The sequence below is a fragment of the Anabas testudineus genome, chromosome 22 (genome assembly GCF_900324465.2).
Source record: "Anabas testudineus chromosome 22, fAnaTes1.2, whole genome shotgun sequence".
Lineage (NCBI taxonomy): Eukaryota > Metazoa > Chordata > Actinopteri > Anabantiformes > Anabantidae > Anabas > Anabas testudineus.
In genome coordinates this window covers 12,564,189-12,706,801 of record NC_046630.1, presented here as the reverse complement: position 1 = coordinate 12,706,801, position 142,613 = coordinate 12,564,189, and the positions used below count along the sequence as shown (strand labels likewise).

The 142,613-nt window shown below is 40.2% G+C and overlaps 9 protein-coding genes across 21 annotated transcripts; 1 reads left to right on the top strand and 8 right to left on the bottom strand.

The window, feature by feature from the left end:
• Positions 1-5,970: 5,970 nt before the first annotated feature.
• Positions 5,971-9,117, bottom strand: LOC113148683 (protein AMBP-like). Its single transcript, XM_026340466.1, has 10 exons — positions 8,872-9,117; positions 8,476-8,618; positions 8,138-8,214; positions 7,898-8,014; positions 7,581-7,682; positions 7,359-7,414; positions 6,926-7,010; positions 6,630-6,797; positions 6,323-6,496; positions 5,971-6,217 (listed from the first exon to the last, which is right to left on the bottom strand). The coding sequence occupies exons 1-10, from the start codon at positions 8,989-8,991 to the stop codon at positions 6,192-6,194; spliced, it is 1,068 nt and encodes a 355-aa protein (XP_026196251.1). The 5' UTR covers positions 8,992-9,117; the 3' UTR covers positions 5,971-6,191.
• A 348-nt stretch (positions 9,118-9,465) lies between these two features.
• LOC113148684 (protein AMBP-like) lies at positions 9,466-11,595 on the bottom strand. The gene is made up of 8 exons (XM_026340467.1): positions 11,304-11,595; positions 10,925-11,070; positions 10,766-10,842; positions 10,532-10,651; positions 10,275-10,376; positions 10,084-10,130; positions 9,946-9,997; positions 9,466-9,711 (listed from the first exon to the last, which is right to left on the bottom strand). Exons 1-7 carry the CDS (start codon positions 11,424-11,426, stop codon positions 9,950-9,952), a joined length of 663 nt encoding a protein of 220 aa, XP_026196252.1. The 5' UTR covers positions 11,427-11,595; the 3' UTR covers positions 9,466-9,711; positions 9,946-9,949.
• Positions 11,596-12,196: 601 nt separating this feature from the next.
• Positions 12,197-14,314, bottom strand: ptgdsa (prostaglandin D2 synthase a). 3 transcript variants are annotated; one of them, XM_026339044.1, is made up of 7 exons: positions 14,142-14,314; positions 13,259-13,398; positions 13,019-13,095; positions 12,770-12,880; positions 12,574-12,675; positions 12,438-12,469; positions 12,197-12,340 (listed from the first exon to the last, which is right to left on the bottom strand). In XM_026339044.1, exons 1-6 carry the CDS (start codon positions 14,235-14,237, stop codon positions 12,438-12,440), a joined length of 558 nt encoding a protein of 185 aa, XP_026194829.1. In that variant the 5' UTR covers positions 14,238-14,314; the 3' UTR covers positions 12,197-12,340. The 3 variants fall into 3 exon arrangements, with proteins under 3 accessions (XP_026194829.1, XP_026194830.1, XP_026194828.1); XM_026339045.1 differs by having other exon boundaries at positions 12,197-12,335; XM_026339043.1 differs by having other exon boundaries at positions 12,442-12,469.
• A 4,154-nt stretch (positions 14,315-18,468) lies between these two features.
• On the bottom strand, positions 18,469-35,773 carry slc27a4 (solute carrier family 27 member 4). 4 transcript variants are annotated; one of them, XM_026339697.1, is made up of 15 exons: positions 35,681-35,773; positions 32,725-32,821; positions 28,675-28,836; positions 26,088-26,298; positions 25,612-25,795; positions 24,200-24,358; positions 23,728-23,797; positions 23,458-23,549; positions 22,786-22,895; positions 22,336-22,545; positions 21,899-22,025; positions 21,322-21,459; positions 21,069-21,233; positions 19,753-19,899; positions 18,469-19,337 (listed from the first exon to the last, which is right to left on the bottom strand). In XM_026339697.1, exons 2-15 carry the CDS (start codon positions 32,745-32,747, stop codon positions 19,180-19,182), a joined length of 1,956 nt encoding a protein of 651 aa, XP_026195482.1. In that variant the 5' UTR covers positions 32,748-32,821; positions 35,681-35,773; the 3' UTR covers positions 18,469-19,179. The 4 variants fall into 4 exon arrangements, with proteins under 4 accessions (XP_026195482.1, XP_026195484.1, XP_026195485.1 ...); XM_026339699.1 differs by lacking the exon at positions 32,725-32,821 and having other exon boundaries at positions 35,681-35,768; XM_026339700.1 differs by lacking the exons at positions 32,725-32,821; positions 35,681-35,773 and adding an exon at positions 30,671-30,825.
• Positions 35,774-43,476: 7,703 nt separating this feature from the next.
• fam163ba (family with sequence similarity 163 member B, genome duplicate a) lies at positions 43,477-65,173 on the bottom strand. The gene is made up of 3 exons (XM_026339155.1): positions 64,180-65,173; positions 47,686-47,801; positions 43,477-45,851 (listed from the first exon to the last, which is right to left on the bottom strand). Exons 2-3 carry the CDS (start codon positions 47,776-47,778, stop codon positions 45,414-45,416), a joined length of 531 nt encoding a protein of 176 aa, XP_026194940.1. The 5' UTR covers positions 47,779-47,801; positions 64,180-65,173; the 3' UTR covers positions 43,477-45,413.
• Positions 65,174-69,192: 4,019 nt separating this feature from the next.
• dbh (dopamine beta-hydroxylase (dopamine beta-monooxygenase)) lies at positions 69,193-83,960 on the top strand. The gene is made up of 12 exons (XM_026339937.1): positions 69,193-69,938; positions 72,557-72,703; positions 73,603-73,860; positions 74,236-74,412; positions 76,609-76,711; positions 77,491-77,657; positions 77,810-77,953; positions 79,954-79,992; positions 80,461-80,520; positions 80,728-80,855; positions 81,184-81,343; positions 82,689-83,960. The coding sequence occupies exons 1-12, from the start codon at positions 69,570-69,572 to the stop codon at positions 82,848-82,850; spliced, it is 1,914 nt and encodes a 637-aa protein (XP_026195722.1). The 5' UTR covers positions 69,193-69,569; the 3' UTR covers positions 82,851-83,960.
• Positions 83,961-84,024: 64 nt separating this feature from the next.
• On the bottom strand, positions 84,025-113,630 carry sardh (sarcosine dehydrogenase). Of its 2 annotated transcripts, none has more exons than XM_026339936.1 (22): positions 113,535-113,630; positions 112,246-112,435; positions 111,845-111,981; positions 111,373-111,551; positions 110,117-110,296; positions 109,807-109,930; positions 109,525-109,625; positions 108,003-108,107; positions 105,888-106,017; positions 104,962-105,048; positions 101,552-101,642; positions 101,196-101,337; positions 97,478-97,561; positions 97,214-97,327; positions 96,633-96,771; positions 94,233-94,346; positions 93,658-93,805; positions 90,045-90,138; positions 88,224-88,386; positions 87,879-88,047; positions 86,824-86,959; positions 84,025-84,938 (listed from the first exon to the last, which is right to left on the bottom strand). In XM_026339936.1, exons 2-22 carry the CDS (start codon positions 112,428-112,430, stop codon positions 84,810-84,812), a joined length of 2,751 nt encoding a protein of 916 aa, XP_026195721.1. In that variant the 5' UTR covers positions 112,431-112,435; positions 113,535-113,630; the 3' UTR covers positions 84,025-84,809. The 2 variants fall into 2 exon arrangements, with proteins under 2 accessions (XP_026195721.1, XP_026195720.1); XM_026339935.1 differs by having other exon boundaries at positions 113,428-113,605.
• Positions 113,631-114,778: 1,148 nt separating this feature from the next.
• cercam (cerebral endothelial cell adhesion molecule) lies at positions 114,779-139,935 on the bottom strand. Its single transcript, XM_026339763.1, has 12 exons — positions 139,668-139,935; positions 138,491-138,601; positions 137,849-137,966; positions 137,539-137,673; positions 137,211-137,415; positions 136,986-137,105; positions 136,812-136,888; positions 136,511-136,617; positions 119,030-119,162; positions 118,637-118,764; positions 117,855-118,058; positions 114,779-116,677 (listed from the first exon to the last, which is right to left on the bottom strand). Exons 1-12 carry the CDS (start codon positions 139,868-139,870, stop codon positions 116,443-116,445), a joined length of 1,776 nt encoding a protein of 591 aa, XP_026195548.1. The 5' UTR covers positions 139,871-139,935; the 3' UTR covers positions 114,779-116,442.
• Positions 119,177-130,626, bottom strand: LOC113148187. 7 transcript variants are annotated; one of them, XM_026339758.1, is made up of 13 exons: positions 128,308-130,626; positions 126,558-126,631; positions 123,388-125,359; positions 123,032-123,088; positions 122,701-122,775; positions 122,323-122,409; positions 122,059-122,142; positions 121,832-121,921; positions 121,568-121,651; positions 121,341-121,430; positions 120,685-120,768; positions 120,427-120,504; positions 119,177-120,081 (listed from the first exon to the last, which is right to left on the bottom strand). In XM_026339758.1, exons 2-13 carry the CDS (start codon positions 126,576-126,578, stop codon positions 119,843-119,845), a joined length of 2,961 nt encoding a protein of 986 aa, XP_026195543.1. In that variant the 5' UTR covers positions 126,579-126,631; positions 128,308-130,626; the 3' UTR covers positions 119,177-119,842. The 7 variants fall into 7 exon arrangements, with proteins under 7 accessions (XP_026195543.1, XP_026195542.1, XP_026195541.1 ...); XM_026339757.1 differs by lacking the exon at positions 128,308-130,626 and having other exon boundaries at positions 126,558-127,734; XM_026339756.1 differs by lacking the exons at positions 126,558-126,631; positions 128,308-130,626 and having other exon boundaries at positions 123,388-126,548.
• Positions 139,936-142,613: the final 2,678 nt, after the last annotated feature.

Here is a 142,613-nt window from a genome sequence, read left to right as displayed (position 1 = left end):
ATGAGGGGGGAGTTAGGGAAGACAAAGTGAACTGGTATCTTCTAGCTTCTGATTTATCAAACACACTTGATCCAGGTAATCAGCAGTGAGAGGAGGGATGTTTGGAAAACAAGCAGGACAGCGTCTCTCAAGGAACTGGGGTTCCCCACCCCTCACTTACTGCCACGATGACTGTGTATTTCCCACCAATCCTGAATGTAATAACAAAGGAAGGGCCCACCATAACAATTTGCATTCTTTATGGGAAAATATGTAGAGGACCTAAAGTAAATGAATGTATCCTCCTTAAAACAGCTGTTTACAATTATACAGCACTATAATTTCTTAAACATGCTTAAAGACCTAGTGTTTTATACAGCCGAGCTGTTTATGTGTCAATAATAAGTTATTGTTAGGATTTGTGCAAAAAAAAAAAAAACTTTCATCACAATATATATTTATATGCATCTGTGCATGTATATGTATGTGCATGGATGTGTGTATACATGTGTGTCAAGGAGTAATTATGGAGAATAAAGGCCTGGTTGTACAGAGTGAAACTGTGGGTTTTGAAGTGAGATGGGAGATGCTTTTCTGTTTGGCTGAGCAGACTCAATGGCCCTATTCAGTCAGCCCCCTTACTGCCCATTGTCCTCCCACCACCAGCCCTCCTAACACACACAGACACACACACACACACACACACACGCACACACACCGCTATAGGGACTCAGTGGGGTTGGAGTGGAGGCCTGGGGGAGAAAGAGGGAAGAAGTGTTGGGGGATAAGGCAGCTCGTGCTGCAGCTGAGGGCTGTTGGGGTGGAGGGTGGAAGTGAGGATGAGGGAGATGTAGTGGGAGGAAATATTGTTGGATGGTGTCTGGAAATAGATCAAATATCATTCATAGCTGTCTCTTATGCAAACTTTCAAACCTATGTGATGTTACCTCTAGGAGCCTAATGTCTCACCAGCACATTGCATCTGAACTATCCGATATGTCCCTCACAAGCAGTGTTCTTATGAGCCATTGGTTAAACCTTTGAGTTAATCTGTGTTCTGCAAATTAATAATGAGGAACCAGCACTTGTTGAACTAGTTTCCAGGATAAAGTTAAAACCTCTGTGTCTGTCACTTATTTGTGGCGCATTGCCATTTGTCCTTTAACATCCAAACATGTTGTCACCATCTCGTGCCCTAAATTAGACCTTTCATCCGGCAGTTAACCAGCTCCACATGATCGAAGAAAACCCCTTACACAATAGTCTGTATACAATCATACAGTAGCCACACAATAGTCTGGCTGCTCTGGGGAGGAATTCACACTCGTCAGGGGTTAATGATGATCGTCAGCCCATTAGGCTATTGATCTGGTGACGTCCTTTGTGCCACCTGGGGAAAGGAATGTCCTGGGTTTCCTATTGTGTCTGTCTGTCTGTCTGTGAGTGTCACTGAGTGGTCATTTGTCGTGTGCGTGCGCCTGTATGTGTGTGTGTCTGTGTGAGAGAGAGAGTCAAAGAGAGGTCAATCAAAGCAGAATGGGTCAGGGCATCGCACACTGTGCAGAGAGGCAGCAGAGGGTTGGATATTCTTGAGCTCAGTCGATCGGGGGTAATTTAGTATCCGTGTGCACGAGCAGAAAATGTCATGGACTCATCAAGTTTTCATTCTTGGAATAAGTTTTTTTATTTTAGATCATCTCTCCGCCAATAGCATGACGAGATTTTATTGGGTGCAAACACTAAGTTCAATCAATTGTTAACAAATGTTTCATTCAGAAGAGGCCATCTATTACAAAGAGAGAAATCTGTTCCTAATAAACGACTTTCTGTGTAAACGGCCTCACTCCCACTTACGTAACGCTCGGTCAGGCTGAGTGTGAATTTCTTGCTTTTCGTCAAACTTACATTTCTTTGCAGTTTGTCTGCAGTCTGTGTTTCGGAGCAAACATCTGTTAGATCTCAGACGTACTGAAAACACTCAGATGACACAGCTGGGGTCGAGGGGGAGGGGGGTTGGCGGGGTCTTTAAATGTTGGGGAGGAGGAGGTGGGGGGGTTGCAAGTTGGTCGGCCATGTAATCAGAGTTGAACTTGAAGAAGGAAAGAAAGTGATGTCCAACACAAGATGAGAGAGCACTGTGTGTCTTTGTGTGAGCGTATGTGTGTGTGTGTGTGTGTGTGTGTGTGTGGGGGGGGGGGTCCTCTGTTGGCAAGACAATAGTCAGTGGCAGCAGCGGCAGCAGCTGACCAGAGAATCCCTCCTTCTTTTGTCATCCTGTATAATGACGTCTCCACCACACACACTCTGTCTCTACCTCACCCTCTTCCTCTCCTTCCTCACCCCCATTGACCCCACCGCCCCCCTTCTGATGTGGCTTTTAGGGACATCAGCCTCACCTCGTCACTCTTGTTTTTTGATTTTGTCCATCACTCTGTTTGTTGTGTCTGTGCCACTAAATAATGAAACTTCAAAAACACACAAATTGCCTCCACTACCGGCCACATGTTCTTTGTGTGTATATATATTCCCATACGCCTCATCTGCGAGTTGGGTCTGCTGACACAGGTTGACTGCACAACAACTGGAAACACAGGCAGGGCTCTTCAGCTGGTGTGAGCAACGTGCTGAAGCGAGGTGGGAATTTCACTGTCAAATATGTGGTTAGCTCAGCCTGTCTATGCAAAGGTACTGGAAGGTTTTCTGCATGACCGACTGAAGTTATCTCACTTCCTCTCTCTCTTCGTGGGAACTTGCAGAGACGTTTCCCTCTCTCACTCTCTCCCTTCTCCTGGAAAGCAGTGTGTCAATAGCTTTGTTCCAGCGAATGTGCAGCATGTGTTGAAAGCGAGATATGTACGTGTCCGTGTGAGTGTTTGCACTTGTTTGGTAGCTGTCCTCCCTGCACCACCAGGTGATATGGCCTGGTACGGAAGGTCACCGCTGTGATGTCACTTCTCCTTCCTCTCCGGATATTCCCAGCATTTTACTGCCAGCAGCCGGGAACTCTGGGAAGTAAGAACAGGAAGCCTGGCTCCTTCGCAGGAGGGAGAAAGAGACAGAGAAAGACAGAAAGAGAAAGCACCAAATAACCAATTTGCTGAAAAGCGAAACAAACATAATCAGTGAGGAAGGAGTTAAAATTTTAAGCAGGAGAGCTAATGACACAGGAATGTGGAAGGTGTTGCTGTGCAGTTTGTGACTCTTATAAAATAAATGTGTGTGTATGTGACTGACATTGTGGGAACTTCTTATCATGTGTACATAGAGCAATACCGCCCCCTGCTGGCTGCGCTCTTACTGTTAATACCTGTAGGATTAAAGTTGAACTAACTTAATGTTATTTATCATTAAAATTCAATTGAAACCTGATGAAAAATCGATGTTAGACTAAAAAACACTGACTAAATCCTTCAATAATGAGTTGATCTGGTGTCACTGTTGGTCTGATCTCAGCTGAGGTTTATTGAAATTCACACAGATGTGCACAGATGTGATATTTTAGAAAACAACAGCTGACGACAACGTGCATAGCAACAGTTGCTACCGACGCTGTCGGGACTTTGATCTCCTCTTTTGCCTTTGATGCGTGACGTCACAAAGGCTCCCTCGAATGACGCGTGACCCGAGGTTTTAAGGAAGGTCCGGTGAAGCTTTGCTGGCATCTTTTACACTGAGTTAGTTCGTGGAACAGATTTGAAGAAAGAGATTTCAAGCACTCGTCAAGATGGTCGGAAGATCCCAACAGGCGACGCTGGAGTTACGCCCCTGGGTGGACTCGTTTTTCAGCAAGATAACGCCGGAGCAGCTGGATGTGTTGAAACTGGATTCAGCGGATGATGCCACCAAAACCATTTTGGCAGAAATCCTCCTGGACCTGGTGATTTCGTTGACCCAGTCCGTGGTCAGGACTGTTGAGCGGTCTGCTGTAGCCGTGTCCGAGGACCGGGTGTTGTCCCTCCTGGGGGACACACTTGCTCGAACCTTTGCAGAGATTTTACATGTTAACGAGGCCGTTTGCAGTGCGAACCTGGAGCCCCTGACGAGCCTCGTCGTTAAACAGGTGACAGAAAGTGTCAACTCTGTCCTCTCTGCAAGAGAAGACACAGCAGAGATTGTAGTCAACGTGCAGGACACCTCCCCACTCAGACTGAACGCCATGGTTTATCACGCCTGCCAAGTTATCAAGGAGTTTAAAGGTAAGATGACAGCACAGCGCAGATCTACACCATGTAGACAGAGAAGAGTTTTTAGCCCTGTGCAGATCATCAGTAATGACATTGAAGACAAACATGACAAAGAGACATTTGCAAAACCAGAACACCAGGAAAACAGCTCAGTGACATCAGTCGAAGATAGAGACAGACTTGTAGCCACAACATCAGAAGTGGTGCAGAACATTCTCAGGAAGGAGGCCAGTGACATCACTGAACCTCTTCTGGCTGATGTGTCAGACCCTGAATATGAGCTGCTGGAGTCTGGTTCTCTACAGGAGATCAGAGTTGTTGCAGATGAGATTGCTGAGGTGATTGTTGAAAGCGTGCAGAGCACGGAAGACAGCAGTGCTGCAGGAAAAGCATCGTCCAAATTGAATCTGAGCAAAGTTGGAAGCAAGATCAAGACCTTCTTTGCAAATCAGGTTGCCAGGTCATCAATTTATCGCATCATGGCAGAGCTGAAGAGCACCTTCTTCGACGGCCCCACGGTTAAAGGGACGCAGTCGGTGCAGCCTTTACTGGCTAGTGTTGACTCCCTCCTTCACTCACAGGAAACACAGGGTGTGGTGAATGAGTCTTTCTGCCTAGAAGACTTTTCCACTGATAGAGCACAAGCACTCACAAACAACGTCAGCGATGTCCTGTCAGAGTATGCAGATGGGATGAGATTTACCCCAGAAAAATGTTCAACAACCTCTGGTCCCATTAACGTGTTGGTGAGTCCACCACGTGCTATGATAAACACCTACATAAAGGAGAAAGTGGGGCGCTTCGTTGGCCTGATGAGGTGGTGGATGAACACCCAGGCTGACGCCCACAGTGACAGGGTGACATCACTCACTGTGGAGGATGCTTCAGCAACTGCATCGGCATCTCAAAAGATCATTGCCGAGTTAGAAGAAGAAAGAAGACAGAAGATTGAAAGGAAGAAGGCGTCTGTCAGGGTCATCGTATGTAAGCTGGTCACACGGGTACTGAAGGAAGCAAGAATCGACATTCAGAAAGGTGAGATGATCGTAGATCGTCTCTTTGAAAGTGTTTGGGCAATCTGTCCAGCACAATACGACGATTTTAACTTCACTTCCGACATGTTTAAACACCTGGACAAGGCCATTTACAAAGACCTGTGCGAACATTGGAAGGGTGGCCCTACGACCGTGGCTGCAATGTGCGGGCTGGAAACACTGGACGTCCACTTCATCGCCAGCTGTTTCACACACCACTTTATGAAGTCCCTGAAAAAAAGAAACACCATCTGCAGGTTCTTCTCCAGTGTGTGTAAAGTCATCTCCAGCCCCTTCACACACAGGACTGGGGGTCGTCTAGGTTAAACTACACCTAGACGCCCCCCAGTTCTGCGCTCGGGCTCTGGGTGTCCCCTGCCTCATTCACAAATATGAGGCGGGGGATGCCCAGAGTTTGAGTGTTCAGGACCACCACAGGGGCCATCTGTGTGACCTCACTGCAGTGAGCTTGCACAGTGGCTGCTGAGGTGGTGTGGGTTTACTCCGAGGCCTCCGGTTTCCTCCCACATTTAAAATTAATCACTTAACAATCACTTAAATAAAAAAAATAAATAAAAAAAATAAAAAAATTATTCCTGCCTATCTTATCATTTTCACAGCTGTTGGTACTTATTCAGAAATTATAGTGATGTCTTGTATACTATAAAATAATAACGATATAAATAATATAAGTTTTTTAACTAAAAAAAAAAAAAAAAAACTACATACAAAGAAAGTATTTTTTATTTCATATGAACACCACCTGCACTGTATTATTCTTTTGTAGTTTTTTATTGGGTTCTACTTTAGCCACCACTAATGTAGCAACTACTTCTTCTGTGATGATTTTTGTATTGAACTAAATACAGATGATCACGATAGTGTTACAATGATGAGATGAATGCGCTGAGACACAATCATATTTCTAATGAGATGCTTTGTCAGCTTGCGTTGCTCTGTCCTGAATTCAGACGAGCAGCCATGTTTCCTCAGCTCAGTTTGTCTTTAGGAGCTCCTCCTCTGCAAAAGAGAGAAATATTTAAATATACATATATTTTAATCTGTGTGTGGAAATAAATGATTAGAGTTGTAGCCCTCTTGTGTTTCTGTTTGCTAATTCGTCACCTTCTTTCACCACTCCGCAGTACTCCTCGCACTCGGCCTTGCTGTAGAACTTGTTGCCGTTGGCCTGACAGAAGCCTGGTTTGTAGGCCACGCACAAACCAGCGGTGGAGTCAAAGGCCCAGATGGGTGGTTGACCTGTGCAGGGTTGGGCCACCATGGGCAGGCGGCACACAGCTGGAGAGAAAAAGAGTGCAGTGTAGTCGTTGGTATGTATTTCCCTTGCTCTATGTCTTCTCCTGCCCACACATACACACACATATCACGACAGGCAGTTTGACTTAGTTGTGGCTCATGGATGGCTCCTCACCCTCCGTGCGACATCTCTGCAGACACTCTTTCTCATTCATAAAGTTGTTCTGGTTGCCCAGACACCCTCCATACTTAAACTGTTCACAGCTCATTGAGGAAGAGTTGTAGAAGTAACGATGCTTTAGCCCAAAACATGGTCCGGTATCTGGTGCTGCTTTACAGGCCTCTACAGAGTGAGAAGGACGAGAGACAAATCACAATCAAAATATGTGATCCTCACTTTTTTATTATTAAATCATAATTTACATTTATATGTGAACGCGTCAGGTTAGGCCGTGTGAGCTGTTCTCCTACCAGTTCCGTTGAAAAGAGGTGTATCATCTCCAGAACCCTCCACATCTGCAGGAGCCAGAGAAGGAACCGCATTTCTCCTCACACGCTGTTTCGCAGCCACAAAAATAGAGACACAAAGACGCATAGGCTGAAATTCCTAATATCCTCAAACGTGACAGCAACATATGTTCTGTAACGTTTTGTTTCAGCACCACATTGATCATATGTTGCATCTTAGAAATGAATTTACTCGTTCACGATGCATCATTTTTGCAACGCAGATTGCAGCTCCACTGTAATAGATTGACAAATGGACGTTTTTACATTACAATGATTTATTATGTTTTTTCTATTGCAGGTATTTTAACATTATTATTAGACAGCGTGTTTGTCCAGATGTTAACAACAATGTTAAAATTCATCACTAACAATGTAACTGATGTATTTGTGGTACCTGAGGCTCAGGCTGACTTGTTGGTTCAGCCACCTGCTGTCCAGGAACACAATCACCTGCACCGAGTTCAAACACAAACATATCAATAAGTCATCTGTTCACTGCCTTTGTGTTATCATGTTGCTTTGCGTTATGTTTTTTTTATGACTCTTGGCTTAACGAAGATCTGAACTGTTTCATGAACATGCCAGTGCAAGTATGTGTGTGATAATCTGTGTTAACCTTTGTTCTGCTTGATGATTATAGTGTCGTCGCTCATTCCCTGCTCTCTGACCAGAGTTTTGAAGTCTTCCATCACAGTCGGTCTCACAGTCATTGTCCGACCTGAGGAGGACAGGCTAATTTAGATGAAGCAGACGCAAACTAAGATTTGAACATGCTCAGCCCACTATGTAAAGCACTTTAATTCAATTTAAAAAGATTATCTCTTAATGTATCTGTCATTTTATTCATTTAATCTTGAATTATATATATTAAACGTTAGACTTGAGGAGGTTCTACAACCTATACACACTTTTAAAAAGTGTGTTTGTACTTACTGTAAAGTTTAACTGAGGTGCTCTTCTGCCCTGATGATTTCTGTTTGCTCATTATCACTATTGCATACTCATTGTAGTTCGTGTGAACCACGTAAGCATCCACGTCGGCCCCCCACTCTGTTGAAAGGAAAAGCGAGATATAATCTGCTACCTGGAAAAACCTTGTGGACCATATGATCTAAAAAGAGAGGTGACCCACTGCAAGATTATACAGAGGGACAGAGAAAGAGAGATACGTACTCGCAACATGGTAGGAAAATCGCCCTGGTGTGGTGGTTAACTCATAATCCCCTGAGATCTCTTTACATGTTCCGTGTCTGCACACATACACAGAAAACATGCACATGGTGAGGGTGTGCTGATATGACTGCAGACAGTGTCACAGACTTTTTTTATAGATGTCCTGTGTATGTTTGGAAAAAAATAGAATCTGACTGATTGATTTTTGGCCCCTTAATTATAGAAATAGTCAATTTTCTGATGCTTTTCAAATTAATTGGCCTCATTTTTTCTGCCCTAAACTAATAAAACTGTTCTTATTGATCAGGAATACTGGACTTCGCACTTGTGGTACTTACCTGAGTGAGGTTCGCGTCATCTTGAGTTTGCTCTCTGTGGTGCCTCTCTGCAGCACCAGTTTACCAATGGCCGCGTCTCCCCTGTGACGCTGCAGATGGGGGCACGAACTCGCCACAGCAACGTCCCGCCATGTTCCCAAAAACTGTTAGGAAGAGACAACTCTCAGCTCTCTGCAGTTTACAGGACAGTAGAATGATTTTCACAATAAAAAAAAAAGGGGGAGAAGACGCTGGACCTTAATTTACATACTCAATGTAACCCTTACTTTTTCACTTGTACTCATACACATATCTTGTATGTAACACTTTCAACGCTGTAGTAATCACATAGACTATTACATGTTAAGAATTAAAAAAAAAGAACAAAAGGCAAGAATGCAGAACATATTTACTGACCCGGGTCAGATCAAAGTTCTCCTGCGTGGGGTAGAGAGGATCTGAGAGCACAGGGAGCGCCTGAAGGGTCCAGGTCAATCCCAGGACCAGCAGGGGAACCAGAATCACCGCTTTTAGCATCCTATCAGCCTGTTGGTCCGCTTGTCTCTGAGAGGACTGAAGCCTGAGACACAGAATCCCAGGAACAGGTGACCTTTTTACCTCACGGTTTCATCCACCCACTATTCACTCCTCAGAGCTGACAGGGCACTAACCTGTGTGCTATGTCCCCATCGTGTACACAATCCCACTGCCTGGTAAAAAAAAAAAAACAAACAAGTAAGGGAGCAAAGTTCGGCTTCTCTGTCTGTCACTCTGTGTTCTGACTTGTCTGAACAGCTGACCAGTTAAATATCAACATCAGAACATCAATATGTGTCATGATCAGAGAAACTAATCAGTAACATCTACGAATTGTGGATATGCATTAAATTGCTGCTGTTTCTGTGGAAGTTTGTACCTCGAGGTAAATTCAGAATTGAACAAACTAATGTCTTAGTTCTCTATTGACATTATTTGGTATTTTGTGTATGTGAGAGGTCAAATGCACTCAGATAAACACCAAATCACTTTATTTGCAAAGCACCTACATTACAAATCAATAGAACATGATAAACATTTACAAATACGATGCAGCACTACTAGTGATATAGTAACATAATACTTCATAATAAGCTGTGTCCATAAGAAATCATTGCTAATAAAACAGCTGTTTGAAGGAAGTTGATGCTTTCACAGTCTCAGGATTGACTGGTGTTCAAGTGAGGATCCATCTCTTCAGTTTATCCACATGATCTCACCCTGTAACAGAACACAAATATGTATGAATACAGAAATAGAAATGGAACTTGTTTACCTTTAATATATGTGTGCACACAGGTAAACAATGGTCCTCAACACTTCAGCTATGTGATGTGTGTACTGTGTGGATACGAACTATGTTCTATGTGTTATAGGTGGAGAATATTTTTGCAAATCAAAGAAAAAACTCCAGATGACGTGATATGACGGTCATACAGTGTCCTGTTCACTCACCTGGTCAAACAGGTGGCACCACATTTCCTTTTGACTCTTTGGTCATAGAAATCTGAAGGATAGACCCATAACAAGTAAATGATGAGTCTTGAAACAGGTACAGATTCAAGGTAGTACTGTGTGAAGTACAGTATGTACCTGAGGCTGAGTGTCTCCTGTCTCCTGCAGACTGGGAGCACACTCACCTGGGAAGACAGTGAAGTTGACAGGTTTTTTTTTTTTTTTTTTTTGTGGAGACAATGTTCAAGAAAAGAAAAGTAATGAAAACGTAATTTGTTTGACAAAGTGCAACACTGATACTTCTTATTAATGCAGTCTCACTGTCACACCTTTGTTCTGATTGATGATGATAGTGTCGTCACTTATGTCATGTTGTCTGACCAGAGTTTTGAAGTTGTCCAGCACAGCAGGACTCACATCCACAGTTCGACCTCGAGAGAGCAGAACATGTGTTAAACAGACTGGTCAGCATTTTAAATTAAAAAACAAACAAACAAACAAACAAACATTTCCCTATTTTTCTAAGTCTTTGCTGTTATAAAAACACTGTGTTGATGCAGTGACAGATTAAAGAAGGGTCTCTCACTGTAGAGCTTCACTGTTGTAGCTTTTTTCCCCGATGGCTTCTCTGTACTCAGCAGGAGCATCATTGCGTACTCGTCATAGTTGGTACGACTCACGTAGGAATAAACATCTGCGCTAAACCCTACATTAAAAAAGAGCATGACAGATGCAAAGCAGTTATTTAATATTGAACATGGTTTGAAGTTACAGGATGTATAATTAGATTTTAAAAAGAAGAGGAGATGATGGAACATACTGGCAATGTGATGGAAGAAATGTCCTGGAAGATCAGTCAAATTATAAACTGTGGACGTCTGCTTGCATGTGCCATTCCTGCAGACACACACACACACCCACGTTACACTGAGTTGACCATGTTTCAATCTGTGTATGTTGCCACTGGTGTGAATCTGACCTGAAAGCTGTAGCTGTCATGGTGAAGTTTTGCTCAGATGCGACATGTTGCAGCTCCAGTGCAACAATGACGGGCTCCCCCTGCTTGCGCCTCATGTAGTGGGGACAGGTGGAAACCACTGCTACTTCATACCACTGCCCCATGAACTGAAAGGAACACAGAAAACACAGAACTATTCACATTACCGAAAAATTGAATTTGCATGTGCATGCATTGTTTTTGTTTTTTTTAATTGAACTAGTTTAATTTGTGTAAAGTGCGTTAGGTATGTTGTTAGCATGAGACACAAAAACGCATATGACATCACAGATTTCAAGTTGTTCTTTTAAATGGCACAAATAAATGAAACAAATGAACAAAACTGTTGCGAGCAACTCACCCGGCCCAGATCGAAGTCATCCTGAGTGAGGTTAGTAAGAGTTTCTGGGCTAACGTGGAGCCCCTGAATGATCCAGGCTGACCCCAGGACCAGCAGAGACCCCAGACTCACTGCTCTCTTCATCCCGTCTGTGCACTGGCTCTGCCCCAGTCCCTCCTGCCAGATGCAGTGGGTCAAAGTGATTTACTGGGAATTTTGGTTTTGCTAAATCTCTTCCACAAATACGACGAGAGCAAAGTTCTGAATATATCTTCAGCTGCCTTTGTGTGTCTTAGTGTGTTGTTTTGGTCCAGTTAATCAGCAATGACTGAGTGGACTTCAGAATCTGAAGCTAAAACAAACAACCGATCAATACATGTCAGAGTTTAATCACTAGTAATTAGGATGGAAAAGGCAGCGTTGAGATCTGTCACAGCTTCCATTCACATAATCAGTAATACACTGTTACTCCTCCAGATATGTGTGAACAATGCGTATGTTTACGCAGCCTAAATGCAAACAATGACTGATTTTACCTGTTAATAAAGTCTAAAAATCTCTACATCTATTGTGCCGATCAGCCTTTCAGGGTAATATCATGTTGTTGGGTCTTAAATATTCTTGCATCAATGTGTACATCTCTTTAAAGTCAAAGTACCTTAAATGGTATTTAATCACCGTACATGAGTATCGCTAACAGGTCTAAAAATCCATATTATATCATATATATATTATATATGACTTCACATTAAATAATTTGACAGAAGCCAGCAGGTTTTTTGTAAAATATCTGGTGATTAAAAAATAAAATCATTCAAAAATAGTGTCAGCCTATGTTAATAGGTAAAAAAATACTTAAATAAGGTCTATCATTGATCTTAAACAGGAACACACACAGACAAACACACACAGTCTTGAGGTCAATATTGGTTATTTATTTGTGTCAGGAAAGCAGAACTGTGAAAATGAACTAAAACGCTTCAGACGAGAGGATTTACACATTTGAATTTCTAGTTATCAGATCTGTGGCCACATTGATGATGACTGCTGCAGCTGATCTAGAGAAAACAACAGGAAGTCATTTACACGTTTGTCACACATCTCCCAAATCTACAAAATACAGTTTTTCACATATTTCAAAAAGAAGAAGCACACCTACTGTCCAGATACTGCAGGTGGACAGTTCTCTGTTGGTCAGTAAAACAAATAGACAGGAATTAGGAAACTTCACATTATTAGCGTGTGTACAGTATGTTTTCTGTTTGCTGTGGGTAGATGTGAAGATGTTTACCTGCTGGAGGTGGAGTCAGAATAGACTCTCTGGAAAGACCCCGGGACAAAGCAAACGTTTTAAACTTCTGAATCACATCGTTCTTGACTCTCTGAGTGCGACCTGCAAGTAAGTACAGAGACACGTGTGGACGGACAGTACTGATGAAAAGTAAAAAATGGCGGAGTGTGTGTGTGTGCGCACGTGGGTGTCTCACCGTAAAGTGCCACCTGTGTGTATTCTCTGTTAAACACCTTGTGTTTGAGAACCAGAGCGTAGTCGGTGTAGTTTGTCTCGACCACCGTGATGTCCTTCACCATGTTGTGGGCTGAATGCAGTAAAAGAACCAGATAAGATCAACTTTATTCATCCCCAAAGGGAAATGTAGGTGTGTATAAGATGTGTGTGTGTGTGTGTGTGTATAAAATACTGTCATTTCCATGTTTGGAGGTGAGCAGAGACGTACTTGTGCTGAAGTAGGTGAACTGTCCGGATACGTTGGTCTTTTCATACTGGTACATCTTAGTGAGACAACCGAAAGGTCTGAAGCACACAGAGAAAACACAGTGTCTATTTATCATGTCCAAAGCTGCCTCATTCCTGTCCCCCTCTCTTCTTTGACTCGTGCATGTGCTTTATTCTGTCCTGTCCTCTGTGTATATTTCTGTAGCCCGTACTCGCACATCACACTGACACACAGACTCACGTGGCGTCCCACATTGTGAGGTTAACGTCGCCGTCTGGCAGTGGTGCGACGATACCCATCGAGGCCTTCACTTTGTCTCTGTAGGGGACAAAACGTGGAGAGTCATAGGCCAGGCCCACACGGTACCATTTCCCTGCAAACTAAAAACACACACACACACACACACACACAGGCACAGAAATGCAGGTTTACATGTTAAAGGTTCACAGTTTGGGTGATATATTTTTATCTTAACCTTATGGTCAACATGTGTCAGGAAACGTGACATAAATGTGGTGATCACAACAAATCTTGGTCATGAAATCATGTTCAGTGAGTGATTATTATTAAACAACACATGTGGCTTATTAATAAAATAAATAAATCAATATAACAAATTAAAGAAGCAGAGGGATTCTCTCTGTGCATGAACACAGAAAACCTATAGAACAAATGAGAACAAGAGGTGTATTTGTACCATGTTGCAGGTCCTCGTATATAGACTTAGTAAAATTCAGACCAGATGGGGGGACTGAATCAAGAGGAAACATCTAAACACCTGGAACAGTCTGACCTTTGATTCAGATCTTAAAAATGCTACCCAGATAAATCCAGTAAAATTAGCCACAGGAAACAAATAATACCTGTCAACTTTTTACTATGGGAAGTGTCAAAATGACCCCTTCACCTGTGTGTGTGTGTGACAAAACCAGGGAAATAAGGATTTACAAGTTTCCCTTAGATCATCAACTGAATAGTTCTTCTCAGACTTTGATGACACACACACACACACACACACACACACCAGAACATACTGTTCTCTCACACATAGAGCAGCTCCCCTCTCCAGCCCAACAAATCACACTCAAAGCTGATTCTGTGTGTACATATCCGTCCACCTTACCCTTTGCAGGTTGAAATCTTTCTGTGGCTTTACTTTTGCGTGCACCGTCATCCCGCACAACATCACCATGACAGCGGCAACTGCAGTGGTCCTCATGGTTGCAAGGAGAAACGAAGCTGGAGCTGAAAGGTCGGTATCTGACGGGAGCCTGAAGTGAACTGCAGGCAGTCAACAGACATGTACAGAGAGGGAAATGTGGCAATGTTTGCTCTTCTCCTGATCCACCCACCTAGACGTTGGCCAATCATCGCTACGGATCAGGGAACAGAGGCCGAGTGTTGAAGATGTGTGCTTCGAAAACACTTTAACCATACATACAGGAATATATGCTGCCTGTGGTTTATGAGCATCAGCTGAATCTCATGTGGTGTCCTCACACATCTCACGCAGTGCTTTCACAAGACCTGGTCCCAAACTAAAAAGGAAGCAGAAGCTTAGAGGGACCCAACGCTGCTTTACTGGTACCACTGCCAAAAAATGAAGACACAACGGTGGTCGTCAACGCTGTGACCTTAGTCAGGTTTCAAGAGAAACCAGTCATAACTTTCTGTGAATTAGACTCAGTAAAATTCTCCTTTAGGTTCCAGTTTCAATATCTGTCTTGATAATACGTGGTTTCCTTCCAACACAATGTCACACATTGTGGTTCACTGACAATTTCCTCTTAATCCCCACAAAAAGCCCAATTAAAATGTATGTTATCAGTTGACCTGGTAAATAAAACTAAATGTTAACAATTGATTACTACAATTACTACAGATTAAACTCTAACCTGTATTTCTGAGCCTTGCTGAGGCTGAGGTTTAGCTTTACACTGCTAAAATTAGGACTGATTGAACTTGGTTTGGAGGGAGGGAGTTGTGTTTGCTCAACAGAAGTCACATGGTTAAAAAAATAAAACATTCTGTGCTATACTAATACATTTTTTTCTAAAAAGCTAAAAAGATGCTGTTGAAATATTTCTTTTCATGTATCATGTATCAAGATTCTGCCAACATGTTTCACATTTTTACGTCAATCTGGATACTTAACTTGGCTGAACAAGGCAAACTGACATCACACACACACACTATTAAAAAGTTGCCCAGTCGGAGCCCAGATGAACAATTTAAATAGTTTTTATTAATAATGATTAATGAGTTTCCATTTGTAGCACTGCTTGTATCTCTTTTTCTTGAAATGCATGACGTACACCGCTAACCTTCTTCAGTGGACAAGAAGACATCGGTGTGCTGTGTGTGTATGTGTGTCTCACCCACACACAGCACACCTCACAAACCTCCCCACACACTGCACAAGCTGAGAGCTGCTGCCTGTGCAATGAAAGAAAAAATAAAAATAAATCAAGTAATTAAAAACAAACAGCTTTCACATACTTAGGCAGACGTGAACAAACGTGTTTCCTTCTCAGCGCTGTTTGACGTTCTTGAGGACCATCACAGGGGAAAAGCAAACAAAAAGTGCAAAAAAGCAGGATGAGAAATGTGGAGCAGAGATACACAGACGCAACAACACGAGTCTTTACTGAGTTTGAGATCAGTCGTCTGCTAGGTGTTCCTCATCGCAACCATGGTTGTTACTGAGACTTCATCTTTAGCCACAAGTCATTTTACTAATGTGTGAAAGTGTTGACCGATGATATAATTTGCTAAGTGCATAAAACATTACATTAGTTAAATGTGACAATGTAAAAATATGTATTTTAGGAAATGGTCATTTCTGGTGTCTGGTGTATTTTAGATTTTAGAGAAACCAATGATATCCGCAGTTCAACTAAAACTATTTAAATCCACTTTAAGGGAGGTTTACAATTGATGAGAAACACACAGTTCTCATCTTTATCTGCAGAGAACTCAGTGGCTCCTCTTTGAGGCTCACTCTGGTCAAACAGGCGACTTAAAATCTCAGCACACTGTGCTACAGACCTGTCACTGCCTGTAGGCCTGCAGTTTTTTTTTTAATGCACTAACATCTGCTTGTACTGAATTTGTCATTGTACATTTCCTCTTCACACATTGCAAACTGTATTTATTAACTTGCAAATGGAAAACTGGCCCCTGGTGCACAATTACAACCAATTAAATCAAGATACATGAGATACCTGTCTCTCTCCTAGTGCCAAAGATAGAAAAGAAAAAGAAATCCACACCGCTGCCATTCGATTGTCTTCCACACAAATCTCCTTTTAAAGCCCAAATCAAGTTTGAATTTCACGCAAAGGAAACAAAAGCAAACAAACATAGCTGTGAAACAATCAGAATAGAATTAACAGTTCTTCAAAAATAATAATTTAAACTCATTAAATGAAACAGCACAAATGTGAACATGAAAACATCTTATTCAGAGTGCTCCGCTTTGAGGCTGTTTAGTCACGCGCCCCTCTAGTGGTCAGGGTCAACAAGTGCAACCCTTGGTCAGAAGCATCATAACAGCCAAACTGTGTTCCCTTAGGTACATACAGTATATCACACTTTACACCATCGCCATCTTCATTGGTTACTCATTTGCTTTCCAGACATTCATGAGAACATATCACACTCATCATTAAAGAGTACAGAAGCGGGGATGAATCTCACCATTTAGTCAAACGGCTGTGTTTGAGTGATCGGGTTAGAGCAGCGTTGAGATCAACTACGTCAGTGCAAAGTACGAACTAAGAAAAGCTGTTAAAGAATATGAATCAATCAGCAGGAAACAAAGCAGCCTAAAGCCTAAGCTTTGCCACAATACATTTTTCTCCATTACAACCAGTCCTCAAATGTTGCAACACCCTGCCGGGCTGTACTGTAGGTGATGTGTGATGTGGTCAGAAAAGGTAAGGTAAGAAAAAGGTTACAGGGAAATGGCAGACTACACACAGCACACATTGGCAAAAGACATAACACATAAAAAAATTTGGAGTGTGTACCTGGAATTTGATGTTACTGGACCTGCTGAACAATCTTAAGAGTACTCAAATATGCACTGAACACACTCCATCTAGGAAATGTCTGACATGTGCTCAACTACCGTCGTCTGATTCAAAGCGAGTACAGCACGAATCAGACCTGGCTAAAAATGAGGCTCAGTCCAGAGATGGTGGAGAGGATCAAACAGAAGTGAAGCACCACGGTTACAAGGAGAGAAGAAAGGAGGAGATACATTTGAAAGAACTGGAGTGACGAGCACAAAGCCAAAATAAAAGGCTTAAAGTTAAGCTACAAAGGAAATGAAAATGTGGACAAATAGAATGTGTAAGGAATAACAGGGTCCTAGAAAACACTATAACAGCAGCCTCACAACATCTGGAGCATAGTGCAACCTCAACACAAACTCTTTCATCCTTATCAACCATATTGGATGTGTGTGGGCCAGGGCCTGTGAATCTGGGAGGCGAACTCACAGTAAGGCACAGTGCTCTGCTTGCGGTTTGATGCTCATTCATGCTGCTAAAAGCTCTGATGAAAGCTACTGCGGAAAACAGACATCGGTGACAAAGCACATTTGCTCTCCTCCTACTGCTGTGTATGGATGCATGATGTCCCCCCACCCCACCTGGTCTTTGAATCTTTGGATCGTTTGGCTCTCCTGAATCTGACGTAGCATCCCTCTTTAGCAACAGGATATTGTTGGATACACAAGTCCGTGCTGATCAGGTGATTTGGTGCTTGTCACTCTTCAGTCAAGTCACATGTTTTGTAAGAATATTCACACATCCTAAAACAGGCTAAATCTACCTTTTATGACTTAACCTGCACAATACAGCCACAGAACCACACTGCATGTCAGGAGCTCAGTAAGTGAACAGTCCTATGTATTTAGCCCAGGGTTGAATCAGCCAGATCACTCTAGTTTGTGTCCCAGCAGCTGACTGGTGCATTCTGCAGCCTTGTTTTTTGAGGACTCCATGAGCTGCTGAAGCACAGGTTTGTATACACATAAAGCAGATAAAGATCCAATACATGTGGACTCCAAAAACAACAAAAAGCAACATCTTCTAACATAAATTACTAAAACTTTCATATTGTCTTAAATATGTAAACAAACACTACAACTTAAATAGATTTGGTGTGATGCAGACATACTGAAGTACAAAGCTTTAAAAACAAAATATCAGCTCTTGTGTGGTGCAGCTGATTAGTGCACTACAAACACTGGAGTCCTATTGCACTTTAGTAAATCTTTCAGCTTCAACCACTGGTCTAATTTAACTTCTATAATCACTTATTACATTAATAACTCATCAAATCAATGATGTCCTTTTCTCAATTTCAACTCTGGCTCTGAAGAGCAAAGGTGGAAATGAAGACAAGGAGACCAGAGAAGGAAAAATTAATTGAAGATAGAGGAAAACTGTCAAGCAGGTTTGTCACTGCTGGCGAATTGTGCAGATGAAGGCAACAGCAGAGAGTCCGGACTTTCACATAACAATTTCAATACAAAACATTACAACTAGTAGAGACAGTTCAGGTCCTCGTAGGTCCCTCCATGATGCCACACATTGTAATTACTGAATCCATGTTCCTTTTTTATCATCCATCAGGTTTGTGGTTATGTGTAGTTTCAAGTTTTTGCATTCTGGATGCCAGGCAGCCTGTACTCCTCATCAACCCCTCAGCAAAACATCTGGTTTGATGGACCACGATGAATAGGCGTGGGCTGTTTGAGAACTGTGTGTAACTGTGAAGGGTGATTTCAAGTTTCCAAATAGACCTGGTTACTGGGTTTGTGCCTCTCTCTGTGTTTGCTGAGGTAGCGAGAGGAGATTTCAGGTGGGATGGATGGAGTGGAGTTGTGTGCATCTGTGTCTGTGTGTGCTGTGTTTTTAGGGAGCAATGTGGGTTTAAGAGTACACTGTGTGCGTGTGTATGTGTAAATGTGTTGGCATTTGTGTATGGCTATTAGTTTATGTGTATTTTGTGTGTATAGAGGGGCATGGTCCTGCATTCTGTCATCCTGGTCACACAGTATTATCTTCTTTTCTCAACCTTTATGTATGTGTGAGTGTGTGTGTGTGTGCGTGTTTGTTGTTGAATATATGTAGTGATCAGCCTGGTCATCACAATTTGTGTTTCCCTGACAGTATGGAGCGGTAAAGCTCATCATCCAGACGCATATAGCGCCCTCTGCTGGAATCCATGAAGTACAGTCTGTCTGACACTGCACTGGGGTCAAAGCCGTCCCGACGCAAGTCTGTCTTCTGGAACTTAAAGGTTCCTGAGCAAGAAAGACACAAAGCAAAACATGATGTCCTACATTGTCTCTTTCAACTATTTCCCCAATGGGATCAATAAAGTATGTCATTATTATTATTTCATTATTAGCTGTGTTTTGTTTTTTTTTTTACTTTTAATTACTGTCTTTCAGGATTAGGAGTTAGTTTTTATTTCCAAAAGTTTGGGTACTAGACACAAGATGTTCCTACTGCAAAGTGTACTCTCAGTTCATGTGCTTGAGGTGTCTAGTTTTCATTTCAGACAGTGATTACCTTCCAAATGTATTGTGAGGTTGTATGACATGTCAAAGTGAGACTTAAGGTGAGCACAAAATTGTCGGTAGATGAATGTGAAAACAGTCTTCAGATATAAAACTCCACATATCTAAAATGTTGCTGTATTCTACAAAAACTTACCTGTCTTGTTCACCTCCGGAAGAAAGCGGAGGAAGACAGGTCTGGCGTATGGAGGGAGAGCCTTCTCCATGTCCTTCACAAATTTCTCCAGGTCTGTGGATTGAGATGGATCTGCAATGGCTGCCATTCCAGCTTTTCCCTCTGCTCCTGTACAGATAGAAACAGGCAAAGCAAACAGACGTTTAAAGTCACACAGATGCTTGTGTTTGTACAATGATGCCATTAAAGTTTTTTTACACAGTTTTTGTGGTGGTGTTACAGCCAGCATGGGTACAGTGTGTAGTATTTTGATGCTGAGCTTAGAGCACTCTACAGGTCTCTCTGTACATTTTCTCTTCATACACTGCAGTTATAGTCAGAGTCAACTGCTTATAGTAGTTAGGTATCCATCGGATCCATTGGACGCATATGGTACTTCTGCATGGATGACCATACTAGTCTTCCCTTTTTGGGATTAATGAATGTAATAACAACTGAGGTGTCATTTGTAAAATCCTGATTCTAGGATCAAACATTCAATTTCATTCTCTCCATCTCTTTGCAAACTGCAGCAGTCAGTGACTGCAGTAACATGTTGTTTATGTCCACCTTCAGTATGTTGTTGATTTAGTTTTTCAAATAGGATGTTACTTTAATTTAAATTAATTTATTTTGTACATGCATTTTAACAGTGTAGTGGAAGGTTGCACACTTAGGGCGTTTTCACAACTTAGTACATTTGTTCTGGCTGAATCACATGATGAGTTTGCACACTTGGTTTGCAACCCTCAAGGTTCAGTTTCTTTTCAAAAAGAAAATTCTAAGCGTGCCAAAATGTGTCACTTCAAACCACGCAAGAATGTCCTCTCCACTTATCCAGATGTTTCTGCCACAGGATCCAAAAAAGTAAATAGAGGAAGAATATCCTGTGTTGTGAGCTATGCTGCCGTTTCTGTAACATGAGAGGGTTAATTTCATGATATAGGTTAACATGTATGGGTTGGTCCTCACAGGAGATTGTTTATTGTCATCTGATCAAATATCTATGAGGCACTGTACGTCCTTATGACTCCACACTTGACCACAATTCATCCTGTAGCATGTTTTGGGTGTTTATAATCTACATATAATCTAATACCCTCAAATTATGATTACTGTGACAAAATGTACTGCACCAAGAGGGAAAACAAACTTGAGTTCCACTCAAACGGACTGCATCCTGTAGGTATGAACGCATTCTTAGACAGCTCCAAGTCAAAATAAGAATTGAGGAATTAACCTTCAAGCACAAATAAAAACAGATATTCAAGCATGAGCAGTGTCACAGATGATATTACCTGGTACTTCAACTCCATACACAACTACATCTTTCATGTCTAGCAGCCTGCTGAGAGTTCCCTCCACCTCTGTTGTTGAGACGTTCTCTCCTTTCCAGCGGAAAGTGTCTCCTGTTCGGTCCTTGAAGTACATGTGGCCGCATTCATCCATGATCAACACATCACCTGGTAAGAGGGGTTAAAGTGAGCATATTCATTTGAAAAAACTCAATCAGCAGAGAATGTGGTGTTTGAGTCAGTGTGTGTGACTAACCAGAGAGATAGGCACTGTCTCCCTTCTTGAAAACACTCTGAGCAATCTTCTTGCTGGTTGCTGATTGGTTGACATAGCCATCAAACCTCCGTAGAGGGTCATTCTGAATGATCCTGCCTACTAGCTGGCCAGGTTCACCTAGACAGAAAGAGAGAAGTGTTAATGACAAGAGGGTTTATGAATGTGCATCTGGCATTTATGTGCCAATTCAAGTCAAATTACCATCTGCACAACTCAAGGTAACTGATGTTTGATCTCCATCAAGCCTGTGAGTGCCTGTGAGTCTTTGTCAGCGTTTAGAATAACCAATAAGACTACTTTCTTTCAGTTTCCATTCCTTATTTACAAACCCCTTCTTCAAGATTTCTGTATGTGTGCCAGTGTTTGCTAACCAGCTAATTGACTTTAACAAGTCAGTTGAAATGTCAACAAGAAGAAATCACAAGAGTTCAGACTGCATGCCTTATTTCACTGATCAAACAGATGATGTGGAGGGAACTTTATGAACAGTAGTGTATGCTCCACCACCACTCTGCATCTACAGGTACACTTTAATATGTGTATACAGTAAGCGTACCAGGTTTACAAGGAATGCAGACGCCATCAGGTCCCCTAATGAGCTCCATGGTCTCTTCATTGACCCTCACCAGTCTGATTGGGTAGACATAGGGTAGAATCTGACTGTTAAAGCCACATGCTCCAACCTAGAGTGTAGACAAAAAAAGTCAACTATTACAATGTTTTCAGCGCTGTAAATGAAGACACAAGCAGACCAGTATAAACCAGTGAAATGGCTGCAGTGCTGTGTGTTGCACACTGATGAGAAGTTCCCAAAACTAGGAAAAAAAGAACACATTTTTAAAATCACAGTGCTTAACATGATGAGGTTTTCAGAGCAGAAATCAAAAGAAAATCTTTATCAAAGGTGAAAGGACTTAAGTGGGTAGAGACCCTAAAACCATTATGAAGTTTGGTCAGATCATCATCAACACCTGGCTGCTGTACATGTCCCACCTTGTTGTCAAAGTTGCCCAGGCTGCAGTTGCACTCTGTAGCACCGTAGAACTCTGCAATCTGTGGGATATTGAAGCGGTTCATGAACTCCTCCCATATGGACTGACGCAGGCCGTTGCCCAGCGCCATGCGCACCTTATGTTGACGCTCTGTGTTGCGAACGGGCTGGTTCAGCAGGTATCGGCAGATCTCACCAATGTACTGCACAATCTGGTGGATGGCAGTGAGGAAAAATGTTTGTGATGACAGAACAGAGAATAGATGAATTACTGAAACGATACCAAACTCTTAATTAACATATAGATATAATGTTCATTCTTGGTTTTTTTTTTTATTAAAAAAAGAAGAACAAGTACAAGAAAAATGTCTTTTCTGCAACCATTGAAACTGCACTGTGTTACTCAGTAACTATATCTGCAAAGAGTGGTTTGTAATGCACATTCTTCTTACAGTGCAGTTGTATTTGGCGCAGTCGTCCCAGAAACGTGATGCCGAGAACTTCTTTCTGATGACAACAGTCATGCCATGGATTATACACTGACCCACTCCCACAATGTTTCCTGTGGACAAAGGAATACCAGGTGTGAGGTGTGAGGGTAATAGAATATGAGCCTCACCATGAAAATCTACAAACACATCATTTAAAGCAAAAACAATGAACTCCTTCTTTAATTCAAACAATAAACAGCACATACATGTATTTATCAGTCTTTCTGTGTGACATTGTGTGACCATGACATTCCCAAGTTTTTCTTTTAGAAAATAGTGAAACAAAAACCTCTGAAAACTGTGTTTTTATGATAAATTTCAGCAACTAAAGTGAATGAAGAAACAAGAGCAGTAGTTACAGACATGAGAAAAACGAATGGCTAGTTGTAGCTTGTGAGGTCAAACCTGCACTGCTTCATCTGGTTGGAAGAAAACTTGGGGGCTTGTTTTCCCCACTAGAAGAATTTGTATGGCAATAACTGAACACAGCATTCAGATGTGCAGACCTGAACAAACTGAGGTTCCTTAAAGAAAGTAGTCTTGGTCTGACTTAGCTTTTAATAATGTACTTTGAACTGCTCTAATTTTAAACTTCACGTTTACAACTTTAAATACATACACTTGTGGTTTTACCTGCAGAGTGGTAGAGTGGAAGACAATCATACAACACATCATCTGATGTCATTCCAAAGCCATAATATACCAAAGCTGCCATGCGGTAGTACCTGAAAACCAAAGTTGGGTGAGGCAAGGAAAGGGAAAAAATGAAATTAAAACAAGACCAACAAGTTTTAGGTATTTCTCTTCTAACTGTATTTGTACTACACATGAAGGCTACATGGATCAACAAAGGGAGCAGCTGTAGTTCCTGAGTGTATAGTCAGCTGCATGGTTCTTTCCTACCTGCTGTGCACAACAATTGCAGCTTTAGGCATCCCAGTGGTTCCAGACGTGTAAATGTAGAACAGACGATCTGAAAAAGATGACACAGATGAGAGTGGTTTAACTTATGTGGTTTAATGCATGGCTTAAATACACGTATATTCACAAAGCAAATTTATTTTTGAAACATGGAAATATTTCTTTCTTTTGCTCTTAATTTTGCACTTGGTGCATGAGGTGGAGGCACAAACAGCACTCATGTTCATGACAATAAGATGTAGCTGTATTGTTATCAGAGTGGAAACATTACTCTTACAGGTTGTGATGATGAGATGAGAGAAAGGAGACAGGCCAGAGACAGGAGTCTCCCAGGAAAATCAGGAGGGTCGTAAAGCATGCAAATAGCCTTTCGTTAAATCAACTTTAACTATTGACACCTTCCGGAAACTCTGATGAGTTATGAGAGAAGTGATAGGCTCTGTGATGTTCTCACCGGTGAAGGAGCGTGGTGGTTGGCTAGGCAGGTGAGATGATGCAGCAGCAAGCAGGGGCTCCAGGCACTCAGTTCCCTCTGGGACTCGTTTGGGGTCCCAGTCTCCAGAGCAATACATCTGCACTGCTTTGCCCATCGAACTGTGGACCTCGGATACAGCTATAAGAAGAAGAGAAAAAAAACAAACAATAAATCATATTATTTCTACATGTTGTACAGCCATGGAACAAATGGTGAACAGAACCAGGTACCATGGATCAGTCTTAAAATAACCTGGAGTGGAAGGTGGGGAAGTGACAGAGAAACAGTTAAATAAAACAGACTGTAGAAATGAAAGAATAAATTCAAAGAGTTCTCGTATTTTCCCTGTAAAAGTCAGTGTGTCCTAATCTAAGGCTTGTGTTATGCTGGCTTAATGCTAATGCTACTGGCTCGAACTTTGGTCTGCTCACTAGCAAAGAGACTGCGTTTCCAATTAGTTAAAGGCATAAACACATGATAGGTCCAAGATCCAATACAAAGAGAACAGCTCCAACATAATTCACTCTTAATAGCTCTTGCGATCAGGGCTTTTCAGATTGAATCTCAAGAGGAGATTGAAATAGAGCCGAAATTTAAAGCTACAATATGCAACTTAGGCTAGCGCCTGCATTAGACTGCAGATCAATACACTCTGCTCCCCCCCCCCCCCCCCCCCCCCCCCCCCCTTCCCTGCTCTGCTGTGCTGAGGGCTTCAGGAAGTCTTTCTTATGAAATAACAACAAATGAGATACCTCAAACCTATTGACCAAGCAGAAAGGATTGAAATTCTGTGAATGGTTAGACGGATGAAGCTTGCTCAAAATATTTAAAAGCAATGAACAATAGTTTATACAGTTTTCAACAACTGCACACTGAACAGTGTACTAGCCAATTTCACAGACATAGAACAAACTTATCTGTTAAAAAGTTTTGTACATCAATAGTTAACTGTAGACTCAATATCATGCTATAACTCTGTCTGCTGATACAGTATCTGTGTCAGTTTATCATTTATCATTCTTCTTTGCTGAAACCTTGAACACTACAGATTGATAATAGAGAAATTCCCACTTCCCTCTTCATTACTGCTTCTCTTTGTTCCATTCACCAGTCATTTTACACTCCATTGACAGATACCAAAGAGACGCCTCCTCCAATCCCATCTATCTTTTATGACTTATGTTGCGTATAAGCTGCAACACTTACCTCTCACATCACAGTGGAGGCAAAGCATTCATCAGCATAAGTCAAAGCTGTACTGTTCCGACTATAAATATAAGATTTTTAGCTATTGAGGATTTTGTCTAATAAACTAAACCTATCACGTCCTTTAGTTACTTTTCTAATATTTGACTCTGCCCATCCCCTTCTCCCACTCTCTCTGCTCTTACCATCAATAAGCTCTGAGCCAAACACCACAGCCTTGGCATTGGAGATGGTGACACAGTGGACCAAGGCCTCTAGTCTCAAATTGAAGTTGATAAGAGCAGCCTCTACACCGATCTTGGCCATGCCCAGCCATAGGCCCACATACTGGGACCTATTCTCCATGAAAAGGGCCACAACATCGCCATCCTGAAGGGGAAAAGGAAATCAGAGGAGGATTCTTTCATTTTTATATAATGTGTTTCTCTATAAAGAGATCATATTATACCCCCTACATTATAGAAACAACATTTGAATGAGTTTTAACAAAAACAAACAAATAAAACAAAAAAAAATCCACTTTAGCATTGTTTTTAAAGCTTAAATGAAAGCAGTTATATGCAATTAAGATATTTTTCTAAAACTGTATGTTGGGGTGGCATATTCAATTTATTTTAGATTTCCCCCCTTCATCTTTTATGACATATTTTGTAGACCTTACTTTGAAACCCCGGTCCAGTAAGAAGTTAGCCACCCTGTTGGAGTACTCATCCAACTGTCTGAAGGTCCACCTCTCTCCAGTTCCTTCAAAGATCAGCGCCGTTTTGTCACCATGGCGGCGCACCGTTTCAGCAAAAACCCTGGGAATCGTGTTCTTCTCTCTGAGGTGACGTCTGACATTCATCTTCACGCGCAACAACACGCTTGCCGCACTGAACAAGAACAAGACAAAATTATTAAAAGAGAAATAAGCTAGCTAAGCAAGCTGCAACAACTGTTCCTGTTGTTCTTTTAAAGATCATTTAGCCACCGCACTAAAAAGGTCAGTGCACTGTGATTAAATGTGTCACCACAATAATGATAAATATACTGCTAGCCATTTTACAAAGTTTTTAGATAGATTTACTTAAGGTAGGTAGCCAGCAGCATCAGCTGATTTTCAGTACAAAAAACTATTAAGTTATTTTGTTGTAAAATTAAAATAATTACATAGTTTGATTTAAATTACAGCAATGCCCAAAAGTATTAGGTTCAAAAAACAAAAAAGCATTATGATGGAGAAAGTTAGGTGGGTCCAAGGGATAAAGTCCACAATAATGGAAACCTCTAACTTCATGATTTACCTTTATGAAGTAATTTTACAAAGAACCTTGCACCATAACTTTATGGTTATGGTGCAAAGGTTACAGATAATGGCCATTCTCCTGATCACACTGCATTACTGAAACATAAAAATCTATCAAGCCAGGTTACAGCATGGCTATATTGTGCTGTTGATAATATTTGTATCATTACACAAGAGTTGAGTTTCCTCAAGTCTAGATATCAATAATTTATTGTTGTACTGCTGTATAATTCAAGTCATTTATTTGCAAACCTAGGCACAATAAAGTCGTTTGGGGCTCTTTTTAATTCTACACAGGAGGTACATGACTTCTACGCTATGTAACTCATTTATTTAAGACATTTTTTTATCATGCTGCCCTACTGTTATCAAAGTGACTTTTACATGGACCTGTAATAAAACTGATCTGATTGGAGTCTTAAATTGGCAACAAAGTGCAGAGTGCCATTAAGGAGAGAATAACAACTCTATATACAACCAGTTCTAGCAGACACAGATGCTTGATTCTTACCAAACCACCCAGCGACAATTATTAGCATGTATAGGTACCAAACTATGTATACTGGTGGTTGGTTTAGTGTTTAAGAAAAAAAAAAAAAAAAGGATTACGATGTGATCAGCAGAGCTTGAGTGTAAATACCTACAGCAGTGTCACAGCACATTACACAGTAAGAATTTATAAGTGACTGAGGTGACCACATGCTTTGACAGAGTCGCGTACAGGGATTCTTTTAACTTTGAGGGTAAAGGCATTGCTAATACAGACTTATGAGAACTGTAGGTCATGGCATTTGTTATGCCATGACCTTATTGTTTGACAACTCAGCATAGTTTTTAATGCTATCTTTATATGTCTAACCAATTAGAAAGAGGACATTATTTTTTTGTATTTATTTATTTTAGTTTATTTACTAGAATCACTTGTGGGGAAATGAAGCAAAAAGGAACTGCAAACCGTTTACCATGACAACCACCAAATGTAAATATTGGCTCTTGGCTAAGACCGGTAAACCATTTCTCCTACCCCAGGCTCTCTATTGTCTACTGTGTATAAGATTTCAGCCTACCTGCCATGTCACTACAGTCTGAAACATGCATGACAAGACTATGCAGGTGGTTGCAAACACTGGCTCTCAACGTAGGCATGTAGAGCAAGTGTCACAGGTCTTGGCTCATTATAAGTATGTCGGTCTACATTTTTCTAGGTCTAAATATGTGAAAATATTTCAATACAACACATTCACACTAACAAGCAAAAGCAGCTCCTCAAAGTTGCTCACATTAATTTCTTTGCAATAATTTATCAAACAGGTATTTAAACTCGACTATGTCCATGTATTTAATAATTAACTGATACATCACTATGAGTCAGTGTGATTGTTTCATCACATATCTTCGCATTGAGAGGTGATAAATCATCATTATGATTTATAGCCTTGCTGCACCCACTCTAATGTTTTTGTTAAACGTCTATGCAAAGACCTACAAATTTGCTGGAGGTCCTTCTATGATATCTTAATACTATATGGCAAATATATTTTATATTTTAATATTTTTCAGCAACTACAGTCCGTGTTTTGGTTGACTATAACTATCAAGATCTTTGAATGGTGAGATGCCTTTACATATTTGGACAGCGACATATTTTATGTACTGACTGCATATCAAGTGCAATAGACCTGAAATAAAAGGGGAGGGCCTTCAGCTAGTCTCTCATCTGTTCTAAATAGACACTCATAGGAAGTTGATCTATGATGTCTGAGCAGTGTTGTAAAACCCTGATAATAGTGCAGTGAATGTACTGTTCATTTTATCCTTATGGTTATTGTTTCACTTCAGGTCCTGAGTTCTGAAGTGCAGAGCCAAAATGACCCAAAGTTATTACTGTCAAAATATTTACATACTGCTGTGATAGCAAACAGTGAAGACAAGAAAAAAACTAAAGACACGTCTCCATGCTTACTGTAAGTCTCTGCCAATTGTTTTGGCAAAAATCCGTAGGAACCTCCATCCTCCACTTCCCAGGTAGAAGATTGAGATGGCTGGAAAAACCTGGTACCAAGGCAAGCCCACCAGCAGACGTAACACAAACAGCAGGGCAGTGCAACACGCTAGACGCATCATCCTGAAAGAATGCACACACACGTATAAATAGATACAGATAGTGGTCGACAGGCTGCAGACCACAGCTACTAATCACAAACATTTTATACCAAACATCAGTTCAGTAGGACAAAGGGCATATGTGGTTTAAGTACGCAAAAGTGATCTTGAGTTTGTGTCTTCATTGTGGTATTCAAGTGAGTCACTTAAGAATGTTATCTGCTATGATTTCGTTTACATATCCTGTTCCCATTTCAACCCAATGACTCAGCTCTAGTAGGCTGTGGGTTTCTAGTCATTGAGGAAATTTTGTAAGTGCTGTTGATGTGTAAAAAGCATTTGTAGAAGTGGTACAATGAGACAATCCTTGTAATTGAATAACGCCCAAGATTCAGTGAACAGTCCACAGTGACAGGTGACAGCTTGTGTTGGCTGGATAGTGTGGTGGGAAGATCAACGCCCTCCATGTAGGAGACTCGGGTCAAATCCTGGCTGTGGTCTACCTCCAGTAGAGGTCTCTAGGCAAGACCTCTTCATGCTTACCCTGCCTTTGCCTTGTACCTTGTAAGTCATCTGCCAAATGACTAAATGTAAATGTGTTGACACTGGTGCACAGTGCCACCTGATAGGTAGGAAGCTGATCCTAAACCACTAAAAGATACTGTTACATGGCTGCTTATTATCAATTCATTAACCTACGTAGAAAACGTGGCAAGTTATTTCAGTTAAACATTTTTGGAACAACCACAGGACCTATTTTGGTCCATCCCGTTAGTGTTTCTCACATTATATTATACACATGCTGACGCGATAGTTATTGCTCTGATGGCTTTGTTGAACAAAGGCCCACATTCTGCTAAATTACTCTAAATGTCCGACAGATCGACTAGAAAGCCCCTGTCACACATCAAGAGGAAGAAATGCACTACAGGACGTTAACACTTCACAGTGAGAATAAAAAGCTTCGTCGTTCCCTGCTACACCCGGAAACTTAAAGGCGCGTAGCATCATACTGCGGTAGTGGACGGGGAAACCATAGAGGCTCAACCCACTGGTGGTTTGACTACACCTTAGCATGCCATGTGCGCTTTACCAGGGCCTTCAATCGTGCCCCGGTTGGATAACACATATGTGGCCAATCTGATTATCATGCGCGCATGGGAAACAGGATGCGCAGCTTATTGCGCGCATCGGTTAGCAAGAAAGCGGACGGACAGGGAGACATCATCAACAGCACAGGATGAAGAGACCTGCTGAATGTGCTATACGTGCAAAATACAAATGATCCTTAAGGAACAGACAGCAGTCCGATAATAAAGAATCACTGTCGCCCATCGTGTGTCTACAGTGGGTTGATCGCTCACAAGGTTGACAGAGGACAAGGGCTCTCTCTCAATTTCCCCTAGCACATTATAGCCAGACCCATCCGTGAAGTTGAACATCGCAGGGGCGCTTAGACATCGTGGGCTGTGGCTGGGAAGACCGGTTTTGGCTTACATACCTTCCACCTCGTTCACACCGTCAGCATGAAGGTGCGCAAAAAAGCCCAGACGTCAAACTCGTTGTGTGCGATTCCACCTTGATCGGCTTATAAGCTAGCCGGGTCGCCCCCTCCGCTCGGTCGGCTCGGTAGAGGCTCACAGAAACGCACAGAGAAACACGCACCGGGATACCCTCCTGTTAATACCACAAGGGGCTGCTCCTCATGTCCTCCGATGGGTCTGGAGTCAGATTCGCCTGGCTGTGCGCATCGACTTTGACCCTGCGATCATCATCCGTTCATTGTCACAATCGCTGAAATTATATCTACGTTCATTGTAGCCGATAAGCTCGCTAGAAAACGCAATTCAAATGACCTTATAATTTTCTTAGCTGCGCCCGCCTACTGCCGTCTGCGTCCCATCAGTGTATCAGGAGTAAGCGCTGACGGACGGGTGCCAGGACCAATGGAGGATTACGGTTTTCTAAATATCCTCTCCAGTGGAGGCGGGCTTTGCGGCACTGGTGAAGAGGAAATGCGGTGCGGCCCTGCCGGTTCATCGACAGACAGCGAGGACAAGGCCCTGATGCGGAACAGTGTGTGGTGTAAAACGAGCCCTGCCTCCTCTGCCTGCTGAGGCCGCCTCAACACGTCCATTCATCACCCCGCGCTCAGCCACAAGATGTGGTTTGAAAAGACATTTGTCAACAGAGGGGACCCGAAGAATGAGAAAGACCAAGACCTCAGACAACAACCTGGACTACACTAACAATTGCCCCGCTGTCTGAGGATGTACAATAAAACTACCAGCAGGTTTTCTCTGCAACACCAGCTGACTTAGGTTTAACCTCTCAGGTCGAGGATGGATCCTCAGGTGAAATCCTGTAGTTGTGTTTGAATTTACGGTGTTGGCAACACGTGAATATTAAACTACTGTTGATGTAGCTTCCATAAATATTTAGGCTGCAGGGATGGATAGTAGGGCTTAAAGATGTTTCAGTCAGGTGATAAAGTCTGTCAAATAATAAACCAACAAAATAAAGTTCCAACATCACTCAAGGCCCTGACAAATGAACTCCTTGCTGGTTGCTGCAACTGCAATTCTGCAGCCAAAAGTGACAAAGCAGAAACATTCTGACACAAGACAGTGGACATTGCAGCAGTGTGACATGTCATGAAATACACTACACGCCCAGGGAAGACTACATAAAGTCTAGTATAACAAACTGTGGCAGATCTTAAGAGCTCATTTCCTCAGTGGTCTTCAGAGCTGACATTACAGGGATGTGCTTATTTGTAGGTGCTTTGAAATTATCTTGAAAGTAAATCAGTTTCAAATTGTTGGCTGGATCTAAAATAACGTAAAAGATTAATGAGATAAAAGTAAAAGTTTTACACTGCAATGCGTGTAGGTGAGCACCTTAACCAGCATTTATCATCTGGTGTCTACTGGTGCATCAAGAGTACAGCACTGATCCCAGTATATGAGATGGTACGTGAAAGAGTGACGGAGAGACACATCATCAGTGGCTCTCAGATAAGGGCTCACCCTGTTTTGGGTCAATACACCACTAATCTGTGTTCTGCAAACAGAACAACACTGGGACATTTTTAAATATAAGAACTAGGCAGCCAAATACTTTTTGTTTACATTAAATGTTTAGATGATCGTGTGGAAAGAGATAAGAAACTATAAATGAATGTGACATCAACATCAACGTTGAATCAAAAGGTAGGCCTGCTATAAATTAGTTTGCCAAAAAAACTAAACGTATCTTTAACAGTTAGACTATTACTTAAATACTAACTTGATGGAGGGTTTGAAATTACTATTAAAATTGGCAGTGTATATTGATGCCAACTGACAGTTTACCAGTGGGCTCAGGGGTGACAATAGGAATAGGAACATACTGTGTATGCTGGTTCCTGATTATCGTCAGTGTACAAAGGATATTATACTCTATTATACAAATTTTATTTGACACTTTAAGTTGACATTTCGGCAATCTCTCTTTTCTTTAAATAACAAACCAAAGTCAGAGAGAACTAACAGCCATCACACATACCCTTAATCAAACTCCCATCCTGTTAGTTAAAACAGTTTCTTTCAAAGTTGTGTCTCAGTAGCATTTACATTCTTGCACAGTAAAGGAAGGCAACAGGCCGGGGTAAAGTCTTATAATATGAACATTTGTTTCTGTCAATACCTTAAGTTAACAGTTTAAAGCAGATGCCTTTTAAACCTATTTTCACCCTATCATGCTAATTGCCACTATTTAAATCTGTCTCTCTGAAGAAATGAAAACAGAATTATCAGAAAATGGGCACATCCCAGTTTAACAGAGTTTTTTCAGTCACATCCCTGGGCCAAATCCATTATCCAATCAAAAGGATTTTATCTTTATTCCCCTCTCCCTTTGTTTTACGAACCAGTCTCGCCACTGTATTTTCATTCTTTTCTTTCAGTCATCCAGTTCCAGACCAAAGTGGCTGTAGAGATCCCGTGTGGTGGTCCCCCTCAGAGCAGCTGCAAGACATAGCAAAGTCCCTTTCAGCAGACTACAGGGTCAGCTTCCTCTAGTCGTCTTTTCAAACAATCCTCAAAACATTGAGCAGACCAAGATCACAGTGCTAAACAAAAGGGATCACTTTAAACATTAGGACTGTACTCGATGGAAGGGTTTGATTCAGCAGCTTTAAGGCTGCCTACCTCCATCAGGGATCCTTAGGCAAGACTTCCTTACGCTTAGCCTGCTTTTGCCTTGCAAGTGACTTGCAAGTCACTTTTGGTAAAAGCGTCTGCCTAATGACTAAATGTAACTGTAAATACAATTGAAAGAAAAAAAAAAAAAAAAAAAAAAAAAGAGAGAGAGCTCCTATGTTAGACCATTATGTGATTTTCACTACAGCATAAAAACATGCGTATATTTATTTATATATTATACAAAAAAAAAATCTATTTTGCTTTAACCCTGTTAAAGTGAACAATTTACTATATTTACTATAAATCATCTTCTGTAAGATTTTAAACAAACCCCACTGACAGACTTCTGCCTCTATTGCATCATGAACCAAGCTTTACTGAGCTGTGCCGGGCTGAGCCTGATACAAAGACCAGATGGCCTGTACTGTGTTTTCCTATGTAACAGACTGACAATCCTGTAGCATTTGTTACTACAGCTTGCTAATGCATTATACTGGTATACAGGATTCTACCAGGGATGCAAACCATTATATTTAGTTGTGAGTTAATGTATGAATCATTTTAGATCACTGCCAAGAACAAAACTTTGTGAAGAGGTAAAATCTAATTAGACAACTCACGGGTTGACAAAATGATTAAAATACTATCTGGACAGAAAATAAAACATTTCTTACAAGATGTGACAATGATCTTCATCCTGATCGACAGGCAGACATGGTGAAAGACAAAGAGACAGTTGTCTTTATAGAGGGTATGGGAGGGCATCTCCTGTCTTTTCTCACTCTGCAGTCTGCCCACCCACCTCCTCCCTCTCAGAATAACAGCATACAGTACAACAGCACCTCAGTATTTAAGTGTATACTCACTGTAAGTGTGTGCTCCAGACAATGTGAGGGAGAGGGCATAAAGTGGGGAGGGGGGGTGATGGGTATGTATTTGTCAGTGTGTATGTATTAGTGCATGCATGTGCTTGCATGACAGACAGAGATCATAATTGTGTGTGCGTAAGTCAAAGACTGCCATTGTGTCAAAGGGGAAACTGCATCTCCATTCACTAAGAGGTCATTATCATCCTGACTCTCCACTGTACTGAGAGAGAATTTAAAGAGACAGAAACCTCATGAGAGGCAGATAGAAACTCACATTATAGATTTAAAATATGAGTATTAATAACTGACATATAAGCATTTGAGGAATGTATAGCTACCTCTGTTGTTCTCTCAAAATGAGAATATGCATTAACATAAAAACTATGTAGATAACAAGTATGCAACACAAAAATTAAGTAGACTAAAGGGGATAGGGGATATCCAGGACACACACATGCAACTAAAAGTAGGTAAAAAGCAATGACTGTTATGACACATGCATAAACCATACTGTGACTTGGCTGTGATTCACCAAATCTTTGCCAACAGTGTGAACTTCTCCATACTTGTTCAACCTCACGCAGCACATGCTTACTGTTTCCTCATACTGAAGTGCCCCCAGACACATCCATCGCTGCTTGACAGATAAATGCTGTACTACTATGCAGTGTCACAGGAAATATGATTGTAAGGAGGTTAAATGCCATCATCACATGAGAGTTGCTAGTGGTGTGACCTCCTTCTCTTTGTACCAACAAACTAGGTGAAGTTACCAAGAAATCTCTGCTGTGCTTCTATTGAATGTTTTATAGGTAATACAATACAAAAATAATCCTTGAGTTGAATTTAACCTTTAATTTACTGGTCAGAGGGAAAACAGCCACAGCTATGTTGCCCTCTGGTGGCTGTAGAACACCTTGAATCTCGAAGTATTGTTTTGTGAGCACACAAAGACCAAGGTTTTTGGTTAACATGTTTCTTTTAACACTTTTCCCTCGACAGTAAGGGGCTGTAATTTAACTAGTTTGAAAATCAATGATTGTTTTCTTAGGCCCAGATATAGATATTATTGTATGTCTCATCTAGTCAGTTAAAGGTTCACGCTGCCTGAGGTAGTAACATGAGTCACATGTACGAACAACATATTCAATTCACTGTTTTTGGTTAGCGGTCATCCTTTAATATTCATCCTCTACTTTGAACAGTTTGCAAAATAACTCATAAGTGGTAAATGCAACAGGAATTAATCTATAATGCAACAAAAAGGGCAAGGCAGAGAATCCTAAAAAAGCAAACTACAATCAAAGGACAAGTCAAATATTGTGCATCTTGTGGGTTGCTCAAGTTGAACTCATCTCAACAACTTTCCACACCTCAGTCCAAAATTAAAGCCAGTCTACATGACACTGCACCAGAGTCAAAATGACAACATATTGATCTGATTGAAAGAACTGTGCTAAAGGAAGAGAAAATTAAATAAATCAAATCATAATGGTATGGTGAGGGTACGCTGATAAATTCCAGATTTTCCTCACAAAATGCTATACAGCCCTTCACTTAATATTAGTAATTCGTTGATATGTTGTTTTGGCCACAACAACGACTAACCAAATGTTATCCTATTTATGGTGCAACATTTATTCAAACACATTTATGTTAAATTATATGTGGTGGGAAAGATAGATCTTAACATTCATCTGTATATCGATTTGTTACAGATTAGTGTATTATATGTGGCCTACAATCATCCATTTTTTAAAATCTGAATTTCATCTTTTCTTAACCTTGGCTCTTGCAAGAGCACTTCTCTTACCTATACGGCCCAGGAGTGACTGTCCAATGTCTTTGATGTCATTGTATTCATGCAGCATATCAATATGATGCTCCAGCTCCTCTACTCTGCATCCCCTGGAGAAACACACATACAACTGGTCTCACACAAAACCATATCTGTGGAAATGCTACTGCAGAAACTCACTAAATTATAAACATTTGAGAAAGAGGCAAATCATATGAACACTGATGAAACTATGTGCCTCAAATAAATAGACATAAGACAATTACATGGATATGTCAGCCTATTGTGTGTTGTTATCATCACTACTGTTGCCTCCTAACCATAAACTGAATGATCAAGTTGTAACTATATTCTCAGTCTTGACACATCACAGAAATTGGTCCTCAAAAACAGATATAGAGGAAGACAAACACACACACAGCTGTACTCACTCAGCTTCCAGCTGTGCTATCTCTGCATCAAGCTCCTTTTTTCTTCTCTCTAGCTCTGCCACCTCTTCTGCAGTGCTAACTTTAGCACACTCAGTTACTTGAAGCTGTGAGGTCCAAAACAGGCAACTGTGATACTAGCACACTGCGCAAGTGTATGTTACAGACAGAGAAGGTGCTTACTTACAGGCGACTTGAAGCTGGAGTGTACTTTCTTAAATTTTGAGAATGGAGTTCTAGAGAAAAGAGGAAAGACTGACTGATATGATGATGCTTCTTTTTTAATGCAACAACAATGACTGATAATTTCTGATTTTATTGTCAAGTGTCAAACTCTTCTAGAAAGAAAATGCGGTTATGATGTCAGGACTTTCTAACACACTTCTGTCTTTATCGACCCCGGAGCATTTTAACTAACTACACTCACGTTAGTAAAAATTACATTTTATTTCGCTATAGGACCTATAATCTCAGAAGGTTTTTTAGACAACAATTCAAGAGGCAAGTGAACAGTGCACCTACATTTTTAAAAATTAATCAGTATGTCAAATTGATATTATCCAATGTCAACAAACAGCTATCAATATCTTTAGCTAACTACTGTAGCAAAGCTAAATCTAACGTTAACCGTAACGTTTGCTAATTAGCTAACGCTACCTCTTAAGTGCTCCTTTCTTCAGGTCGTTTCTCTCCGGCGTTGAACCTGAACTATTATTTACACCACAGTGGATTTCCGGAGACTGTTCTGTGTTCATACTGCCTTAAATGTTGTTGAAAACATCCATAGTAGGTCCGTTTTAAAAGTTAAAAACAGCGATAACAGTGCTAAATTTGCAGTTCGCGGCTAACGAGAAACAGATTTAAGCTAAAACCTGATTGGTTCATGAAACGGAGGGGCGGGACTTCCGCTGAGGAACGTCACAAACATGGCGACGGTGGCTCATGAGGCTTGATGGTTTGTGGAAACAGACATATAATTGCAAATTAGCCTAACAGTGTATTTTGGGGGTTTTATGTGATATTCCATCTTTAGGCTAACTTTATAAATTAAAAGCTAATAACCACTGTATAAGGATAATTTAGAAAATCATTGTTTAAAAAAAGGCTATATTATAGACCTATGCAAATGCATTGTAAACATGAAAAAGACAGTCTATGCAAAATACAAATAAAATACATGCTGTGACCTTTTAATTTGTAAAATCAAATTATTTGTATTTTTATTCAATGTATGATTAAAATTATCATCTGATTATTAAAATATGTTAGTTGCACAGAGCCTTTATAAAATCTCACTTATCAGTCTCTATATGCTTTTGGTGGGATTATTAACGTTAATGTTTAGATGAGATGTGTTAAATGTGTTAAGCCACTGTCCCTTTTCACCACCAGATGGTGACAAAATACTATTTAATTTGAACCCTTTTTTTGTCTTCCTTTGGTCTCTCCCCTAATTCCCTCTCTCAACACTGTAAATACAGACTCTTTCACTCTCTCTGTCTGAACCCACACACGTTTTGCCTGAGAAGAAAATTGCATAATGAGAAAGTGGCGGTGTGGCCTGTGTACATGCTAATCTAAATCGAGGCTACTCTGGACTGATCACCAACCAAGCTGTCTATCAAACAGAAATAAAAGGCACTACTACGTACTTTAGTAAGTCTAAAAAGTGGTGGTGAATAAACAAATCAAAAGATCATAATGAATCCATAAAATAAATGCACTTTAACCACCACATACTGAGTCAGAGTTTTCCCAGTATGATTCTCTGAATAAGGAATGAAGGAAGAGGAACACAGCAAAAGGAATTAGCCTTTGACACACTGGGGAAGAAGTGGGAAAGATAGACGAGTTTTAAAGAGACAAGAAGAGCAAGAGACAGAAAACGAAAGGCAGAGGAAACGTGTATCTAGGAGACTTGATATTGGGGTATGGAGTAGTCCGCTCTGCCTTATGTCCTCAGGATTCATTGCTTATTTATCAGTTGTTATGCAGAGACAGAGAGGGTGAGGAATGAAAAATTCAGACAGGAGGCATGGCCTTTCCTTCTTTTAGAAATCGGAAGGTTACACACACTGGATGGTAATGGCTCCTGCACACAGTTATGTTTGTAAGAAAGTTAGAGTGAGACATTTGCGGAGGATGGCTATTTCTCCCCATCTCTGACACAGCAACAAGTGTTTATATGATTCTCTATAACATAACACACAAACTACAAAACCTGTAATGCAGCCCAACAGATGTCCTGCCGAACGTCTGTTGATGTGTACAACCCTAATTTGCAAAGTCAAAGCCAGCCCTAAACAATGGCCAAGAGAAAAGCTGATTCTGAAAACAGAGCCTTTCAAAAATGTTTTGGATGTAAATGTATGTAATGTACATGTTACTCACATTGCAGGTAAACCAGTGACCTTTGATTTGTTATTATTTTAACTTAGATTTTTTATATATCCTATTATAACTTCTTTATTATAGATTTTTTTCCAGCATGCTCATATTATGAATCTGGATATTTATCCTGTACATCTCATGACCTAAACTGTGCTTTGAGTTTTGCCCCCCTGTGGGATTAAATTTGACACTCCTGCTCTATAACATTTTATCCTATCCTTTATCTTATTTATCCAAACATTTTTCTGAACGTCATCCCAACAAGATGTTTTTTGATGTTGATCAGTAAAAAGGTAATTGTTTTACTAATAGCATTAATTGCTCCATTCTATCAATATGTAAGTCATGACAGTGTGACAGTGACCTAGATTTCACAACAACACGGACCTGAAACTGAAAGAGTTGAAGGGATTCACCCATCGTTTACCGCTTTTAGTGGTATGACATGTCAAAATGTGTTCTGTGGAAAAGGCCTGCATTGTGTATATGAATATACAGTATGTCTGTGTTGACTTTATATGACATCTGGATTTCAGTCAGTTTTAATGATATATATGTTTATATCATCATATGTTTTTGAACAAAATCTACAGAAACATTTTGAATAAGCAGGTAAACAAACACACTTCTCCCTCCGGTGTATCAATATACACCACACAAAAATACCCCTGTATCGAAAAACAGGCTATTTATCTTTCACAATTTGCAATCTACAATAAGTTTTAGATTAGGTTTATATAAAGAAGCAGACTTTGAAAAGAGAACACAAGAAGTAGGAGGTGGAAGACGAGGTGGTGAGAAAAGTGAGTGTTAGGAAAATCCTAGCAGAACAACAAGGAATGGAAGGGAGCAGAAGAAGCTGGACAGGTAGACAGCAGAACAATAAGAAGAATGGAGAGGAAGTGATAGGAAACTTTGGTTTATAATGCTAGTCGGAAAGCTTCCTATCTATCATGTTCATAATTCATGGAATCTCAGTCGCGCCTCTGTGCTGCGTCTAAATTCTGCTGCTGGCAGCTTCCGACCAGGAACCATAACATAGACACACATACACACACACACACACAATATGTAGCATGAGAGAGTAAGGGAGGGTGGAAAGAGAGCAGAAGATGAAGAGAAAGCGACAAGACGAGAGATTCAGTGGACAGACAGAAGGAGCGTGAGCACACTGCTGCAGGGTGAGGGGTAGATGAGGTGGATGATTCAAAGCATGTCATAAAACATCGATACAGCTCTAAAGGCCCTGCTACAAGCTCTGCTTACACTGGAGGCGATTATGCCTCTAAATAATTCATCTGGCCAGCACGAGTGCTTATTTACAACACTTATGCAAAAAATAGAAATGCATACAAAAATACACAAATACACATTTCATTAAAAACCCACACAGAAGAAATATGAAATATACTTGCGCAAAGAGAATAATACACAAATAAGCCAGGAGAAATTTGGAAGTTTGACTGGTGTAAAACATAAAGACAGCTGTCAGAATGGAAGATTTATGTTTATATTTAGCTCTCGAGACTGGCACTCAGAGCTTGGGTGAAGGACTCTTTGGTGGAAAGCAGCTGATAGATTGATACTCTATTTTAGTTATGAGGCAGACTCTTGCTGAGCTGGATAAAGTGCGTCAGTCGTGATGGAAAGATACATTCACATACGCTCCAACCTTATGTTTCACAATAACATCTCAATCAAAACAGTATTAATAGACCTCATTGCCAGGAGCAGGTGTATTGCTTCCGCTCTCTGAGCTAAACTACAGTATATACTACAGTAATGTTTTTTTTACATAACCAAAGTGTACAAGAAGACACATAAATGCCACAAGCCACAAGCCAAACAGGGTTTTAAAGGCGATAACACTAAACCTCAGCAGAAGAGGCTCTTCATTATCAAGCTGTCCTGCAACTAATACTCCACCATTGCCTCAAGTGGTTCTATTATTACATGTAAATTATGGTGACTGTAAAAAGAATATATAAATACATTTCCAATTGTGGGCGGAATGCTAGTGTGACAGTAATTCTCCATTTCAGTACTTGCAATTCATGTAGAAATAAGTGGGAGTTTGAATATATCCACATCAAAGTGAATCCGTCATAATCTGAAAGGGTTTTCATGTGTAAAGCAGTGCTGTTGTATTAATGCCATCACAAAATGGCTATTCATGTCTTTGCCAGGGAGGCCTCAGTTTGATATCAGCTCTTCTACACCTCCATCTGTCTGTGTGTTCTGTGGTATGTGCTATTTCTCATTCATTAGCTGACTCATCGTTCTAATAACTACCTCTATTTTCGCTCCGAAATAGTTTTCAGTTGTTTTTCTATTGTGTGATTAGCGTGTTTGCCTCTCTGACTCACTCAGTTCACTGTCAGAATAAAGCTTTCTGTTTTCATCGTCTGGCCTTCCTGTGCAGATGACTTTTCATTGTGGCTATCATCTCTTCGCCTCTAACTGTCAGCTTGGTTTATCATCACACTTACGCATCCCATTCTTGTGTCTTACTTCTTTCCCATTCAAACATGTTTGCTGTCATGACTCTCACCTCCTCGCTTCAGGGCTGACTGGATCTGTGTGCAAACAGACTTTATTGCTCTTGTTGTGGTTAGAGGCACTTCAGACTTTATAATTTTTTTCATATTAATCTTTTATTTGAATGTGTGAAGCTTGACTTTTAAAATCAAAGAAAAAAGCATTAGCATTAGTTTAGAGGTTTCTCCTTCAGACATTTACACCTGTAAGACATTAGAGAATATACACTCTGCTGCTGCTGCAATAACAATAATTTTTCTCTAAAAGTTAAGAGGATGAACAGATGAGATATTGTTATTTTGATCAAAACCATGTCTAATGTACAGTGGCAAGAAAAAGTATGTATAACCTTTTGGAATTTTGTGGTTTTCTGCATTAATTTGTCATAAAACGTTATCTGATCTTCAGCTAAGTCATTCTTCTTCTCTGCACAAGAAGAATGCATAAACAAATGTGATGTGCCTAAAATAATAACACAAAAACATGTGATCTTTCATGTGTTTATTGAGAACAACCATAAAAACCTCACAGTATGTGTGAAAAAGTTTGTGAACCCTTTCATTAATGACCTCAAAAAAGATGTCAGATGTTAGCATGACTTACGAAAATTAGTTTGGAGGTGTGGACTAGAGCTACTTTGACTGACAAAAAACACTCAAACTTTTTGAGTTTGTTCTGCACAAGAAGAATGTGCTTATATGAGCCACGCCATGCCAAAAGGAAGGATCTACGATCATGAATTGATGATTTGCATATAGCTGAAAAGGGTTACAAAGTGAAACTCACCAGTCTACAGTTAGAAAAGCAATCTACAAATGGAGACACTATGGGACTGTTGCTACTCTACCAAGAAGTGGGCGGCCAGTCAAAATGACCCCAAGAGCACAACAAACACTTGAGGTAAAGAAGCAACTCAGAAAGACAGCCAAAGATTTCAAGGCATCATTGGAACTGGCTAACACTTGTGTTCATGAGTCTACAGGTAAAACATTGAACAAGCAGGGAGTCTATGGCAGGACACCATGAAGGAAGTTGCTGCTTACTAAAAAGAACATTGTTACACACCTGAAGTTTGCCAATAAGCAAATTAACACTCCACAGCAGTATTGACAAAATGTTTTGTGAACTGATGAACCTATATTGAACTATTTGAAAAGAACACACAGCACTACATCTGTCATAAAAAGATCACATATTATCCCAAAAACATCATCCCAATCTTAAAGTATTGTGGAGTAAACATAATGATTTGGACCTGCTTTGCTGCATCAGAGCCTGGTCAGAAGTTAGGTGATGCTACCTGACAATGACCCAAAATGCACTACAGAATGGCTTAAGAAAAAAAAAAAAATCCAACTCTAGAAGTGACCAAATTAGAGCACAGACCTCAACTCAATAGAGATGCTATGGAACAACTTGAAGAAAGCCACACACATAAGATGTCCAAAGAATATGACAAAGCTAAAGCGGTTTTGCAGGAAGAATGGACTAAATTTTCTCCCGTGGTCTGATCCACAGCTATAGGAAGCGCCTGGTTGAGTTTATTACTGCCAAGAGGGAGTCAAACACGACACCACATACATTTTCCACTATCACTATTATTACCACTAGACCAGATTTTTTTGTGTGATTATGTTAGACAAATTATATCTGTTAAGACTCTTGACTTAGATGAAGATCCTGAAAGATTATGACAAATTAATGCAGAAAACCACAAAATTTCAAAAGGGTCACATACTTTTTCTTGCCACTGTATGCACAAATGAACAATAAGACTGCTGTCTTCAATTTAGGTTAGCCAATGGATTTTTTTATTCCAAATAGATGTTCAGACAAAAATAGAAAAACTACTTTGATAAAAAATGTATGATGTGAATCTAGTCCAGACAAACTATAGTAATATATTTACTACAGGAAATGAGTCAATGTGTGCTGTTTGTTATATGGTGCTCAAACAACAACATATAATTCAGCTAGGCGATGTTTACCATGCGTTCAGCAGTTGAATAAATAGGATAATCTAGGATAATGCACTATAGTTTTAGTTGAATCCACTGTTCAACATTAAAATATGTCCCTGTGAAGTGCTGTCCCTGGAATGCACATATTAGAGTGTTTTTTTTTATCATGAGGCTTCTCTTTATGTAAAGCATTAAAAATGTATATGAATTTGAAATATATTATTATTAATAGATTATATAATTTGAAATATAAATATATATTTTTCCTGCATTTGTCTGTGGCAAAATGAATAGCGACAAAACAGATGAGAAGGATTTTCACACCATTTTATTAGCAACAATGTGTCTTGTTAGTTATACATTAGAAACAAGGACAGAATAACTTCTGCTGTAATGTACTGTACTGAGTCTGAAAACAGCTGAAAGTAAAGCAAGTAATTCAAATACTTTAAGGTAAAAACAACACTGCATTTGAATATACACTTGCAATAATAATAATAATAATAATAATAATAATATATTTCTCTCATAATTATTTATGGCACTAAATTCCTGTGCAACTGTCACATAGTTTCAGTTTCAAAAATAAGGAAAGCATAGCACTGAGAACTATTGTGTGTGTTGTGTGTGTGTGTGTGTGTCTGTGCATATTTATTGTGTTCTAGTGTAATTGCAGGAAAGCACATGTCACCAAAGGAAAAACTTAAAATCACTCACAGTTTCACCCTTTTGGGAAATAAATGAGTTTAGATAAATTATTTCTGGTTAAATCAACAGATAGACAGAAAGAGAGAGAGAGAGAGAGAGAGAGAGCAAGAGAGAGGGGCACAACAGCGTTTACCACACACTGCGACAGGAGAGGGCGTGTCCACGAAGGACGATCCAACACATCCATTCAAATTATTTAATTCATTAAATATGTGTCCTGTGTCTTGATCGCTGCTCCTCCAGTCAGAATATCAGCCCTCCAGCCAGGCCAGTCAGTCAAGTGCACAAAATCACAACAATTCCAAGAAGGAGCTCTCTGAGTACCTCAGAGCAGGAGCAAATGTTCCTCGGTCCAGTGAGTAGAGAGAGAAGAGATCGCAGCAGATGCTATGGCCTCTTAAATATTTATAGATGTGCCTTTAAAGGTGAATTAATCTTTAGCCCATGGATCAATATATTAAAAAATCTGAGACAACACAAGGAATGAAGTGAAGAGTCCACAAACTGAAGGTTCAGTTAAGATCACATTGTAAAGTCAGAAGTGATGCAGTCTAAACTTTTTTTTGTCTGCCACCTGTATCTTGAACCTGTGCTACAGCGTCAACCAGTAAAATAGACATCTACAACATAGTTGTAAACCCACCTAGAGTTTGTCATACCATATCTGTTTAGGTCATTCTTTGCATTAATATACATTTAGAGTAAAGTGGCACCTGAAAACTAATATAGTCCCTTCACTCTTAACAATAAATGTTTAAAATATTATTGCAACCCATCGTTGGGTTCAGTATACACTGGGGTGAAAGATTGTGTTTAATTGTATGAAATAGCCACACACACACACACACACACACACACACAGACGCATGCAAGCACCCCCACACATATGCACGCAAGTACTAGAACCCATCTCCCTTTGGCACCTAGTTCACCCTGCCTGCAAGAACACAGAGGTCTTTCTCTGCTCAAGTGTAGTATACCCTAATTATATCATACTGTGATGTCAGTGGACGCTCAGAGACCTCTAAAAAAGCATGTGGAAACAAACAGGGATTTACATCTTCTGTGAGCCCTTTATATCTAAGTTAAGTCTAATCTATAATGACTGTGGGTGGCAGCTAAAATATGACATCATCCTTCCTCCTTGAGACCTTCCACCGGCAGCTAATGATCTGCTGGTTGAGGAAGAAGATCATCCCGACATAGGAAGAGGAAAGACTGAACTTCTAATCACATTTGTTTGTAGCAGCTATGGCAGAGAAGAAATACCTGACAATTATATAGTTTTGACATGGTGGGAATCTGTCCTTCAGTCCATTGTAGAGGAGTTCAGAGAGGAGAAGCAGGGCTACATAGATTCTACCAGATTGTAAAACAAATTCCGTTCTTATTGTTAAAAAAGAAATAATCAAATAAAAAACAAACAAACAATCAGACATAAAAAACAACAACAACAAGTTTGTGTTATTTTAAATTAAAAAAAAAAAAAATCTTAAATTTTATATTTTATATTGGCCCAAGTATAATGTCCTGGACCTGAGCATAATACCTGTCCTGAGAGCCATCTGAGTCCTCCGCTCTGATAGAGGTGACCAGCAGACAAACTCATATTGAACTGGACTCAACTTTGTCAAGATAACAAAAACAGAGTTTGAGAGCAGTCCAGCCTAGGCCTTCCTACTTCATTTAAACAAACATTTCCAAAGTTCCAACCTCGCCCAGCTAAACATCAGTGCTGATGCTACAGCTGCGTGTGAACATGTCCCTCATGGTGACCGAGCGGGCGAGGTTTGGTTTACGGTAGTTTGAAATGTTCACAGGCACCGGCAGGTCGAGGTCCTGCTGCTGGACGCTGCGGTAGCTGATCCGGTCACCTCCATTCCTCAACCCATCTGGCTGGTGGTGGATCTGTGGCTGAGGGGGCTGGAGGTAGAAAGGCAGCTCATAGTGTGTACAGGATGGACAGAAGGTCTGTGAGCGTGTCAGTTTCCTTGCCAGCGGAGGGGAGGAAAAAAGGGCGGGGCCATTTGGGATGGCGGAGGCGGCGGCCGTCGCCGCCACAATGTTGTGATTGGAGTGGACCGGTGGGAGGCGGGAGGTGACGGCAAAGTCTGGCTCCTCCTCCTCCGACTCCGACTCTTCCTTCTTACAGCAATAATACTGGTGGTGGGATGGGAGAGAGCAATGAGAAAGCAGGGATTAAAGAAGATGAAGTTGTAGGACAATGAAGGTAAAGTAACAAATGATGTGAAAGAACCTTCAAACAACTGCAGTTTATATTTCCACTGATATTTCAATGGAGAAGTTGTGGTTGCTAATTCTGATCCACAAAATGTAGTTCTCTAAAACTATAATCAAGTCAGATCTCTATAGATTTCTTATAGCATTGTAACCAGATTCTGAGTCATTGTGCCACAGTTATAGATAAATAGTTCAATCTTGACTGTGTCACTTGCTCCTTTTAAATGGCATTAGGCCATACAGCATTTTTCTACATTAAGTCTCCCTTAATAATGTTGTGTTGAATTAATTATACATGGGAAATATTCCTACAAGATAAGCTTGACAATTTGAAGCAACGCTTTTAAAATTTACTCTAAGGAGCTCTTTAAACTGTGAATTTAAGCAGAAATTTTAACTATTTTGATGAAATGATGACTATTCTACCTCAAGGAAAGAGATATGTGTTTCATCTCCCTAGCCCACCATAAATTGATGCAATTCTGAGCAGCTGACTGTTGAGACTTAAATTATGTACATTTAAAAGTTAAAGAAAGGACAGCATTTAAAGAGTCGCAGTCATTCAAATGAGGAGCTACATGATAAAAAGATTAAGAGTACTTAAAACCTTCAAGTTTATTTTAGCTCTGCTGCCAAAAGCCTTGAGTCAAGGACAGTGATTGTCACTTTATAGGGCAGTGTTATCAAGGAGTGTTTATAAGGTGCTGTGATTTCTAGGTTTTGCTTTTATAGCTTTTAGGCTGTTACAGTTTGCACAATTATAATTAAATATATAAAAAAGGTTAAAGCAAAAGTGAACAATTGGTTTATGCTAATTGCCTTAGCATAAAGACTGTAACAACAATCCTTCCTCTGTAAAATGGTAATAAAATTACCAATCCACATCTTTTTTTAAGGGAGATAACTATCTCTTAGCACTGAGCAGTTGCAAGGCAACCACTAGAAAGGACGTTACAGGTCACAGCCAAGAAATTGTCTGGCACATAACCATCTGTGAAACTAATTAGCGAGCTTTACAGGTGCTGGCAGGTGGATTTTGCGGTGAACTGTTTCTCCAGTTTATTGTAGTGCTAAGGTAACAGAAAGAGTGAGTGGTATCATGCTTTTCATCTAACTCCCCATATTAGTGTGATATTTCCAGCTATATGGAGTTTGTCAAGCATTAACGCACAAAAACTGTTCGCCTAGTATGGAGCATACGGCTGAATATCAGAACAAACAACAGCATGGGGTTTTAAAAACCACTACAATGTGAGTAGGGACCAAAAATCTGTGACATAACTAATGTGTGATAATGACCACTTCAGCAGAAAAGGAACTGCCCGCTAAAAGGTAAGACTTTGTAAAGAAGACTGGGTTCAGTGAGGCAGCACTAACACATGTTCACCTTTTGTTTAAGGGTGTGAAATGAAAATTGCCCAAAAACCAGGATAAAGAACTATTAACATAAAAAAGTTTTTGCTTTATTACCATGTTCATCTAGCAGCATGGATGCAGACATCACTGAGATGGCTGGTCCACACTGAAATATTTCATCAATCATGGATGGATCATCATGAAATTTGAAATCTGATGTTCCTCTAGGGATGAATTACACAGTATGTAATTACATCCTCGACCCCCTGACTTTTCTTCTTGGGCCATTATCAGGTCGAAAAGTCTACTACAAAGTTGTTGATATTGTGAATATCTTAGCATGCTCAGTTGTTCCTTGTGTGTGTCTAAATGTAAATGAATGCAGCTGAGGCCTCACCTGCAGCCTACAGTAGCACAGTACTGCAATGATAAGGAGTAATATAACTGTAGCTAGAATTCCACCAGTGATGACCACTGTCCCGGCTGTCATTCGAATGGCTCTCCATCAACAGCCTGCACAAAGCAAGAGGGGGAAAATATAGGGGAAGTAAAGTAGGAAAAGAACAGAAGGGAGGCAGGGAAGGGAGAAGTGAAGGAGAAAATACAAGATTCATCAGTACAGTGGCTTCATTAAGTAGATTTTAACTCTGTGTCATCACACTGGGACTTATTGAATTATCCAGCAGTTATGAGTCACGTAATAGAATCATCCTACAAATGCTGCTACTAATATAGACGGGATCTCACACTGGAACACACAGAGAAAATAAATGTGAGAGAGAGATGAAAATCAACGTTCAACAGCAGAAGAGCTATAAAGATGAGATGGAGAAATGACAGGAGAACTAAGAGGTAAATGGATGGTGGGAGTGAGGAGAGTTGAGGTGAGTAAGCAGCAGGCGATATAAACTAAGATGGAGTGAGCACTGAATTTACTTGTAGCAAGGCAGATAAAGGAGGTCAAGATGAACTGAGTAACAGGAATAGCAGAGGGTTTGATGAATAGATGTGAAATGGAGAGACACAGTGATGGAGGGGATGAAGAAGATGGTGTGAGATAGCAGGGGAGTGAAGTGAAACAGTGAAACATATATGGAGGGTCCATGAAAAGAAGAAAAAAAACAGGATGACTGGGTGAATAAAAACATAAATGAAACATCAGAAAACATGAAAATAAGAAGGGAATTTCCTGAGACTTTGTCAAATTTAGAGGTGAAGCACACAGTTGAATGAGTCAAAAGTGACATTTTATATGCATGCACCCAGGACTCAGAGTATGTTTTATCTCTGATGCTTTTGTTCAGGCTTAAAATGCAATGGTTTCTTAAAAATCTGCTCAGGATTACTGCAGCCGAACCTCTTTGGTGTCACTGCTGAGGCATTGATTTATAGTTCACTGTATATACCTCTGTTTACAAATGTAATGCCAGACAGTGCACAGTAGACCAATGTATACCAGGATATAAACCATGGATATTATGGGCAGGTGTCTAACTGGAGAGAAATCCTAGGTTAGCCATTAAACATTTGTATGTGATGCATGAACTGTCAGGAACACAGCTAATTTGTGATGAGTGCATTGATGTTTTAAGTCATTCAATGTTTGAGGACACTCTATAGAGGGTTTTCAAAGTCACAATGAAACAACATTTTGAGAGCATTGCTTTCTTAATCTGATTAATCCCCTGGTGAAATAGGGATCATTTAAAAGTCTAGACCATGGAGATATTAGATGAAGGACAGAAAAACTAACATTTCAAACAAGGTGACAAAGCTATTGTTCACTTTGCTGTGAAGAAAGGACAATAGACACCAATGCAGAAGCAGAATAATGCAGAGTACAGTGCAAGGAGGACATAGAGCAAGATCCTAGATCATGATCTTTATTGCATCAGTCAGCTGGAAACATGTGGGCAGCTGTAGGCAACTGAACTCTGACCTTAAATCAGATGTCAGATGAAAATGGCGACCCTGACCTTTGATCTCATGTTCATCAAGCTCTGCAGAATCACAATGCAGATCTACATTCATTGTTATTTACAGAACATATCTATCTTCATTCCAGGAAACAGTGCTGTCTTTTTTGCTAAATGCACATATGCAATATACAAATATATACAATATACAAAAGAAATTATATTAAATTTGTATTTCTATATACATTAAAGAAGGGCTTTGATTTTATGCTTTCCTTTTGTTATAAAACTAAAACCTGTCTTTACATTCTTATCAGTTATAATGTATAGTATATAAGAAACAATTCAGCCAGTTGATATCTGTCACAGTGTCTTTGCCACACTGTGATTTTACACGACACATATTGATAAAAGACTGGGGGTGAATGCTTCACTCCAACATTTGTAGCAGTAAGATTGACTTGAGACTGAGCTGACCTCATTCTCAGTATATTAGATCAATGCTTTCCTTTAATTACTTCTTTTCTGTCTCTGCAGCAGCTGGATTACCGGAAGATGTCGAGAGCCTAGAGGCTTTAAATATTCATTTTACTCTTGCGAGTAATGCACGTTAACCACTTTGTGATGTTATTTAAATTGTCATAAGTAATTCTTTAATTTCCTATAAAGCATATAAGTGCCATTGTGTCTTCATTACCAATTTATTGAACTTTTTTCTCAATCACTAATGCACATTAGTTGTAGTAGCAGACTCTCGTGATAATTGGTTGCACACAATGATTAAAAATAGAAAGTAAAAAAAAAAAGTTTTCACTCGGTTTCCAAGTTAAGCAACTCTCATATATTTGGGTAAAACCCTGCAGATACTTGACAGATGTGGCTACAGACCTTTTTCCCTTCATTACATACACAATCTGGAAGTCTCATAAGACCATATCATCACACCACATTGTGGATAATTGCCTGAAACCAAAAATAGGCCAGCAGGCATGTTGCTAAGCTATGACTCAGTGGTGAAAGCCATTACCAACAGCAAGCACACAGCAGAATACTGTAGGTCTATGTTGTCAAGGTCTAACAAAACTATGACATGGACACTCCCCAAAATAGACGTCCTGAGAAAAGAAGCTGACAGCCAGAGTCAACACACAAAGTATGGAGCCTCATGAGATAAATGTAAAATAACCACCGGATTGTTTTCTCACTTATCCAGCACACATCTTATATTGACTTTCCCGTTACAGATGTAAACAAGGCCTTTCAGCAGCATCCACCAGCCTACTCACATGGACTTTACTGTAAGCCAGCACTATTCACAAGATGACTGACAGCTCTGACCTTTTCACCCTGACAAACCTCCAAACCATGTTGAATTCCTTCGAGGGTAACTTGTCTAAACCATATTAGCTTTCACTGCGATATGCCTCTCCAGAGACGCCCTATACAGTTAGAATAGATCAGACTGTGTCTATAGTAGCTTTCTGCCCTGCCTTCAAAAACAAGGCAGCTCCTCTTCCCTGGAGCTGCAATACAGCTGGACTCTAATCCAATCTGCAGGCCACACAGTCCACCAACCAAATCAATACAAAGGAACAACAAGAACAGAGCATTTTGTTCTTAAAGACTAGGAGTTTAACAAAAGAGGGAAATGTGTTAACAACGGGATCTTTACTGTCAAGAAAGGAGAACCAGAAATTGAAGAGCAGAAGGAGTAATTTTATTAATGTCTGCCATTAAGCTGAGTTATTCATGTAAAGCACCTCAGACCTCTAATCAAGTCTTTATCTTTTACTTTTTAAATGTTAATAATTGTTAATTGTCAAATATTAATAATCTCTCCCACTGACAATGATTAAAGCGGCACTAATCAATACCTTTACATAGACAGTAGAGCCATTGACCAAGTGTATCACGAAAAGGCTCAGTGGTACTGACAGAACACCCTCCTGCCACCTGCACATATAGATAAAAATACTCACAGTATCCTATGACAGACTTACTTGATCTTACTTATATGTTGATGCTTCACACAAAGAATACAGTCAATTTTCAGCATATCGTTTTTTTGTAGGAAAACATAAACAAATTTCTATTTCACTTTAAAGCTTCTAGTAAAATGTATTATCTATAAACCTGTCCATGTCATGAGCAGTATTTCCTGTGGCAGTATTGAGCTGTTTCTGAAGAAAATTGGTTTTACTCCTTGACCTATGACCTTTCTCTTATTAGGTACACACATAGTGTAGCACACACAAACACACACACACACACACACACACACACACACACACACACACACACACACACACACACACACACACACACACACAAACAGTACACCACAAAAGTGAGTACAACTCTGGTCAATATCTCTAAAATGTTAAGTAATTACAAATCCTGTCCATTTAATACATTTAGCCAGAGCCAAAGAACAATGAAGCCAAAAGGTATTTAGTGTTGCCAAAAAGTGTTTGACTAAAGTGACTAAATTATAAAGAAAATAACAATCTGCAAATGTCATTATAATCTTCATTATAATCTTTTTTGAAATATTTTGTGCTGTGATGACTGGTTGACACAAGTGTCTGCAACAAATCCCCCCTTTGCTGAAGCAGTTTAGTTGTTTTATCTTCCACTTTAAAATACTCCACATGTGTTCTCTTTGGTGCTCTGTATGTGCTGTATATTCAGCGAATAAACTTTCCTAGTCCACAGATTTTCCTTTTCAAAACTCATCTGAGCCTTTTAAAATGTGTCTGGGATCAAATTAAATGTAAGCCCAATGTCACATCATACATTTGCGTCATGGGGCTTTACAATCTGTACAACATATGGCATTCACTGTTTTTAGACTCTTGAATTGGATGAAGAAAAACTCCCCCCAAAAATCCCTGGATGAAACCACAGGAGGACTAACAGAGAAGATGGACTATGGGACTGGGAGTTTACCAAGTTTCATTTTATAGTAATATCTATAAATACCATCTGCCCTTTACCTTTTCTAGTTATGCACTTACACATCAGCACAGTACCTCTATGTTTCATGACAGCCGCTGCAGTACTCTTGGTCTTGTTTGACAAGTATCCTACACGTCAACTTAACAATAAAATTATTCTAAGACAAAACAATATTGCATCTTTTAATATTAAAGTGATACAGCACATTGGTGACATATATTAGCTGTATACTGTACATAAATACACTCACATCAGCAGCCACTTGGCAGAATAAAATTAAGCAGGTGTAGGATGTCTATATGTTAATGTTGGAGAAAAATAAACTCAAACCTGCTGAAATTGTCGAAAAGCTTTTTTTTTGCAGCATTAGTCATTGTATGTGGCACAGGCTGTGCGCATCTCTTAAGGCTCCTTTAATCAGATCATTGTGTGAGGGATGTGTTGCAGCAAGGCGGCGAACAGTGATAATTATTTAGCCACACACGTACACATGCACAGGCGTAACTCAAGACTGGAGAAAGGCGAACTTGTCTGCTCAGCTCCTTTTGCTGGTATTCGTCCACCAGAATGACCAGAGGTTAGGAGCAAAAGAAGAATAGCAGTCGGTACATGCACACACAAACACACACAAACACTCATACGCAATAATTTTAGTACTAGCTAACATGCTCAGACAGTGTGCTTTGGAATAAATAGCCACGCTTTGATGAAACATGGCAGAGATCACAGCAGAGGTCTTGCTGGGAATAATAGCTGCTGACAGGCTTTCAGTTCAGTGGGGAGAAGTACACAGTAGGTGGCGGATTCGAGACATACACAAGAGACAATAACATGTTCGAGGAAACAATTGGATGAGCTCTACTACAACTGGGGCTGTCAAAGAGTGATTTCGCACATGCACGTCTGGAGCCACATAAAAAGACAGAGCGCACACACAATGCTGTACGACTCTCTAAAGAGACGACACGAGCCGAACAGACCTAAATGTGCTTTTGTTGAAAAGTTTAGTGAATTATATCATTCAGAGTGCTCAGGTTTATGGCCAGGACTTTTTTCTTTGCCTATGTTAAGGGTCAAAGTTTGTTTGATTACAGCTTTTTGATCTTGATTAGTCTTTGTATACCCCTTAATAAATTATGTAGTATTTAATATGTATTTCTCTAAATAATGAGCAACATATAAAAGGTTCACCTATGATGTGTATCATCTTATCGAAGACAAATTTGAATCAAATCCGATTTTCATTTTGCAGTATTCAGTATATCTACTATAGTGTATATTTATCATCTTGAGAATAATGAAGCATCACAGTGCTCTCCTTTGTACACTTGCTGCTGCTGTGACACAGCTGTGTGGCTGTAAAAACACCACATACTATAACTATCAGAACCGCTCAGTGGATGGAGCCCCTTCCCCCCACACCTTTCCAACACCTTTCCAATTTTAGTTACCTGACACTTCTCAGCATCACTGAACAGCTGTGTGTGGGTGGAGAAGTACACTGGGTTTGAACATCTCCCTCCAGCTCTGTTTTTCTTTTTTCATTTATTACACAATTATTTGTGACACTGTGTACAACCAAGTGCAACATTATAAAAGGCTTCCTGTAGATGCTGTCTGAAAATGTATGTGCCATTATCCCCAGTTAAATGTCCCTTTTCTCAATGACAGCGCACATTTAGCCCAGCCTCCATACGCTGAAGCTGAAAACGAAATTAAACTGAGCTTTAGTGTGTGTCTGTATGGCTGCACTGACCCTGACCTCAGTGCCTCTTGGTTCTTTTTCTGACTACAATTTCAGCTTGTGTACTAATTTTCCTTTGTCACTGTTTCAATTTGTCCTTTCACCCAACTTGAAGAATGAATTCAACACACAGCTAGCCTCAGTTAAAGCTCTCCAACGTCTTCCACCTTTGCCCCGACTCTGACTGACAGGTTAAGCCCAAAGACTGTGGGGGATAAAGCGAGAGAGAATGAGTTTGGAGTTGTGGGTGAACCAAAGACAGGAACTACAGTAGGAGCCATGAATCCAGGAATAGGTTTTATTGTTCTAATTTGTCCTGGCATCGACTGGAAAGTGTTCCTATAATTAGTGTCCTTCTGTTATGGATATATCATACAAATGGCTCTTAGCTCATATAAATAGCACCATAAGGAAGTATGAAAAAAAAGGAAAACTTAATGGTGATCTAAGGGTCTCTCCATTTAATTATCCAGCTCACTAAATGTCTCTCATCCATCTGCATGACCTTGCTCATTGGTACTCCTGTAAGAACTGCCGGTGTAACTTTAAACATGTTGTGCATATTGGCAGAAACAGAGCATTGTGACTTTTGTCCACTGTCTTGTTAAACAATGTGCTTTGAGGCTTTTTGCGTACATAACAATTCATTTTTTGGAATATTTGGGAAAGTTGTGTTGCCATAAGATCACCTTTTTCCAAAGGAGCACTGTCATTTTGTCTCAGTTCATGGAATAAACTTCTTTAGGAGGCATGCAGTGAAATAGATGGTGCTACTATACATTTGTTTCTGACATTTAAATTCGATGTTTTGCAGCCAGTGAGTCTCATGTGTTTTGGAATATTGTTTTATAGAGTATTTTCTTCAGTAAAACCACAAGCCAGTTCTATTAAAGCTACAAATATTCTCCTTTATTCTACTCTCATCCTTTTCAACCATAAATAATGAGATCATCAATGAATCATTTATAAGTGACATAGTCATTTACTGACCTGGATAAATGGAAGGAAGCAGTCAGCTCTAGAGAAATGTAACAGAACATTGATTGTGGATGATTTTAAGTTTTACGCTGCAACTCCTGAAGATAATATGATTTTATGAGTCACATCAGCGCTCAGGCGACGGCTCTCATCGCTGTGTACAAGAAACTAAGTTATATTTCATGTACACCTCCGTTTGGTGGTGTGTCCACAAGGCAGCAGCTGACAAATTTCATCATCACTCATCTGGCTGCACTTTTAAGAGGGGTGTCTTTGTGGTGTAATGTGCAAACAATGTAAAAGCCTTAGTTTTCCTGTCTAACTTTGAAGTGTGGATAAAAATCATTCCAAAAAAGTCATTTGTCGATCTGTCAGTCCCCGAGTACATTCTCCAGCATTGTCTTTGCCCCTGAATGTTTAAAGAAAATGAGCCTTCGCTTTCAAATCATCTCAAAATAATTGCATATAATCACATTTTGTCAATCTGCCACTGCACTTCCTGCTCCTCCGCTCTGCCATGCCATTCTCTACTCTGTGGTGTGCAAATAATACCACTAGCCCGTGTGTGACAGGCTATAATCTTGGCACTTGGAGTTGAATCTGGCTCAGAGATATTGCAGTTCTTTGAACTTCACTGTTGATGGATTGAAGAGCAGTTTCGAGCCCTGTGTCCTCATTGCACTTTAACCTTCACCATGGAAATACTTATGGGCAGTTTAGGCCATAAATACTAAGTAGATGTCTTCACTTAATATTCCTATTTTGCCGAGTACATAGATTAGTTCAAGCCACTTAAAGGAGCCAAATAAGTTTATGGAAATATATGAGAAGCCCTGACCCACTAGTGGGGAGAAGACGTTACCCTCAAAATACATCAAAACAACAGTGCAGTCCACAGTGAAAAAAAGGCTGCAGCAGGTATTGGAATCTGAGATATTTCTGAGATATTTCACCCCTTCTTGGTCTGTTTGATGTGCACAGTATAGCTCACTGACTGCCTCTGCCACTGATTCAGTCTGAGCCAGGTCTAGTGCCAGCAGTCCTGGACACTGCAAAAACTAAATGCAGCAGTCACCTGCAGATGCTCAGTGACAGCTCGGTGTGTAAAGGCCATTAGATACATCGGGTAATCAAAAACAATTGCTGCCACCACATTTAGTTCAGTTAGCGAACATAGATAGAAAGAGTGGCAGAATTTAATTTATGGTTGAGGCACATGTTTGTTTGTCTGCATGTACTGTATTTGAAAGCATGATTGTCAATGCTAGGCGAGAAGAGAGAAGGCAATATTCACTGTCCTCACACACATTTACTCACTCACTCACCCTTCAAGCAACTTCACACTAATAACATAAGCAGTAGTTACTGTTTGTGCTTGGTGTTGCACAAATACAGCAGACAGGGCTCTGGGCTATGCAGAAATAAACAGTTTATAAATGGAATACCCATCTACCATGAAGATATGTATGCAAACTTTCACTTTTAACACGTTTATATGTTCAGTGTTGCTCATATCTGGGAGGAGCTAGTTTGCTGTGACACTACGAGCTCGGTAAGGACCTCCTGGTGTAAAAATCGTTAGCCATGCAAACACACCAAGCTGATAATAATTTGCCAGATCTGCTTCTGTGACAGGTTAATATGTTATTGAAAAACTTGTAAAAGTAATAATATGTAATGGCATAGACTACATGTGCATGCACACACACATGCGCACACGCACAAACCTTACCTCTGGCTACATGGTAATACGCTGCCCTCAAACAAATTGAATTCCTTTTCCGTTCCCTGAATTAGATAAGACACCATTAAATTACATTTGCTCCTTGACACTTGACAATGAGATTGTTCCAATTTTAGACTTTTCCTGACTTTACTTTCTCTTTCCAAGCAACAGCATGGTACATATAACTTGAGGCCCATTTTGGGGACTAGTTAGGTTTTATCTTATTGGTGAAAATGCATCTTGTAACATCTCCATGTGTCTCAGCTGTCTGTTTACATCCTGTATGTAACATAATGTGTGAATATGTGTTTGTAGATAAATCACACTTGGTAATCCCAATACACAGCAAAGTAAACTGTAAAATGTAGCTCTACAATCTCAATAAAGTTACACTGAAGCAGAAAATCATTGCTGGTAACATTAAAACAACAGTGTCGCATATGCCAGGAGGATACAGTGTAATCACGTGTGCAGCCGGACAGCGTAGTGGTAACATCGCTACCCTCAGTGTGGGAGACCGGCTGTGGTCTACCTCCAGTAGGGGTCCTATGCTTACCCTGCCTTTGCCATGTACCTTGTAAGGATAAAAGTGTCTGCCAAATGACTAAATGTAAATGTAAATCACATCTGGAGCCATCTGGCTTAATGTGGATTAAGTAGAGATCATAAAGAATTTCACTAAACGCCAGTGGTGGCGTGGTTTTGTACCTATGTCAGATTACAATATGCCCAAAGGCACAAATGTAACTCTAACGGCACACTTTGCTCTTTTATTTGCATATATCAAACATCTTTGCTTCTATTTTAAAAACTGGACTGAACCAGATCCAAGTTTGGAGTTGGTTAACTCCTGCAAATATCAGCAGAAGTCACTTCACAGCTTACAGCTAATGTTAGCTTTTATGGCATTTATCTTGTTTTCTAGTGTGCAACCCCCTCCTGTGTACAGTTTTCATACTATATGTGGTCACCCCCAGTGTATGAGTGGCTGTCGACTTGTCAAAGTTTTCCTGGAAGCAGAAAAAAAATACACCCACATTTGTCAGAGTAGATGGGACTTGTGAAAATGTGGGTGCATAAATCAGTATTTTTGTGTGAAAATGTCATTTCTTGCATTACTGCACTCTGAAATTGAATTCAAGTTCATAACACTTTTTAAAACACTGCTTCATGGATATTGCAACAGTTCTACTGCAGCCCATGAAGCAGGCTTTTCTCTGTCTTTCTATCCTTTATATAAAATATTTTGTATCTAAATCAGGTGAAATGTACCCACATCTGTGTGGCCTGTGTGTGAAAGAAAAGAGAAGGATGAAATAGAGGCAGGATGTTTTTGCAGACTATGTGAGTGCAGAGGATTGACCTCCCGTTAAGTCAAGGACATGTAACATGATCTGTCCTAATGTCCTGATCCTGGATAATGGATATTTTATCTGACAGTTGATCTAAATGTATGCATTAAATGTAAGTGTACTGAGGTGGTGTAGTAAAGGTCAAGTCATATTATTACATCATAACCTGGTAATCACAACCTCTACTTAAACCCAGTTGTTGCTGGTGATGCACACAGCTAACAAAGGTTAGTGAAGAAGACAAAAGAGTGTTGTATTTTTATGAATAAGTGGTTATCTGCAGTATAGACTAAACTCCCTTGCACCTTGTGTATATATTTCCCTTTTGCTCTTCCATTTTCCTTTTCGTCTTTCTTCCTTCGTTTTTTTGTCATCTTTTCCTCGCTTTTGATTTCCACTGCCTCACTTTTGAACTCCACTTGCTCTCTTGCCATCCCTGTGCCCTTTATTTGTCCGTTTAGCCTCTGCTCCCATTTGCATGGCCGTCCCCGTCTCCCTCTGTCCACGTCTCTGTCTCCCTCTGTGTTTTCCACCACTCTCGCTCTCTGTCTGTTTAGCAGTTGTACATTGCCTTGGGGAGCGTAGGCAGGCCTCTGTTTTAAACATCACTATGAGCAGCAGTGCCACTCACAAGCAAAGCCATCGCCTCTGACATGGAGATGAGGATCCCGCTGTGTGTCACTTCGCATTTTCAACGCCTTTCAAGCAAGTCTGTCAAGCAAAGTGCTATTTACAATAAGTTGCTCAACTCAGAAGATCGTCAGGAGAGTCAGAAGTCGCTACGTATCAGATGCACTAAGGAAATCATCAAACAGCTGTGGCATGACAAAAAGCACTTTGGGAAGTGATACCCATTAATACAGAGAAAAGCACACACAAATATATGTTGACTATTCTTTTCTTTTTTCTTAAACAACCAGAACAAAACCAGATTCACAGATATTGTCTCCCTGAATATTTCTGTATCTATCCTTACTTTTTCCACAGCGTTATTTATGAAACGAGAGGTAAGGCATGACATTTAGTCAGTGTAGAGTGTCCAGATGACCTGATGTGTGGTGGAAGCCACAGGTTGAAGCCATCTGTTACACCAAAGTTGCAAAACACTGATGGATTATCAGTGACACGTTTCCTGTCATCCAACTGTAGTGCAGGGCAAGTCAGAAAAATACCAAACTGGCAACGCCAAGAGAGAGAAACAAAAAGTGCCACTTCATCAACACAGAACTGAGCCTTTCAGCTCAAACTGGTCTTGTTCAGAGGATCCCTTGCTCAAATTCCCTGATGCAGGTTAGCAGTCACCTGGGGTGCAGCCCTGTCTCTTAAATAGTTATAATAATAAAATTTTTATGACACTGTTGCAATTTACATAAATTATCAACATAATCTCATTATGTTATTAGAAAAACAACATTCAGATTCCCTACAAAAATGTATTTTAGTTTAGCTGCATAGGAATATAATTTCTAGAACAGGGATCCTAAAATCCCCATCTCCCCATTCTCGTTATACTTGATCATGAAACAACATAAGACTACTAAGCATTTTAAATCTATGCTAAATTTTAAAGAGACACGCTGATCAGTACAAGAAGATTTCCTCAACCAACCACCACAAGCAGGCCTTTCCTACACTAGTTAGGCACATCAGCATTTGTTATATCCATATTCAAACAATTATCAAATTACATTTCTCTATGACAGCAGGCTTTTCACCCCACCAGAGTGTGGCCCTCTGTAACACTAGTCTTCTGATGTTGTTCGATGGTGAGTCGTATGAACTAGTTCTTTGAGAAACCTTGGCCTAAACTTATCAAAAAGAAAACTGTTACTCCTATGAACAAGCTTTCTCTATCCTCAACCAAGTAGTTATCCTCAACCTAACCAACAAGTGTCAGATCAAATAAAAATAAATTACTATCAGCCATCATTTGTAAAGGCATTGCAGCAATTAGTTAATATGGCATGGTAATCAGTTTAGCTTACTTAAAATGTGCAGTCATGCACAGAAAACATCTGCTTTTATTTATATCACACTTAAACTATGTGAATTTACTAATGCAGAGGCTGAAAAATCTTCGCCAATGTGTTCATGTGCTTGTGTTTATGTAGGGAAAAGTCTGCACTTCTGATGCAAATCTCATCACACAAATGAGGACTTAAGTTGGAAAATCAGACTGACTTATGTCCAGACTTAATCTCAGAATAGCCCTTGGTCTTTCTAAGTTGCTCACGTCACTCTGTATGTGGCGTCAGGCTCCTCTCATTAGGGACAATATGTCCTTGACGGGGAAAGTGAATATGTCTTTTGGCGTAAATGCCATAAAGAGAGGGTTAGTGAGTGAAAGAGATGCTAAATTGTGAAATGCAGTGAAATCAATTTTAAATATGATGCTTGATTGTTATATATTTGCATGTGTCCACAGCATATAGCAGGTGAACTATAACGTTCAATGTATAAGCAACAGTGGACATGTATGGGGAAAAAATCTGAGATGAAAAGAGACAACGGAAAAGGAGAGTGACTAGTATAGAACAATAGGAGAAGCCAGGGAAAAAAAGGCAGAGGATGAGAGGAGACACAAGAAAGATGGAAAATGCAAAAATAACTAAAGAATGAAGACAAAGAAAAAGGCAGCAGAGGACAAATTTAATAGGATGAGGAGATACATGTACACACGATTGATAATACGTATAGATGTTTCAATGAACTGTGTTAAAAGCTCATGTCTGATGACTGCCTGACTGTTAATGCTCATGTCCAGTGCTCAAGAGGCAGTGTGTGTAAAAGTACAAATGGGTCTTCAGTTACTATGGAGACAGGGCTATTACAGACTGACAATTTACCATCGCCTTTTCTGTTTTTTTGAGTGGGTGGTTTACGTTTAGTAGTTCTAGCCTCATTGTACTTGAACCAACTTTCCCCAGCTCACTCACTGTATGCCGATCTTCAGCATGAAGCACAGCACAGTCAAAGGTGCATGAAAAAATACACTACAGACTACTTTATGAATGAGAATCTCTTTTCTAATGCGCAGTCTTGTAAAACGACAACACTTTCAGCAAAGTAAGTCACCACTTTGCTGATCTAGATTGTTCTTTAAATTAATTTTGCTTCATCACTTTCCTGAGGGAGATTGCTGACATTTGGAACTTTAAGTCTTAGATCTGACATTATACAGCTACATTTAAAAAGAACGTCGGCTTTAAAAAAAGCTTTGGTCCATAACGCCGTTAATGAGAAAACTTATGAGCATCTTTGAAATGGGTTTTAGAAATAATGCAAATTATAAACATCTGATTATTGTGCTGTTATAATATTCAATGTGTAGCAAATGCAACGTGCTGCAGACCATCTGCACAGATTGGTCAGTTTGCAAGGCTTTAAGAAAATGCCTACATGTTAACAACAGGTTTTATGTGTAGCTTCAGCCACGGATATAAAATCTCAGCCAACATTTCAGCAAAGTCAGCAAACGCTTCTTATTCCATCTTGGGAGGATTTATGCTTCATTCCAAGGCTAACACTGGTTAGCTCCAGTGCTAACCTTGTATTCGCACTATAAACAGACTAATATTGCTACTTTTGTTGTGTTTATGTCCTAGAGATACGCCACTGTGTTTCTGTTTTCACACAGAGACACATTTCTAGGACACATATGTTGGTGAAGAAACAGTAAAACTGAGCACTCTGCATTATTTATCTGAGAGTTTGTCCAGGCAGCCACCAAAGTGGCAATTTGATAGCTCCAAAATGGCCATTTAGTAACCAAATGCCATTATGCTCACAATTGTAAAATGTATTTTGATTCGGTTCCACAGAACTATGTAAATTACCCATAAAACAATGTTAATCTTATCTAATATGCCTCTTAGTTTACTCTGGGTGACCATTCTAAAGGAGCTTACTTGAATATTTTCCTACCTCGAATAAACTGCATGAGTGATGACCACACTATGGTTTCCTATCTTGGGGAAAGAAAAGCCTAATTGTTTTTTAATTGCACTGAAATCGAGGGCCACAATTTGTAGTTCTCTTCATATCACACGCCTAAAAAATTCCCAGACATGCATGATAATGAAGCTGGCATGGGTGGATGAGATGAAGGGAACGACACACGAGCTTCTTCCTCTTCTCTTCATCCACCTCCCTTCTACTTTTTTAGAATTAGCTTCAGTTTTTTTTTTTTTTTTTTACAATCTCTCAGCGGGATGAGGGCAGCTGACCAAACGACTCGTGCACACATGCTCACGCGCTGGTCATGTTGGTGTGCGCGTACAAGCCCATCTGTGCGTGTGAGTGTGATGTGTAAGCATGTCAGGGTGTAGCCGTGAGGGAAGAGGAAAGGAGGAGAACGTGATGCCAAGGGGAAGGGGAGGAGAGATGGGTGGAGGAAGGGAGGAACGGGTGGTGACTGACATGATCATTGAGCAGCCATATTCCCTTCCCCCACCTCAATCCATCCATCCACTCCTCCTCTCCTCTTTATCTCGACCACAGAAGATCTATCATGGTTCCCCCAGTAGTGCATTTTAAAAGTAATTAAGCTGAAACGTGAGCCACTATCTAGACCTTCTCTCCTCCTCTCCTCCATCCCTCTCTCCCTGTTTTATATGCGCTCCACTCTGTTCATCTTTTTTCATCACCCATGTGTTTTTGAAATTTGCTTCTTCATCCTACTCATCTGCTCGTCCTTCAACTCTCTCTCTCTCTCTCTCTCTCTACTCTTCTTCTTCTTCTTCGCTCTCCTGCTGTTATCACAGAGAGGCTGGTGGAGCAGCAAGCAGACAAGAAGCACACAGTATAATGCCGCTCTGAGGGGGGCTTGTGTACGCAGGCAGGAATATGACTGATCTCCCAGGGGGCTAAGGTTGTTCCGAGGGTCAGCGAGGAAGTCGCCATGGGAACACAAGCCCCTCCTTGTCTTTCATTGTTACAGACCCTGTAAAATCACCACATGTATGTGTGTGTGTTTATTTGCTTTTCAGACCGCAACATGAGTTCAGTCGCTGTTGTCATTCACTGTACAGTACCATCTTTAGGTCATACCGTCTCAGACTAGGGTAATATGATCTAATATGATGACGACATCGCAATTGAATTCACCGTAGCTTATTGGACAGCTACACAGCACAGGACTCGCAGGTATCAATCAAAGGGAGTGAGCAACCTTCAGTCCTATTTCCCTCTGCATAAATCATATGTGTACATAGTGGTTTCACCTCTTCAACTCTACAGGAGGGATGAACATGATCCCTTCATTATTTAACATTTAGATGATGGTGGGGAAGAGAGCCTATAGGTGTTCAGCAGGGTTGAGAAGACCCTCATGCTCTGTCCGCAGGCATTTGAAGGTTTTTCTCCAAGTTCAGCATGAAGGAGTGACACATTTGAGACCTTATAGGAAAATCAATGACTATACCTAATTTCTACTGATACACAAGCAAAACACTGTTTAAACAGTGTGTGGATGTGTCAATATTCCCAATCACATTTATCACAAAAACTACATAAACAAATTAATAAAAGGTTTTATAAGTATTTCCCTCTTTTTTATTAACATGGGTTGTGCAAATTATTCCTTTCATGGTTTTGTGGGCTACGTTTCCAAATCCTCAACATCCTCATGCTCCCCTGTGCTGCTTCTAGAGACAACAAATGTTTTCTTTTATTAAATCTAAACCCAGCAGCTGCAATTTAATCTTCCTGGTCACATGTGTGGGCTCCCATTTAAGCTGGTTAGCTGTTGCTTCATCCACCACAGTGAGTCCAAAACACCCAGTAACTTGTAGGCTGCATATTTTTGTCATTCCATCCTTGTAATATTTTGGCGTTGCTTGGCCTCGACGCTGATTGAGATGCATTAGCCAACCTGCCTAAAAATATCTAGAGAGAATAGTTTGGATGTGACCACGGCAAACAGTTGGTGACAGTAGCTGTGGCTCACAAGCCATGCTGTTTTGTCAGCATGGGGCAAGTCAGCCATCCAGCAACTCTGTCACACAAAGCATTGAACGTCTCCATCGCCTCTCTTATCCATCTGTATAATATATCAATCATACAGTTTTATATCATATCTAATGTAAATGTGGGTAAAACATCTTATCTGTTTTCTAAAATGCAGCCAACTTCTCCGTCCTGAGGCTGGCACCATCCTGCATGACTTGCTGAAATGAAAACCAAACATAAGGATGAGCAAAGGGTGAGGAACCCTTACCTTCAGACACAAGAGGGATTCACCGGGTCACATCTAGGGTAGTGGTTGGCCCCCCCTGGAGTGCAGGTCCCAACCTCAGCTGGTTTTAGCTTGGGTTGACCTCAGTCACTTAGAAACAAAACATAAAAAAAAGAAAAGTCTCCAATGTCGATAAAGTAATAAAGTAGAGGTTTGAATTCAATCGCAATGCCCGATCCTCTTTAGATATTCACAAAAAAAATAAAACATAATCACAGATGCGTCCTTTAGTCAGATATATTCTTTATTTCTATTCTACTTCTCCCGACACATTCTTGCTGAATATTTTCTGTCCAGTTCCAGACGCACGGAGATAAAACTCCAAGCAAACGCTCCAAAGGCGACAAAACGAGCTGATGTCCACCAGAAACAACAACAACAACAACAACAACAACAAGAGGCTGATGTTATCGGATGTGTTCAGAGGAGGCAGCCAGCCACACGCACGGTCCCATCCACCGCTCGTCTGGAGTTGTTTGAACAGTGGAGACAGCAGAGGTAACCAACGCTGTCCGCAAAATACAACACTCCTACGCAACCACCAGCATCACCATCATGAGCCTCGGCAGCATGTGTGTTGGACGAGAAGACGGGATGAGAGACAATCTCGACATCTCCATTTCGACAACCAGCTTCCCACCGTCCGACGAGGTCGAGGTCAGAAATGCGTTGTGGTGCTGCTCCAGGCTCAGCAGCCAATCGACGTGAGGCTCTCTAAGCACGCTTCTCTCTCTATCCTCCGCCAATCTAGTTATCCATGTTTTCCCTTCCCTGTTTGTTTCTCTCATTGCATCCCATGTTTGGCATTAAAAAAAAAAAAAAAAGCAAGCTTGGCCAGTCGCCCAAGGGCTGCAAAGTGTCTGCAGCTGCCTCGTAGTACCACAAAATATAGGCTATGGATGCGCGGTTGCTCGGATCTTCGTGTAATTGCTGATTCCTGCAGAGCGACGTCCAGCACTGAGCGGAGACGAGTCAAATGCGCCTTGAATCCAGAGGTGGCTCTTAGTGCCTGCAGAGCCGGCGAGTAAATGCAGCCTGGGAGATGGCGCTTTAGTCACAGGCTCAGATTGGCTGTGAGTGCAGGAGGAAAAGGAGAGAAGGGGAAATGTCAAAACTGACACCACGCTGGATGAGTCGACTAACCTTTGGAGGGGCACTGAAGACACGCACAGCTGCTGAGCTTTAGTAGGTGTTGCAAGAACAATTCTTTATGTAAAATGCACACAACGTACATTGCATCAAATCACATCATGAGAGTTTCTCCTCTCACAGCATCACCCATACTTCCCTGGCCACACTCCTGCCACTCTGTTCCCCAGTCACTTCCTGTCTGACCATATTCTCCACTCTCCTCTCCATCCAGTAATTACATGATCAGCCTCACCTGAGCTCTAGATCTCCTACTTAAGCAGCCCTTCAGTCGACACCTGTTCACCTGTCACATTGTGCCACTTCTACACTGAAGCCACTCTCTGGCTGGCTTTTACCTCTGTTACCTGTTGATCTCCTGTTGCCTGACTACACCTTATTTAGTGGCTTACCTTTTGATCACTTGACCTGCTGCCTGTTTTTGGACCACGTTTTTGAATTGTGGTGTTTGGACTGCCTTTATGACTCCCAGAATCCTCACCTCCCCGGTTTGTACTTATCTGATTGACTACGTTTCCCAGAATCCTTCGCCATCCAGCTCCAGACTCACGCCTCAGTTTTTGTTTTCTGTTTTCTGTTCTTCCTTCTCCCTCTTTCCCCACCTGAGCCTCTTAAAATAAACCTTTTAACCAGTCGTAGTGTTGTTCCCTATGCCCCCAAGGAGATTCACCAAACTTCCCACTACAACTCAATAAGTCAGTCAAGCTACTTCTGTATGCAACAGCCAACTCCAAGATAATTGAAAATGTACACCTGCTCTTGTTTGGAGAAAACAAACTGTCCCTCTGTAAGAAACAGAATGATTAAATCCCCTGGAAAGATCATTTTTCACTTGTTGTGCCTTCCGCATGTCTTTTCACCATGTCTCTGCAGCTCTACCTTCTTACTACAGGAGATTTTGAGAATCCATCATGTGAAAGATTGTTTCCCATTTTTACCCTCGGTGATGTTTCTCTTTTTTTGCCATAATATTTCCCTCGTCATTAGCCCCAGAATTTGAACAATTGCACTTCTTTTCTCCTCTTTCTCTACAAACACTTCGCTCATCAACTCCTCTAATTACCTAATCCACCGCTACAAGTGCTCATCTCTCTCATTCAGATCAGACAAGGGACCGTTGGAGGCAATGTTAGTAGTAGCAGTGTGACTTTTTATTGCATTCATTATTCAAACTCACGCAAGTGGAGATTAGTGCACTTTTAAAGTGTGCAGTCTTGAAATATTTATATTCAGAGAGAATGAGATGGTTGGATTCCTCTCTCCTCTTTTCACTGTGTGTGCATATTTACATGTGAGCAGAGTCAGATGTGTCAGAGTAGCTAAGAGTCAGCTTATCACATAATCACAGCTTTGGTTCTCTTTTGCTCTAAACAAAACTAAATTGTATGCACACTGGCCCATGGTGACTAATATTTGTTCTCTGGTCGGGTGCCACAGTGCAGAAGAAGTGCCCCAAAATAAATAAATGATAAAAATACTGGAAATATGCATTTTCTGGAAGGCTCTGTCGTGTACTATTCTGAATAACTAGATCAGATGTGTTATCTGTCTCTGGCAGTATTTTGAGAATTCGTGTTCTTTGTGTTTACTTTTTTATGCAAACTAAACTTCTGCAGGAATACTGGTTGGTCATGATGAAGCGGTCATCTTACTTGCTTACTCACAGTGTTTAACAGAGTTAGGTAACGATGTTCCCCCAGTGTTTTCCATCTATTCTCTCCCTACCCACTGCTTATTACCTGCATCAGGTGTGTTCAGTCAGTCAAAAACACACTGGTAGATAGTGGAAGAAACAGGACGTTGGCCCTTGAGGACCAGGGTTGCCCATTGTGCCTGCCTAAATACACAGTGTACAGAGGTAAGAAGGTGTGGGTGGTGTATTCAATAAAGGTCAAACAGGACATTTTAGCTTGCACTTTAAACCAGCCATGCAGTTTGTGAAGCTTGCTAAAGACGTTTTATTGACTTTTATTGACTAATGATTGTTTTTGGTGTTTATTAATCAATTCTAAATTATGATATTATTTTGTCCCACTCCTTTTTAAATAATGGGTCAATATATGGTACAATGACAATAATTGTAATCCTAACGAAGAGAATAAGAAAAAATATAATTGAGCCAAATCAGTTCAATGTATCTCTGATGCAGCGTCTGTAAAAGAAGAATACATGCATGGTACACATGGCATTATTATATTATAGTATAATCAGACCCTAAAGGCATAAAATAACAGTTACCATAAGCAATGGATCAATAATTACATTAATTATATTGTGTGTTCTTGTGTTTTCATGTATATACTTGTCCCAGACTGAAAGCAATGCATGATGGGAGAGTTTTGGGGCCAGTATCTGGATTGTTCTTGGTAGGATAATGTCACATATACCCCTGGGCTTTTTGCATAAACACACACACACAATTGCACAAAGGACCATCACTCTCTCCCTAAATCTGTTCTTCTCCACCCTTCCCCCACCCTGCCCCTTCCTTTCCTCTTTTTTTTTTTTTTTTACCTCTGCATCACAGCTGACTTTACGGCGTCTCATTTGTGTTTGCTGACACATCAGTAGGCAGCTGCAGAAAGACGAGTATCCACGTAAGAGAAATGAGAAGGCAGGAAGGGAGGGTGAGAGGAGAGAGAGAGAGTGGATGATCGCAGCGATAGAGAGCAGAGTGACAGAGACAGACTGGTGAAGAGAAATGTGATGGTGTAAAAGATAAAAAGAATCAATTATCCAACAGCATACATAGAGGGGGAGAAACGATTATTGAGCCTTGTATGAAGCCCAGAGACATTAGAAGGACACAGATCTCTGTTTTCGCTTCGGGGACTTTTCGTCTTTATTACATTAACCAACACAATACCAGTCCATGCCTTTTTGTTCTGCTCACTCAACTAAAGTTGTTGTAAAGGATGCCATGTTATGTTTCTAATGCACAAACTAGAGATAAATATTTCATAGAGTGGGAAACAAATTACTGTATCAGCCAGATTATTTCTTCTCTCTCTATTTCTTTCTCTAACTCACACAAATAATAATAATAATGACATACTTTATTGATGCCCTTGGGGAAGCATACATATACAAATACAGTGACTTCCTGAGACATAATGGTTTTATGGTAAGCTACAGTAAGCATAGCAGACTCCTGGCTCCAGCTTCATATTTATTGAACAAGGGCCAAAGAGCATGATTTTATTTCTCTTTAAACACTGTATCTGTCCCACATTAGTCCACTGTAACCTGGTTTTCCTCAAATGCAACACAGACAGACACAAACACAAACACTTTTCTACAGGGTCTTTACTAACCTTTTAAACCAACCTGAATGTGTCCTGTTTTTGAAACCAGTAATTGACAGTTTGATTAGGTCTTCAGCAGCCTCAGGCGTTGGCTTAAGGAAAGGGCATAATGTGTTAATGCCTTGTTTATGCTTCCACTAGTGCTTGTTGTCCCTCAAAGCGGCTTTGAATCAAATACCCAAAAGAAACAAAACAGGTGTGAAGTATGGTGGTTGGATTTTTTTTGTCAGGAAATGCACAAGGAAACGTATGATGCATGCACAGCAAAGCAAAAAAGACAGAGATGGAGTGAGCAATAAAGTTAAGTTAGTCGAACCTGATTGTTGCTGATAATGTCCATGGTTGAATTTGGATCAATTAGGGGCTGGCAGATGTGCAGAATCATGGTTGACCCCAGGGCTTAAAGAATACAATCCAATTTTCCTCAACAAATGTAATACCATTAGGCTGGGTAAAAACAGACAACTAAAAAGGGAGGAGTCTCTTAAAAAGCAGTGAAGGAGGTGGGACAGAGAAAGACAGAACAGTTTCTCAAAGGAAAAAGACAATACCCACAAGGACTTTAAAACAGAGAAACAAAAAGTGAAGTTAGTTATACTCAAAGGTAAGTCAACCTTTTCAGGAAATGAGGGCCTGAGAGAGTAGAAACGAATAAACAACCTCACCTGACTGCTGCTAGGGAGTCTACTGTGGCCAGAAAGCAGAGCAGAGCTGACAAAGCAAACACCACCTGTGGGTGATTTACAGATCACACAGATCTGTATTGTTCGAGGTGCACAGGACGAAAACTGTACTCAAAACTTGGATTGAACTGCAAATTAACGCTAGCAAACGAGACTGAGGAGGATTGAAAGACAAAACATAAGAGGTAAAGAATCTTGAAGCCTGTTACTGCACCACAGGTCCATCGTTGGAGCCATGAGGATCTTCAGTAAGAACCTCCGTCTTCAGGACGTCACCATCATGTACTTCACTGCACTGGCTGCTCTGATGGTCATCTTGGTGGCTTCATACCAGGCGCCAAGCAATGCTGTCGAAGTATCCAGCTTTAAATCAACCCCGTCCAGCCCTAACCTGCCTCTGCCCATGCCTTTCCGTGTGCCTCTTGACCCACGAAAGGAGCTCCAACTTGCCTGGAACATCAGCTACGACAACCAGGAGATTTACATGCAGCTGAGGGTCGCAGAGCTCAGACACGGTGTGGTCCTCGGCATGTCTGACCGTGGGGAGCTGACCAATGCTGACCTGGTGGTGCTGTGGGACTCTGGAACTAAGAGCTACTTCGGGGTAATGTAGTGTTATCTGTAGAATTAATCATTCAGTTGACTAAAGTGAAAATAATTTGTCTTATAATGTTGTGTAATGTCAGATTAACGTAAGGCTTGTGTCTAAAAAGATAAAGATGTTAAACACAAGGTGTGAAAAAGTCTTAGTATGTCCTCCAATTTCTCTGTTAAATTCATAAATGCACAGGGATTACATGCAATTCCTTAGGAAGTAGAGGTTTTCCTTTTTCTTAGTGTTCCTCATCTGTCTGTGGTCCCCAGGGCGTGAGATTGGTGTTTTTGCGCGAGTAGCCGGCGGACGACTTGCTTTATGATCACATAGTCACAAAGGATGTTATCGGCCCCTGCTAATTGGAACTCACTCGAACTGCACTAATAGCTGAAGTTCCTCTGGGAATCATTAGCAGATATTAGCATATCAAAATTGAATGCTGTTCCTATTAAGATGTGACTTAATGTGACTCATTTTTATTTTGCTACACACACAAACCGCCTCAACAAATCCAACCTAGATTTCTTTTTCGAAAATTTACTGAAAGATGTTAAGTGAAAAAATTGATATTGACATAAAAATCCCATTTATTATGCTTTTTTTTTTTTGCATCTCAGTGTGCCGTTTAATATTGCAATAGTTGTATGTTGAAATATTGAGAAATAATAAACAGAGTGAATCACTGCAGGTAAATTTTTAAAACTAAGAATGAACTCAATTTGTAAAGTTTGATTTGCCCATTGAACAGACATGACCCACAGAAGGAGAAATCACTCACCTCCCTCCATGCGGGAGATGCGGGATTCGCATCCTGGCAGTAGCTTAGTTTCAATAGGGGTCCCTAGACAAGACCTCCTTACTCTTACTCTGCCTTCACCTTATATCTTGTATCTCATTTATAAGTTGGTAAAGTCATTTGGTAAAGTACAGTACACTTTACAATATAATATTACTATGTGATAAAAACTACAGGTGCCTAGGGGAGGAGAATTACAAACAATGCAATATGTATTTTCAAATGAATCGTAGCCCTCTTACATTGTGCCTACATCCAAAACAGCTTTTCCCCCCTTTAGTTACTCAAATCCCAGTGTGCCAAATCCCTGTCGCTTCACTTCAAACAATCATAATGTAACACTCACATCATAAAGTATCTTTTGTTAAATTGACCTCCTCCCTGCTATCCAACTCTGTTTCTCCTTTTGTTCCATCCGTCTCTTTTCCCAGAGGAGGACAAAATTACTAGCACAAAAAAGGTCACTGCTGAGCTGCAGTTCTCTCTCTCTATCACTCCGCTGTCTCTTGCACACATGCAAACGCTGCTTCTCAAAAAGCCAGGCACATTTTAGTTATGCTCAATAGTTCAGTGACTCTTCCTTTAAAATCAATGTATTCTAATCAGGCTGTGGGGACTCAAATGCTTGATTTTTGTCTCACCGAACATCTAAACATATATCTTTTCTCTCTCTTTTTTGGCTGTTTTGTTTAGTAAAGTGCACTCTCTCAGTGCAGGGGTACTCATACTTGTCTTTGGAAAGCAAAAATGTCAGCTCATGACCTAAACCATAAATAATAAGGTAGTGCAGGTTTTAAAGGACAGGACAGGATGTTCACAGTCTAAAAGCAATTCACATGTCATGGGATTACTGAAATCATTATATTGTATGAACTCTTCTGGACCTTCCACAAAGAAATCTCTTTTCTAAAGTGCTTCAAACGTCCGTGTAAAAAATCAAGTTGGTATCTTCCAAAGTTACCCTGCTTTTAATAAGAAATTATCTCTTTGTGTTACTATCCCCCACAGTTCAGCAAGAATTTGCTGTAGCTCAATGTTTTTCAAATCACCGATCAAATCTCCGAGCGACTGTCTGTTTTCTGCAGAGGTCATGGCTGGTGTATTCTTTACATGAAACACATACTGTATGCTGCCCACATTTTTTACATTTATGTACTGAATGTATTTTTCAAAATTGCTGGCTTCAAAATATTTGCAGTTTGTGCAGAACAGTTATATAAGAGAGAAAGAGAGGGAGACAGAAATAAAGAGAGCGATCCTAGGTGCTATTCTGAACAGATATGAATGTGAGAAACATAACAGAAGCGGGTAGACTGAGCTTTTGCAAAGCCTCCTGGAAGAGAAGGAGAATCTTGTACACAGGGTCTGCAAAGGTTTCACAACACAACCTGCTACAGTAATTCTTTCTGTTAACTGTATAATAAACCACTGTTACTTGTCCACTAAAAATGTGTGAAAATGTGTTCATTTCAAAACAGACAATAGTAACATTATATTTGCTTTTGTTGTTTTTAGTTATTTTTGCTTTATTTTCTTGCACAATTTAGTTATAATTTGAAAAAAGTTGTGTCTGATCTCTCCTGTGTGGTTTGAATGGACAGACAGCTGCCCTGAAATGATTCCGTAATGGTTAGATAATGACTTTCACTTGACAAAACCAGCTCTGCTGCAGCCAGCTACTGTACACCTTCCATACCTCCTGTAAGATAATCAAAAACTGTTGCACCAAAGATTATTTTCTGTTAGAAATAAAACATTCCTAAATTATTTACCTTGTTTCTATAATATTTCAGATTCGACTTAGTTGCTGTGTATGTGTTCTCTTCTTCAGGATGCATGGAGCGACAGCAAAGGTCACGTGTCGTTAGACAGCAAGCAAGACTATGAGTTAATTGAAGCCAAACAGAAGCCTGATGCTTTCTACCTGCTTTTCAAAAGACCATTCAGCACATGTGATCCCGAAGACTACCTCATCGAGGTGTGTGAAGCTGTCAATTTCACAGTGCATGTTCCTATGTTTCAGGGGAATGTAGGCCTGTTAGTGTCAGAGTGTGACTATAAATATAATTTATGTGGGCCATTAGTTATTTATTTATTCATTTGCAAAAGGTATTAAGTGATTCTCTTCCTAAAAGCACTGACACTGCAGCATCCTGCAGCCAGTTGACTCAGATTACTTTAGCATTGATCATTCTATATATAAATCTCATTTGTATTATTAGCTGTAAAGCACTTTAAAGTATATGTGAAAGGTGCTGTGCAAATAATGTTTCTCTACCGTTCTATCCAAGTCCATGTAGAGCAAAGGTCAAACACACTTTCATACTATACAGTATGTCACACATGGCCTCAAAAAAAAAAAAAGGAAAAGTCTGTCAGCCGTGAACTGACTGAACCTGACAGTTAACAGGTGGTGAGAAGAAGATAGCATGCGAGGAAGGTGGGAAAGATGGTGAGTGTGCGTGGTACCCTCATGTCTGTGTGTACGTGAGAGTGCCCATGTGTGTGTGGGAGGGCATGTGTCTGTGTGTTATGATATTTTATTGCCGTATTTGATGCATTTAGAGAAGCGAACGATGGATTATCAAGGAGAGGATCGTGGTTTCAGGTGGGGACATAAAATCTTCAAAAAGCTGGTGTGATCAGCACAGTTTCAGCTGAAGCTTTCATTATGATGATCATGGTTGCCATGGTACCTCTTTAGACCTCTAAGCGAACACAATATCAATGCACATCGCTATGACAACAAAATAAAAAGTTCTCTGTGTTTGCCTTAGAAGGCCAAACAATAAACTATTAATTAGAAATGTACATCCTCTGTGTTCATGTTGTGCTTTAATAAACATTCCTTCTTTTCCGATTGTGTTGGTTGGTCAGGAGGGAACTGTGCACGTCATCTACGGATTCTTAGATCAACCACTTGCCTCGTTGGAGCAGCTGAATCTGTCCCAGATCCACATGGGCGTACAGAGAGTGCTGATGCTGCGCCCCAACACACCATCACCCACCCTGCCCCCAGATGTGCAGACGTTGGATGTTGTGGCACCAAATGTCATCATACCGAATCAAGAAACCACGTACTGGTGCTTCATCCAGAAGCTGCCTGAAAACATGCCCAAGAACCACATTGTTATGGTACGACAGGCTTTTAAAAATGGAAACACTTAAAACAGAGTTTATTTACACACAGCGGAGTGGGTGTTTTAGAGATTGTGCGCACCCTTGTTTGCAAAAGAGAAAAAGGAAAGTGCCGACTTCTAGGGGGGAAAAAGGGACATACATATAAATCAAAGATGTACAATAACAGCAAACACGTCATATCTCCATTTTCGTCAAACGTATGACGATATATGCCACCTGTTAGATTTTTCCTCCAGTACTTTGAACATTTGATAAATGATAACAGAGGTATAGAAAAAAACCCGCCAGAGCCTTTTAGCTGTAAAAACACATTAAATAACACAACTTTCTCCGCTCACTTGTTTCCTATTCTCTCTCTGTTGCTGTCAGTACGAGTCAGTGATAACTCCAGGTAACGAGGCCATTGTGCATCACATAGAGGTGTTCGAATGTTCTCCGGATATGCATGACGTTCCAGAGTACAGCGGCTCCTGTGATGACAACATGAAGCCACGCAAGCTCGACTTCTGCCGCCATGTTCTAGCTGCATGGGCCATGGGTGCTGAGGTATGATGAGAAAGAGACACCAGCATAAATCTTCTACCGAGGACTCTTCTCTGACTATATTCACTGTTTCCTGTTGTATAAAATAATTACCTCATTCAAAAGAGAACACTCAAACTAATTATCAAAATACAGGAGTACCCACACAGCACACACAAATGGCATCAGTAGAATACTAGAATAAAGATAGTCAAGTTTTTAATACACATAGCAGGTGTCTGATTGGAAGAGGGAGTTGGGATAAAACTTAATTTTGCTCCAGTCCTTGTGTCTATTATGAGACATAAACAAAAACTCCTACGCGAGTAATAACCAAGCCTAGAACTGTGAGCAGTAAACCTTGTAAGGATGATCCCACATGTAGCTCAAGTCTACATACAAGAGCCAGCCCTTATGTGGGAAGCACATATTCACAAACTTGTTTACATAGATACACAAACACACAAATAAATTAAATCCATATATGAAGGTTTCAATTACTGGAGAGGTGGATGAGGCAGAAAAAGGGGTTTTTTAATTGTTTTGGTTCCCTGTTCTGGTTGCACACAACCTCCAGAGCAACCTCTGATGGAAGTTTCACCTTTTTTTTTTTACTTGTTTTGGGGAGTAAACACCTTTCGGATTTTTTAAATTCAATTTAGGAGAAGTGCACCTGTTTCCTCATGTGAACTAGTCAGCCAGCTAATCAGTCATCTCATCTATCAGGCATTAAATCATCCCAGCACTACAGCTACCTACCAGCCGGCTGACCAAGCAAGCAGCCTGTTAGTCACATAAAGCAAAGAGGACAGGGAGCGGTGAGGCTGTCACCATATTTCCATGCTCTGCTCCCTACTGTATCACAGCCAGCCTGGCCTCTCTCTGATTGGATTATCTGCCAGCCAAACAAAAACAAGCAGGATGCCTTCTGTGAGCTGTGAGCTGTGAAGACAAGATTAGGTGGGAAATATTCAGGCCTCTTTCATCACCTCTTAATAGCGTTGTTTCATTCTCCCCGGCACCGCATCAGAAGGGAAAATGTGCAAAAACACAAAACAAGAGAGAAAGAGGAGGGGAAAAAAAAAAAGAATGGAGGAAGTTTGGACGGGGAGAGAAGCAATAATGTATGACGCTGTCAGAATGCAGAGGGAGAGAGGCCAGTGCCAGAGAAAAAAGACGCGTGTGTAGGTGAGAAAGCAAATCTCAAAAGATGTTACTGTTACAACATGAAAGGAAGATTAAATAAAATAGTATAAAAAAAAGCCTACCTCCATTACTGTGTGTCTCAGCAGCAGTGGGGTAAGGTGGACATCCATTTGAAATAGATAAAGACATTAATCAAGATTAAACATGAATTCCTTGACAACAGTGTGGAGGGTTGACTTCCAACTAGCATCCCAGAGCGCGCATCCATATGAGATTACAGAATATCTCTGTGTAGACCCGACCCTACGCCTGCAAAACGTGTGCCGATTCACAACAAGGAACACAAGTGATGCAAAGACTGAACGTCTACGTTTTAATATTCACCGTTCTGTTACAGTTTTAAATTCTGTGGTGGTTTGTGAGCAGACATCTCGTTATTTCTGGATCTAAACTATTATTACTATTATCTTTTTATTATATTAGTTATATATATATAGGGATTCTTCAGCTTTATCATTTTGACAGTGGACCACATCTCAAAAATGACGGGCTTGAAGTGGATTTCTGAACCCTGCCATTAAACGTGTGGAATCAAACTTTCTCATTTGTAGAAGTTTAAGAAACACATATATGAAGGCTGTATACCTAGTGGCTCCTGTACACACAGTATATTTGTAACTGAATTTTATTACCCTGTCTGCGCTGAATTAAATGAGATCTTTTACTCCACCCGATGCCTCCGTCTTAAACAGTGGAGACATTTTAATGTGTCTTTGCTCTGGGAGAGCGCCACTTTCACTAAAACACAGTCAAACTCAGTTTAAAGAATTCGTCCTGACTCTGAAATGCATAACATCTCTTATCTCTAATACTGTGTCAAACAGAAGAACAGCAAACCACAAGCTGTGCTTATTGTGAGAATATTAAATCAAAAATGTTTTTACTGATCAGCCCTAACTCATCTATGTGAGGAGTCTTTGCGACAGCTTCAAAGCGGCTCTGCATAAATACAAGGAATCGTGAATGAATGTATCCTGATTGTGTGTGTGTGTGTGTGTGTGTGTGTGTTTGTAGGCTTTCTACTATCCGGCTGATGCAGGGCTGCCTATGGGTGGACCAAGATCCTCAAGGTACCTTCGTCTGGAGGTCCATTACCACAACCCCCTCCTTATATCTGGTACATACCGTAAACACACACACACACACACACACACACACACACACACACACACACACACACACACACACACACACAAGCAGCAGAATCTTCAAGAACGTTATCACAGAATTGTAGCTTTTGATCTTGTCACTACCGACTACGTCACAGCTGCCTTTGGTTTTCTTTCTTATCTCATCAAGCCGTGTCTTGCATAACTAGTTTTCTCTACAGATCTTCCTGGCATTAGAGTTTCTGTTACGTGTATCATCTCATCTCTTCCTACAGACTTTTCTGCAGCTGAACACAGAGAGAGAGAGAGAGAGAGAGAGAAAGAGAGAGCAAAGGTTTAGAAGGTTTAAAATGCAAGAACAGATCACTTTGATTGGACGTTTATTCCCATTTCTGAATAAATTATCACCTCTAAATAACTTAGACATGTTGCCAGATGTTATTTTTTCACTAGTGAGTTTGTTTTGTCTTAATAGGCTTTACAACTACAATGCTGACTTTGTCCTAAGGGAGATAAAGCCCAAATGATTCAAAGTACAGCAGCATGTGTACTGACCAGGACCAGATGGAGAGTAATGTGTGACACCTCATACACCAGTGAAAATAATATGAAATTATAACAATCTCTCTTGTAATTCTCCTGTCAAGCTTCTTACCATTATCGAAGAACCGCACCTGAAACAAACTGATTATTTATTCATTCACATACTGTGTATGTTGTAGTCTGGTGTAGACTGAAATGTTTCGGCTGTTCTGTATTTTAATATTCCATGATATTCGACGTGCAGGCCGGCGTGACGCATCAGGGATACGGCTGCATTACACACCCAGCCTTCGCAGGTACGATGCTGGGATCATGGAGCTGGGCCTCGTTTATACTCCTGTCATGGCTATCCCTCCCAAACAACACACCTTCTACCTCAGCGGCTACTGCACCTCCAAGTGTACTGAGATTGTACGTATACAAAGGCTGCATTACTTACTGCATTACTTTACAGTTCAAATGTTAAAATAGGTCAGCCGGGTGCAACATATCAGAAGGTGTGCAACGGGTGCAACCTTAAAAAGAAGTCAATTTCTCTGTCTGCCTGCCTCATGTGTATCTAGGCTCTGCCTGCAGGAGGAATCTATATATTTGCATCCCAGCTGCACACCCACCTGGCCGGGCGTGGGGTGAGGACAGTTTTGGTGAGGCAAGGCAAAGAGCTGGAGGTGGTGCAGGAGGACCAGCACTTCAGTACACACTACCAGGTGGGTAACAGCATGTGTGTCTTTGTTTTTTTTATTAGATAAAAGTTTTTTTTTCACACTGTGCTACTGGAACAAAGATTATCCTCAACAAAAAAACTAAGAGATGACTGAAGCTGGTGGCTAATGTTTCTCCTTATTAATCTTTTCATTACAATAAAGCCGTGACATGCAGTGTGTGACAGTACTCCATCACCAAAAGCTGGAAAAACAAACAGATAACACAATTTTCTTGAAATAAGTTGAAACTGATGAAAATGATTGGCATCCACTGTTCTCCATCCAATATTTAATCGAGCAGACGTGTTACCTTTCATCTTCAAAGCAACTTAGTATTTTAAATAATACAACAAATGAAAATGATGTTGTTAAAAACAGTGAGCTTCTCTGGCTTGTTAGTTGGTTTGGTAGTTTCAGCTCCCTCTGTACACGTTCAGTCGGATTAGGATCAAGACTCGCAGCAGGACAGTTCAGCATGGTCTGATGTTTGCTTCTCGTCGGTTCTTGGTGCTATGTTAGTGGCAGCATGGTTCTTTTTCCACCATTTAAACTCCTTCTGTTCACTCTGGGGCCAGTTTTCATCTTGTGGCCTATGGTCCCATTGATCTTAAGCTTTGACTGGTGTGTTCTACATCTCCAGAGACAACTCTGTTTTAAATTTCTTTTTTCTCTGTTCAGTGTGGTAATCACGATGTTTTTTTCTCATTAGGTTCCAAATGCCTAAATGACTAATTAGATGCAAATTGAAGACAACAGTCTTCTTAGGACTACAAGCAGTCACTATAATTGACTTATTGCCACTTTTTGCTGCCAGTACATTGTTTAAAAACAGCTCACGAATGTCTGATTTTATTTTTTAACTAAAGCTCAGTAATTCTCTTAAACATTAACCAAACAGGAAAAGTAGCAGTACAATCCCCTGCAAACAGCATGTGCTGCAGACTATTCCACTAGTGGATTTAAACACCTGGTGCTCTGGTAGATTTGTACAAAAGCCGGATGATGTGTGTGGTATTAAAATAATCTAATTCCACAGTGGCCCTGTTGATATAGAGTCACACAGAGGAACAGTGAAAAACAACAGAGCTCTATGCTACAGATACAGACAATACTTAGGATTGATGATCTTTCCTGGAGGTTTATTGATGATACGAAAAACACTTGACTATCACATCTTTATTAGTGTGGATACTAAAAATACACAGCATACGCTACTTTTATTACTTTTGATTGAACACCTTCACAGCTCAACTTGCTAAATGGCCTGGCTGTGATAGAAAAATGAAGTCTTCTATGACACAGCAGTCACAGATTAATGAGTCATGAATTTGTGCCTCATCAGGTCTGGCACAGTATATTTTCCATCCACTGTAGGTGACAGATTTAAAATAACATGACAGTGAACGCAACATCAAAACTGACAAACAGCAACATTAACATTGTTGAGGGACAGCAGCTGACATCTGTTGTATTTATTCTATTGTATTTATATGCACTATCCTGAGGCAGGTATACACACACACACACACACACACACACACACACACACACAGCAGTCAAGGACATCTGTGAGACTGAAAATCTCCAGCTGCTGTTCATGTCAGACTAATCTGAACGTACCTGTGTGGTGGTGTTGTATCGAACCCTGCAGCCTCATTAAGGCACCCGAAGACTTTCTCAGCAAAGCTAATGCAGCTTTTTACACACAGCAAACGAAAGCTGCTCCGGGGGAAAGCATCAACAGCAACTGGTGTTTTATCTCACTGCATTTGAAATTAACCTACTACACACAAAAGGCCCAATGTGTTCACAATTAAAATGCTGGAGAGGGACATGAATTGAAAACAACTAATGACTAAGAGTCGTTTTTAATCACATTTAGTGTTTTCATATCCAAAAACGACATACTGTACATATAGACGAACACAGGAATTGCAAAACATAAATGTTTGGTGAATTTCACCTTTAATATCCTACATTTATTTCTGTCCTCTATCTAACAGACGATCCGAGTTCTACGGAACATGGTGAATGTTCTACCTGTAAGTATAAAAATTGTTGATGGTGCCTATTTGAAAGGATCAAAAGCAGAGACTAATCCACAGTTTAGTTTTCCACAGTGCAGATTTTACATTCAGACAAAAAAGAGAATTTTACTATCCACTAAGCTCAGCCGAGTACTCCTGAATGGTAGTGTCCCAGATGTAATCCACCCCCATCCACCCTTTGCATTTAAAGTATTGAATTAGAATATGCTTCTGCTGTATAAGGTGCTTAAATGGAGTGGAAATAGGAACAGGCTTTAAAATCAGTGCTGTGATAGGAAACTCCCCGGAGACAGAAGAGACAAAACCACAGCAGCTGAGGTTCACGAAGCAACATTCTGCTCAACGGAAAACTGGCCACTAGCTCTCTTAAATAATTAATTTTCTGTCTCAGTGACCTTAAGAGCTCTCTGCTAAAGAGAAAAATATGGTGGTCTGCTGGTGTTTGTGTGTTTGATCCTGCAGGGCGACGTCCTCATAACAAAGTGCACTTATAACACAGAAGATAGGAGCAAGCCTACAGTGGTGAGCTGCACGCCGTCGACAGACAACTTCTTTTTCATTTTAGTTCACCTTGAGTGCTGCTAACAACAATAGAATAACCTTGTTTGGCTTTCTTTAATGTCTTTTCTCCCTCCATCTTTAAACTCACCACACTTCCTTCATTGTCACAACCCTTCCATCTCTCTCCCTCTAATACCATCTCCCTTCAAATCTCCTCCGTCTCCTCAGGGAGGTTTTGGCATCATGGAGGAAATGTGTGTCAACTACGTTCACTACTACCCTCGCACTCAGCTGGAGTTGTGCAAAACCCACGTTGACCCCGGATACCTTCAGAAGTACTTCAACTTTATTAACAGGTAGCACACACACAGAAACCTTGCATACAAAAAATCATTTGCTTGTTCCTCACGTCCTTCTTCCACTCTTGTTCATTTAGCATCGTCCTCTCCATCTCCTATGTGACTAAGCAATTTTGTTTTCTGCATTCATCCCTCCCTCATCCATCACTCACTCACAGGGACGAGAGTGGCGATTACTTCTTTTAATCTCACGAGCAAGATGCTTTGCGCTTTTAAAGTGAAACTGTTCTCCTCACTACTTTCTTCCTCAATCTCTTCCTCCTTCCTCGATCTCACTCTCGCTCTTTTATCGATTTTCCTTCAACCTCTCCCTCCTCCTCTCCAGATTTCATGGAAATGACCAGTGTGTGTGTGGTGAGGTCGGTGTGACGGAGCAGTATGCTCAGCTAGAGTGGGACGCGTTTGCTGTAGAAGTGCTGGACTCCCTTTACAACACAGCCCCGATCTCCATGCACTGCAACCAGTCGACTGCACGCCTCTTTCCTGTAAGTTCCCAGTCCCTCACACACTCATCCTCTATGAAAGACACAATACAAAAGACTGAAAAGTCAAACATCTAACACACACACAGACACACAAAAGATGCTCCATTTAAAACTGTGATGAAGCTTTAATTACAACTTTCTTCTTGATCTCATTTGTGAAGGCTAAATCACACCAAGTTAGAAGTTAGTTAGTTGAAAACTTAATGTCTATACATGTGTGTGTAATGTTTTAAAGGACTATAACCTAAAACGTAAGGCAAACTGTGTGGAAATGAAATGTATTATTTTAAAGACTCTGAAAACATGATTTCAAGTATTTCACTTCTACACTGAATATTCCTCAAAACCAAACTAGTGAAAAAGGCACAGAATAGACTAAAAAAAAACATTATATTATATTAAATTATATTTTTTATTATGGTGGAAATCATTGTGTTAATGTGGGATCTCGTCACTTTTATTAAGAAGGTGGGAAAAAAGGATTTCAGGCCCTTTAAGCTCAAACACAGTGGGCAGGCTTTTCATAAGCCGACGTGCCTTCTGTTAATGGTGCCACCACTGGAAGGCATTTTAAAGACAGCTGTTTTCAAGATATTTTGGGGGAATCCATCATGCGTGAAATAAACTCAAAGTAGCAGTTTGGCTGGTGGTGAGGCTCTCACAGTTTCAGTTTTTGTAGCACCAGTACTCCACATAAAGGTCAGTGGTTGCTGTAAGGCGAAGTTTGTAAGGGACGATGAAGAACGTGGCAACTGGAGGCGCTCATGCAAAAACGGTGAACAAAACAAAAAAAAACAAACAAACAAGAAGCTATGTATGTTTTTGTAAAAGTTTGTGAAGTTCAACCAACACAACAGCCTCACAGCATTTAACTGGAACCTACCATCTGCTCAGGTAAGCAGAGGGTGAGCAAGACAGATACATGACATTTAAAGAATACATAATAACAAATAGAGCATAAAAATAAGACTTCTTTGTTGATATAAATTAACTTTTTTTGAGAAAATAAACATGCAAAACATTTCATAGGTCATGCAATAAAAAATGATGTTACGACTCATTACAATAGATGATTCATGAAATATAAATAAAACTACCCAATCTAAAGAAGGTTGTAATGTAGTGATCAAATGAACTGAACACTGAAAAACTGCTGTAGTTGACAAACGGGACCTGGTGAAAATGGAAGAGAGTAGCCTTCAGATTCTTGAAGCTGTGTTCCTTCTATTCTAGTCTAACTCTACAACAATGGACCAAAAAAGCTGCGGTCTAAATATCAAGAGCAGCACCATATTTTTCATTCTAGGACTGGTTAAATGTCACAAACATTATTTCGTTTCTCCAGGGAGAGTGGGACAAGCAGCCTATACCAGTGGTGACTGCCGTCCTCGAAAAACCTCGCTACCCCTGTGAGGGAGGATCACTCACCAGCCCCCAGCCGACCCTTGACAGCTCCAGCCTCAGCCAGGGGCACCCGATGACACACTTCAGCCCAGGGAGAGGGTAGCTAACCAGGGGAAGGGTCAGGCAGCTACTGTGACTTGGCAGCATCTGCTCTGGTTCTCTCGGTGGGTTTGGGGATAGATGAGGTCCTCTACTGGCTTTTCTGACACCTGTTGCAATTATAAGCTTATATATACACATCCACGGTCATTAAACAAACATAAATAAATGTGACTAACAAATTTCAGGGGGCAAAAGTGTTGTGAGGAAATGTTTTTAAATGTCAAATCATAATTTTACTGCTCCTTCATATTTATTTTATTCCCCAATGATTTTGCTGATAATGACCATTCGATCATTATTTCTTATTATCATCATTATTTGACTGATCATTATTCAGACATGAAACATTATTTATTGTTTATTGGTGGTAATATACGGTTCTATAATGAATGACTTGATATAATCACTTGATTGTAGGAACTTTTTCAGGCATATGACTATACTGTTCTATATGTGTGCATCATTTTTTGTGTGCTAAAAAATAAAAAAAAAATGCTGTCAGTCAAAAGTCAAAAAAATTTATTGATACATGATTCACGTCGGGCAGATTAAATGACCCTGGCTCGACATTAACTTTACAGTTTACTGGTCAACACATACTTTGACTGGTCACACTACAGGAGAGATATTCTATCAACTGTATTAGAAAAACCTGTGGACACATGGTGTTAGAGGACCAGCAGTGATAATGTTTATCAGTCCAATTCGCATTTCCCATATAAATCTTGTTATTAACCTAAGCTGCTCCTGAGAACAACCATTTAAATGATTAATGGCCTTCTGGGTAGAATCAATGAATCATTCCACATTAGTAAACATTTTGTGCCGCAAGGCGCATCTGAGAGGCAAAGTAGTAGTTATACATACAAATGCCTTCTTTTACTTCAACCTGTTTTTTTTTTTTTTTATTTTGGTTCAAATGGTTGTAGATGCTCATGTATACATGATGACATAACATCTTTAACTACTGCACTGCACAAACCAGCACCAGCATATAAGACAAGACTCACTTCATGGTGTTAAACTACTGTAAGTTACAGTTTCTACAATTTTACACAGTAAGACATAATTCGAACAACCACGAGCTGTGGAAACAAGAAACAACACACACACACACACACACACACACACACACACACACACACACACACACACACACACACACACACACACACACACACACTCACTCCATACATGTAATAGCACCATACATTTCAGATGTAAAAGCTCTAACAAAGACTCAGCATAATTAACGTTTGCGATTTTCCGCAGCACTAATTACATTAGTCCTACAGTACTGTTTTACAATACTCTGCTGCACTAAGCTCAAATTTTGAATTGAAAGGATTCATTAATTAGGTTAAAGCAGTTTTCAATCTCTTCCTGCTGACGCTTTACAGTAAAAATGCTCATGGGAAAAAAAAAGGGGGGGGAAGCGTTAACATTTCCTGAACTGTTTTACTGTGAAGCCGATGCACGAAATGTTAAGTTTGACAGCAAAACAAGACAAACAGGAGCATGAATGAATCTGTAGTACTGTACAGAGTCTGCAAACAGCAGTGACAGAAGACTAACACCACAGAGAAGAATCAGAAAACTGTAACAACTGCTTTCTGATGACTGTTCCCTTTTTCTGTCATTCCTCTTCAGCAGTGTTTTGTCTGCAGCTGGTACACTGTGCCTCGGGGTTCTGGGCCGTTTTTCCTGCCTTTCTCCCCCAGCTCTGATAAACAGGCTGTTTGCCTCAGATTCAGATACAACACAAGCAAGTCAAATTCTGTTTAGACATTATTATCAGCACAAACATCAGTCACTATAATCGGACTCAAACCGCCTGTAGAGCTACTGCAGAACATACTTTTATTCCCTAATACAGTACTCCATGTACTCACTCCTGTGATTACTGGAGAAAAGGGAACAGGTAGAGAATAAAACAGCCGCATCTCTCTCACCCACTGTCTCAAGCATAGATGCCCTTCACTCGTTTATTCTCAGGGTCAAACGGGGTTTTGAGGTGGGCCTTGGCCTTGTACGTCACTCCCATCCTCTCCAGTGTAAAATCGCCGCTCTTTATGAAGTCAGCACTCACCTGATAAAGAAAAGGAGAGAGAAATGGATGGAAAATTAGAAAATAAGATATGGTAGGAGATTTTAAAATTCTGTAGATGGGGAGATGACGGCAATTAAAATAGAGAGGGAGAAAGATCAGACGAGCAATTATTCCACACTCTTTGTAAAAGTGTGTTCGCAGCGGTCCGGAAGAGACAATTCCATGGTTTCATATCTGACAGGAGAGAACGGCGCAGTCATACAACGTTGAGAGCAATTCACTCACTCACACGTCAATGTCAGCTCCCTCGTTACACAGAGAGCCAATTTTCACTGACTGCCTCCTTTATCCCCTCCGTGCAGCTCTCCACTGATCTGTCACTCTGATCTCACACGCACACACACACACACACACGCGCACACACCTCCGTGTTTAAGGCTTTAGAAGGAACTGCACTGTGGTCAAAGGCCTCAAGTAATCAGGGACAGAACTGCTCTAAGTGTCTACAACCACACAGGAACACCGGGAACAACACAACCGTGTCTGGTCCTTTTTTCCCTAGCAACCCTGCAACATTCAGCCGCTATGATTGTTTTCTACCGAGATTCAAATTGATACCTGGTTGTAGGTGAAATCAATTCCACTGTAGTCTAAAAATAAATCCCTAGATTTAGGCAGGTGCTCTTCTTACAATATGAAATCTCAATGTGCTTATCCCTTTAATCATAAGAGCTCGCTCACAAATCACAAATAGCATCTACTGAAAACATTTCAATACAAAGTCTGGAAGAAGGTGATGTGAAGAGGACAGTTGTTCTTGTTAAGGATTATACAATTCAATTTATTCATGCTCACAAAGAAACAAGAGAAGAAAGAAAGGAGGACATGAATTAATCCTATTTGTTTCTCTACAGTTGTGAGGACACTCAGTGACAAACGTCTCTCTACTATTACACCTAATTAATAAACCATGACCTAATTATAGCCTTCACTTTAAAACCAAACCTTATGTGTCAAACAGCCATTTCATGGCGTTTACAAAAGTGGGGAAAGGCTAAAATGTCCTCGTTCTCATCTTCTACAACTCATATTGGTCCTCACAAATTAGATCCACACAAGTAGACTCGTAGGTCTAAGAGATCTGGTCTCCTGTCGCTTGGTATTACAGAGCACATCTCCTACAATCACATTAGCTGTGTGTGTGTGTGTGTGTGTGTGCGCGCGCGTGCATCTTTATACACTGTCTGTGAGTGCATTTCCAAACTGAAGTGCTCAACAAAGGCAAGGGTCAATCCGCTTTGTTTTGCTGGTCACGACTGGGGGATGGATTTTAAACAAATGAGTACACACACACACACACACATACACGCACACACACACACACACACACACACACACACACACACAGATACACACAGGATCAGTGTGTGACATTCAGTATGTCTCTATGCTGAGCCCACACTCAGAGATACAAATCTAAGCAAATCACAAAGAGAGAGGCAGAAGTTATATTTTTCAGAATGAAATGAGTTTGAGGACATCACTTCAGGAAATAACATCTGTGTCTCTTGCTGCTTCCATCCTTATGTCTGATGTTGTGTTATTTTGTGTGTGTCTGTATTATCATCAGGAAAGAAACACATACACACTGTATGCTGGCCAATAAAAGCTTTCATTCAGTGTAAAATGAGTGTTGGGACCAGAGTGACAGCTTCAGGCTATAACTGACTTGAAATGAGACTGACCAACCTCCCAGGACCGGCTCACATTCTTGAAAAATGCTGATTAATTATAGTTTTGTTACAACGAAAAATGAGGCTGATATACATATTCACATCTATTACACACACACACATACACAAAAAAATACAATCACAGAAGGTAAAGATCCACATAAAGATAGAGCGTGCGTTAAAGGTCTCACCACTCCTCCATCAGGGTTACGGACATATCCATAACCAATAGTTTTATCGATAAAGAAGCCATAGTCAGCCCGGCGCAGGTGTCCAACAGGAACTCCGTTACGGAAAATAGCCTCCAGGCCAAACATTGGTATTTTTCTTTGGGAGAGAGACGCACAGAGAGAGTCACACAGTCACCAAATTAAATCTGAAATAGATTCAGACTCAGATTGTCCGTGTACACAGCAACATTTTACAGTCCAACACCAGTACCTGTCTTTTGCACTCACTCATACTGTATGCTATGATTAGACCACACACACACACACTCATAATACACAACTGTCAACTGGCTCGTATGACATATACAACTTTTACAATTTCTCTTGCATATAAATTTAGCAATGATTTCATGGAGATGCGAGTTCACACCACTGAATGCTGTTGTGAACTCGCATCTCTAAAATGCAAACTCCAGAACTGACAGAAACATTTATTTTTAATTGGAAATGCCATTTTGTGTATATCTAGCTGGCTGCGGAAGTGTAAGCACTGTAGCATTCTCTCACGAGGATGTAATCCTCAGCTGACTATTAAATATTAATAATCACCAAACCAAGTAGTTGTTTGCGTTTAACTAAACAGCAATGAATTGTTTGAATTATATCCGAAAATCTAAATGAAGAAAATGATTTGGAAGGTCTATATAAAATACTGTGTTTGTCCTGCATTGTACTCGTTAATAAATAGTATTTGAAAGTAACGTATTGTAATATGTTATATATATTTTAGTAATATTCCATTATACTGTCCTGTAACTTAGAAACATAGATTTGATATTAATTCAATCAGCATCTATTTAGATTAGCATTTCCTAAATGCATTAATCCCATGAAAAATTAAGGCTTCTCTTACTGAGGCTGTTCTTGAAAACACAGAAAAGTGACAACATGCAATGTAGCTTCCCTGCTGAAAAAATTTGAATTAAAGCTATTTTTTAATACATGTGGGGTTTTGTAAAATGTTTGTTACCATAAGAACATAATATTCATATCATTGCTTCAGAGGCTTCACTTACTCATCAATGGTGAAGCAGACAATGCGCCGCCTCAGCCCTTCCTCCTTCTGTTTCTCTAGCCTGTCCCGACCCTGGAACGGGATAGAACTCTTCAGTTTGCAGGTGAAGCCTAAACCTGCCTCCAAGGGTGTGTCATCTGGGCGAAGGTCAGCATGCCAATGTCTGTAGCCTGATAGAGAAGAGAAATGGCAAGAATCCCTAAGCATAACATATGTGTGCCATTTATTTGCAACAAATCTGTACTGCACTATTAAAATACACCCCTCCACACAAACCATGCTTCACTTATTGAGTAAATATGTCACTTGAGCAGTTATGATTAGTCTTTACAACCATTTACGTTACCTTTCTCTATGCTGAGCGAGTCGATGGCCCTGTAACCTGAGTTTATGATGCCATGCTTTGCACCTGCGGCCATGAGAGCATGGTAGACTGGAAGGCAAGAGTCTCTAGGAATGTGCAGCTCCCAGCCGAGCTCTCCGACAAATGATAGACGCATTGCCCGCACCTGGAAAAGAGATGGGGTGGGAGGAGGCTTAGTGAGCTGGAGAGAGACATGTGGAAGACCATGCTGCCACACCTCTGATTTTACTGCACATACACTTCATCTTCAAGGAGCAGATCATCTAATCATGAAAATGACAGAAGGAGAATCAGGAGGGAGGGAGGTGACATTAAAAATAGAAAATAGATATAAGAGGGACTGAGTTATGTGAAGGTCAAACGAGATCCTACAAATCACAAGGAACGTATTTGTGAACCGTAATGGCTATTGGTTATGACACTTCAATACTTTCATTGTTCTGATTGTGGGAAACACAGTTGAAACTGCACTAAATGGGGAACAGAGTAAAGATCCACAGATCCAAAAGACCAATCAATTTAATAAATATGTCAAAAACCTGGCTTTCCGGAAAACCCTGTAGTTGCTGTTAACAATTATTATTTTAAACACACAGTTTGAGTATCAGGCTGACAAATATCAGAATGGTTAGGAGCCAAAAAAATCTTTGAAAAATAAGGAAAAGCTAATGACAAGAGCAGAGTAAACAAATGAGACAATGTGGAAGGGAGTGAAAAATTAGGAGAGAAGACTCTCCTCACAGCTTCCCTAGTGTGTGCTATGACAGCCAGGCCATCTGGCCAGCCAGGGATCACCCTGGGCCCCATATGTATGCCATGAAACTCTAGGGAGGACAGTACAGTACATGTCGGCCTGCACTTATTCACACACACACACACACACACACACACACACACACACACACACAGAGAAACGCAGGCAACAAACGCACAGAAGCACATTGATGCCTCATGCTCACTGTCACTCGGATTTACCAGGCAAGCATCAAACACACACAGTGCAAAAAAAAGCATATAAACAGGAATTCGTATGACCTAACACGCGTGTCAGAACACAGGCGAGGAAAAGAGAGAAGGAGACGGAGAAAGTGTCTAATGAGCTTTGTGGGAGCAGAGGGCAGAGAGAGCTCTGTTCTCACAGCAGTGCAGCCATTAAAATGTCACCCAGACAAGGCCGGCAAACCAGCTGGAGCACAGCACAAGCAACTCACGCACACACACAAATATTCCTGCAGAGCTGTGAAGAAGATGCTGACTGCAATCACTGGAGCGGTGTATAATTCATGCAAGAGCAAGAGTGTGTGTGTGTTTGTGTGTGTGTGTGTGGACATACGGGTCGCTGCATGTGCCGGTGCAGAATGCTCGTTTTTTTTGTTGTGGGGCCAGAAACACTGTAGAGGTCAACTCAACAATCTGAGGCTACATAACTTATGGCATTATTGTGTTATTGTGAAATAAATCTAAGTAGAACTTTTAGATTGACAAACACTGTGTTGATAGACCTCATGGGGCAGAACTAGAAAAAGAAGACGGAAAGAGGTAAGGAAGCCCGAAAAAGTAAGACACAAGGGTGCCTTGAGAGATGCCCTTTGTCCCACACTGTCTGCTGGCTGAACCTTTGCAGTAATAAACCTGTTTCACTCAAGAGCTTATGATTTGCATGGAAGTATTTTCTAATTAATTGGATTTTTTTATTTAATTCGCACTGACAGGGTTATTTTGAAGTCGACAAATATACCAGGTCCAATTACTCTAGAAAGGAATTGAGGCAGCGTGTGTGTGTGTGTGTGTGTGTGTTCTCACCTTATGTCCCGCTGCGTTGACAACTTTGTGGGTTGAAAATGGGAAAGCTTCATTGCTCAGGTCTGTGTCCAACACCTCCTGAAGTAGTTCTCGGCTGCACGAGAAGAGAAAACACAGATTATAAAACGAGCCAGTTATTTGTCAATTTGTCAAACATTATTTATTTATTTTTTAGATTTACACCTATGTAATTGGCATGTTTCTCACATCACAAGTAATATTGGCACTGGATAAATTCTGGAATATTAATATTAATTAACCAAACATCTTAAATTAAAAAACTACAGCGAGATGTGTTATATTTGCCGTAGAAAGGTACCATTTCTCAATCTCCTTTAAACACACACACACACACACACACACACACACGCTTTAAATATCAATATTACATAAAGATGAGTCAACAGTAAAAAAAGGACCAAGTTTAGCTTACTTTGCTACTTGTACACTTGTATATTTAGGAGTGGGCAGGTAGAGAATACAATGCACGAGGCCTGTTCTGAAAGATATTTTTGCAACTGTGTGGCATCGAGCCAAGGTTGACGATATTTAGGGATTTCGGGTTTGGGTCACGTTTGCGTATACATGTTTGTGCATCTCTGTGGGTGTCCCGTTTTAGAAAAAGCACTTGACGTGGCCGTAGTCGGATGTAGAAATATCTGAATAAAACATTTCTTGCATATATGCCTGTGTGCATGCATGCATGTGTGTGCTAGGATGATGCACAGGCTGATATTTTCTTCATGCCCAATTTCCAACTTTGCTTACTGAACTCAAAAAGCTCAAGAGGAAGGCCAATTAGCTATATATAATCAGTAAATGGTTGTGTGTGTGTGTGTGTGTGCGGTAAAGGGGGCTTGCAACCACCAATTTGTTTCATTGACTTGCCACTTAACTCTGGCTTTCAGCTGTGGATCAGAAGATGGATACACACACGGCTCTCTTAGAGGATGTCATATATTATAATTAAGGTTTATAATTACAAAGCAGACCGAGCAAGCGCCGGTTTCCTCCTGAACATGCATATTCTCTCATCAGAGAGAATATGCATGTGTAGAGTTCCCCTCTCCAGAGAACTGGAGACACCTCTGGGAAGGAAAAACACAAGCACATTTCCATAAATGCTGTAATTTTGCTGCTCCTCAAGCTTTAAAGAGATCAATTTGCTTTAAAGAAAACAAAACCCAAACATTGGAGGGTTGATTTTCTGCAATGCCTCGCATGTGGCAGAAGGGGCTGAGAATCGTTACAGCGCCGTGCAGAGAGAAGCAACACAGACGCTAATGTTGTTTATATTACCAAAGCACACACACACACACACACACACACACACACACACACACACACACACACACACACACACACACACACACACACACACAGGAAACATCAACAGATGCAAACACGACAAGCAAGACACTCTGCAGCTGAGTGCACTTTGGATGCTCTAGAAAACTTAATGAGCTCCATAATCAACATCATATCATGTGTGTGTGTCTATAATGAAACACACACACACACACACACGCACACCCAGAAACATATATTGGGCCACAGTTACTGACGCACGGATTTCTGGTTTGACGTAAGCTATAAAAACAGAAGGGATAGAAAAATCTGACAAAGGGGAAAAGGACACTGAGAATAGGTGATTGAGCAAAAAAAAGGCAGGAGTGGGGAGAGGAAAGTGCGAAAGAGCTGGATAAGATCTACAGAGACATGAGGAGAAACAAAAACTTAGGAGAGAGGAAGATGAGAAAAGCCTCAAGGAGAAGAAATCGACACAGCCCACACAGAGAACAGAGTGGCCTAACCCTGCTGCTGGAAAGAGAGAAGAACAAAGACAGAGGGCAGAGAGGTGGGGAGTAGAGGAGGTGAGAGGGCAAGAAAAAGATAGACGAGGAGTTCAGAGCATGAGATCAGGAAGAGTTACAGGCCCGGCTCACTCTCTGAGTGAAGAACAGAGAGAAACTGTAGGAAGAAGCAAGAATAAAGAAAAGCAGCTGGGACTAACTCCTCTGTCCAAACGCAGCAGCACCACCTTCAGCAGTACATTTCTCAAGATGAAGAAAGCCGTGTTTCTCAATTAAGAGGTCAAAAAGGAATACATTGATATTTTCAGTTAGATGATTTCTTTTTTTTTTTTTTATTTAAAAAAACAAAAAAAACAAACACAAATAGCAAAACCACAAAACTGGAGTTTAAGAGAGAGAAGGTAGGGCAATGACAAAAAACCAATAAAAAAATGTCAATTAAAAGATGAATCTGGAAAAAGTCTGCAGCAGAAGAGGAACCTTGAGAAGTAACGATAATCTAAGAATTAAAATACCAAACGTTCACTGGGTGAAATTCTTGCATGGAGGATTTGCTGCTTTTCAATATATTGTGTGCTATTGAATAAGGCATCTTTGCTATTTGGAGTTTTCATTCGACAAAAGAGGTCAACATTTTTTTGGGAACGTGAGATTAAAAAAAAATAATACAAAAAATCTGACATTTTACACACCAAGTGGTTAACTGAACAACATCCACCCACTATCTAGACCACTTTTCCTTTTAAGGGTCATCAGGGGCCGGAGTCAGTCCCTGCAATTATTGAGAGGCGCGGTAGACCCTGAATAAATCGCCAGTCTACACATAAATCAATAAAGTGAAAATAACTATCAGCTGCAGCCCTGTGCAAATTGTACAGTTCTAGGAACCCACACAATGGAAGCTGCTGAATGAACAAACCCAAGAGCAAGAGCTTTTCAAGACCTTGAAACAAGTCGGCAAAAGGCTAGATACAGAGCACTTCCACACAGAAATCCAGTGTTTGACAGCATTTGAACAGGACGCTGCTGTTATAACCTAATCCCTGCTCGCTCTCATTTAGGATCTAAAATCTTTATATCCCTGCTAAGCCATAGAATGCATTATGAGACAAACTATGAATACTTTACATTAGGTAAACAGGGCTTTTAACATTTAGTCCTTGTGTCAGTCCACACCCTAAGCTCATGTGAAGCTCTGAGACTGAAATGTACAAGCATGGACTGTGAGAATATAATATTTGACAAGCATATAATAAACAACAACAATAATACTACTAATAATATATATACTAAATAATATATATGTTTATTCTGCCCCAGTTTGGAGCCATTTGCTGCTGCCTCCATCAGATTTAGTGACAAGTTATGCCAGGTAGCAGAAAACACAACTCCTGCTCTGAGAAATCTTTATCATTATCACTCACCGGGATAAAAAATTGATTTAAATTTACTTTGCAGGGTTTATAGCATCATGACAAAGCTAAAGGCTGCATTAAACTGCAGCATTAACTCTGTACCTAACTGATTCTGTCTCCAGTTCTCACTCCACCTCTGTCCCTGCACTAACCCCTTATGCCTTTGGCCAGTACTTGAGAATTACCACTTAACCTGCTCTCCTCTTATTGATCGAAAACCTCGACATTTCCCAACATCTTGTGTCCAAGATGTGAATCATATCCCGTCTTTAGATCAGTGACTTAGCTTCTTCTTTTCTCCTCTCCACCACCCTCACTCACACCTGAACATATAAATCATGACAATGTCTCTTCTCTTCCTCTTTGCTACTTTTCTTTCCCCACCTCTTGGGTCCCTGGATGCTGATCATCCCCATGTCCTCAGAGTGGTCTGTCAGGTTGCAGCGGAAACCTTGGTCCTGAAGAACGGTTCTAATGTGGTTCCAATTGTGTTCTGCTACAGCACCTCCGATAGCCAGGTAGTATGCATCACCTGAGCAAATGTGGGAGAGAAAAGAAAAGATTAAAGGAAATAGGAGAGGAACAATGACGTACAGCATACTGAGAAAACTTCTCATTTAATCTCTTATATATACTGTATCTAAAAATGTTATCTGAGCTCTTGGGCTGCAAATTTCTTAAATGGTGAAGGGATAAAAGTATAGAAAAAGTAAAAGGTAAAATAAATAGAAAATGCAACAACAGATCTGATTTTCAGAAACAAATTGGCAATATTGCTTTGTACTGTATTGATAAAACATAAGAAGAATAATAGACAGACAGAACAATAAATACAGCAGAGCAAAGCAACAATAAAGTCAAAACAAGAGACAACAGAATGACAGGTACATCCAGCAACACATAAAACATAACAGTATGGCAGGTAAATCTGAAATCAAAACACACACGCGGTTTCTCACCGTTGGATTCTGGTGCCAGTGGCAGATTGGCAGCACCAGGCTCCAGTCTGCTCACTGTCAGGTCAGACTCAGTTCCCCCTCTTTTATTCAACATGCAGGTATACACTGTGGAGCCTGAAACACACACACACAAACTATTTGTGCTGCAAACTTTGTAGGCAAATTTCAAAGTATGCAGTCTTTTGGAACCAAGCCCATAAATAAACTCAAGTCAATCTTCTTTTTGGAACCGATTCTTTGCCAGTACCTGTGCTCACGTGTGACTGTCTGTCTGCTTTCCTGCACCCCGTCCTTGAATACATATACATTTTTAATAGACTCAAGTGTGTTTACACATATTTCATGAATTTGTTGTTTTTAAAGGGAAAATCATGATCGACCTCTTCCTTTAAGAAGTGACAACATTAAGTTTTTAAGTAATACTAACCAAGGACTCAACTCAATGATGAAGCCCATTAAAAACCACAATGACTAATGAGAACATCACTTAACAATATTCATAATGATGCCATCTTCATAATAATTTCCTTATGAGTGAAGTCAGTCTCTAATTACAAGAGACACAAAATGATAACACGTCTGTCATCCAACAGCCACAGGAGCTGATGGCTTCAGTAACATGCTAATCTGTGACAGTCCCTCAGTCATCTCTAATTTGGATGAATAATTGATGTTACGCTTTCACTCTGTCACTAACATTAAATAAACTTCTGTCTAAATGTGTTAGCAAAACACAGGTTGGTCTCAGAGAATTAAATAGTCTCATCTTTACAGTTGCTGTGTGTGTGAGATCTGCAAGCAAGAATCAAAGAGTGATAAAGAGTCGGAAAGAGCAAGGCCAGAGCATGCGTCATCTACCGAGTATTTGTCCTGTGTTTGCGAAGCTGCCTCTACAGGTGGGGTGAGGTCTGGCTGTTATAAAGACTGGAGGATGATGTAGCTCAAGAAATCAACAGACAGGCTGCAGGATTAAATATTATATTTAAAGGTATCACAAAGGTAAATATACTGTTTATTGGCGTGGTGATTATTCAACACTAGCTGCACAACTTTAAATGAGGCATTCACCATTTTGACGGGTGAGGTCAACATCATCAAGTCCATTAACAGGTCTTGGAAAGTGGGAATGTGAAATGTGTTGTACAGTTCGATAAATGCCACAAGTCACCTCACTTGTGAGGTGACCTGTAACCTGCAGCTTGTATCAGCTTGAGGCTAGAGGCCTGAGGCTACATTAGTTGGTAACTTGTACTGACAGAGAATGACTGTGGATGAGGTGGGTTCCAGGTTTTTACAAGGAAGATGCGTGAATGCATGTAGTCAAAAACACAATTGTCCCTGTCCTTGTTGTGCTCTTTTACAGGGTTACTACAGAGATTTAGTGAGGCACTTCAATTACAGTAGGTTTTGAATTTTCATTACCAAGACACATACTGCTAAAGGATGGTAAGAACCGAAGCAGCTGAAGCTCCTTAGCGAGTCAAGTGTTAAGACTGATGGAGCCGGCATCATATCATATCATATATAGCCAAACATACTGCATCTGGTTTGTGGCATATAATCCTAACTCAGATACAGTATTTTCCCTTTTTCTTCCATTTTTTTTTATTACTGTAGGTACACAGGACATAAAAATAGTTATAATATTCTTGTGACATCCATCTTAGACCATTTATATTTTAACAAGTCTTGTGGTTCTCTAGTATCTAGTTTAGTTTTCTAATAAAATTGAAGGAAGCTATGACTGCAGGTTGCAGGTACTCCTTGTGGTGCAATAAGTTCCACATTTCCCATTATGCAATCAATAGCACATTTGTTGATGTTTACGATACAATACAATATGATTTACCATTAGCTCAGTAATTCAGGAGACGTAATACAGCTGCTCTCTCCATGACTACTAAACTAGCCTTCCTGTGGGAGCCCCCCTTCAAAGCCCAGACATGGTTCAAAATTAATCTGATAGTACATGTTTTATTTAAAATGTTTAGCGCATTCATTCACATCCAGCAGAGCGGTGACCTCTCTGATGACTGCAAACAACCCATAAGGTAGGAACGTGAGGGAAGTGTATTTTGAGCTGTGCCCATTTTCACATCTCTGCAAAAGTGTCACAGGAGAAAGGATAGCTGGGAATTAGCTGGTTTTATGTTACAAAATACTTCCTTATCAACTCTTTTAAGAGCACTGGGCGACTGTACACTGGCATTTAGAGCTGGTATTCAGGTTTTTTTTAGAAGCAGCAGTTTTTCCTCATGTGCTGGCATCTTGTTTAGCCTCTCTGTACATACTGCGTAGCTGCCCTCTTCACTCTGTCAATCTTTTCTCCCATCTGTCTGTGTCTGTACATTTGTTTGTGTATGTGTGAGTTTTTTTTTTTGCCTAAGCAGACACACTGACCTGGCTTCTTGTTTACGTCAGCAGTGAACAGCCAATCAGCTGCCTTCTTGGCATCTGGTCCAGTGAGATAGAACTTCCCAAAGTAGGACATGTCAAACACAGCCACACCGTGTCTACATGAGAGGCACTCATTCTTGATCTGCATTTGAAATAACAATTACAACATTCACATCCACTTAACATTAAGTCTACACCATTTTGTCCTTGACTGAGAAACTTTTCTTAGATGACTGTACTGTACATTGAGCCAGTTCCTTGAAGGCATCATTCATCATGGTGATGAAAATGAAGTAAATGAATAGTGAGGTTTTGACAGTAAGGTTGCTCCTTCTCTCTTGATGATGTGATGTGTACTCCAAGCTGCTGAATTACTCTCAATCTCCTTTCTGCACCATAAAGCTCACTGACTGTACTTTCATCACTGTCTGCTGTCCGTGAACGCTATTTCCCACGAGGACACATGTTCCATAGCCTCATGGGAGGCAAGAGAGGAAGTGACATGCAATCTATTGAATCTTGTTAAACATGTAACTCAGATACACACACACACACACACCTCAATGTCACACTTTGTATCTTACCACATCATGATGTGGAGGGAAGTCAAAGGTGTACTCTTTGCTCAGCAATTCACTGTACTTGTAGTTCACGTTCTTCTTATTTTCATAAGCCCCGTAGAAATCATAGTTTTTAACCTTTGCAATGACACAGACAAACAGTTAGAGGCTAATTAATCATTATGGTTTTACAAGTACAGAGAAGGATGTGGATGTCAACATGTGGATTTAAGTGACGTGCATGTGCTTGTCTACAATATATATTTCTGATGAAAGTGTGTGTCTCACAGGAGCACGACCATGTTTGTTGAACCAGCCAGGCCTTTCCCAGCCATGTCGCTCCTGGAAAACACAGCCCTGCTCCAACAGCGCCTAAGACAAACAATCAAACAAACAGTTTCTGTATTTAACAGACACAGAGCAAATCCTTTTAGCTCTCTTTTGGTCTCCACCACCTCCTGAGAAAATCATGTTGACCGTATACTCCTGCCATATGGTACCAGGCAGATGTACAATTTACTGCAGTGTCTAATGCAGCAGGAAATCAGACTGATGAGAATAATAGGACTTCACAGTCTTATTAATATGACCCAGAACTAAAAGACACTAAAATGCCAAAAAGAGTCAAGAGGAACTTCAGAGTCTCCTGGTAATAATTCTCTGTGCTTTTGTCAGTTGTAGCAAACCCTTTCACGCCGATGATGATCGACATCAAGTTGTTTGAACTCTAGTCGATATGAAAATAATAGTACGCGCAGATGAAAAACTATCACAACAATGAACAACAAATGAACTGGAATAAATGATCAAATGTAATCTTACATGAGAGGAATTGATGAGAAGTGATGGTAAAAACCCTCTTTTACACAAACCATTGCTAATACAATACACATGTTAATTCTTAATTTTCTTGTACAGCATTGAAATAAGATATTTCAATGCTCACCATCCTTCCTTGTTAAAATTGACAGCCACCCACAGTTGGTAGTTATGCTCTGCTATGCTCTCCTCCTAGCAGGCAGCTAGCTGTCTCTTGCCAAACCTTCCCACACTGAGCTATATTTACCATCCATGCTACCGAGGTGGAGAAAACGTGTGAGCAGCAATGTCAGAGATGGCCTGTTTGTGCTATGAAGTGAGCTTGAAATAAGCTCCTAAAAGTAGACAGTCTCATTATTTGCACATAGACAGCTTCCCTGGACAATCGAACCCTTTAACTACCTCTTAGCCACAACAGATGCCTCCTTGATTAGGAGCAGCAGCCAGTAAAGTAAACCAAAAGATCATTGAAAAAACAATAATTAGACTTTCGCAGTGTTTTTCCTTCTTTGCTCTGTCACCTCTACTTTTATCATAGGATCTCCTGTTGCTAGGTGATCGCCCATGACAAGTGATTAGCAGAGGTCTAATGGGCTTGTAGTGAGGGGCTGGACCAAACCAGTCTCCTGGAGACTATGCTTTGCTTCAAGATACAATCTGTCTACCTAAGAGCAGTTATTTGTATGTTTTAGTGCTAGTGTAGCTGGCTAGCCTGAAATCTGATGTCATAAATTACAGAGAACATCTCATGATAATAGCTGACCTTGGAATTATCATGCAAATTAAAGTCCTTTGTGCTGGATGGAAAAAGCTGAAATTAAGTGCTTTAAATGCTGCGCCGTCGTCGAACAGGACAATAGATCGGCTACAGTCACCTCAAACTCATAATGCATGCTAACACATTAATCTATGGAACCATTTCAGACTTTATTTGATAGCTTGACAGCTGAAAGGCAGACAGGAAACATGGGGAGAGAGACAGGGTGTGACATGCAGCAACAGTCCACAGACCTCGGCTGACATTGTGTTGTCGTGCACAATAACCATTAGGTTACCAGTGTGTACATATGTTTTACATTGGATAATTATATTAGAATACTTAAGGCTGAAATCCCAGATTACAATTAGATAATAAAATGTACTGATCTGGGAGACCAATGAGATCAAACTGCTTTTCTAATGGACTGCAGCAGACAGTGAGCAGTCTTACATTTAAAAACGGCGCAGGTGTTATGACACACATCGTACCTTTCCAGTGTGGTCTTTTTACAACACCTTAAAGCATCAGTTTAACAGACTAACTGACAATTTAACCACAGTGTAGTAAATCCTGCTACAGGTATAAACCTTTCATCACCATAGCTTAGTGTGAAGAACAACTACTCCTTCAGAAAGAACAGTTACAGAAGGTGAAGAACGATACACTGAAAAAGACTATTAGCTGTTGATTATGTTCCCTTTAGAGCAGTACAAAAGAATAAAAAGTTAGTTAAAGTATTTAAACTAATAACCTCCAATACCACAAGACTAAATCCCATCAATTATTTCAATTAATCCAAAATAAAGTCAATGAAATTTAAGACTTATACTTTCAGTGAGTAAGTAACATCAAGCCACCTTCCCTTCCTGCCTTTGTTGCATGTTACAGAGAAGAAAAAAACCTTTGGGAAATCCATTTAATTATGCATGAAAGGTGTCAGAAAAGTTCAATAAAACAAGCTCTGAGAAAACAGGACACATTAACTACAAAATACATCGACACTGCTGATGTAATTTGCGTGACAGTAATCTGTTGTGAAAACGTGCCTGCATGCGTGAACATAGGTAAAGATTGCAAGAGTAAATGCAGCCTGGAACAGAAAAGCACAGTTAAGTGGGTCATTAATGCATAACATATGGTGGTGAGGCCCATTAAGAGTTTGTGCCGAGCCGCAGAGAAAAAGGAAGCTGCAAGATGTCCGAGACCATGCTACCAAAGCTAAGTATATCATTTATAGCCATGCTGGCAGAGATCTGATTAATAAATGTAGCTGCTGGGGATAAGTTACATTGCTAACTGCCCTCTGGCTCAGTCTGAATCAGCTATTTGCTTTTTTATTTGACTGGAGCAGACAGGAGAAAAGAGACAGTGGTGGAGGCAGGGGCAGGGGAAAACTGACAGAAAATGAGAGGTTAATGGAAAAATAAACATACTACATTTTGGAATCTTAATTCAGATGTTCAAACCTGCACAATCGGATAATTCAGCAGCACTCTTTACATGTTAATATGCTCCACCACCACAGCACTGTCTCAATTAGCCAATCAGACACTGAGGTTAAGAGAGGGAACGAAACAGTGCCACCTCTTTTTCAATGGCACAACAAATAGATTGTAACAAGAACACAAAACGGATATAACATATAAATAGCTTGATGAACAGACGTGTGTTGATTTGATGGGGTCAAAATAAGGGAATTCCAGGGGAGAAAAAGTTGGATAAAAGGTTAGAGCAGGACGGGGAGTCGAATGAATGTCTGCAGGGGAGAACAGAGAAAAGAAATCTGACAGGTAACGGAAAAAAGGTGTGAGTCATACAACCTCTGAAAGTACAGGAAGTGATCAAAGATGGTTAGTCATGTTATATGGCAGAGGAAATGCCCCTGTGACTTAATGAGGTTTCATCCATGTTAGGAAACCTCCCGAGTATGGGTCCAGAAAGTTTCTCCCACAGATATGCAGAAGTAAAATGGTGTCTGTCTAAATCCAGAGAGACGCACAGCACTACCCACACTTCTTCACTGAGTAAAAGTCCAGCTTACCTGGGAGAAAGTGCTTGAATAAAGCCAAAGTTAGACTTATTGTTTTTCAGACCTAGGGAATATATATGGCATATGAGGAAAATATATATAAACAGGGTCTCTTTGTGTCTTTGGCTCATTTCTATCTGACTCATGACACAAATACTGTATAATAGTAGAAAAGGTTATAAAACCAATAAACTACTCCGTCTTAGTCCTTTGTATTCGGTTCTCTATACATGTACAGGCAAAAAAAAAGAGATTTCTTTGCCAATTAAGCATGTCGTGCCTCATCTTAAATGACTCATCAAGCCACAGATGAAAGGAGTCTAACTCACAAAAAGGTTAAAGTTGTTTCCTTGAACTCCCCAAGAAATCGGCACTGGTGATCAAACTGCCCCTGATACCTGATGAAAAGGGTCCTTCCTCATGTTGCGGCTCGCCAGTGGCTCATCAAAGGGGAACACCAAAGAGTAGTTTTTAGCATACGACTCGTGGCTGCGCTCTCTGATCCAGCGCTGGTTGTCTGTCAGCGAGTTATGGAAACGTCTGAGGCGAGATTCAAAAGATTAGCACTCATTAAAAGTCACAATCATCTAGACTTCATTAAAACTTTATTCTGGTACTCGCCGCCCTTTTATAACATGCTATTTGCAAGCTGAACACTATATAGTTGCACCAAACTTGTGAAGTTTCCTGTGGTAATTGGCACTAATCAGACCCTTGGTGTATTTTTATACAGCGTTTGCGTGCACTGCTGTACCTGATGTCATATCCATACATATCCTTTTCTGGCCGACCGTGAATGATCCAATGAGCCAGCTCTCTTCCGCAACCTCCTCCCAGCATCATACCTGACACAGAAAGAGGGAGAATGAACAATTCAGTCCCTTACATAAAACAATTTAAGTATTGCTGTTGTATTGCTATTGCATTTTTTTTTTTATTCCATCCCACTGTTAAATCATGTATTTAGCAAAAATGCAAAAAGAAAGAGAAGCAGCACACCAGAGCAAGTCTCAACCTTTGCCACAGCCTCAATATGTCATATGACCTACAGAGGATTGTTTTGACCTTTCTTCCATCATTTGACCCTTGCTCACAGCTGCCCCTGAGCAATCTGATCTCGTCAGCTGCATACAGCAGCTGTAGCAGTCCGTTAGTTTCAGGTGGACCAACAAGCCAACACTGGCAATTCAATATTTTATCAATCCACTCCCAAAACACCTGGGTTAATGAGCTCCTGCCTTTTAGCAACCCTCTCCTTGTGTCATCTTGCTGCTAATTTGCATTTATTATGCGTGTGTGTCTGTGTGTGCATATACACACTGTTGCATGTGTTGAGCGCAACATCAATATGCAGCATCACAGCCGCTGCGCACTTGCATCCCTCCATCTTCCCTCCATCTCTCACAGTGTCCCCTCTCTCTCTCCATCTCTCATGGCTTCATCCATTTGTGGGCACTGTCACTCCTGGGCAAGCCTGGGTGGACGGCTGAATGGCAGGATGGATGGATGGATGGGTGCAGGGGTAGTAAGGGACATAGAGGGAGGACGGTGAGAGGGGGATGACAGTTCTCCCAAGACACTGTGGCAACAATCAGCAAGGCAGGGTGGCACTGATAAATGTCACCTGAGATAACCACAGGATGTGCGAGTGTGTATCCTCATGCTTCCACACATCTCATCCACTCTGCCTTTGCGATTCCGCTTTCCTACCCTTCCCTCGTTGTCTCGCCATGTTAATGTTTGTTTGTGCTGTGCAAACATTTGTACCTTTCTATGTCTTCATTTATCATTCTGTTTCCTTTCTTCTGTGTACTTAATCAGAGCAGCCCAGTGAGCATGAGTATGGTGGAACAGACATTTAGACATTTCTATTTTTAATCAATCTAATCTCCAGCTACTCTCAATATTGTCAATCTCTCATTTAGTACATTGCTGGAGTGAGTTTGCAAAAAACAGAAACGGCTAAACTGGTTGAGTAAAAGAAAATTATACATACATACATATATATATATACACACACACCAGCATTTACAGCATGTACCTCTTTTAATGATTCCATAAATAAACAGAAATGTATGTCTTACAAGAAATTTTGTGCAGCATCTGACAACCTGACAAACTCACTGTGGTGTCAGGACACCAGGAAGCTATGCACAGTTGTTGTTTGACAATATGTAAGGTCTAGGTCTGCAAATCTGGGGAAATGAACATATTCACTTTCTCATCAAGAGAGGACACAAAAATACCTCAACAATAATGAAGTTGTTTTGTGTTTGTGTTTCTGTTTCCTCTAGGCATTTTAACTCTTCTTTAGAGACACCAGGTCCGCAATCATTTATCTCTCTGTCCTCTACTGAAGCATAACTGTAAGTAGATAAGGGAATAAGGTCTTGCTGTCATTTGCATCACTGTATCCTAGTAAAAAGCATTATGCCACTGAATCCAATGGTTTTTCTCAGGTGTCATTATGTACCGTCTTGAAAGCAGGCAATATTTAGTGCCTTATTTTGTGCTCATTATTGCGATTAAGAGCAAAAAGGTGATGCAGCTGGGTAAGATTTGCAGCAGTTAAAAGCAATTAAAGAGCCGTTCTAATCATAACAAATGCTGTGAAGGTACTCAAAGTTAAGAGTTCACCTTGATGGTCTTGACATTAAAAATAAGTACCTCAAAGTTGCCAGGCAACAATTATAATCAATGCAAGATAGCAGTAGCAGCAATTGCTTGGAAACCAAAACCTAGCAAGTAACAAGGAAACAACTGGAGGCATAAAAAGTTACTGAGCACTCAATTATAGATTTTTCATGTAACTCCTTCATACTTAACCCCATGATTATAGATTATCCTCCTCGTTTTTCCCTTGAGCCTTGAGCCAGATGAGCTCTATGTGTGTGCATGTGCTTTTGTGTGATGTAGTGAAAAAGACAAAAGGGGGGGAGGATGTGAGGAAAAGAGTGACAGAAAATCATAGTATGGTAGGATCCTTGTACTGTGTTTGTCAAGCAGAAGACAGACTATTCTTGCTGTGCAAGGCTGGTGCAACAATCCCTGATTATCAGGTGTGATGTCCGTGACACCACTCATTTCAATGAGCCTGGACCCAGCTTGATGCTTTAAAATACAGACAAGGGACAATACAGTTTAGTCCAGCTCCGTTAGTTAGTTATTATTTGTGTAAGAAGAGGGAAGCATTATCTTCCTTAACAAACTGTTACTCATTTTAGCTTACAAATTTGCTTTGTGTTTGTTTAATCAACAATCCCAAAGAAATTGACTTTACAATCTCACAGAGGAAATCACTACATTTGTTTTCATCTTTCAACTGATTAATCAATTTGAAAATTGTTGGCTATTAATTCCCGGTTCACAGACTCATGGCTTGATTACCTCATGCTGATAGTTGAATGGTGTGAAAATTCATAAGCAGCACAGGTCTAATGAAATAAGTATGAGGCAAAATGCCTGAAAAGGATCCAGCAGCTCAGCTCAGAAATGTATTAGTCTAATCATGGTTAACAAGACTAACCATGACCCACAGTCAAACTGAAGGACAGAAGGAGTGTGGAACGGAGAATGCAACAAAGATGGTGCACACAAACATCAAGGATCAGCCATGTATTTGCATTAGAAAAGTTACTTCTGTAACTTACTTCTGACATAGAAACAAAAAACACTATTGTATGTCCACGCTGCACCTTTTAAGCTCTTATCATAACAACTCTACAGTTTGATTCTGTAGATATTTGCTCCTGTGCAGAAAAAACAAAAGCTTCCTTTCAAACCCTCTGTTAATGCCAGTGGTGATTACTTTACCCTTTACGCCCCCTTTCTCTTTGTTTTTGTGATTGCTAAGATACTCACACTGCTCCCTGTCTAATGTCAGAGGTAACTACATCTGTGGGGGAAGTAATGGAGTGACTTGGGTTCTTGTTTATTAAGTGTATACACGGTATATGTGTGTGTGTGTGCAGGGACGCGGTAAAAAAATAAAATAGCACTCCATTATTCATCTGTACCTTGAGAGTGTCCACGGACTGGTGAAGGTGGGGTCAAAGTGTAGGAAAAACATTTTTCAGAAATAGCAAAAATTCACAAACTTTCGTGAGTGTAATAACAATCCCAACCACATTCTCGTGTCCATTTTGCTTCCACTGCAGCACTCACCAGCACTGTTGAAGCCACATCCCAGGAAGAAACCTCTGACCTCTGGTGCCTCTCCCATCAGCGGCTTATGGTCTGCTGTAAATGATTCTGACACAATCAGAAGAAGAAATATTTAATGCACAAACTGACTACAGAGGTGATATTTTCTGTCTAGCAATACCTTCACTCTCTCTGTCGGTGACATTTACAAGTGACTGCCATGTCTTTCAAGTCTGATTTTATAGTGCAACAAGTGATTGTTATCTATTTGTTGATAGGTATTTTATGCCGTCACTTTGGTCAGCCAAAACCTTCCAAACACCTCCTCATAAAGTAAAATCCAGTATGGACTGGACTCCACCACACACTATGACCTCAATAATAAACATATAGCAGAATTAACACCTTTTTGACAGTTCTAAACAAAACTGGGAAATTATAACCTTGTAAAAGTTTTATTCACAGCTGAGGCGTTGTATTAGATTGAATTGGATACATAATAAAGTGGCCGGTGAGTGTTTGCATCACCTGAAAAATCACACTGACTCTCTAAACCCCTACATCACACTATAACAATGAAAAATTCAATTCAATACTGAAACTCTTCAGGCTTCACTGCCACTGACCAGTTCAACTCAAGCACCTTGGCAGCACGATATTACCTGGACAAGAAGTCAGGCTTCAGCTAATCATACCACCTCATCTACAAACATGACACACGGTCTGCAAGTGTAGTTTATTCATGAGTGAGTGTAGTACAAGGGTGGTAAATAAGGTATATTACAGATGGGTACATTTCCCTTTTAAATTAGAAAGCATCCAATTTGAGAAGTGTCATGAAAGTTTCCTGCTCCCTGCTGTAGTGCATAATGTTATAAGGAGTGTGCACGAAGGCCTGCTGATTTGATGTTTCTGTGGAACATGTGTTTGTGTTTATGTGAGAGTACCTGGTCCACAAACAGTGGACTTGATGCCAGTCTGCTCCAGAACAGGAACCCTGTTGATTGCACCGTCAATATGTTGCATGAAAACATCCCAGTCCAGGTCAAACAAGCTGAATGCAAACTTATCAGACACCTGGGGAATAAAATACAAACACGTAACTTTCTTGTTTCCTATAAAGTTAAAAGCAGAAACATATGAAAGCACATGCTTTTCTAATACTGGCAAAGATGGCTGCCTTTGCTTTTTCTTTTTTCAACAAATACTGTCAGTTTTTAGAAATCGCCAGAGGTCGTAACTGCACACAAACATGGACTAGACTTATACATTAATGAATTCAACAGCAAAAAAATCAATACTGTTTAAAATGAAGTACTTTGGTGCTGTTACTTGCATACTAAGTTTGTGTAATTGTGTTATTTCAGTTAGAAATCATCCTTTTCAGCCAGGCCAAAACGTTGCCTTTAGCTCCTGCTACTCGTGGCCAGCAGTGCAGACCGCCTCGCCTTTCAAATTCTCCCCGCCTACGTTAATCTGGTTGACTCTGTGCTCAAAACTGAGAAGTCCAGCACACAAGCTTGTGTTGTGTGCAGTGATTTATCAGTCACATGCTCTCCCTATATCCTGGCACTGATCTGGCCATCCCTCCACCCAAACCCAGACTCTTCTCCATCTTGGCTCCTCGATGAGGAGATGCTCTTCCCACTTCTTTCAGAGGATGACTGGTTTTCTGAGTCATTGCAGACATATCACGTCAAAGAACAAGATTAACTTAAAATGTTAAATAAGATTTTCAGTTAGAAGTTAGAAGTCTGCAGTTTGACAGAGGAGCTAAGGGCATATTAAAAGACGTTCCACGTGGCATCAGTAGTGACACTTGGAGTTTGGTTAAGACTTGAATTTTATATGAATGTGTGAATTGATGGGAACTGCTTCCATGTGAACAAAGATTGTGCATTATTACAAAGCTCTGACACTAAACTAGAGCGTCTGAGGAGCAGCGTTTTCTTGTCCTAGACACCACACTTTTTTCCAAACCCTCTCAATCCCTCCCAAACCATTGATCCTCCTCATATTCACTCAGTAGGCATTGACTATTCGGTTCATCTCCCTGCTAATTCTTCTTCTTTTTTTGTATCTCCTCTTTCTTCATCTATCCGCCTCAAGACATCAAAACAACACGCAGCTGCCGACTGAGAACAAAAGAAGCTGGCTTTGAACCAAAAAGAAAATCCTCTATAAAGTAAAACCACTGTGGAATCTACACTTGCATGAAGTGAAACCAAAAGACAGAAAGTCACTCTGCAAAGCAAGAAAAGATTATCAAAAAACTTGTGTCAGTTACCCTTTTTCAGAGGCTGAGACTAAATGTTTGGAATTTTTTTGAGTTTCTTGGTTTTTATTATCAGGATAACTGACGTCCATCCTTCATATTTCTATGGCTTAAGCATGAACGGTAAAAAGATGTCTATGCATGTGATTGGAAGGTCTACACTGCACAGTATTAAAGGCATCAATCAAACAGGAAGAAACAAGGAGTTGTATGTTTTTCTTTAAGTGTGCACATATACAGGACAGAAAAACAGCGCGGAGGTTTGCCACCAAACTGGCAGCCCGGTTAACAAATTACCCTAAAATGTCTGTCTGTCCTTGACAAAAAGAACACATCCATTAAGGCCCAGTCGTAATGGAACAATTCAAAGGCTTCTATAGAAGATCAATGTGCAAAGTCAACCACCCATTAAAAGACTCAGTGTTTGCATGTACTGTGCAGTCACTGTGAGTTGGCAAAGAGTTGTTGGAGTCATTTGGCTTCACTCTCTTTTGAATTCTGCTCATGTTCTATTAGATATAAAATATCCAATGTGCAATAAGACACTTTATTTATTACTTATAGAAAAATACATAAAGCTGACGAGAAAGTAAAGAGTATATCAGCAGAATTAGTTTATTCTGCAGCCTAATTGAAGTATTTAATTTTATGTCAAACTAAACAGACATCACCTCGTGTCTCTCACTAAGGCACAGTCAATGCTCAATGTGAGCCTTCTGAGTCTTGAAGCCACTGACAGTGAATGTGATTAATTATTAATATATCATTAGACAATATCCAAGCTTACCTCATCCCAGAAGATGGGGTTGTGCTCGTAACCACCCACAGACAGAGCATCACCTTGGAGGCGCAGGTACACTGATGCATCGTGGTCCCTGACATTTGGCATGTTCTGCAAAAAGTGAAAATTAAAAATGAAGGATTCAGAGAGCAAAACACACATTTCTCTAAATACATAAAAGATTCTACTCATAGAAACACAATATGAATAATTTACTGTAAGTTTTAACTTGAGCTTTTTATTTATTATTTGTTTAGCCTTAAAAATCCCAAATGTAATGACAGGTGTATAATAGCAACTACTGAAACAAGACACAGACACAAACCAATGAAAATCAGACTTTAATAAGTTTGTCAAATAAAGCTAATCATCAGCATTCATCCAGTCATGAGCGCCTTTGATTCCAAAGTCAGCCGGCTCTCTGGGTACAGAAGCAAAGGACCACTGAACAAGCTGACATTTGAAAAGTGGCTCACTACATATAATAAAATAAACAAACTGCTCCTTTCCTCCGTCTTCTCTGCTGAGCACTGTGAGGCAGTAAACTCTACGCGATCAATACAGAGCACTGCAAGACACCTTGTCCTTCATGTTTCCACACAGATCAAAAACAAACCCCAGTAAATATCAGCAAGTCCGGGAGTTGTTTCATTTAAACCCACCACAGCACTGCAGGACTGAAAACACACCACACGGACAGCATGAGGTGTTTGACCTGGCAGGTTGCACACCCTGTTGGGAACCGATTTCCTGATGGCGCCCGAGTGTGCGAGTGCATCGTCCTGTGTGTGGGCTGATGTCTGTGTTCATGATGTAGCAGTAATGCTGGTTAAGCTGCTCTTAAACTACATAACACTGGGAAGCTCTCACAGCCCGTCGGGCCTCGAGAGGATGAGCATAGTTAAGCATGTGTACACTGACTAAATCTAACACACACAAACGATTCCCAACCATAGCCATCATGTGCACACTGCATACAGTGGCCCCCTAAATGCTCCTCAAACATGCATACAGTATCATCAACATGTATGTAATGCATGTAAAGAAAACATCTCCCAATCGCACTTTCGGTCTTCAACAAAGAAGCACACAATCTCATTCTAGCACAGACCAACAGCAACACCATGGGCTGGAGCATTGCAGGCTAAAATCTGCGTGGCAACAGTGTCCCCTGCTGGTTACTTAAACTTTTTTATTTTCTAAAATAAGTTAAATAAATAATACAGCCACATTAGCTTATAATAGAATTCCCCAAATCCCAAATTATAATGCAACCTTAGAGGAGAAAAGTCATTGTAGTCCAACAAACGTCCAGCCATAATGTAAAATAGAAGATTTATCCTCACACACGACATAGATAATAAACTAACTCTGTACTGAAACAAACAAAAGCTGCGCATCTATTGAACCATTCACAAAACTGTGCAGACGCAGCTTCGCACCACTGGTCAACGTGTTTATATTATGATACTCCGAAAGCACGGTCATCTCTGACCACATTCAAGCTGTTCACATATGACAGCCCTACCTTTATGCCTTCAATTCTCTCCGTCACCACATAGGCATGATGCATTGCAACGAGGGGAACCTTCACTCCAGCCATTTCCCCGAGCTTGGTGGCCCAAACACCTGCATGTAACACAACAAAGACAAAAAGATTCATACCACACTACATATAATCCCTCATAACTTGTCTATCTATAGCTGATGTGATGTGTTTTTTTACATCTCAAACAAAACCAGACTTCCTTTCACCTGTTATTTATTTGGCTCTGGAATGATTTGTTGTCTCATCCCATCCCAGACTCACCTGCACAGTTCACCACACAAGGTGTCTCTATGGTCCCATGGGGAGTCTCCACCGCTTTCACCCTCTTCACCCCGAGGTCATCTGTGCGCACTTGAATACCAGTCACACGGCAGTTCTCGATCACCTGTGAAGTTACACGGAGATACTCTAAGTGTTTTAAGCCAGATTCAACAAATCTTCATACATTTTCATAAATTGTTAAACTGATATCAAATGCTTAAATGCTATACACATAAAAAGTAGTTAATTGTAAAGTATTGGCTACTTTGAACCATCTAAAACAAGCAGTCAGCACATCAGTGCACATTACCGTGGCTCCCCTGGCTGAGGCAGCTCTGGTCAGGGTCGTACAGGTGCCTGCTGGGTCCATGGTGCCATCTTTCGGTACATAGAGGGTTCCATACAGGTCATCAACATTCATCAGAGGATACAGGTCCTTTGTCTCCGCAGGTGAAAGGACATGGGACTCAATACCATAAACTTTACCCAGCTAGAAATCGAGAGATATGAGGTTTTAGAAGTCATGGTCTTGACAAAGAAGGATTTAAGACGATTAGTTGTATCTTGTGCCTTCATTGTACAATAAATTAGATTTAAATTAAGATATTTAGGAACTTTATATTTAAAAATGTCTGACTCAGTAATCACTCAATGCTCAATACTCTTTTATGACAGTACATTAAATTTGCTGCTGCTGTCCTTGAGATACAGAGGGCATCACGACAACAGCATGTTAGCTTAACTAGGTTTCAACTGAGGAATATTGGTCTGGACATTTTTTTTTTTTTGGTGATTAGATACAATTTAACATAGCGAACTGGTTCTCTGAAGTGAACTTTGAACCTGGTACAATCCTCTTCTAATGGGGCACTTCAAGGCATTGAGCAATTACAAACCCAAATATCAACAGGACAATAGTTGAAAATCAGTTTCACCTCATTAATGCACAACTCTTAAAACCTGTTCATTTAGTCTAGAGAAGCCTGTGGTGTGCACATCGGTTTACAGTCGCCTACAATGTAGTGGACCCAATGACACCTGTCGCTATGGGAACCATTTAAAACCATAATGACTGCATCTTACAACGGATAATTATATTTTTAAATAATCTTGGTTCAATGCAAAAAGGGCCACTTTGACTGTATTCATTTACAGAAATACCACAAAGAATCAGCAGCCAGGTACAATAATGAGCTGGTTATCACAATGTAGCTTAGCAAACGTTAACCAGCTCGATCGCTATCTACATGCTAAGAATTCGTTATTAGTTTGAATGTTGAAAATATAAACGCCTCAAGAAAGTTTGGTGTTTGAGCATTTGTTGTGTTCGTTAAAGAATACTGCATCATCATTTTAGAAAATGCTTGGGTCGAAGTTTAATGCCGTTTTCTGACATTATTCTATTTATGGTGTAAAATCTGGCTCTCTTACATCACGTATAATACAATCCAGCCTATAACTGAACAAATGTTTTGTCCCACGATTGACTTCTAATCTGCATCTGTATATTATAGATTATAGATAATTTCGTCACAATGGCCAAAATCAAGCCATTTCGTTTCCCACCGACATGAGGCGTTTGTACTCGTCCAGTCTCTGCTTGTTGGAAGCGATGAAGAGTCCCCCGTTCTGGATCCAGCCTGTGTGCAGACCCGTCTCCTCTTCCAGGTCTTTGCTGATCACATTCCTGGTGTGGGCCAGGAGCTCCACCTCGACGTCGCTGGGACGGAGCTGCCACAGTAGGCCTGGGGAGCAGACAGACACATTAGCAGAAGGACAAAAATATTTAGACAGGATTGTATGTCCAGTACGTGAGCATACAAACGCACATCGGTAAGGATTTACTGTATTTATAACTAGTGATAAGATGGTTGAAAACAGAGTTCTTTGCTCTTTAAAAGCATTGGCTGAAATCATGCTTTTCATGCAGAACTCAAACAAATAATTTAAAAGTAAGAGAACATATGAGGGTCAATACTTCGGCACATCAAATAAACATACCCTCTTTACAACTGTCTATATTCTTACAGTTCGTTACCTGCAGTGTGCCAGGTGGTTCCAGCAGTCAGTCTGTCTCTCTCCAGCAGAACTACGTTGGTCACACCCATTTTAGCCAAGTGGTAGATAGTCTGACAGCCCAAACTGCCTCCTCCAATCACCACCACATCTGCTGACCTGAAGCAGGCGACAGAGACAGTAAGTGAAGCTGAGCCGATGCCACTTAAAGCTTATATCACTGACACAATTCACTGAATCAAGTCAACTTAAAAAGAAAAGCACTTTTTAAGGACTTGAAGAATTAAAAAGAAGCATGTTTTAGTATGTTTGATGAATGGAACTCACACCGTCTGCTCCTATACTGTATATGTCAGTACTGAAAGTGTGTCTTTCACAGCACATGCCTAAGTTAACATGCCATCTCTTCTCCACTAAGCCAACCTGGGTAAAGGTTTACTGGGTCCAGTGGAGGCTTGATCCTGCTGTTTGAGTGTCTTCTCATAAGGAACACCTTTTTCCCGGGTGGGCTCTGAGCTATAGGACCGAGTGCTTGTTCGACATATAGGAGCAGGAGGAGACCGCACTGCTGACACCATGCGTCGAACTGCACTCCTTAGGAAGGCCATCTCTCCTGCAGACAATCAGAGGACACAAAGGGTGAGAGTGATGTTGCACAGTGATAAAAAGTTAAAAGCATATAACATCGTGGATGAACTTTCTGGCTTCAGGTATTTGATGTGAACCATTAAACCACTTAAAATGCTAAATTCCACATAGTGTAACATCCAGATAAAACAAGTGATGTGATATATCATTATTAATAAATGTTGATTCTAGTAAGCAGCCACCTGCATTAATTAGTGCCCTAGAGCTCTAGCAGCATGAATACAAACCTACATAAAAACAGTGTAAAAGTAATATTGGAATGAAAACAAAATTCTTCTGAGCAGATCAATGTTCAGAGAGGAGAAAGGAGCTACTTTAACATGGTCAATGAATGACAGTATGGTAAAATCACTACTGGGTGAAGGGCTGCCTGGGACACCGAGCTGATGTTTGAACAGGGATCAAAACAGTTGAAGATCAGGTGCTGTGATCAGGAACAGCTCGATCCTCCTCCCCTCACAATACACTAATAATTAATCAAGTGACAACAACGTTGCTGCTCTGACAATCACAAACCTGTCTGGACATATTTAGGCTGAATATAAGAACTGGTTTCTTGTTTCCAACATCTACAACAACTGTGGATTTGGACTATTGATCATTACTCGTCCTCGATCCAGCTGAAAACGCAACCAACTTTTAATAGTTTGATGAAGAGAATTATTTAGCAAGATCACATCTAACTTTTCAAAGCCTGTTTCTGACACCGACTGTCACTGTACTGTACTCTATTGGGATTACTCGTACAGTATAACGCACATTATGCAGCGGTGCGTGCGCCACGTCCCCCCCCCAAAAAAACACGAACGCAGCTCGGATCAGCTCCGCGCAACAACGTGGCGTTAAACGCTGCTTGTGATCTCTGACATCGCCAGGCACTTGCACACAAGACGTTACCAAACCTGCACAGCGGACCAAACTATAGCTTTGTTGCATGAAGGCAGTTTCCACACTTACACTCGGTTCCGCCTGTTACGCACCGCGCGTACGCTCGATGCAAGTTCAAAAACAAAAGAAAGAAAGAAAGAAGGAAGGAAAACAGTTTGGAGTCGCGGGAAACAGACCAGTAGTTTTTGCACAGACACCCCGGATCTGCAGCTTAGCAGCTGTCAGATCAGCTCTGCACCGGTGTCAGCAGTTGTAGCCTACTTCCTGTGTTTGACCCTCCCCTCCCAGGGCGACCAGTCCAGCCAAATATGCCCTAGATGTGTTTGTGCAGGAGAGGCCAGCCCCGAAATTAGGTCAAGCATTTTAGGTGGAGTGCAAATTACAAAAACAACACAGGATTTCTGATTACTACAAAACATTTCAGTCAGCTAATTAATCAAACTTTACAGAAAGAAAGGTGAAGCATGTACATGACCCAACTTTTTAAAGGTTCTCTGTAAGGTCTTTTAGGTCCAGTCTTTTAATTATGTAATTGAAGAATTGTTAGGTATCATTGCATGTTATTGAGCAACCAGCCAAATAGTGACACAGTCATATGTGGTTCTGTCTTTTTATGGTGTTTGTTATATTTCAAATTAGTAATATGTGTAGCACAAAAATGCTATGGAAATAGATCCCCGCAAAAGTGTTTGTTCTATATTAGATTCAGAAATTGTGTGTTTATGTGTGTGCTGAGGGGATGTGAGGGTGGCAGCTGCTGTTGAAAGTCCTTGAGGTCCGGAGACCAAACCGAGCAGAAGTAAAATATCAGATCAGTGTTGGACGTTGTGCATCTAGAGCGTGTGTCCTGAATGCATATTTGTGGTGATCTGAGCCATATGCAGTTTCTCTGCCTGCCGAGTTGACCGCGTAAATACCCACCTCCACACTAACCAATAAGGTGCTGAGTTCTGGTTTTCCTCCTGTGACGGCCTCAGGAGGATCTCTCCAGTTCATGCAGCTTTGAGCAGGATCAGAGAACGCAGGAGCTGCAGCCTGTTTGTGTTTCTGCTGAAACTGTCTACAGCAGCCACTGAACTTTGTAGTGTTGACTTGGATGTGATTTGGTCATGTGTGCTGCACATCTGTCTGAGCTAGGCTTAAGCAAACATGGGCCTTATGCACATATAGTGTATGTTGTGATGCATTGTTAGCTATTTAACAGAGAGAGAATGGGATAGTGGGGGACATTTGTGTGTCATCAAGCCATAAAGAAATGAATGTGCTAATCCAGTGACATGATATCAAGGTAATATTGCCTGGCTACTTTGCATGAAAAGGATTGTACCCCCTGTGACTGATGTTTGTGAGTACGTCATCTGGTTTCACTTCCTTCCCCCTCAATCTGTGCACAACTACATTCATGCAATGAAAACGTGTGTAAAAACGTATTTTTTTTTATTAAGGTTTTCTATACAGTTGTCCCCAAATCCCGTTTTATAACATCTAAGTACAATTCTTCTTCTGAAAGCCATTAAAAGAAAAAGGCTTTAGGCAGAAAAGCACTGTTGCATGTTGTACATCATGTTTTGCAAGTCATCTGTCAACCACATCAGGGACACAAATAAATTAGGACATATGGAACACACATGGCAACACAAAACGAATCCATGAAGGACAGGCCAGCCTCTTATTGTTTATGTCAGTCTGTAATTATAATGTCCTTTGTTGCTGATGTCTGACAATTGCCACAGATATAAAAAAGAACATCATAAGGGATAAAAGATTTAACCGTTTGAAAATGGGAAAATGCTTCTAAAGCTCATTAAAATGGATGAATGTAGTATTTTCTAAGTGTTATTTCACAACATCAGACATTACAATTACTTGCATTGTAACCCTGCTGAGATAAAGGGTCTGAAAGACGAGTTACCTCTCTTGTCAGGTCAAAACGTTTCACTGCTTATCTAACTAGCATGTAACTAAAACGTTACTGGAGGCTGTGTTTGAATGAGGCTTACCGACACTTCTGCTACAACAAACATGCATCCAGTGATAACTAATGGAAATCTTGACATACAAATACTTGACTACATAAATTTGACAACATTAGTTTGCTTACTTAAGGAAATCATGTCCACAGTAGCAATTATACATGAGAAAGCACAAAATCCCTGTGTTCGTAGTGACAATTCACAGACCACACTCACAAACAGGCCCTGATTCTAATTTATGTTGATTTTTAAGCTACTTTTGCCCTAAAAATAAAAATGTAAACCTCTTGGTGGCGCTGCAAACACAGAGAAGAAACTTTCAGCCATAGGGCAGAAGGTAGTTCAAAGAGTCAATGATATTTCAGGTCTAATAATGACTTGAATAAAAAAAAACAAACACATTTTTTAAAGCGTAAATAGTTCTCATGCAAACATTCAATGTGCTAGCTTCACTAACAAAATGCTTCCTGAATATAATCTGGTACCAGTGAAACAGTTCCCAGAAACAAAGAGGTACACCATCTTACAAACTGTTAATTAGCTTTGGGTTAGATACGACTGTATCTCCAAATAGTCCCAATAGAAGACAATCTTGAAACACACAGAAAGAAATAAGGACAAGAACAGTATCAGACTTTTGTCCAGACTTGCCAGGAGTGTTAAACAGTGCAGCTACTGGAGTCTTCTTGTGATCTGTCATCAAGAGATTAACAACGAAAAGTCCTTGTAAAGCCGACTCTCCGGTTTCCATTTAAAAACCCAGTAATTAGCATTATAAACATGCACTCACCATGAGCACACACCATCACAAGCATACATTCGAACCAAAATGTTCTGGCCATCAGCCATACAAACTGTATAAACTGTATAAACTGCCACATTGTCTAAATCATTTTTAAAAATGTAAAAGGTGGATTGTTTCCCAAAAAAACCCCAAATCATCTGTTGTTGTGCACTTAATAAAATCCTTTAAAAAATAGTCCATTTAAAAGGACACTGCGGATGTCAGAGGGTGGACTGAAACGATGTCTGAAACCACTTCCCAGCATCCTTTCCTCTGACCTTAAGGCATTTTTACCTGCAGGTTCCCCACAGCTACATTTATGTTGCACTAAAGTTCATCCCTGTAGGCAGCTGACAGCATCTCTGGTGGAGGTGCAGCCCCTTTCAGGGTCTTGTGGGAACCCCTCCAATCAGTGCGGACCGAGTCATCATCCCACAGAGTGGAAGTCTCCGTGTCGCTCACCCACTCGGGATCACCGGCGTAATGACATGGTTGGACCAGGAGGGGGCGGGTACTGAAGGCTTGTAAGTTCCTGTTGGGGAAATGGGACTTGTAGTCCTCACTGTAAAGAGAGCAAAATGGTGTAGGTTATGTGTAGATTGTCTTAATTTAAGACATTAAAACATATTAGTAGGTCACAAAAGAAGAGTTTAATTCCCAATAAACTGCATAAAAAGTGTTCAACTCTTAATATAAATAAAAATGTCTAAAAGTTAATTTCATAGTTCTTTAAAATATGCTGATCTCACGAGAAATGGAGACAGAGGCTGATTTCCAAAGACAGCTGAGTTACTTTTAGTGTGAAGGGGCGACAGCAGGACCAGTGTGTGGTGTGCGGTCATTGTGCGTTCTTACTGGACCAGTCAAGCATATCAAATTAGAATCACAGAGGTGAGAGAGCAAAAGAGGGAGAAAATAGAAAAAAGTGGGGTTGGCTTTAAGCCAGTTTTCCACACACGATAGAGCACAGACACTGCCAAGCCTTCTGGTCCATTTCATCTCTTACAGTCAGCGTCTCATTTACTTTGCTAAATCATCAGTATGGGATGATGAGAAAAGTTGACTGGTTTGGGCTAATGTCAGGAGTATTAAGGTTAGAAATGGAGTCAGGGTACACACGCAGCCATTACGTTATAAAAACAGCCGGGAGGAGAAGTTAATGTTTTGTAGAAGTCGATTGTTTCGAAGATGTCACCGAGTTTTTATAATAAACCCTCTTGGTGGCGCCACAAGCGTGGTTAAAATGTTACAAGAAACGTTCACCTTTTTAAAATTCACCACGTCTGCCACATACACATCTGAATCTCCTGTGGCTGTTTAAGTCTATGTGGCGACCACACAAAACTTAAATTATGAACAGAAGAAAAAAAAAAAAAGATCTATTTTGAAATATGGTTCTAATTCAGCTGGACAAGGACTACATGTTAAACCCACAAGAACAAAAAGTGTGGCCCAAAATGAACCCTTTCCAAGAAACTCACAGTTGTGAACCCATAAACTTCACTATAGCTCTTTAATCTATAACTCCATAAAAAGCTAGACTAAATATATAATGTGTATACAAGTTCAGGCAGCTATAGGGAAGAATTTAAGCAACTATGAGGTCTGTTTTAACTTTATAGGTCTGGCAGCAGAGGGAGATGGTAGAGAGCTGAGAGTAAGAACATAAACCTAAAGTTTCATCATGAGCAAAAGATAAAACAAGAAACATACAGATTTAGTGCTGTTGAGCTACGTACTTGGGATGTTTGTCGTACATGATGGGGAGGAATTCATCCACTGGCAACATCTTAGAAAGAGGCTCAGCATTGAGTAATTTCTGAGCTCCCTGCTGGGAGATGGCGTAAGACAGAGTCCAATACGAGTAGCCGGCCACCACCAAGTTATGGACATTCTCCACTGCCTCTTCATTTCCAGGATTCACCTGCTTCCTGCCGAAGTATCTGCGGCACCATAGGGTCATAATGAGACACCCAACAGGATAAAGAAGGACATAAACAATATTGAAGAAGAGAAGAAGCAATTCCCAAACATCTGAGAAGTGAAATCATTTGCAGCTTTGCTGTTCCTGGCTGCCAAGAGTGTTGGAAACTGTTTTCCTTTTCTTTTCTTGTAGCATTGGTTCTGCATATGTGGCAGAAAGATATAGAAACCACAATACACACACACACACACACACACACACACACACACACACACACACAAAAAGCTGCGATGCATCCCATCGTCCTGCTGCTGGATACTTTCATCATGTGTCATGTGTCTAATCCTCTCAGTGGGATTTCAATTAAAAACATGTGTTTCAAAACCTGAGCCACACGAACACGCATCTGAATTGGTATTCAAACACATAACAGGCAACTGTTCTACCCTGAGAGTAGCAGTAGAAGCTGTGAGTCATGTATGCTGCCTTCATTCATGTGCATTTTAATTATGGCTCCTGACTGTTTATCTTTGCCAAGCCTTCACTCTTAACCTAACGCAACTAAAACAAGGACCACTGGGATAAAACAGGTCTTACATAATGTCCCAATCCAGCTCCACCTGCTCCACCTCGTCCATAAGCCTGAGGACTCGCCGTTTAAAGTTGGCCTGGAAACGGGCGTCATCTTCAAAGATCAGAGCTTTATCCATCTGCGTGTCAACAATCTGCAGAAGAGGGAAAACCATTTGTTTCACGATGACGAGAGTATCCAGAGAAAAAAGAAAAAAAAGAAAACAGGATTTTATGAGGAGGACATCTGGAACATAAAACAAATCTCTTACATTTTTAATAGCAATGAAAAAACACAAATGATGATGTAATAAAAAAAAAAGTTAAAATAAAATAGCAAATCCATTATTCATCTGGCGAAACTTGAAATTCAGTCAATGCTAATAAAGACCTGGATGCGAAATGTGCTCGTCGCCTCACCTCTTTCCAGATATAGAAGTGACTGAGGAAGCAGCCAACCTCTCCTTTTGTAAGGGTGCGTCCAGAGAATGGGTCATAATAGCCTGGCAGCAGATCAACGCCCAGGATCTTGATGTCACTGCTGTTCAACGCACTGCGCACACACACACACACACACACACACACACACACACACATTCCTGTATGGCCAGCAGAGTGAGCTCCAGGACACTGTGCATTGGAAGTGAGGGCCACCATTTCTGCTGCACTTTGAAACAAATGCATATTATATTACAACACTAGGTGGCTCCCTGATTTCAGTTTCCACCTCAGCTTTTGGAAAATTCACAGCATTTAAGTTAGAATTTCACCACTGAAGTGAGGACATTTTGAAAACAAGCCATCGAACACATTTCTGGCTAGATAATTTTGACTACTGTACCTATTTTCATTAGGTGAAAGGTGAAATTGATAGTGAGCTTTGACACTATCACTTTTTATCTTTTTTGCTTGTGTATCTTTTGCTGAGTACAAGTCCAGGTCACTACATTGTTTGTAACAAATGCACCTAATAAATGTACACTTTAGCCAAAGACAAAATTGCATGAGAGGGCAAATAGTATCCACAAATACCTTTATTTACACTGCTACTTTTACAAATAGTGTAATTGCGAAGCAGTTTATCTGTAACTATCCTGACTGCAACTAAACGTTTGGTTTTCTGGTGCTACACTGCATTTTTTTTGGAACTGTAACGATGCAGGTGCTTTCTGAAACTGCTAAGCTGCGCGCCTTCTGAATCTGTGAAGCTGCGCACTTCCTACAGCTGCTAACTTATAACTGCAATTGCCGTGAAGCAGACCTTCTATTTAGGGTGACAATTCTATTATAGACAAAGTTTTTCACATCCTTCCACGATCGTTGCCTCAACGCCTTTTCTTCAGTTAGGCACATTGTGCAGTGCTCCTTCCCTGGTACCCTTCGCTCAGCAATAAATCTTCCAAGGTGCTTATGAACAGCTTCTCTTTCAGGTTCAGTCCACGGTCTCTTACCCTTTGCTGAGGATTTTTTCTCTATAAATGAGAGAGAAGACTTATTTTACATTTCTGGCATTCATACTTTGTGATCTTTGTGCAGCCAATCAGGAAAAGTACTTCAGGCACACAGTTAGTGAAGTCAACCTGACTAGTGCCATTACACTAATGTTAAAAGTCACACTGGAGGAGCAGTGAGAGAGAGGGTTTAAAATTTGAGAAAAATAAAAGGAGAAGAAATTTAGAACTACCATCTGACATTCATCTTAAACCCAAATGTCTTCAGTGTATAACAGTAAACTAACAAATCAGCCTTGTCTTTCCAGTACTTAAGGAGATTACTGCATGGGTTTTATGAGAGGTATTACGTGTTAAGAACCTTACCTTTTGATTTCACCATTTTTGACTGCTTTCCAATTTTTTTCTTCTTTTTCAGCAAGTGTCTCTCAACCAGTCTCTGGTCTACAATAGAAAAAGACACACTAACATTAGTGTCTCAAAAGCATTATGAACTGCTCACATTGTACTATAAGAAAAGGAGTTAAGTAGTACTGTACGTTTAACTGATTGGTAGTGGTATGAAAATGTAGTCATTTACCAAAAGACAAGCGATTATGTAAAATATAAAACAACAAAACTAACCATCTGTATCAGTAGTCCCATCATCATCCTCATCATCTTGGCCGTGAGATTTGCTTTTGGGGGAGCAGAGATCAGAACCCTCATCTGAAAAACAAGAACCAAAACAAATATGACACAAACATATATTGTGTACAAAAGAAAAACATATTCAAAGCATGCAACTGTGCCCACACAGAGACAGTAAAGTACTGATACTAAAGAGTCATTGTCATAACTTACCTCCTGCTTTCATCATTTTCAACTGTTTTTTCACTGTTGCCTAAAGCTTGCTCAAATGGGATTGTTGGGTTTTCTCTATAATTTTTTGTATAAATATTTTCTGTAAGGTCTTAAACCTTACACTGTAAAGTGCCTTGAGATAACTTCTGTTGAAAATTGGCGCTATACAAATAAAACTGAATTGAATTGAATTTTCCAGTTTTATTTTTCTGCAAGAGTCTCTTGCCTAAGTTCACTCCTGGACTCTGGTCTACAATAGCAAAAGACACACAGACATCAGTGTCTCAAAAGCAGACTGAACTGCTCACCAAGTGTACTATAAGAAAAGTTAGTGATTTCTACCTTTACTATAATGTACACACATGAAAGTTACTAGTACTGTGCTTAAGACAGGAGAGTCTATAAAATGCAAATGCAAAAACAAAACATTTACTAACCATCTATATAAGATGGTCCCATCATCATATCATCATGATCATCTTGGCAGTGAGATTTGCTTTTGGGGGAGGAGAGATCAGAACCCCCATCTGAAAAACAAGAACCAAAACAAATATGACACACAAACATATATTGTGCACAAAAGAAAAACATATTCAAAGCATGTAACTGTGCCCATACAGAGACAGTAAAGTACTGATACTAAAGAGTCATTGTCATAACTTACCTCCTGCTTTCATCATCTTCAACTGTTTTCCAGTTTTCTTTTTCGGCAAAGGTCTCTTGCCCAAGTTCACTCCTGGACTCTGGTCTACAATAGCAAAAGACACAAACATCAGTGTCTCAAAAGCCGACTTAACTGCCCACAGTGTACTATAAAAGGTAGTGATTTTTACCTTTACTATAATGCATCTGCTTGAAAGTTACCAGTACTGTGCTTAAGACAGGAGATTCTATAAAATGCAAATGCAAAAACAAAACATTTACTAACCATCTGTATCAGATGGTCCCATCATCATATCATCATGATCATCTTGGCAGTGAGATTTGCTTTTGGGGGAGGAGAGATCAGAACCCCCATCTGAAAAACAAGAACCAAAACAAATATGACACACAAACATATATTGTGCACAAAAGAAAAACATATTCAAAGCATGTAACTGTGCCCATACAGAGACAGTAAAGTACTGATACTAAAGAGTCATTGTCATAACTTACCTCCTGCTTTCATCATCTTCAACTGTTTTCCAGTTTTCTTTTTCGGCAAAGGTCTCTTGCCCAAGTTCACTCCTGGACTCTGGTCTACAATAGCAAAAGACACAAACATCAGTGTCTCAAAAGCCGACTTCACTGCTTACAGTGTACTACAAAAGGTAGTGATTTTTACCTTTACTATAATGTATCTGCTTGAAAGTTACCAGTACTGTGCTTAAGACAGGAGATTCTATAAAATGCAAATGCAAAAACAAAACATTTACTAACCATCTGTATCAGATGGCCCCATCATCATATAGTCATCATCTTGGCCGTGAGATTTCTTTTTGGGGGAGCAGAGATCAGAACCCCCATCTGAAAAACAAGAACCAAAACAAATATTACACCAATATAATTTTATTTCTCAAAAAAAAAAGAAAAAAAAAGTGTTAAAGTAATTCTAGATTTTAGTGCACAGTTGACATTTCTCACCTACCCACCAGATATCTTTGGTGGGTATGGTTTTTGGTAAACTGGTAAAATCAATAAAATCTCACAACACCAGCACCTAATTTGTAATGCCACAACCCCCAGATTACAAAATGTCAACTGTACCAGCCTGGTAGACTTGGGAGTGCTATGCATCATGTTATTTATGTCACTCACCTCCTATATCTGAACTGTTATCATCACCACTCACGGCAAGGTTTCCTGTAGGAGAGTTGAGGGCAGAACCTCCATCTGAAAAATAAGAGCCAGATATATATATATATATAAAACATTCACATTTCATCCAATGTGTAATGAAAGTGGATACTGAGTGTCTACCAAGAATGTATTTCATACATTTTTATATCTGATTTTGTCCGCTATTGCCAAAAATAGTGAAACCTTTTCATTATAATTCAAATATATAATTTTTTAGTCATTTTAAAAATATTTTAAATAAGTAATCAATGCAGCTCACACAATGTGTTAAAAAAAATTTAAAAATTACCCTCATCCATATCTCTGCATCTCGTCTTTCTATTAGAAGTTGATGTGTGACTTTTGTCTATAAAGACAAAAGTATTAATGTCCAGCATTCAAGAAGAATCTCGCATACAAACATTAAAAACCTTCATTTATGAGGTTGTATAAAGAGTTTCCTGGATCTACTCATGTTGCTGAAAATGTCACTATATTTAAATTATGTCATGTCTGATGTTTTCCAGCTCAAGGTATAGATGCCATCATTTTAAGATTATATAAATATTTGACAACATTACTAACACATACATGTACACATGCTGTTAATGCGGAGGCAGTTAAACAGACCAGTAGAAGATAACGTCTATTCCAGCGAATACATACCACCAACAGAAACATGAATTGTGTTGAGATTCTTCCCGCTTAAGGTACCAGTGCCTTCTTCCATTGCAAACAGAAGCTTACTTATCTTGGCAATTTGAAATGTTTTATCTGTCTGTCGGTAAAATTCACGATGAACTCTGATGTCATGCCCCATGAACCTTGCAACCTGTTCCAACTCTTGTTCACTAAGATCCAGAAGTTGGCAGAGTGTAGCAACCTGTTTTCTTAGTTTAGTTGATCTCAACAGTGCAGGGTTTTCTGCTTTGCTTTCCTGTGCATATTTTCTTAGAGAGTCACATCCACGTATGTTTGTCATTGCCCCAGGTCTTGCAAAGAGATAGGGATTTTCAGCAGGTACACCAGCTTGATCTCTTATATTATTCAGCGTGTCAATTGAGTTTTTCATTCTCTCAGTCAAAAAAACTGGTACCTTTCTTCCTCTTTTTCCACGGACTTCAATACGAGTTAGAAGCTTGCTCAGCTCTTTTTCCAGGGGTGACAGGGTTTCATAAATGTCCTCATTGATGGGAACTCTACTTGCTTTCTTGTAGGCTTCAAGAGTCAGGCGTGATGCTTCCCCTTCACGGCGCTTGTTAAAGACAATGACCTGTGCCAGAACTGTCTCATTTAACTTCTTGTATGCTGTTAAACTCAGACACTGTGTCAGCTCACTTTTTGCGTTGTCTTCCACCATCCTCAGATGATTCCTCAGAGCCATCACATCTTTAGTGAGTGGGATGTCATCTTCTTTGTTCCACTTCTTTTCTTGTATGGTTTGGTGAGCGTTAACAGAAACAATGTTCTTCCAGCTTCTTTCCAAAAGTTCCAAAAATTTTTTTGCTTTCTTCTCTGCCAGGTCATCATCATTCATGAGAGTCTGTCCAATCAGGACTTCTGCTGCTCCTTTAAGACAGAATCCAATTTTTACAGCTTTTGAAGGTTTTCCATACTCATTCTTGCCTGGGCTAAACTCTGTAAGCTTTTTAGCTGCACTGACAACAAGATCAAACTTTTTTGGTGCACACAAATCTTCCAGACATATCACAGTTTTGTCCATATCCTTAGCAACCAACACAAATCGTCCAAGCTCCCTCATTCTTTGTGAAATGTACTGGTGCCTAGATTTTACCTGTCCATGTTTTCCATACAGTGACTCTCCATATTTGCAAATCAAAGAATCAGTTCTGATGTACAAGGCCACGCCATCTTGTCTCATGTTGTTTATGATATTCTGACATCCACTGGAAGAAGCTGCTATTGGAAGCAGCCGCACAGCAGAACTCTGAACTGATGATCTAGACTTTACATTGTCATCTGCCACACACATTTTTTTACATTTGCATGAAGATTGATGTCTCCACAAATCTCTCTTTGCAAACATTCCAAAACAATGTCTGCAAGGTAAATAATCCTGAGGAGATGCCTTTTCCGATGGCTGCTTCCAGGTGACCAGCTCTCCTCTACCTTTTTTCAGTACTTTAGCATTGTGCTTAAAATCCCCTTTATTTCGCAACTGTTCCAAAAGCACTTTTCTCTCTGAGGAACCCAATGGGAAACTGAACGCATATGCTACATCTTTAATTTCTGTATGCTTCCTCTGCAGATGTCTTGAGATCTTTGAGTGCGGCTGGCCACAGTAGAGGCAGTAATGCTTTTTGTCCCATGATCTTTTATTGTCTTCTTTTTTTTTGCATGTTTTCACAGTCACTGTCACACTAACTTCTTTTTTGCGTTTCTTTTTGTATTTTCTTGAATACGTTATCAGCTTCTTTCTATTGCTACCAATAGACATGCCTTTGTTTTTGTGATCATTTTCACTTTCTTGATGTTCATCTTCACTGTTACTTTCCTGTGCATCTGAGGTTTCTACATATTCATCACTTGAGACTGTATCAGTTTTAGGTGGAATGTATTCACCATCTGATCCTGAATTGCTGCTAATTTCAGAACTATGAGAATCCTGAATGTCCATCTGTAAACATAAAGCATAATCATGCAAAGCTGTGAGGCCCATTTGTCAAGTCCAACCTTACAGAGACACTTTAAACTAATACTTTTTAAATGAAACTCAAAGTCAACTGAAAGTTGTATAGGAAGTTAATAACGTTAATATAAATTTATATTTTAACATAAGTTTACTGTACATTTCAAAACACTGTTATAATCTTGTAAGAAACTGATAACTGTTTTACCAAACATGCATCATGTGGCAGGTGATATATTTATTCAAGTGCAATAGTGAAATACAATTTTAAGGTACTTCTACTTAAGTTATTGCCATTTTATGTTACTTTAACCCCATTACATTACTTATACAGCATTAGTTACTTTTTTTGCAGGTATAAAAGCTTTATAAAGTACTATAATGTACAATATAAATGTATCATTTATGGATTAACTGTCACTACATCAGCTCCACAGTTACTCACTGCTGTTCCTGTTCCAGTCTGTAAGTAACATCACATTTTACCATCAATAGTTACTAGTTACTGTAACATTTTAACTGATCTGGAACAGACTCTACATTTATGTTATTGACAGCAGCAAATTCTACACTGTTTAAGATACAGTTTTCCTAATAGAGTACTTTACTTTTGTACTTTAAGTAAAATTAAGTACTTGAGTATAAAATGTAGGATACTTATAGTGGAGTGTTTTTTCTAGGCATTTGCACTTGATTAATGTGAACTTTATACACCTGTAAGCGTTTTTTTAATGCAACCTTTTTCTGCAAGGGAAATTAGTTACACGCTATCGATTTCTGTCATGTCCTGTACTATAAAATACTAATTTAAATTTAATGTGAATGGTAATGCTGTGAACAACAGTCTTAATCATAGAACTAAGAAAGCATGTCTTTTCTTTAATTTAAATTCAACTCAAATATAGGTCTTTAGTAGAGCCAAAATATATTTATAAACAAGCAAATCATCATGGCTATAATTTTTCTTCTATTTACGGTCTAAAACTACGTTTCATGTGTACTTGAGTGTAACTCACCTCGACATACTCTAGCTATAGTGTACGTGCATTTGAACCTACATGCAACTTTCAATTAAACCAGTCCTTTTAACATTTAGATTTCACATAATTCTGCATTAATCCTTCATTATAACTACTACCAAATTTTAAAAGGCATGACAGTATAAACTTTGCACAAAGGCACATACCTGCGTTAGCCTCAAATCCATCTCTTCCTGGACCTGACACCAAAAAGAATTAATTCCATGTTATGTCTTCAACACTATAAAGAGAAGTATATTTTTAAGCATGTTATATTACATTTAAATCTCATCCACAGAAAATAAAGATAATGATCCAATTTTGCATTCATTAGAAAAAAAGTGTACAATCTTTTCCTGCTCTTTGACATGTATGAAGCATTCAGTCATTTTTAGTTATACCCCTGCAAGTCCACTAAAATAGATTTACAGCTAATACTTTAATAATTTGTGTTTTTACCAGACCATGGACTTCTGGTTATGTGTAAAGTGGGCACCCAACTTCACAGCAGTATGTATGTAACATCAAACCATACCAATTTCATTAATTATAAGGGACCAATAGAAAAATAATTTTCTTCTTGCCATAAAGCGATTTCTACCATTTTTTCTGCCTAAATTTAGCTTGATTGTACTCTTGTGTGGTATATTTAAAGAATTACAAATCTAGTTATCCTTATTAGTAGAAATAATGCTACTTTACCGCTTTAACTGGTAATGTTTTCTCCTTGCTAAATTATTGATTAATTACAGCAAATATAATTTTGCTGTTTCTTGCTATAGTTTTGCTTTTATGAGTCATATTTTAACAAATGTGAAACGTAATTCAATTTGACAAGGCGAACATCTACATTTAACATACATTTTATAGTAGATATTTTACCAGTTAAAACTGCTGAAATAGTTCATTATATTAATCTGGTTACAAAGTATTAGCTATAATAACTTGATTGCCATGGTTATATATTGGTATTTAGGTATTTAATCTGATTGATGTTTCATGCACAGAGCAGATGAGGAAAAATACATTGACCAATTCCATCTATCTAATTAGATAGGAAGGCTTTACTGCAGTCTAACCTGCTTTAGCTTTCTTTGACTTTTACATTCACAAACACCTTAAACCCTCAGTTACATTTGACAGAATCATACCCTCACTTGGACATGGCCGCTCTAACAAAAAAAAAAACAACAAACACCTTCCTTCCTTCCTTCCTTTCCCTGAACACCTGATGCAGCCTCCGCTGCTTTTTACACAAAATGGATGACACTGTGTAAAAGTTATGTAAAACTTTTAACACTAGCAGTAGTGTGGTCAAATGACCACCTGGCCCCCTGTAAACAGCTGCTTTTATTATGTAAAGACGGTCGTTACCGGCACACGTCGCGGTGTGGGGGGGAGCGGGGGTCTGCTGACTCACCACAAGAGGAACGGAGACACGTAGCCCCCCCCCCCCCCGCTCCCCCCCCCACCGCCGACGTGTGCCGGTAACGACCGTCTTTACATAATAAAAGCAGCTGTTTACAGGGGGCAGCTACAGTGAGCTGGTCATTTGACCACACTGCCAGAAAAGTCAGTAGTTCTAGTGTAAAGCTCCAGAATAACTTTATTAACCGTTTGTAATTAACATTGACACGTCTCCTGCCTATAGTGCCCCACCCGTACGAATTTAGCTAACGGCTAACGTAACGTTAGCTTGACCTTTAACACAAACACTGCATTTGTCAGTAGCATATTAAAGACACTTGGTCGTGCAAAATGCAGGGCTATAATACTACTTTAAAATTAGAATGCATTTAGCTCCTATAACTTTAACTATTCCTGACAATAGTCTAAAGTGCAAAATTTAGCATGGCTAAATATAATTATTTCACAGACAGCTCAAATGAAAAAATAGAACATTTTTAATAACCTTACCTGTAGAGAAAAACGCTGTTCACATCTGTTGTGGTGACTTTTCAATCGCTCCAGTCGCTGTTTAAATCGCTCCAGTCTCTTCTCCGTGCGCTCCACTCGACTCTGCTCAGTCAGACACAGTGAGCTGGTCACCGAGCAGGTGCGAGGGGGCGTGGCCTCCCCTCGATGGGCCATTAATTAAGGCTGTGCTGCAGGCAGCAGAAGTCCCCACAGTACTGAGGCCTTCTCAGCTCCAACTTGAACAAGTCACAGCACCTTTTTACAATAACTGTCGAAATATTAAGACTGTAGTATTATCACAGTGTATAAATACGTATTAAATCGATACAAAAAGTAAAATGTGGTTGGAGTACATACACTAAAAAGTATATATACTCCACATTGTAAAAAACAGTACAATGTATTTTAGACAATACTGAGCATACATGTCCAAGTATAGGAGATTTGTTTGAGAAATAATTAAAATAAGGGTCAAAGTTTTGTACAATTAGGTCCATAAACAATATGTTTTTGGCATTTGGACTCTGTACACCAGCACATTGAATTGAAACAAGTGCCTGGACACTTGTTTCAATTCAATTCCCCCCTAGCCTTTGGTTGTTTTATTAGAAAAACTGTACCATGTGTCGTATTTCAGAAAAGTTTGAAATTGATTTCTATTTTAATGAGTGAAATACATTTGAAGCATGTGATCCCCTATCAAGCAGCAAGACCTCTGGCTCACAGGTCACATAAAACCACCTAGATTAGAGCTCAGATGGATTTTAAGATGGAGCAAACCCCTTCAGTTGCAAGGGGGCGTGGCCTCCCCTCGATGGGCCATTAATTAAGGCTGTGCTGCAGGCAGCAGAAGTCCCCACAGTATTGAGGCCTTCTCAGCTCCAACTTGAACAAGTCACAGTGTTGGAAGTAAAAGCACCTTTTTACAATAACTGTCGAAATATTAAGACTGTAGTATTACCACAGTGTATAAATACGTATGAAGTCAATACAAAAAGTAAAATGTGGTTGGAGTACATACACTAAAAAGTAAATATACTCCACATTGTAGTGACAGTTATTAGTCTTTACTTTAAGTATACAAGTATCTTAAAAGTTAATAAAGCCCATATGATCTTAGTAAAACAAACAAACAACAACAAAAACAGTACAATGTATTTTAGACAATACTGGGCATACATGTCCAAGTATAGGAGATTTGTTATAGAAATAATTAAAATAAGGGTCAAAGTTTTGTACAATTAGGTCCATAAACAATACGTTTTTGGCATTTGGCCTCTGTACACCAGCACATTTAATTGAAACAAGTGCCTGGTCACTTGTTTCAATTCAATTCCCCCCTAGTCAAGGTCCAGACAATGTATTTCTTTTATGTAATATGTTGGTACATTTTATAGTTTGATGAAAACATCCCTCTGTCTACTACAAGACAATTCTGAAGAATAAATTTTTAGTGATGCATACATATTCTCAAAAAGCTATAAGAAGTCCATCATTTTAGTAAAGTGGTGGCATAACAGTTAACATAATTTTCACATTTGGTTGTTTTATTAGAAAAACTGTACACAGGTGTCGTGTATTCTAAATACACTGAAGTACACACATGGACAAAATTGTTGGTACCCCTCTGTTAATGAATGAAAAACCCACAATGGTTATGGAAATAATTTGAAACTGACAAAAGTAATAATAGATAAAAATTTGCTGAAAATTAATTAGGTTAATTGATTAATGTAATCTGAATCGTGAGCTTTTCTGCTTTCTAACACAGTATAGTTTGTCCTTTTGAATGTATCTTTTGTTAGGATAGATAGCGGTAATTGTGATATACTTTTGGTAATTGATTTACTACCCTGCAGGTGACCAACTGATTGTAAGGGAGTTAAAAATATAGTTTTGGTCTATCTGATCTGGTCATTATTTAAATGGTTGGAAGTGGATTTGTCATTTTTAAAGGAACAATATACAACATATTTACTATACTAAACAATGAATTACCAAAAAATATTACCTTGTCAGACAACAACGGTGCAGCCTGTAAACTCTAATTTGAAATGTTTGTTTCCATGACTGACTTTCTGTTTCTGTCTGGACCTGTGTGATCCTGCCCCCTGCACATTATGTTACAGGACACCACAGGTTGCCTCACATAAAACCACCTAGATGGATTTTAAGATGGATGTAGAGTTGGCAGGCAAATTTAAGGCACACAATGATCGTGACTAGTCCAGCTAGCACCCTTATGCTAACGGCAGTGAGTATTTAAGATAAGATAAGATGAGAAAACCTTTATTAGTCCCACGATGGGGAAATTGCATTTTTACAACAGCTTAAACACTAGAGCAGGGGTCACTAACAGGCGGACCGCGGTCCGGATCCGGACCCAGAAGCTGTCCCATACGGACCCGGAGCTACATACCAAACCGAACGTTTTGATTCCAAATCTAGCAGGACACCTTAATTATAACCGCCGCAGCTATTGCGATCGTTACGGTAGTTATTTAGTGGACGCGAGTTAAGCCATCCCACGTGACTTCACATAGCCAATCGATTCTGTGGATCGTAGGCAGTAAAATTAGCGACTCAACAGTAGATGAGAGAAAGTTGGAGTTTGGAAAAAAATAAATAAACAGAGATGGTGATAACAGAGAGACAGAGAGGAGAGATACAGACGACAGAGAGGAGAGATACAGACGACAGAGAGGAGAGACACAGACGACAGAGAGGAGAGAGACAGACGACAGAGAGGAGAGAGACAGAGAGGAGAGACACAGACGACAGAGAGGAGAGACACAGACGACAGAGAGGAGAGAGATACAGACGACAGACAGGAGAGGGACAGACGACAGAGAGGAGAGAGACAGACGACAGAGAGGAGAGAGACAGACGACAGAGAGGAGAGACACAGGCGACAGAGAGGAGAGACCCAGACGACAGAGAGGAGAGACACAGACGACAGAGAGGAGAGAGATACAGACGACAGAGAGGAGAGAGACAGACGACAGACAGGAGAGGGACAGACGACAGAGAGGAGAGACACAGACGACAGACAGGAGAGGGACAGGCGATGGAGAGGAGAGATACAGACGACAGACAGGAGAGGGACAGGCGATGGAGAGGAGAGATACAGACGACAGACAGGAGAGGGACAGGCGACAGAGAGGAGAGACACAGACGACAAAGAGGAGAGAGGGAGAGATACAGACGACAGAGAGGAGAGGGACAGACGACAGAGAGGAGAGAGATACAGACGACAGAGGAGAGGGACAGACGACAGAGAGGAGAGGGACAGACGACAGAGAGGAGAGATACAGACGACAGAGAGGAGAGACACAGACGACAGAGAGGAGAGACACAGACGACAGAGAGGAGAGACACAGACGACAGAGAGGAGAGACACAGACGACAGAGAGGAGAGACACAGACGACAGAGAGGAGAGACACAGACGACAGAGAGGAGAGAGATACAGACGACAGACAGGAGAGGGACAGACGACAGACAGGAGAGGGACAGGCGACAGAGAGGAGAGACACAGACGACAGAGAGGAGAGACACAGACGACAGAGAGGAGAGAGACACAGACGACAGACAGGAGAGGGACAGACGACAGACAGGAGAGGGACAGACGACAGACAGGAGAGACACAGACGACAGAGAGGAGAGAGATACAGACGACAGAGAGGAGAGGGACAGACGACAGACAGGAGAGGGACAGACGACAGACAGGAGAGGGACAGACGACAGACAGGAGAGACACAGACGACAGAGAGGAGAGACACAGACGACAGAGAGGAGAGGGACAGGCGACGGAGAGGAGAGAGAGACAGACGACAGAGGAGAAAGTTGATAAAAGGACGGTGAGACTGAGAAAGGAAGAGATAAATATAAAAATGTCCAAAAAGAAAAATGTGCACAGTAAAGAGTTTTTAATCCACAGTAGACAGACTCCTGTCTGGTCATATTACCACTGGGAGCAGTAAACCAGTATGTCTGATATGTTCAGAAACTGCAGCTCTTATTAAAAGTGCCAATGTCAAACGGCATTATGAGACAAAACACAAAGGTTTTGAACACACATACCCACTGAAATCTGAAGTGTGATCACAGAAAGTTGCTGGTCTCAGAGCCCAGTATGACCAGTCCACCAGGATCTGGAGCCACATGCTCAGTTTGATGTTACATAACAATAAATTTGTACTGAATTAATTTGATTTGACAGTCAAGTATTGATTACATTCAGGCTACTTAATAATATATCACAGTATATAGTTAAACATTATAATCTTCTGGACCTTTGCTTCCAAAAATAACCTCTTTAAATTTTTGTTGAATACCCCTGCACTAGAGTGTCAGAAAGATAGTCTGACCAAAGGAGACGAAAGACTTAACTGGCACAGTCCGAGATGAATAAACTACGAAACCTGATATTACAAAAAGTACAGTAATAAATAAAATATATACATGTAAGTACAGTATATGTATGTAGCCCCCAGAATAATATCTTGGGCTTCTAAATAGCATGCAAATAACTATGCATAACTAGTTCTTTTGATTTATAGAAATGTCACAGATGTGTTCAGTTTCTTTATTTCTTCATGTGATGTTGAGGTTGATAGAAATAATGTGCTTTGATGTTAAAGTGTGTATTGTAGTTTGGTTGCGATGTACTGTGTGCCATGTGCTTGTTCGTTGAACAACCAATGATGTTTAGCCCTGTTAATGTGATTGGAAAATTAAGTGTCATGCCAGTGGTTTTGTATTGTGATTGGCTAAGGGGCGGGAGTTAGAGAGTGAGAGAGGTGGAGAGGTGCAGCGGACGGACATGGACATTGATATTGACACTGGCTTTGTGTGAGTACTCCAACTTTTATCTCTGCTCACTAGAATGAAAGGGCTTCAACGTTTTTGGCCACCATGTTCACAAGCGTCGACCAGGCCTGCATCAGGGGTTTGTTGTCATTTTTATTTTGCTTATCTGTTTCTATTTGGTCGCCGGCTGGTGTGTGTGTGGGCCCACAAAATTGATGTTAAAATAAGAAAGTGATATTAATTAATGTTTTCTTTTATTTCAGTACAGACTTTTGATACTGTGTTTTATGACTGTGAAATATATTAAGTATTGTACACCTATTTTATGTGACAGAAAGCTGCTGATATTTTATTTGGCTCAACCAAAAGTATTTTTATTTATTTTCTCTTTTAGTTAATAAATTTGGATATAATTGGCAGATATAGTTGTTTTGGTTATCTGTTTTATAGGTTGACACAGAATAATAGACAACTATAAGGAGTACTGTACTAATTCATTTCATTCTGTTCTTTACACTTAAGGGGTGTTCATAAATTAACTTTGGGAGTAAAGTTTATGAGCTCAGGGCGCTGTCCTTCTGTTAAAGGGTGAAGGAAGCGTTACACGTAGTAGTGTGAGTATGTACAGTATACGGATATTACTGGTTAGCAGTGTTGAAAATGTACATTGTAAAGTTGGTTTATGATTATTTCACAGGTGTAATATGAGTATCAGCATTGTTCATTGTACAGTCTGACTGCAGCAGGGAGAAAAGATCTACGTAATCTCTCCTTCGCACAGCGAGGGTGGATCAGTCTGTCACTGAAGCTGCTCCCCAGAGTACACAATTTAAGGCAAACAATGATCTTGACTAGTCCAGCTAGCACCCTTATGCTAACGTTAATTGTTGTCAGAGGAAATGGACCTACTGACCAGCAAATTGTCATATTTACTGAGAAACTTTACATAGTGTGTAGGACTTGTCACAATTCAAAGTTTAATCATCTGCTTGTATCCCATTCACTCGTGTACTGTATGTTAAATGTCCTCTACCTGACATCTCACCTGACAAAGTAATCAAGAAGTCCAGCTCTGTCCTGGGCTGTCCCTTGGACTCAGTGCGAGAGGTGGGTGAGAGAAGGGTCCTGGCAAAACTGACATCCATGCTGGACCACGAGTCTCACCCACTGCAGGACGCCCTGTCTGCTCTGGGGAGCAGCTTCAGTGACAGACTGATCCACCCTCGCTGTGCGAAGGAGAGATTACGTAGATCTTTTCTCCCTGCTGCAGTCAGACTGTACAATGAACACTGCTGATACTCATATTACACCTGTGCAATAATCATAAACCAAATTTACAATGTACATTTTCAATACTGCCATCCAGTAATATCCATATACTGTGCATACTTACACAGCTACATATACTGTACTCACATGTATATATTTAATTTACTACTGTACTGTTTGTACTATCAGGTTTCATAGTCTATTTATCTCGGACTGTGCCAGTTTAGTCTTTCGTCTCCTTTGGTCAGACTATCTTTCTGACACTCTAGTGTTTAAGCTGTTGTAAAAATGCAATTTCCCCATTGTGGGACTAATAAAGGTTTTCTTATCTTATCTTATCTTATCTTATCTTATCTTATCTTATCTTACCTGGGCTTCATGTCTAGGGAGGAGGGGTGGTGGTAGACAGTGCTATCCAGTATTTGTATTTTAGGCTATGACTTTTAAATAGTGTTATAGTGTCATAAATAGTGTAAATTTAATACTGTCAGTGCTACATATCGTTCCTTTAAGAACTGTGATGCCTGGATTTTTTTTTTAACATTGCAATACATTTACATTCAGTTATTTGGCAGACCATTTTATCCTAAACCACTTACAAGTGAGGTACAAGGCAAGCAAAAATTTCAGTTGAGGAGAAAAATTTATAGCATAGCAATGATGAGAAAAGGCATGTGAGTGGATGATAAAACCCAGAGATGTAGTATAGATTGAAAAAAGAAGAGGAGCAAGAACTGATCTCTGTGGCTCAATGGTAGAGAGGCTGTGAGAGTTATAAATATAAGTAAGAATGAAGCCAGGCCAGAGCAACAGTAATAGAGTAATTGATTGGTTATAGGCATTTCATCTCTGTTATCTCTGTTACAGCAGTGTAATTGTAATACATGACAGGCACAAGAGGGGCCTACAAATCTGCAGTATCCAGATGTATTATTTTTATTGCCATAGTTAATATTAGTAACAAGCAGTGTATGTTACTGGTATAATATGTTTCACTTAAGAAGAATCAACCGCAGGATCACTTTAGAAATAAATTATGAGAGGCACCACCACATACATGAAATTATGACTACATGCATACACCCTTTAGTTGCAATAATCAAATATAGCAGCACGTTTTCTTTCTTTCTTCACTGAATCTTACTGTAATTACTGGCACATTTACTCTTGTATCATAGTTTTCTTTACGTACAATTTTCAGGAATTTGTACTACTTACTTTAGTATTTCCATTATATGTTAGTATTTCTCTCCTATATTTTTTTCAACAACTTAATAGGCTAAGTAAGCTCTATCTTTAGATAACAGAACTAATAACATTGAAAAGGCAGGGCATTTAAATTCATAAAAATATTTTCTTCTATTAAAAGTTGTTAGAACATCAACAGCAACATGAAATGAATAAAATGAACCATTATCAGACTTCATATAATAGCATATGTAAAGTGTAAAACCCTGTGACTGTGTTTCTGTAGTATAAGAAGTTTAGGTGAAGTGATTGTGGTGTTGGGAGGGGTCATGAGGGAGGAGTCAGAGAAATTAGTACAGTAACCCTTCGAGGACGTTAGGTGGCGCTGGAGAGCATACATTTTGCTGTAATTATGGTATGCAATAGGGGGCGATAGAGAGCACAAAGTGTGTGTATGCAAGATATGGTTTACACATACACACAACTATTTTGACTCAGTTTACTATTTTTTTGAGGACCTCTCTGAAACTTTGAGGGAAGCATAAAAACAGCCTCTGGAAGTCATTATAGTGAAAATAAAGTGAGGACCGGCCTAAATGTCCTCACTCTGTAAAAATGTCCTCACTCCAAAGGTTTAAATTTCACTATAGTCCTCACAACGATGGTCATACAAACACACACACACACACACACACACACACACACACACACACACACACAGACAAACCCACCTGTCACTGGCACTTTCCAGTAAAGTCTTAGTAGTGACATTACAGAGAAGAAAACATTCTCACCACAAATCTTAAAATGCCTTTTATTCTCTCTGTTCAATTCCCTATTTATTTCTCACCTGCCATCCACCAGCTCTTGATTTTACTCTCTTTCTTGTGGAAACACTAGAGCCTTCACTCTACTTCGTTAGACTACTGCACTTACTTTCCATCCACAGCGTCCACCACCTTGACATCAATCTCCAGCTCATTCAGAGAGAACAGCATCCTGTCTCTGCGGTCCTGGCGTCGTCGCAGATTTATCAGATATATCTGAGAAGAGCAGGGCGAATGGTTACTTAACCCTAGGACTTTGATTAACAACATTCACAAAATGAAGTAGAAATAAAAATGGTTCTTTCTCAGTTGCAGATAGAACAACACTGGTTAAAAATATATTTACAGTGTGAAACACAATCCCCAAAACATACAACTAGAAAAAACAAGAGTGACAGAGTGAGTCTCACCTCATCAAAACCCATGAGGTCTCTCTGTTTGGGGAACATGTGGACAAAACGCGATGGATGCATGGGTGGACCGTCAACTGTTAAACAAAGCAGAGACATGAGTTATTGAAAGAAAGTAAAATGAAGCTGAACCAATACAACATTAACTTCAGTTCTCATGCAGCGTGTTCTTACTCATGGATTCAAGGTGGAGATGGACAAAGTTAAGGCGATCATCTTCCAAGGTCTGGTGAGGTTTGGATGGGACGTTTAGATAACCATAGCGCTCCTTGTTACACACGTACATCTGTATCCCTTCAGTAGCAGCACATGTGATGGAAACAATAAATTCATGAATGAAATTAAACGTCTTGTTTTTTTTCTTTGAGATGCATAAGTACATTAGCTGAGTAAACACACCTGCAGCCCGGCACGAGAAGGCAAACACGATGATGTCATCATAAGGCCATGAGTAGTCCTCGCGAGGAGGGTAGAAAGCCAGTTTCTTCATGCCCTCTTTCCTTAAATCTAGCAGCATGGTGGAGTGGACCATCGGCACCGGGAAGCAGCCCTGTCTGTGACGGTGACGCATGGGGAAATACTCTGCAGTCCGGCGATAATATCCCTAAGTTCATGCACATAAATTCAAAAAAGTATGACTGCTTTGTATGCCAGTCATATTTCTATGCACAAATTTAAACATAATTATGCTTCCAGGCAATGATTTCCCCTCTGAAGTGTTGCTCACCTGAGGAGTGATACCACACCAGTAGTTGGAGTACGCTCCCTGAGAGTCTAGCATGGGAGCGATGACAGACTTGTTCTCTGCTATCAGCAGGTTGAAGGTGTCTGGATTGGTGAGGATATTATCTGTGTCAGCGTACTACGAAAGAAACACAGAGGAGACAAAGGAAAGAGAGAGACAAAAGGAGGATGATCGTACTGTATTCTCACTCAAACAAATGATGGGTGAAATAAAAGATAACTCAGACACATGATAGAAGGCACTGATATGAATCTCACAGTGCTGTCACAAGTACAATCACTTCATAACGTACCAGAATGTAGTCGGCCCAGCGCTTCCTGGCGAAGTTTAGCGCTGCCTGTTTCAGTTTCATTACATACTCATATCTGCTGTTGGGCCAGTGCTTAGGACCAAGTTCTCCTGCATAGGACCTGAGGCAGACAGAGACAATATATAGTGGTGTACCACGATGCATTAGCATTTCAAACCAGTTTCCACGCAGGTTGTCAAAGCTCAGGAATAAACACCAAAATACAACTTTTCTCCCTGAATGTGAGTAAATGTTTAGATTAGTCACACTGAAAAGCCCAGTGAGCAGAATTCCACTTAAATATTTGATACACACTAATAATTTCCACCGATGGACTCTCCAGCTCCGACAAATATCCACACAGAGAAGCGTGTGGACAAGCAGACGCGTGCTGCATCAGTTCTAATTGTTTAAAGTGCAAGATCAATCCATGTGCAGGGGGTTTCATTTGTTTTGTTAGTACTAGTAAGACTCTTCAGGGAACCTTTATTGTGATCCTGATAGAATAAAACAGGGGGAGTAGGCATACTCCTTTCTTCTTCTTCTTATGAATGTACCTGATGAGCAGTTCTAGGTAAGGTCTGCTGTCTACTGTTCTATTGCAAAGGTCATAAAAACACATTAATCCACAGTTTGTGGTCTTACGTGGGCTGGTCCATCGGTCTCCACTCAACGTAATGGTAAAATTTCTGCATGACTGTAAGCCACTCTTTTAGTATGGCTGTGGTGTTGTCCGAGTTGTGATCCGTGGCAGCCCTGGGGAGAGGCAAAGCAAATGACAAAACAAATATATGTTCAAGTTAAATATAAAACTGTGCAAAGAAAAAAAACATATTTAAAAACATATAAATGTTAATGTTAATAATATGCTGAAACGTCTTGTGCATTTGTTTAGGATAAAACTTCATTTAAGATGGACTGAGGTGAAGTGCCGATATGTATTAGAACACATCCCATGTGTAAATTTCTTTTACAACAATGACAATAAACAATTGAATTGAATTGAATTAACCCATTAATACTAAATGATATATACAGGATTTACAGTAGTGGAACATATGCTGCCATCCCGACATCTTAAGGCCTTGCTTATTTTACCAAGGAGGTAAAATATGTGCCACAGCACATTCTGCACATATTACAACAGCATGACTCTGCAGTGAAAGAGTCTCTGTGCTCAACGGGCCGGCCTGCAGTCAAGACTTGAATAGTTTTCATATACTCACTTACAGTATTGTTATAAGAAGAAGCGGTGCCCCTGAATCAACCTTTTCGATGACATCAAATTCAAAATGGACATATATTTTTCAAAGAACAGTTGTTTGTCCTCGTTTCACTCAGATATAGGTTTCAGACGGTTGCATTTTGTCCCAACATATCTGTTAGATGCCATCTGAGGCTCTGGTCTATCGGATGACAGGAAACCATCCTTGATGGACTCAGGTTTCATTAAATACATTTTCAAGTCTATCAGTGATACTTTATGACACTGAATCTGCAGCACTCTGCCCCAAAGGCATTCACTAAACCACCGGAGTGTAAGATATCTTTTATTGCCATTCTTTCTTTTTAAGAAAAGCATATTAGTTGAAGAAACTCTGCAGAATGACATGCAGTAAGAAATCAATGTGGCGGAGTGAAAGACACTGGGGGAACAGGGGAAGGGAGGTGGAGGGGGGGGGGGGGGGGACGCTGCTGCTTTCACAGACTCATTTAAATACCATTGACCTTTTGAACGGCTGCTACAGCCGGATTAAAAGGAGACCCCCTGTACATACAGCCCAGCAGTGCATGCAGTCCGGTGTCCACGCAGCAAACCCACCACACAGAGATGCGATCTTTCGGGTAGTTGAGTCTCTCCAGGGCTCCGAGGTAGTAAGGCAGGGAGTGAGCCGTGTTTCTGGCTATGATCGCGATGACCACGGTGGGACGCTGCATTTTCGACTCCTCCGGGTACTTCTCCTCTGAAAAGTAACTCTCTGCCTGGAAAATCAAAACGCCTAAAAGTAAAAAGTGGCGCACCATGGTGGAGGAAGACAGATGATGAAGCCCACGACGCGTCGGCGGCACAGCACGTAGCTGCTGGACGCGTCAGCAGTCCAAGAAAAAAAAAACCAAAAAAAAAAAAAAAAACAGGGCTTTCCCAAATGTTCAACCCCCCCCCTGTTTCTCTCTACTTATCGTACAAGCTGGCTGGTTTTTTCCAAGAACGAATCCAAACCCAACGCGAGAGAAGCTTAAATTACAACTTCCGCTTTAGGAAAAGTTTGCCAACGTTAACCAGAGATGGAGGCGTGATTTGGCCAAATTAGAGGTCTCACATCTGAGCAGACAACGATCAAATCCTGCAGGGAAAGTCTGACACCCAGGCAAAAAAAAAACTACCATGGTTTTTATTTTCAGACATCAAAAATGCTTTTGTCAGTAGCTCTGCGTCATTTTGAGCCGGAAGATAAACTGTACATATTGAAACTGCTGATGGTGTTGTGCATATGATTATGTAGGCTATAGGAATGAATGTCATTTTATAATAGAGACACTAGATAAGCAGGTTTAAATGCTGAATGCTGCGGTGCACATCATGTCCCTTCTGGTGTGTTTGTTCTGGCAGCAGTTTCAGAGATAAACCAGCAGAGGGTGGTTTTGATCCAACACAGGGACCATATAAAGCATGAGCGTGAGGCCCTTGACCATAATGGTTGTGTTGGTTAAACACAATTATATAGACAAACTGTGTCAGAAGAAGTCCTAAAGAATTGATGCAGATAGAGCTTTTCCCGCATCTGCTTCAAGGTGAAGCTCATTTGGTCACAGTCAGAGCTGCACACGCTTTAAGAAGCCATAGAAAGTGAGCAGAGGCAGAGTTAAAACGTAGACTATAGAATGAGTTGAACCCCTATATATTAATAACATAACTAATATAATAGTTAGTTAATAGTTATAATAGTCATAAAAGCAGGGTATCATTTTTCAAAAGGTTTATAAGTGATGTTAAAGACGCTATTATTTATGAAATCACTGATTACGATTTCATGGGCGAATCTTTTAACTTTTCATGATTGTAATAGTCTCCTCCAAAAAGTAAAGTGATGGGTCTGATGCAGTGAACACAGAAGGTCTGATCAGGGCAACAAAGAATCTATAACTATCAGTAGCACTGACATTATTTCTAATATTCATAGTTCCTCGCCTTAATGTGAAATTCTTTATATTTAAAGTTCTTCAGGACGTAAAAGAGTCAATTATACTTCCTTAGTTTATTCGGTGGCACTATACTGACAATTGAGAGGATACAGGAGCAGACGGGTGCACTGTGTTTAGAGTTTAGGTGTGGGGTACATTTCAACAACTATCACAAAGCAAAGAAATGAAAGTGGCTTGAAATTATAGCCTCCTCATACAGAATCTCTCCCATCTAGTCTCTCACGATGTGGTCATCACTAGTAGATAAGTGCATCCCAGTCTATAGTTTCCATCATTATGGATTGACATCATGCTCACCTCCTTGAACCCTGAAGGTTAAAGACAGTTGTTGTCAATTGCTTTCAAAGCAAATAAAGAAAAACACACTCAGTTCATCATTGCATCCAGAAAGTTATAAACTCTTCATGTAGAGAGAACATTGACAAAATGACTTTAATGCAATATAAACCATGTGTTCATATAGCAAAATTACATATATATGACTAAAGCAGTAAACCAAATTCAATGTATCAACAACAACAGTTGACTGACATGCTGGGCATCAATAAAACAATGGAGAAATATAATCAAATGGCAAAACAACAAGAAATACATTTACTATAAAGTCAAGGAACAATATCTTGACCAATTTAGGTGCAGCCATAAAGTGGAGTCACTTGTTCCTCCACTTTGGAGCCATTATCACAAAGGCACACTCTCTTTTGAACTTCTAGATGTTAGAACAATTAAGAGAATCTGGTCAGGGGATCACATACCCTGGAAGGGGTGTGGAGATGTAAGAGCTCAGAGAGGTAGGATGCTAACTCATTAAGTGATTTAAAAATAAACAATAAGACCTTGAAAATATCTGACGCAAACCAGAACTCTATGATGCAAGATGTGAGGACTTACTAATTCCTGTGTTGAGTGCATGAAGTCATGATGGAATAAAGGGCATGAATTACTTTCGCTAAGTCAGTAAAAGAGAGAAAAGTTTTGACTATGGTGAACACTCTTAGATGAAAGACGGTAGGATGAGTCCACAAGCCTAAAGACCAAAAGACTTACAGACTTGGTGTGACATCTACAAAATGGTAAAAGAATAAGACCAAGAATGGATCCTTGGGGTACCCCATGCATGAGAGGAGCTGAGCAAGCGGGACACCTGAAGCTGATTGAATTCCCACCTATTTAAAGCAGGCCCTTGATTAGCACACCACTTTTCAAATAGAGAAATAGAAATGGTGGTCCACAATACCAGATGCAGTACTGACATCTAAAACAGTCAGAATAACTGTGTGCCCAAGAAGTTCCGTCCTGTGATATGTTTTAAAACCGGGGAGGAATATAAAAAAATTGCCATTCTCATTCAGAAAGGTTTACAACTGAAGGAAAAGGTAGGACCTTGGACAGGAAAACAATTTGCTCTAGGCTTAGGTCTAAAATTTGAAAGGACTGCAGCGATCAGGTTAGGCTTCATTATAAGAGGCTACACTACAGCACATTTGAAATCAAATGGAAAAGACCCTACCTCGAGGCAGTGGTTCAATTTAGCAAGGCTAGCAGGCTCAAGGATATTAAAGTC

What these genes read in the sequence shown, in the direction of transcription:
- LOC113148683 (XM_026340466.1), bottom strand. Translation starts at nt 8,991, where the DNA reads ATGCTAAAAGCGGTGATTCTGGTTCCCCTGCTGGTCCTGGGATTGACC. An exon ending in CACCTCAGTTAAACTTTACA is followed by an intron (nt 7,683 to 7,897) that starts GTAAGTACAAAC and finishes TGTCCTCCTCAG; the next exon opens with GTCGGACAATGACTGTGAGA. An exon ending in CAAGTCAGCCTGAGCCTCAG is followed by an intron (nt 7,011 to 7,358) that starts GTACCACAAATA and finishes GCTGCGAAACAG; the next exon opens with CGTGTGAGGAGAAATGCGGT.
- LOC113148684 (XM_026340467.1), bottom strand. Translation starts at nt 11,426, where the DNA reads ATGAAGAGAGCAGTGAGTCTGGGGTCTCTGCTGGTCCTGGGGTCAGCC. An exon ending in TACAACAGTGAAGCTCTACA is followed by an intron (nt 10,377 to 10,531) that starts GTGAGAGACCCT and finishes TGCTCTCTCGAG; the next exon opens with GTCGAACTGTGGATGTGAGT. An exon ending in CATCATCAATCAGAACAAAG is followed by an intron (nt 10,131 to 10,274) that starts GTGTGACAGTGA and finishes CTGTCTTCCCAG; the next exon opens with GTGAGTGTGCTCCCAGTCTG.
- ptgdsa (XM_026339043.1), bottom strand. Translation starts at nt 14,237, where the DNA reads ATGAGGACCACTGCAGTTGCCGCTGTCATGGTGATGTTGTGCGGGATG. An exon ending in CTCACAATGTGGGACGCCAC is followed by an intron (nt 13,096 to 13,258) that starts GTGAGTCTGTGT and finishes TGTGTGCTTCAG; the next exon opens with ACCTTTCGGTTGTCTCACTA. An exon ending in TCTGACTCCACCTCCAGCAG is followed by an intron (nt 12,470 to 12,573) that starts GTAAACATCTTC and finishes ACTGACCAACAG; the next exon opens with AGAACTGTCCACCTGCAGTA.
- slc27a4 (XM_026339697.1), bottom strand. Translation starts at nt 32,747, where the DNA reads ATGAAAATACAGTGGCGAGACTG. An exon ending in AAAATACAGTGGCGAGACTG is followed by an intron (nt 28,837 to 32,724) that starts GTTCGTAAAACA and finishes GCATTCTTTCAG; the next exon opens with GATGATGCGTCTAGCGTGTT. An exon ending in GCGCCAAATACAACTGCACT is followed by an intron (nt 22,546 to 22,785) that starts GTAAGAAGAATG and finishes GCCATCCACCAG; the next exon opens with ATTGTGCAGTACATTGGTGA.
- fam163ba (XM_026339155.1), bottom strand. Translation starts at nt 47,778, where the DNA reads ATGACAGCCGGGACAGTGGTCATCACTGGTGGAATTCTAGCTACAGTT. An exon ending in TGTGCTACTGTAGGCTGCAG is followed by an intron (nt 45,852 to 47,685) that starts GTGAGGCCTCAG and finishes TCCCACCACCAG; the next exon opens with TATTATTGCTGTAAGAAGGA.
- dbh (XM_026339937.1), top strand. Translation starts at nt 69,570, where the DNA reads ATGAGGATCTTCAGTAAGAACCTCCGTCTTCAGGACGTCACCATCATG. An exon ending in CCTCCAAGTGTACTGAGATT is followed by an intron (nt 77,658 to 77,809) that starts GTACGTATACAA and finishes ATGTGTATCTAG; the next exon opens with GCTCTGCCTGCAGGAGGAAT. An exon ending in ACATGGTGAATGTTCTACCT is followed by an intron (nt 79,993 to 80,460) that starts GTAAGTATAAAA and finishes TTGATCCTGCAG; the next exon opens with GGCGACGTCCTCATAACAAA.
- sardh (XM_026339936.1), bottom strand. Translation starts at nt 112,430, where the DNA reads ATGGCCTTCCTAAGGAGTGCAGTTCGACGCATGGTGTCAGCAGTGCGG. An exon ending in AGTACAAACGCCTCATGTCG is followed by an intron (nt 110,297 to 111,372) that starts GTGGGAAACGAA and finishes CTCGATTTCTAG; the next exon opens with CTGGGTAAAGTTTATGGTAT. An exon ending in GTCCACTGTTTGTGGACCAG is followed by an intron (nt 105,049 to 105,887) that starts GTACTCTCACAT and finishes TGATTGTGTCAG; the next exon opens with AATCATTTACAGCAGACCAT.
- LOC113148187 (XM_026339756.1), bottom strand. Translation starts at nt 125,401, where the DNA reads ATGGGCCTCACAGCTTTGCATGATTATGCTTTATGTTTACAGATGGAC. An exon ending in TAACAGTTCAGATATAGGAG is followed by an intron (nt 122,410 to 122,700) that starts GTGAGTGACATA and finishes CTTGTTTTTCAG; the next exon opens with ATGGGGGTTCTGATCTCTGC. An exon ending in GAAGATGATGAAAGCAGGAG is followed by an intron (nt 121,922 to 122,058) that starts GTAAGTTATGAC and finishes CTTGTTTTTCAG; the next exon opens with ATGGGGGTTCTGATCTCTCC.
- cercam (XM_026339763.1), bottom strand. Translation starts at nt 139,870, where the DNA reads ATGGTGCGCCACTTTTTACTTTTAGGCGTTTTGATTTTCCAGGCAGAG. An exon ending in CTTCTCGTGCCGGGCTGCAG is followed by an intron (nt 137,106 to 137,210) that starts GTGTGTTTACTC and finishes CTGCTACTGAAG; the next exon opens with GGATACAGATGTACGTGTGT. An exon ending in ACTTCTATATCTGGAAAGAG is followed by an intron (nt 118,765 to 119,029) that starts GTGAGGCGACGA and finishes CCTCTTCTGCAG; the next exon opens with ATTGTTGACACGCAGATGGA.